This window comes from Phymastichus coffea, unplaced genomic scaffold, assembly GCF_024137745.1.
Source record: "Phymastichus coffea isolate CEN01 unplaced genomic scaffold, Cenicafe_Pcof_1.1 PCOF00155, whole genome shotgun sequence".
Lineage (NCBI taxonomy): Eukaryota > Metazoa > Arthropoda > Insecta > Hymenoptera > Eulophidae > Phymastichus > Phymastichus coffea.
In genome coordinates, this window is record NW_026706966.1 from 11,176 (window position 1) to 151,674 (window position 140,499).

Here is a 140,499-nt window from a genome sequence, read left to right on the forward strand (position 1 = left end):
CAGATGGAGTGTGAAAACTCGCGGCTAACTTGCTCGATTGCGCCTCGCGCTGCGTTTATAAACTTGACGTTGGCGCGCGATGCCCGCCGAGCGCGGAGCGGAGCGAATTAACAGGACGGCCAAATCCGTGGAGGCCTGCGCGCACATACGCATCCTGCGCACAACGAGCATCGCCAGGCTCTGTCTCTGTGGGTGTGCATCCTCGCCCCGCAAGCCTCGCGCGTGTCCATTAGCGCACGTGTGCACGTCAACGCTCTGCCTATGATATTGTCTTGCTTCCCGAGATTTCGCGGCGGCGGCGGCGGCGGCGGCGACGGCAGCGAAGGGGGAGGACCAAGGGATTACACAGTGCAAGTGTGCCTCTCTCCGGCTTTAATTATGCATGCGCAGGGGGATCCAATACCGCGAACAGACGGATGGTTACGTAGGCACAACACACGCACTTACGGGCGCGCGGGCAAATAGGCACGAGGGCCTCGTGGAGTGGGCTTGCGTTATGCGTAACTGCGATGCTCTCCAATGTGCCTCGACTCTCTCGGCGGGATGCGCTCGTGACGCTGACGCGTGCGGCGCTCGCCATCGCGGCCGGGCTTTCGTGCCTCGTCTCCTCGGCGGCTTCGCAAGCGCGGCCCGCCGAACGATCGAAACGCGCTCCGGCCGCAAGATTTTTATCTCGCCGCCCCCGCACGTCGACTCTTGACGCGCGAACGCGACTCCCTTTGCAGATCGGTCGTTAAGCCGGAAGTAACGTTCGACTAATAAAATGCGCGGGATATAGCCTTGGTTTCGCTACGCGCACGTGCTCCCTTGTCTTCCCAAGGTGAACTCCCAACGGGTTTATCTGGTTTGACGAGAGCACGCCGATAAATTGACGAGCTTTTTCTTTGTCTCGCCTTGGCCTTTTCTTGCCTTTTCTTCGCCGAAGTACGCACCTTACTGGCATCCGAAGGCAATTATGGAATATATCGCTGTCAAATTATCGCGGATATTACGCACTCGGGTCTGAGGCTGTAAAAGTCTACTGGGTTTTTTTATAGAGCGTAAAGCTCCATTTGGAAAGATACCACGCGAGTCTTCAAAATATGACTTTATCATTGTCGATTAATGGCCGATATCTTCAACGTGGCATTCTAAGTGTTATTTTGAATTTAATTCTGCATAACATTTACAGAAAGTAAATGTTTTTTCGATAAATACAGAAAAATAACGAATACAAGCGCCAAGTTTCACGATTAAAAGCCTGAATTTCCCATTAAACAATGTCATTGAAAATGAAATAATCCGAAATTATGGTTACCACAAAGTTTCCTCATTGGCCGTCGTCCGCAGAAGACTTTTCATTTCATTATAATACACGAAGGCCAATTAAAATCACACAAAAGATAGCCGCGCGAATTTCGCGAACAAAAGTAAAGTATAATGAAAAAGCATCATCGAAAACCGCAACAATGGCGATGCATAATCATTAGCAAAACATTATGGAAAAAGAGAGTTTTAAAAAATTATTATTTGGTATGTTTCAGAGAGCCGCTTGGACGAGGCGAGCAACCGTTTCAAAAATCAGGGTGAGTTAATTAACGACAGGCCATCCCAACTAATGAACGAGCTTTTCACGGGGCCGCAGCTTTTGTTCTACGTCACGCTTGATAAATGATTTTAGGCGCGTGCCGGCCACGCCGCTTCGAAAATACACGACGCCCTTTTCCGCGCTAAAGGCTAATTTTCCCGCTCGTAGCGGCCGATCGCCTGTGCACACACGAGCGCGCCAGCCAGCTGCAGAGGTGCAAATTTTCACGGCGCGGCGCTCCGCGCAAACAGACGTGCGCGCTCGACTGTTCAAAAGGCCACTGAGGAATTTCGCGTTTTCGAATATTACTCGGTTAATTTTACGGGGCTCGCCTAACTGACATTCTTAATTCGCCACGAGGACCTTTAAATTTGGCGTTGTTGCTTGGGGATGAACAACTGTCGCGCGTGCGACGGCCACGCTGACGAAATTTCATTTGTTGCGAAAACAAGTAAAAGATCCGATGACTTACCCATCGCAACGGTTCGTCAACATCGAGGCGCATCAAAGCAAACAAGATACACGTAACAGCGCTGTTTAGAATTGGAAATCAGGTGCAAAATTTGACGTGATACACAATGATCGAAACCCTCACCATGTGCAATCTATCGACAACGATGCTTTGGCCCGAGGATACGCAATACGCAGCCTCTGCACAACATGCGTTTATACGTCCTCGATATAGAATTTCCAAAGTGACATTGTTTGTGTCTCTTTGGGTCCGGCCCATTGCGATGCGTTTGAGCATACATGTTGCACGTACGTATCGGCAAACGATGGCAAACAGTTGTAGACAAACGCGCGCTCTTCTCGATGATCGCCGGACGATGTTCACGCGTGAAACGCGATCATCTTTTCCTCTTTCCCTTTTCACAACCAAACATTTCTTTTTCAAAGTAACCTGCTTCGGAGCGACATTACAACATAAATACGACGAAATAGTGAGCGAGCGAACGGTGTTTTAAGCTAGGCTCACATTAAATTTCAATTATTCCTGATACGTTACCTATTCAGACATTTTTTAAAACAAAAATTAGCTTCAAGTAAAAAAGTAATTGCTGTACCGACTGGAAGTCTGATTTTTATGTGAAATTCATACATTCGCATTCCCTATGAATATTACCGAAGCGAAGTCAAGTTTGGCTTCTCTTAGCAACGAACGAAAGGAAATTAGCATTCAGAAAAACCGAAAAAAGAAAACGACGAGGACGTTCGTTCCCATTTAAACATTCAATTAGCCAAGTGTACTCGAAGCATTCTGCCCAACACAAAAGAAGAAAGTAGCGTAAATCAGTAATCCACTCTACAAAAGAAAAACAAAACTCGTGAATATCTCTATCTACCAAATTAAAAAAAAGGAGTATAAAAACAGCCGGTGCAGCAGTCCTCGACTCTATAAGATAAAGCTCTCTCTCTCTCTCTCTCTCTCTCTCTCTCTCTCTCGTTCGCTTGCAAGTACCTTACATGAGAGCGCACACACAGCAGTGAGCGAGCGCAAAAGAAAGACATCACGAGATCCTGCTGCAAAAAACAAAAATAAAAAAGAAGCGAAGCATCATCTCCGCTGAAGAGACTCGCGACTCGCGCTCGCTGCGCGCACAGCTCATTAACGCGACGACTACGACGTCGACGACGACGACGACGACGACGACGACGACGACAAGCTCAGTATGTCCCCCCTGCCTAGAACACATAGGCTAGAGTGGAGGGGGAGTGTCGCCATGACGACAAGCAACAACCCCCCGAGGGAGCCAAACGTGTCACACGGAAGGGGACGCTCGGCAAATCCAAAATGGCCGACCACCTACCACCATCCCCCTTTTTTTTTCAGCGCACTCGCTCGCCTGCTCGAGACTGCCGGCGTCGATAGACACTCTCTCCACCATTTTAATTCTGGCGCGGCTCTTCTCTCGCTTCCTCGCCGGCTAATTAACGACCGTAGATATATAGAGACGCGAAACTTGGTTAGCGCACCAACCGACGCGCCGGGACGCCTTGGCTTTTACGCGCGCATTTCCCGTCCTCGACCTCGGCTTCTTCCCTTCTCTATTCGTGCCAAGACCGGCGACGTTTATTCGACGATCACTCCAAGGTATCGCCACGAGGAGGGCAATCGATATTTTCGCGCTCGCGAGGGCCGTCTGCTCACCGGCAACAGCGTCAACGCAGTCCCTGACATAAACAACGCGAATCTCAATTAATTGCCACTTGATTTCTCGCGCGTCTGCGAGCCCCGTGCACTCGACCAATTTCCTTGCTCTCCCTGCAGCTTTGCCCTCGCTGGTGATTTCGATTTCAATTTGTCCCTATACCTCTCGCCCCTCTCCCCTCTTTTTTCAACATTTTTTTTGCCTTTGTTGTACCTCCAGATACCCTCGCTGGGCAATCGAAAAATGGACTCGAGGGACCAAAAGGCTTTGTCGGGGATTTCGGGTTTGAGGGCGGTTTCGAATGCCGAATCGTCCTTTACAACAAGACTCGAACGCCAAGTTCGTCTCCGCTATTGGCCCACAAATTTCGATATATATACTCGCGCGCAACGCATCGTAGATAATTACATTCGTTCTCGCGGCGGCGGTAACGGCGCATCGCGTATGATCAGCGCATCGCGTATTCAAAATCAGCGAATTCGCACGCACGTAGCCGACTGCTCGACCGAATGTTACGCGTGTGTGCTCGCGCGCGCGCGCGCGCGTCGAGGGATGTGACTCGACGCAATTAGCGATTCGACCAAATGTTTGCGAAACGCGCGCGAGCGGTTTTTTTTTGCTCTCGCGTACACATAATTGTGCCGCGGGCTCTTCTCTCTCGTTCTCTCTTTTGCCGTTCGTGTTTGCGCATACACGTACACACGCGAGTATAATGAAATGTCGCCCCGGTGAATAGTTTCGCGCGCGTGACATTTTGCCGAGGCAACAGAGAAAACGAGTTGTTCCTTTTTTATGTTATACTTGTCGCTTCGAGGCTTTCGAGCGTTAATTAGCCTCGCGTGTGTAGTTGAATAGCTGCTGTCTTTTTTTTTTATTTCACTTTCTTATTTGTTCGAACGTAATATTTTGGATGTGTGTATCGTTTTGTCACAGGGCGTTGTCGCTTGAAAGTTCGATAGATAGTTGATTGATTATGAATTTTTGTCGGCCTCGTGTGCTTTCTTCGTACTTATTTTCCAGCTATATTTTCCCGAATTCATTTTATTTTCTAGCGGATGACATGATAAAAACGAAGAATTTGCACTGGTTGAGCAACAAGCAAGTTCTAATAACGTGAAGAATTTCGGTTTTTAGTACAAAGTAATTTATTATCCTGACGAACTAGCGAAGGAATGTTGTCGCGTCGTATGTCCTTGCGAAAGAAAATTAGGTGCGCGCTTTGAATAACATTTTCTTGCTAATGACTCCTGCACCCAAAGTATTTAGAATCTATAATTCATAAGCAGACGATGTGATCGAAGCTTGGCGACAAGTCAGAAAGGTGTACGACTATTTACGTGCGGCGACAAATAGTCACCTGTGGAAACTCTAGAAATGAAATGAGCCATGTCCAAGCATGCGGATTGTTCGCATTCATCTCGCTCGAAATCATCGAGCCTCCGTAATAGCGCATATCTTTGGCAAAATCAATTGGCTACATGCAGCGTGCGGCCAATTCTGCAAATGGATATCGATGATATCGCGTCGGTCGCCGCTGCGCGCGTATACATATCGCCGATGCGCGCGCCAAGTTAAATACGCGTCCGATGCAATTACACTGATAGCATTGGCACGCGCGCTCGCTCGCCTCTAATTAACCTGCGCGCAAAAAATGGCAAAGCACATTGGGTAAACAACGCTCTCGCTAATGACGATGACAATCGATAATGCGAGCCAGATATGTTTGATTTTCTTGCAGCTCTATTTGCCGGACGGTGGCGCGATCGATGCTTCGCGAGGACGTTTCATGATGTCGACGATAATAGGGCTTATTGAGCGTCGCAGGCGCGTCGTCAATTATTACGGGTTTTGTGGACAACCAGCACGATTAGTCAGCTAATTGATTGAGAGCAAAAGAAAATTGAGCGCGTCATTTTTCGCTGGCGAACAATAAATAAATAGAGGGCAAATCTACCGCGCACAGTCCTGCTATTTTATTTTTACGTACAGAATGTTTCAAGTTTTTCATTGCGCGCGCACAGTGCACCGTTCAAAAATAAAACTACATTTTTTTTTTAATCTCGATTAAAACGTTAAATGGCAGCCTCATTCCACGTAAGAAAAATACAACACTTTTTAATCACAGTCGCACGTTGAAAGTCGGAAAAATTTCGTACGCTGAAATAAAAAAAACCACTGGTAGAGAGTTTGAATTCTCATCCATAACAGAAAGAATAAAAAAAAGAGTGTCATGCATAGGCAATTCCGCGAGAGTAAACGCAATACGAAGCGATGATTGATGCTCCGGATATATCGGCCGATCGAGCGTCAGGAAAATAACCGTCAAACGCACGAGTGAGTGCAGGGATAAAAAAAATTCAGTGAAAGTTCAATCGAACGAGTACAAAAGCCCGGAGAGAGAGAGAGAGAGAGAGCAAAAAAAAAAAATAAAAAATAATAAAACAGCGGCGCGAGTGCAAAAAATGGCACGTATCGAGTTTATTTCGCGAGCGCGAATGTTTGAAATTCGGCCTCCACCTCCCTCTGGCAATGTAGTCTCGTTTGGTTTGTTATTCGTTCCTTTCTATTTTTTCCAAAGCGGGTGTCATTTTATAAAAAAAAGCGAGGTTTCACGGCTTTTTTTTAAACGCGTATGGATTAATTGATTTAATTTCTTTGATTGGTTATTTTTCGCTTGATCATGTTTAATGTACTGAAAATCATTGCCAGTTCATATATGGAATCGAGTGAGTAAATCGAAGCGTGCGATTTCCAGTAGATTATCAGTTTGGATTGAAAATATTTTCGAAAATTAATTTTTTCGATCCGATGACTGGTATTTGTATTTCAAGACAGGTGGAACAGCTATCCTCAAAAAAATTAATAACAACAATTAAGAAAGCACGTTACGCTACCATTTATTCTAATACAGTGAAATATTTTTAAATAACTGCCAGTACATTTTATTTCGGTGAAACTTTATCGAGCCATGCTATATTTTATCATTTTCTCAACTGCGAATCCTAAGACAAGATAATTGCAAAATAGATTTGATAAAATTATAAGATATCATTTTATAATGATGACTTTTCATGTAAACGTGGAAGTTCGTAAAAATCATTCTATCAATATCTTAAAATTCTTTGCTATAATTATAAGCTGTACAGCAAACGAATGATTTAGATACTCATAATTTTGCCGATCGTTGAAGTGAAAATCTAGCAGCTTTATTTATCGTACATCAATTTCCACGAAAACTATAATTCCGCCCGTGTCTGGAATAATGAAGAATAAAATTAAACAAACCGCAAAATGCAGCGATGCAAAGGTGGATAAATTCGCTGCAATATATATAGACTGAGGTGCGATAACTTTCAGCATGGACTGTATGTGATGCTGGTCGCTTGGCGAGCTCGAGGGAGAAAACTCTCCCCTCGGGTGTGAGGCTTTGCTACTCCGGGGCGAGAGAGAGAGAGAGAGAGAGAGAGAGAGAGAGAGAGAGAGAGAGCTAGATCGTTCGCTCTCCGGTGGTTGCCAGGCAACGACACCCTCGGCGCACGGACAGACACACCCTCCTCTGTGTGTGCGTGCCAATCAAGTCGCGCATCGATGCTACTCCGGAAAAGGATAAAAAAAAAGAGCCAAGAGAAGAAGTGTATAACGCGCAGGGGTATAGAGGAGAAGCCTCTTATTGCACTTCTCCCTCGTGCTTTATTTATCTATTTACAGCGCGACCCCTTTTTCTTTCTGTCATTGTCGAGGCTCTTTGTGTATCTGCCGTCGTCGCCGTCATCGCCGTCGTCGTCGCCGTCGTCGTCGTCCCCCGTGGGTAACGTTGCTCTTGCGCCTATGCGTGCCTCTTCAATATGCTAATGCCCGCGTAGCTGCTGCTGTACGCGAAACTGCCTGCGGACTTTGATGTGCCTGCGTCCCCGAGCGCGTCGAGCCGGTTCCTTTGTTTTTATTTATCGAGCTCGCACTCGAGCGAGGAAAATTTGCAATGAAAGCGGCACCCGAAAGTTTTTGCATCGATCGGTCAGCTCGCGCGCAGACTGTGTATGTATGTATAGCCCGTAGGTAGGCAGCCATTTGCGCGCGGCAGCGACGAGCAAGTTGGAAAGTGAGAAGCGTTTGAAGTGTGCACAGCGCGCGCGCGCGCACACAAGCGTTGCCCTCTCAACTTCGATCGGCAAATTTTCAGCCTATCGCTCTCCAGCGTTTTCCTCTTTTTTTTTTTCTTTTTCCTTTCTTTTTTCATGCACTCGCGGGACTTCGCTGCCAACGATTTTTTCATAATCGCATTTCAATTCCTCGTCGGCCATAATCTCTTTACCGGTCGCTAAAATTGAACCGACCCAACCGATTTCTCCCACTCGAATATGCCGACGAAAACGAAAAGCGCGCGATAGTCGCAAGGGGAATATCCCTTTTCTACCTCCGAGGAGAGATCGCTTATCAAACCCACTGGGTTTGCGGCCCTAAGCGCTCGCACAAGGATAATCCTGTACATGATACGCAAGGACACACTTCGATCGAGTTCGTTTCCGTTTTTTGTAAGCGGGAGACATTTTTCCCTTTTATTTTTGTCGCATGGTTCGCGTGCAATTTTCGGCATATAACAGTAACGGAGTTACCGAGTGAAAAAATTGAGAAAGACGAGTTTGACCAACGGGCTTCGTAATGGCATTTGCCTTTTACATTCTATAAAACGAGGGGAAACTGGATATGAACGTTAGAGATTGGCCTTAAAGTATTCTTTATAAAGGAACGTCTAAATATGTTCTCGACAAAACGGATAATCCAGCTAATACAGAGACGTTTCAATGATCAATTCGTATGCGATTCATTGTCAATTTTCGTGAGCTACGTCAAACTCTTTTTTTTCGGCACGGGCGTTCGAGCAGGTATACGTTGTGCGCCGTTGACGCGCAACAATGGCTTCAAGCGACTTAAACGCATACGACGACGAAACTCAAATCTTTTGTCGCGCTGTCATCCGATCTAAAGATCCTTAATACTGTGACTCTGATTTCGGCGTTGTGAAGCCTCTTACTTTATTTTAAAATTAAAAAATATCCAGCAAGAAAATTTGCTGAAATAAGCAACGAAGTTTATTATGTTTTTTCGAGAGAGAGAAAGAACAGAAAATTAAAAATCTCAACAATTTCAATATATCAGGTCCTAAACCTCCCCCCCCCCCTATCCTAACGATTAGCCATATATATACCCTCAAGCAGCGGCGGCGGCCTTGCTCAATCATCTTTTTTTTTTACTTTTTTTCTCCTTTGTGCTCGCACAATGGGCGCGCGATTCGATGTTTTGACGTCTCCTCCACATCTGTCTATCTCGCATTCGCCGTGCTCCATACACCTCTTCATCTCGCTTCTTTCTTTTTTCTTTTTTTTTTCTTGCGTAGATGCCGGTGGCGCGAGCGGCAATGGCCCACGTGTGCCTACTGGTAAGTGGATGCACGCACGAGTGTGTTTCCGCTTCTTTTTCGAGGTCGGTTTATGATGGATCCGTTTTTTGACGTGTCAGAGCTATGCAAGCATGAAAGTTTTCATTGTTTGCTTGTAGCGCACGTCTGCAGGGTGTCTTGAAACCTTTCTGCCCGTTCTCTTCTTCTACTGTGTTACTTTTCTGAGGCTGAAGAAGTTTGCGGTGTTTTTATGAATTGCTGGTATGTGAATTATATAGAGTATTTAGGAACAGGAAGAGGACAGTCGAATCAATATGTTGAGGGTGTGTTGGAGAATGGATACACTGATTATTTTTAGATGGACGATTTTGCACAACATTGTGATTAATTTAATCGTTGATAGTCTGTATCATCAGCAAATTAATATACTAAATTGATTTTTCTTCGATATTGCAGAGGTGACTACAAATTCTGAAAATTTTGAAGTGGACTCGATAACCAAAGAAATGGGGAGGTACGAATGATGGTCAAAATAAAACTTATTCAATTGAAAAAATGAATGTTTACTGAAATTAAATTGTTCATATATTTGTTTCAGCATGCAAGTTCCGAAGATTTATTACGGCTCGCGGACGCACAAGCAAATCGAGCAAGTTATCAGGGAATTCAAGAAAACTGCCTATAGCGACAAACCGTATGAATGACCAATGTTTTTCCTTTCAATTAGCAATAATTAAACAAAGAAAATTTGAGCTTGACGGGTAATTTGCAGAATGACGATATTAAGCAGCAGAGAGCATACCTGCATACAAAACTGTCCACAGGGTAAAAGCAAAACGCAACTGTGCAACGATTTGCACGATGTGACAAAGGTGAGCAGGCGAAAGTAATGGCTTGGCGAGCGACTGCGAGCATGCTCAAACGTGTCTTTCTTCTGCAGAATACCACGGGAAGGTGCAACTACAACACGGACAAGTCCAAATATACGATGTCGCACGAGGTCATGTACGCGCAAGGACTCGAGACACCTTGGGATATCGAAGACTTGGTTTTATTTGGAAAGGAAAAGAATGCTTGCCCGTACTTTGGTGCCAGAGGATTGATGCCCCACTCGGACATTATTTTCTGCCCTTACAATTACCTCCTTGATCCCATCATCAGGGACACCGTGAGTGGTGACCAAGCAAGCCATTCCTTTCGACATCACAATGATTTTCAACGATTTTTTATCGCTGCAGATGCAGTTGACATTGAAAAACGACATTGTTATTATCGACGAAGCTCATAACATCGAGAGTATATGCAGAGACGTGTCTAGTGCTGATTTCCGCGAGGATAATATCGGCGAAGCTATAGAGGATTGTAAATACAACTTCAATCAAACGAACGACAGCGCTACATATGAGTGTATTAAACAATATCTCGAAGACATGGCCAAATTAATTTGCGATCAAATACTGCCAACGCCCGTGAGTAGTCGACCGTTGTCGGACTTCGTTTGCAATTATTCACGTTTATTTGAAACATTTATATAGGAAAATGTGAACGCCGAAGTGACCAGTGAGTGTTGGACAGGAGATCAAACCTGGTCGATGTTCAAGATCAATGGTTTAGCAGAAAAACGGTTTCAAGAATTCTGTTTAGCCAGCAGTAACGCTATCAGCATTTATAACCAGATGAAGGAAGATCAGCAAACTGGTGTTGATCGAGATAAGGAAAATACGTCAGCTAACGATATGAAGAAACAGAAAAAGAAGCCCGCCATTACTTTTGTCACCAAGAGACTATTGGAAGAGCTGGTTATGGCTTTAAATCTCATCCAGAATCCGACTTTCTGCAAGGATTATCGCTGCACAATTTCCCAAAACTTCCATTGGGATGCTAAACATAAGGTCTGATTCCATTTTTCGTTACTGGTTGTACATACGCGTGTTGCAGAAAAATATCGATTTTCCACGTATAATTTCAGAAAATTAGTAGACATCAACATTTCATTTCCTGGCTTTCTGAAAATATTCTCTTCTATAAACATATTAGAAAGAAATCTTCACTTTACTCGTTTCCGTAGTCATTACTTAACTAAAAATAAAATTTAACAATAACAAAATGTCTACCAGGTGGAGAACAATAGTTGGATACCAGCTCAAGGTGGCCAGCGGCTTCGCAGTCTCAAATTCATGTGCATGAATTCAGCTATCATTTTTGGGCAAATGGCAAAAAATACACGTTGCGTCATCCTCGCTTCTGGTACTCTCTCGCCAACATCTACTTTCGAAAGTGAACTTGGCACCAAATTCATTCACAAGCTCTCAGCTAATCACGTGGTGCCCAAGGAACAAGTCTATGTCAGAGGTATACCTCGTGGACCCAAGGGTACTATACTCAAGGCAACTTACAACAACGTGCAGGCATTGCCCTTCAAGGTATGTAGTAAATGGATTTAATTTATTATGTCATCATTTATAAAAATCTTCAACAGGACGATTTAGGACAATTGGTGCTGGAAGTATGTCAAGCTGTACCACATGGAGTGCTTTGCTTCTTTTCATCGTATACGATGATGGATAATCAAACGCAGCGCTGGAAAGAGACGGGTACCTGGAATGAAATTGAACGCTGCAAGCACATCGTTACAGAGCCACGAAGAAACAATGATTTAGATGAAATTATGTCTGAATTTCGCGAGGTCATTAAAGACACCAGTGAAAGGCCAGCTGCATGCGGTATCACTGGAGCATTACTATTTGCTGTTTTTCGTGGTAAAGTTGCTGAAGGTATCGATTTTAGCGACAATGAGGCTCGAGCTGTTCTCACGGTTGGTTGTTTGTATTATTTTCAAATAAATTCGAAATTCGCTTTTACTACAGAGTAATGAATTATGAAATTTTCATTGATTATAGATTGGCATTCCATATGCAGTCCAAAGTGATCCTAATGTCAAATTGAAACGCGAGTATAATGATCAGAATCGCAATAAAGGTTTACTACCTGGTGGTGAGTGGTATTCTGTCCAGGCTTATAGGGCGCTTAATCAGGCACTTGGTCGATGCATCAGGCATAGAAACGATTGGGGAGCGATTTTACTTGTTGACGAAAGGTATGTTTATTTCGTTATTTTCGTCGGAAACTTTCTTATAAATTCGTTGATATCAATGCGGCTTCTGATGTTCATGTGTTTATTCGTTGAGATCGCTATTTTTCTCATGAATTGTTTAACGCTATGTATTTTTCAGATTATTAACGTCATATTCTGCTAGCTACCTGCCTAAGTGGATACGAGAAATGGTGAGTAGTTCATTGAATTACGGGCGACACAATTTCATAATTGCTTTTGTATTTTCAATTTCAGAGGCAAAATGGAAGCAATTACAACTTGAAGGAGGAGCTGAAAGCGTTTGTTAGCAGACAACAAATTAATGATAAAGAGAGAGCTGCAAAGTGAACTACGTCTTTCGTGCCTGTCAATCACATTTTAGATGATATTTTTTATATATACAGCTCATGAACTTCTACAAGTATATCCATTTCTATTGATTATTTATTGATTACAATATTATTTACTTTAATGTTCTGTGTTTTCTTTTGGATATGTCTATTTCATATTGAAAGAAGTTTTCCATTGTATTAAGAATATGATGAGTTAATTTATTACATAAAGTTTCTTTGAATGTATATGTATTTTTATAACTATTCAAACTTTCTTGAAAAATATTTATAAAACCATTTTTATAGTGTAACTTTTATTTTAACTTAAAATATCTTTCACATCTTTTTTACAGTGACTCATGCATTTTTTACAGTGTCTCTCTTCTCAATCATTCGCAATTGTTTTTTCTTCATTCTCTTTATTTTTGCTGTATTTTTAATCTGAAAAAAATATAATATATACTAACAATCTGTATTGTCTAATGAAATGAAAAATATTTATTTGATAACAAAAAGTTGTACTTACAACTTGTATGACTTCACTCTTTTTCTGTTTTTCTTCTGTTCGTTTTAAGTTTTCTCTTCTTCTTTCCTTTTTTGCTTGCTTTTCTGCTTCTTTTTGTGCTTTTATTTCTCTAGATAATTCTTTAACTTTTTTCAATTCTTCTCTTAATTTTTGTTTCTTTTCAAAAGACAAGCGAATACCCTTGGTTTTTACAATTGATGAAAATCTATAAAGTTTTATATGAGATATAATAAGTATTCAGTGATCAAGGTAGAGGTATATATTAAAAAAATTTTTCTTTAATATGTACTTTTGTTTTGGTTCTTTCCATATTCTACCAGACTTTGGTCTACCTCTAGGTATCACTTTTTGTAACATTTCTTTATTGTTTGTTTTGCTGTCACCACTTTTTTCTTTTTCTTGAACATTACTTTCACTCTGTTGTGATTCAATTTTATCTGGTAATAAATCTTCAATTCTTGTAACCTGTTCCTTAGTTTGAATCATTTTCGTTAATTTTATAAACGCACGTGTATCAAATCACAACATAAACGCATCAACTTATGTAGGTTATGGTCACCATGAGCCATCTAGGGTAAAGCGAAGGAACTTTGTCGAATTAGTCGCTAAGGTAGAACTTTCGTTTTCTAATCGATAGAGTGCCTAGCTATATCGCACGTGTGTTAGGTTTTTGGCAACAACTTCGTAATTTAAAGTTTGTCGTATGATAATAATAATTTTAATTATTTTATAAAATACATATGAAATGGAAGCTTTGAAAGAGATAAGCTGTTACTTAGATCCAAAATGTAGAATAGATGTGAAGGCAGTTGCACTAGAACACGTTTTGGGTAATAATAATTCCAATTTTACATCAACATTTCTAAAATATCAAATTAATTTCGACTGTACTTCTGTCAGGTGTTACTGCAAGCAAGGAAGGAAGAGAGCTATTATTGGGAGTTCCACAAATTCTTCGCCAACTCATATTACTATTACAAGATGAAAGTATTGTGATAGCAAAAGATGCGGCACGATCTTTAATAAATATTTCTGGGGATGAAGCTGGGGCTAGTGCTCTACTTATTATTTCTGAATCATCGAAATGTATTGCTGAGGATGAGAAAACTGATAATCTAATATATTTATGTTTGAAGTATGTACATTCCCTAATTAAATATTATGTAATGGAATATAAGAAATGTCTAATGAAACACAAATTGATTTAAGAAATATTCTGGATAAAGTCAGTAAATTAGCTGATCCATGTTGTATAATTCTATCAAATATGACAAGACCAAATCAAAATGTAGATAGAATTATCACTCTAATAGACAAAAGTGAATTTTCATGGAGTTTAATTCTAAACACATTCACAACTAATAACTATAATACTACTGGAGCAAAACTTCATTATTTAGGACCTCTTTTTAGTAATCTTAGTCAATCAAAAAAGATGCGGAGGTAAGATATGAACTGCCATTTAACAAAATATTTTTATAAATATCTATGATTATTAATATAAATTTGTAATGTTTGTAGCTATTTGTTAAATAAAAATCAATTTGTGTTTCAACGGTTACTATCGTTTGTTCAATATCCAGATAGTAATATAAGAAGAGGAGGAATTGTAGGAACATTGCGAAATTGTTGTTTTGATATTGAAAATCATGATTGGCTTATGAGCCAAGATGTAGATATTCTACCATATCTTCTTTTACCTCTCGCTGGACCAGAAGAATTTACCGAAGAAGAAAATAATAAGTTACCTATAGATCTGCAGTATTTGCCAGAAACAAAAACAAGAGAAAAGGATCCTGATATTAGGTTTGTGATTAATAACATTAATAGCCAGAGTATGGAAAATAATTTAAATTTCTTCCTCTACAGAATAATGCTTTTAGAAGCATTAGGACAGTTATGTGCTACTAAGAAAACAAGAGAGTACCTCAGAGAAAATAATACTTATATTATTCTCAGGGAATTACACAAGTGGGAAAAGGAGAAGACTGTGTTGCTGGCATGTGAAAATGTTGTGGACATTCTGATAAAGTAAAAATATTTAATTATTTTAACAACAATTAGGATCTTATAACTTATACATCGATTATTTCAGGACTGAAGAAGAAATCGGATTAGACAATTTGAAAGAAATAGAAATTCCTGAAGAATACAAAAAAAAGTTCTATGAAATGGATAAACAATACATTGAATAGGCAAATAGAGTAAATAATGATAAAAAAATTGTTAAACATTGATTTTGAAAAATGTTACACATTATTGTTTGCTATAATACTTAATAATTTGTAATCATTTTATAAAATAAATTTTATATATTTAATATAAGTACATATAAGATGGCAAATTCTTTAAAAAAGTTATAAAAACAATATATTTTACAAATCAACAATATTCAATGATATATTGAAAGCTTTTGAAGATACTGAAAAAACCACTTGTAAAATAAAAAAATTAGCTAAGATATAAATATTGAAATCCTGCTTTTTTAAAACAGTGATGGCCTGGAAAAAATCGCGAAAAAAAAAGTTCAACCGAAAACTATAACGAATCCCAATTGAGTACGTGATCAATGATTTAACATGTTTGCTAGTGATTGCTTTTTTTACACAGCATAAAAAAGGTCATTAACCATTAGACGGCCGGGATTTCAAAGGGCATATCGCCCTAAGAAAACTGGTATAAAATGTATCTTATATCATCGATTGATCATAGGTGAGGTGTTGGTCACGAGGTAAGCCACTATAGTGGCTTTCTAGCCGTCTATAGGTTAAAGAACTATAGGAACCATTGAATCTCGTAACAACTTGATTGAAAATATTGTATTAATTGCGAAAATGGCTAAAAGATACCAACAGCACGCGGGGTTCCCAAGCGGTCACCCATCCAAGTACTAACCGCGCTCAACGCTGCTTAACTTCGGTGATCGGACGAGAACCGGTGTAGTCAGCCTGATATGGCCGTTGGCGAACGATGTTATTCATTGAACGGTGAAGTCGCGCCTAAAGTATGATACGATGATATCATTTTTATTGAAATTAATAATTAATTTGACAATGTATATATGATTGTTGACAGTCATTACAAGGCCGTATTTATATCATCGGAATCATCTTGACAAACGAGGTTCTCCCGAAAGATTATCACGAATCCTAACTGAGTACATCATCTATGATTCAACATGTTTGAAATTCCTTGATTTTTTTATACGGCATAAAACAGGTTACTAAAAGACTGTAAGAGCCACTGATTCAAACAAATTTCAGATAAAAATATTTAAATAATTACAAAAAGTGGCAAAAAAGATACCAACGGCACGCGGGGTTCCCAAGCGGTCACCCATCCAAGTACTAACCGCGCTCAACGCTGCTTAACTTCGGTGATCGGACGAGAACCGGTGTAGTCAGCCTGATATGGCCGTTGGCGAACGATGTTATTCATTGAACGGTGAAGTCGTGCCTAAAGTATGATACGATGATATCATTTTTATTGAATTTAATAATTAATTTGACAATGTATATATGATTGTTAACAGTCATTACAAGGCCGTATTTATATCATCGGAATCATCTTGACAAACGAGGTTCTCCTGAAAGATTATCGTGAATCCTAACTGAGTACGTCATCTATGATTCAACATGTTTGAAATTACTTGATTTTTTTATACGGCATGAAACAGGTTATTAAAATACTATAAGAGCCATTGATTCAAAAAAAAGCTCATATAAAAATATTTAAATAATTTCAAACAAAGGCAAAAAAGATACCAACAGCACGCGGGGTTCCCAAGCGGTCACCCATCCAAGTACTAACCGCGCTCAACGCTGCTTAACTTCGGTGATCGGACGAGAACCGGTGTATTCAGCCTGATATGGCCGTTGGCGAATGGTTAAAGTCATTGAATGGTGAAGTAGTGCCTACAGTATGAATTGATAATATCGTTTTTATTGAATTTGATAATGAATTTGATAATGAATTTGACTATGTATATATGATTAGTGGCAGTCATTGCGAGGCCGTATTTATATTATCGGAATCAGCTCGACAAACAAGGTTCTCCCGAAAGATTATTACGAATCCTAACTGAGTACGTCATCTCTGATTCGACATGTTTGAAATTACTTACTTTTTTTATACGGCATGAAACATGTTACTAAAAGACTGTAAGAGCCATTGATTCAAAAAAAAGCTCATATAAAAATATTTAAATAATTACAAACAAAGGCAAAAAAGATACCAACAGCACGCGGGGTTCCCAAGCGGTCACCCATCCAAGTACTAACCGCGCTCAACGCTGCTTAACTGCGGTGATCGGACGAGAACCGGTGTATTCAGCCTGATATGGCCGTTGGCGAATGGTTAAAGTCATTGAATGGTGAAGTAGTGCCTACAGTTTGAATTGATAATATCGTTTTTATTGAATTTGATAATGAATTTGACTATGTATATATGATTAGTGGCAGTCATTGCGAGGCCGTATTTATATTATCGGAATCAGCTCGACAAACAAGGTTTTCCCGAAAGATTATTACTAATCCTAACTGAGTACGTCATCTGTGATTCAACATGTTTGCAATTACTTGATTTTTTATACGGCATGAAACAGGTTACTAAAAGACTGTAAGAGCCATTGATTAAAAAAAAAACTCAGATTCTAATATTTAAATAATTATAAAAAAGGCAAAAAGATACCAACAGCACGCGGGGTTCCCAAGCGGTCACCCATCCAAGTACTAACCGCGCTCAACGCTGCTTAACTTCGGTGATCGGACGAGAACCGGTGTATTCAGCCTGATATGGCCGTTGGCGAGTGATTTAACTCATTGAACGGTGAAGTCGCGCCTAAAGTATGATACGATGATATCATTTTTATTGAATTTAATAATTAATTTGACAATGTATATATGATTGTTGACAGTCATTACAAGGCCGTATTTATATCATCGGAATCATCTTGACAAACGAGGTTCTCCCGAAAGATTATCACGAATCCTAACTGAGTACGTCATCTATGATTCAACATGTTTGAAATTACTTGATTTTTTTATACGGCATGAAACAGGTTATTAAAATACTATAATAGCGATTGTTTCTAGAATAGCTTAGGTTAAAATATTGAAATAATTATAAAAAAAGGCAAAAAGATACCAACAGCACGCGGGGTTCCCAAGCGGTCACCCATCCAAGTACTAACCGCGCTCAACGCTGCTTAACTTCGGTGATCGGACGAGAACCGGTGTATTCAGCCTGATATGACCGTTTGCGAGTTGTTAAAGTCATTTAATGGTCATGTCCTGTATAATATAAATCTGCGATATCGATTTTATCGGTTTTTGATAATGGTACTACAATCGTTTGCAGCCATTACGAGGCAGTATTTTCATTTTGATAATCATTTTGACACGAAAAGTTCTTGCGAAAAATTATCACGAGTCCTAACTGAGTACGTGATCTATGATTCAACATGTTTGGAATTACTTGCTTTGTTTACACGGCATACAACAATTCAGTAAAATATAAGAACCATTTATTCCATAAAAAGCTTAAATAAAAAGATAAAAATAATTGTAAAAATGGCAAAAAAGATACCAACGCTACGCAGGATTCCGAAGAGGTCATCCATCCAAATACAATAGCGCCTAATGCTGCTTAATAAGAGATAAGAATTAGTGTTTTTATTATATGAGTCTTTATTCATCGAATAATGTAACAAAAGATTCGCATTATATATAGATGTGATGAATAATACAATTATTATTATTATACGCTTAAATTAATAGGTTTACAGAGATTGAATGTTCGCACGGACGCTCTTAATCGTATACATAATATTTGTTTTTAATAAGTATAATTACTAATGAATTAAATCGTACGGCATAAATATTTTTATTATATCTTAGTTGTTAGACGTATGTTTTGGGAAAATGTTTCACATTAAAAAACCAAAACTTTTTCTCGGAGCTCAGAATAAGGTTTTTTAAGATTAATATAAAACTAAATCAGGATTCAACGCTATTTACATAATTACAATCTTATAAACTAAAAGATTCTGATCTCACCACAGACTAAATTACTTCACGTTCATATATCTGTCGAACAATGTTTTGGTGTCGAGATAGTAGTTATTTTTCAGATCAATCTTTGGAATACTCATATTATATACTAGTCTACGCTTTTCTACATGAATACAAAGGTTTTATTCATACTCTATTTTTTGTTATTAACGTTACTCTGTATATGATATAGCATCAGAAAATTATTCTTGACTCTGACTATTTGTTTTATCTAAATACATGAAAGTTTCCGGTTGAATATGTCCAGAGAGTATTGGTTTTTCATTATATATATTTTGTGAGGATATACAGAATTGTTGATTGAACTATTGTTTTTAATATTCATTATATTTACCTAATAATTTATAATTAGTTTAGTAATAAAATCATTGATCCTCAGGTCATTGGCTGTATCGTATAGTATTTAGTTACCGACGTACTTTTTGTAACTTAAATCAGTGTAAGCTCTCAAACCTTTTCATTCGAAGGCCCTAAATTTTCCCATAATACTTGGACTGATATTGAACCAAATCGGTCAATCATATCTAAGAATATTGGTCTAACAAGTAACATGTAACATATACATTTAACATTTACCTTAAAGTATTTTGAGAAAATATTCTTCTATGAATTAGAAAAACTTTCTGGGCTCTACTTATTTTAATTTCTACATGTTTATTGAAATATAATAAACCATCTAGATTAATACCCAGGTATTTCACTTCTTTATTATGTGGTTGCGACTATCGATTATATCGATCAAGGCTCGCTGTCATGTGCGCACTTTTCTCAGACTAGTATATGAGTGGGCAACTTGGCAGGGGTGCACGACACTCGATCGCGGTGATAATTCGATAATTTATATATCGAAGTCAAGATGGTGCCTAATTTGGTATAAAACTAGGGTCACTGCACCTATCGCTCTCTTTTGCCCAGCCGCCGCATGCGAGGCAAGATCAATCACACTCAACGCTGCTTAACTTCGGTGATCGGTTACATTCAGGTGATTCGGTGATACAAGAACAGGTGTATTCAGCCTGATATGGTTGTTGGCAAGTGAGTCATTGAACAGTGAAGTCCTGTTTAATATAAAGTGGTAATACCTAATTATTGATATTTATTATCGTGGTACCATAACCTATAACCATTTCGGAGCAACAATCTCATTTTGGCATTCATCTTGACAAAAAACGCACACCACTTTAATAGATTGTCACGAATCCTAACTAAGTATGTGATTCAAGATACTTGCAATTGTTTCCTATCGTTAATCTGCCCGACATAATTTACCAAAAGACTATAGAAATACTACGGTTTATTGAATCCAATAACAGCTAAGATAAAAAATAATTAAATTAATTCAATTAATTTTGATGTTAGAGAATAGGGCCATTGATTCAAAAAAAATTCAGATAAAAATATTGAAATAATTACAAAATATGGCAAAAAAGATACCAACGGCACGCGGGGTTCCCAAGCGGTCACCCATCCAAGTACTAACCGCGCTCAATGCTGCTTAACTTCGGTGATCGGACGAGAACCTTTTTTTTTTATATAATCTCTTTATTTACAATAATTACATGTATATTACACATATTTACAATATATAGTTGTATATAAGTGTACATTAAAATATGGATTGGATTTGTTAATGTAGCTCCTGCTCATCCAATGAGCTTTATCTACTAATTTTGTTTGTGTGCAGTTTAAACAATTTAAACATGAACCGTATTTTTAATTAATTACACTAATTTTTTACGTTTTCGATGATGTTTGTAGTATTTGTATTGTGTATATAGGATTGCTGGTTGTATATTCTACATCCTCTTCCTCCATATATACCATTATATAGGAAAAACACTGGTGATCCCGGAAAAAACCTACTTACGAAGAATTCTAGAACCACTTATGTTGTGGAATTATATAAATGACTTTTAATTACTCGGTGAAAATCTTGAGTGAATGATAAGGTAATTTATGTCTATAATAAAATGGTAAATTGTGTTTTCTTGTTTTTGTTATATCTTATAACAACTTATTATTACTTAGTTGTGTACTATAAAAATCATTTTTCAAGATGAATTCTAAGAGATTTAAGTATTTCTAACATTTTATTTAAATTATTTATTTCTTTTGCTATTTCCGATAGCGTTGTGCTATGCGCTGTCTTTGTTGACCACGCAGGATCTTTCCGGGAACTAGTTTGTGTATTTATATTTGCGCTGTTACGCTCATTTGTATATATCTCTGTGTTTGGATTTACCATAGGTCTATTGTTTTGTATACTTCTCAAGGGCGGATAATGATTTTGATCGTTTAGATTTAAATTTTGCTTTGGTTGTATAGTTGTCAAATTTTTGTCTTTATTCTTAGATGTAATTATTTTTAAGCGTCTTTTATATATTTCACAAATTGTAGCATTTGCTGGATGAGCACCACCACAATTTACGCATTTGGCTGGTGTTTCTTTCGTTTTTGTGCAGACTTTTGTCAAATGACTTCCTGCACATTTTAAGTAGTTTGGCTCTGCATAACAATTAGTAGTTGCATGTCCCCAATTTTGACAACGATGACATTGTGTTAGTCTTTTTTTATTGATGTAATTTTCCCATGTAATCTTAGTGTAGCAGACTACATAAACTTTTTGCTTTAATTCATTCAATTTAATATTTCCATTAAAAGTAACCATAAATAATGGTTTGATAGTATTTTTCATTACATTTACTTTCTCAATATCATAACCAGCTTCTAATAGTTCATTATGTATATGTATTGAATCAGTTTCTGCGTGTAAGCCTCTTAATACGAAAACTTTTTTCTTATCGTGTTTCCCAGTATATGTATGAAATTCTACTTTATTTTCTATCCAAATATCTTTAATTAATTGATAATCATCGTTTGTTGATGTATATAGTTCTGAGTAATTTCTATTATATTTAATATAGAATTTGTCTTTCAATAAATCTTTAATTTGTTTTATTAATTGTTGATGATCTTTTATTTCTCCGTGAATTACTAATGGTGGCGGTTTGATTTTTTTACTTACTGTTTTAATTTTTGTTTTAGTAGATTGATTCCTTTTTAAAAATTTTTGTTATTTTCCACAGAAAGTTATCCTGAGGTTTTAATTTTTTAAGTGGTTTCTTTCATTTACTATTTTTATAGTTATGTATTCTATTCCTTATTAATCTATTCATTTTGTAAAATATTATTTTGTCTTCAATTTTTCTTGATCTCTGCCATAATTTTCTTAGTTTATTCCTTTGTTTTATTAAATCAATTATGTATTCAGGTAGATTATCTTGTGCTGTTCAATTTGACTATTGCATTTCTCAAGATGAAGTCTAAGAGATCTGACTGTTTCTAACATTTTATTCAAGTTACAGATACTATTTAGATTATTTATTTCTCTTGCTATTTCAGATAGCGTTGTGCTATGCGCTGTCTTTGTTGACCACGCAGGATCTTTTCGGGAACTAATTTGTATATTCAAAATTGCGCTATTACGCTCATTTGTGTACATCTCTGAATTTGGATTTACCATGGGTCTATTGTTTTCTATTTTCCTGTTGATTGTAATTTTTTTTTTAGATTATCTCTGATTTTATCTAATCTGCGTTTTCATATAAATTCTGTTTTCTATTAACTTCTGTTTTATTTTGATCACTGAGTTTTAAAGAGATTAACTAATGATCTGAGCTTAATTCATAGTTTACTTGAAGCCCCGTGATACTATGTACATTTTTGTTAATTAGTATATCTATGGTTGTTGGCGTTGAGTTATTCGGAGGATAATTTGTGTGTTCATCTGTATATAATATTGTACAATTATTTATTGTATAAAATCGTGTAATATCTTACCGCTTTTATTATTTCTGTTACAATTCCAGGTAATGTGAGTGGCATTAAGATCTCCGATCACTAAGATTTTGTTATTTACTGTTGATTATTTTTTGGAGTTCATTATAATTTAATTCTATTATCGGTCTTCTGTAGGCAGCTACTATAGTGATATTATTTAATAATTTAATTGCTATTATTTCTAGGCTTGTAATACCTATTATTTTTATTTCTTTATGGGGTATACAATTTCTAATGAAAATTGCCACGCCACCTGCTGCATTATCTCTTTCATTTCTATAGCAAGAGTAATTTTTAATTTGAAGTTTATCTTGTGATGTGCCGTTTGTTTCATTTTCTAATAATACGTCTATATTTCTTCTGTACAAAAATTCTATGAATTCACCAAGTTTATTTTTAATTCCATTAGCATTCCAAGAGCATACGTTTATTGTATTCATGCACCTATATTTTCAAGTTTTGTAGCAAAATTTATAAATACTTGTAGTTTTTCAATTTCACTATTGCATTTCTTAAGATGAAGTCTAAGAGATCTGAGTGTTTCTAACATTTTATTGTGATCTCCGATCACTAATATTTTGTTATTAGTGTTCATTATTTTTTGCAGTTCATTATAATTCAATTCTATTATCGGTCGTCTGTAGGCAGCTACTATAGTGATATTACTTAGTAGTTTAATTGCTATTATTTCTAGTCTTCTAATGCCTCTTATTTTTAATTCTTTAAAAACTATTTTTTTTATGTTTTTTATTTTTGTTATTTTTTGTTTTTTTTTTGTTTTTCTTTATTAATCTACTTAATTAACATTTTTTTATAATAAATACAAACTACACTACACTACAAATTACATTACAATACAAATTACACTACACTAAAAATTACACTACAATACAAATTACACTACACTACAAACTAGACTACACTACAAATTACGCTACAAACTACACTACAATACACTAAAAATTACACTAAACTACAACCTAGACTACATTACAAACTACGATGATCGATTTAATCGATAGCGCAAAACAGTATCTAGTTATCGCGATGACGCACCGAATTGGCGCAGCTTCGTTTCTGTCCAGTTCATACGCATTTTAAAGCATACTTTCCGGATGGAATTATGCTGCCGTCCACTGGTTTCCTTTGGCTGCTTCCCGGCCAATAAAGTATCACTATTGTCGGAGATCACTGCAGCGGCGGCTGCGGTTGAGGTTGAAATTTCAATGCCATCGGCGATGATGATCGTAGATATGGCAATGGCGTGGTGACCTCCTCGTCGTCGCCGTCGTCGTCGAACAAATCCCTCGACATGTCATGGACATCGCATTGATCATTCCGATTACAGCCGCTCACTAGATTACGTAGATCCTGAAGGGAGCTTGAAGGATCAGCTGCCAGCATCACTTCACGCTCCTTTGAAGATGCTCCTGTGATCATCTTATCGCGAAGAACCTAATTGAAATAGTCCTCTGGGAAGGCACACTTTGGAGCTTGTGTTTCATTCTTTCAAAGAAAGAGTAAAGATTCTCATCCAGCTATTGTCGCATCTCATGAAATCCACATCGATTCTTCATCATCTTCAAAACGTGAAAACTCACAAGAGATCGAAGTACACGACAGAACTTAGAAGAGCTACGTTCGTTAAAGCTAGCTGAACCTAGTATGGACGAGAACAGGTATGTATTTAGCCTGATATGGCTGTTGGCGAGTGGTTAAAGTTATTTAACGGTAGAGTTTAGTTTAATATGAATCGGTGAGATCGATTTTATTATATTTGATAATTAATTTAGTAATAGTGGTACAATTGCCTGTGGCCATTACGAGGCAGAAATGACATTTCGAAAAAAAAAATCCCCCTAGTGATTATCAGAAATCTAAACTAAATTGATGTCTAGAAGATTCGAAATATTAAACTACTGTAAATAAATCAAGCCAAAAATGAATATAAAAATAATCAAGACAATGAAAAAAGTACCTATAGTATACTATTGTATCGTTCCATTCTCACTGTGCTAATCTGGAATAATTTTTGATTGATTATGGAATAACATTGTCCAGCATATAAGTTGTCTTTAAACGTTACTATATTAACTATATAATTCGATCGTATATCCGCTGGTGAAAAGGTACAATATGTTAATTTTCAAATTCCAACTAATGACATCAGAGGCAACTACTTTTTCAACCGCTGGTTCACGTGACTTTTATACATGATGAATGTACCACAAAAATTGATAACATTTAATAAACGTTTTTTTTTTTTTTTTTTTTATTTATTCATCGAATAATGTTACAAAAATTTCACATTATACATAGGTGTGTTGGATAATACACTTACAGTAACAATTTAACAGAGATTGAATGGTCTCACAGGACGCTCGCAATCATACGGATAACATTTTTACATTATAATGAGTAGTGATAAGTTAAGATGATACGGTAGAACAATCGTTCTTATTGTATCATAAATTAGGATGTATAATGTTTTGGAAAATGTGGGTACATAAAAAACCAAAACTACACGATCGGAGCTCAGAATGAGGCTTCCTTATAACAACAATAAATAAGTAGTACAAAATAATAAATAATAAAACTAAGATATTTACATATTTACAACCTACAACTAAATGAACTTCCGGGCGCAAGGCACATATTATTATATTTTATTTATCTCTCCACCAGTATATTTTATTATTGAGGTGGTATAGGTTTTTAGTATCACTTTTTGGTATGCTCATATTATATACTAGCTTGTATTCTGTTTTATTAATATCAAGATCTGCTTCATATTCTATTCGTTTGTTGTTAGCATTTCTCTGTATATGGTATAAGATTGGAAAATTGTTTTTGTTGGTAACTCTATTGGTTTTATCTAAATATAAAAATACTTCAGGTTGGATGTGTCCTGAAGCCAGAGATTTTTCGTGGTATATATCATGCGGGTATAAGGAAGAGTTGATTAAATTATTATTTTTAATATGTTTTATATTTGCATAATAATCTCTGATTAACTTGATAATGAAATTATCAATTCTTGGTATATTAGCTGTATCATATAATATTCTGTTGCTAATATATTTTTTATATTCTGTATCCGGGTCTCTGTAGAGTCCGGTACAGGCCCTTAGGCATTTTCTTTCGAAAACCCTTAATTTTTCCATTATGCTTGGGCTAACGTTGAACCAGATTGGGCAACCATACGTAAGAATAGGTCTGACAAGTAGCATGTAACATATACATTTAACTTTCATATTTAAGTGTTTTGAGTAAAATATTCTACTGTGAATTTGGAAGGCTTTTTGAGCTTTGGTTAATTGAATTTCTACATGTTTGTTAAAATATAGCAATTCGTCTAGGTTTATACCCAGGTATTTTACGACTTTACTATGTGATATAACTGTTTTATCTGACATGATGTGGAATGTTTTATAGAGTTGCTTAAAGTGTTTACTTTGCTTTTTAATTTTCTTTCTCCAGAGAATTGTTTCACATTTGCGAGGGTTAATTTTTAATTTCCATGTATGGTAAAAATTTTTGACTGAGTTATAGACATTCTGGAGATTATTTATCAACTTTTTAATATTTTTTCCTATCACATATAAGATTAAGTCGTCTGCAAAGAATAAGCATCTTATGTTCGGTAATGTATCTAGACCGAAGAGTTTTGGAATTTGAGATGTGAAGAAATTGAATAATAGTGGGGCTGTAACTGTTCCTTGTTGTAGCCCGTCTAGTAGGTTTAAGGAGAAACTACGTGCAGAATCTGATTGTGAAATAAAAAACTTCCTGTTTTGCAACATACTTGTTATTAATCTTAACAGATGCTTGGGGCTTTTCTTTCTGTGTAACCTAAATAATAAACCTTTTATCCAAACTGTATCGAAAGCGCGCTCTAAATCTATAAGAGCCGCTGCTACATTATTATTATTGTGAAGGGCGTATTGAATTTCGGAAACAAGAGTATGCACTGCGTGCGTTGTGCTAAGTTTAGTTCTAAAACCAAACTGTCTATCTGGTATAATGTCGTTATCTTCAAAGAATTTATCGAGTGACTTTTTCATTAATTTTTCAAAAATTTTCGAAACATTTGGAAGTAGACTTATAGGTCGGTAGTTCATGGGATCTGTTGAATTTTGACCTTTTTTTGGCAGAGGTATAACTTTTGCTGTTTTCCAACCATTCGGAAAATATCCATTATTGAGACAATTATTAAATAATATATTGTAATTGTTTATTAAGATTACGGGTAAATTTTTGAGAACTATATTAGGTATTCCATCTGGACCAGTTGATTTTTTATTATTTAGTTGTCTAAAGAGTTTGGTTGTTAGCAATGGGAAGGAAAAAAAGCCTTCGTCACTCTCGCATTTAGGTCTACTTGCTGTGTTTTCATTTGTAAATTGTAGAATTGTTTGTCTATTTTCACTATCGGTATTATTTTGGGACATGTGATCCTCGTAGAATTTGTCTACTATTGCATTTATGCGTGGATTACCAAGGTTCTGGTTTTGTATGTTTACGGTAGCAAATGTTTGACCTAGTATGTTAAGCTTTTGGATTTTATCCGAGACTATGAAGTTATTATCTTGATTTCTTTGTAGATTATCCGGGTTTATCTGCAAATGTGTTAGTAAGTCAATTTTGTCGTTATTGATAATAAGATTTGGGATATTTGTTTCTTCTTTTTTCCTAAAGATGCTATTAATTTGCGGGAACATGTGCACTGAGTTATGTTTTATTTTTTCTAGCTTGTTGGCCCAGTGTTTATTAATTGAGTTGTTAAATTCTTGTTTAATTTCCGTTTTGATTTGTTTTAGTTGTTGTTTAGTGTTTTTAATGATTATATACGATTGTAAAGACGGACTTCTGTATTCATTATGTAATAAAGATAAGAGCTTGCTTTTTTTCTTGTATAGTCTTTTTAATTTTTCGTTTATATATTGATCTGTCCCGTTTGAATCTTTGTAGGTTGGAATGGTTTTTTGCATAGCTTCAGTTATGACTTTGTCGATTTCTAATAGATGTTTATCGATTTCATTATTAGTTAAGTTTTTATTATTCGGGATTTCTAGATTCCATGTGTCTGTGATGAATTTTTGAAAATCGTACCAGTTGGTTTTATTATAATTAAAGGGCATGGTTGGTGTAAGAAATGGGACAATATCATCGCTTGTTGGGAGAGCAAAAATTATTTCGATGGCATTGTGGTCACTGTCGTAGTCTATAATAGGTAACGTGCCATCATTGTTGAGGTTTAAAATGTTTAGTCTGCTGTCGACTATTCCTACATCGATAAATGCTTTGCTTTTTGGGTACGTTGGTTTGTCTGTGTACTTGAAGTTTATTCTGTATTCGAAGCTTTTATCATTTAACCAATTTTGCAATGACCTCCCTCTAGGATTAGCATTAATATTGTTCCATTGTGAGTGTTTTACATTAAAATCTCCTGCTAATACAAAATAGTTATTTGTGTTTTTTAATTGTAATAGATCGAACAATTTTTCCAATTCTTGCACAAAATCTACTGCACAAGTGCCTGCTGCATACGCGCATATTAAATATAGGTTTCTGCCACTTGTCAGTCGTAATCTTAATATGATATTTTCTATTATTATGAAGTTTTTGTTCAACGTGATTTGATCGTATTCTATATTTTTTTTAATTAGAATAGCTACCCCTCCGCCATTTCCATCAGTAACGTTTTCTCTATCTTTCCTAATTAAATTAAAGTTTTTGAAACTAGGTTTATGCTGCGGTTTGAGTTTGGTTTCATTTATGAACACTATATCAGGGCTATTATTGTTTATCAGATTGAGGAGTTCGTGCCTTCTCTCGTTTGCAACAATAGAATTAACATTAATAGAGACTATTTTTAATGTATTATTCATTGTTATTTCCTTTTATAGCGTTGTTTTCGTTATCAGTTAGAGCTTCTTTTGTGCTTTCTCTATTCTTCCTTATGGTGTTGTGTTTTGTATGTATAACGCTATGACATACTTCTGGTTTTGTTTCCTTTGAATATATGACGTCTAGTTTATAGAGTTTTAATAAATCATGATCATGCCCTTTATCGTTTAATATAGTAGAGTATACGTAGAATAGTATTGTACTCAATCGTTCAGCCATTGTTTTGAGTGGTAGCTTTCTCAATTGAGTGTATTAAGTTTTGGGGATCAGTGTTCATGGCGACGTCGGCTTCGTGAATAAACATGGATTCTAGCTCTTCTATTCTTTGAGAATTATTCTTAATTAAATTTTCTAGGTTATCTATTTTCTCATTAAACAAAATTTTTATGTCGTTAAACATTGCTAATACATTATCATTGACAAGGCCACCATTGATCACAGGTCCGGGGTTTGTTCTTATCGGTTGAGTATTATAGTTTTGTAACTTGGTTCCTGAACTACTTGCTTGTGCATATGTAATTCTACTGTTTACGAAAGAGTTTTTACCTATTAAACTATTTTTTTGAAGTATGCTCGCGTTCTTGATGGTTCTTTTAACTTTTCTATCGATAAATCTTTGTCTCAATTCTTGATATTTTGGACAACCTTTAAATGATGCGGGGTGTCCATGTGTGTTGCATCTAACACAGTATAGACGATTCTGGTCGATTTTTACATCTTTTGGGATCTTACATTCTCCCGGTTTGTGTTTTTCATCACATTTTACACATCTATAGTCCAGTGAACAGTTGGACGCTACATGGTCGGTTCTTTGGCAGTTAGAGCAAATGATTGGTTCTTTTCTACTTAATTTTTCAAAATATATTATTTGATTAAGAAGCCGTTTTGTTTTAAGTAGATTTGCGCTAACACTATTTGGTGAGATTGAGACTAGGAAGAATGGTAATTTTCTATTGTTTTTGTTAGACGAATTAGTGCTAAAATTGTTTACTTTAGTAATTTCAACATTTTCTAAATTCAGAATTTTCAACTCATTTTCTACTTCCTCAGCGGAGAAGCTTGCATCTAATCCTTTTAGTAAAAACGATTGTGGTTTCGACGCTTTCGGAGTGTATGTAAAGAATTTTATTTCTCTTTCCTTGAAATTTTTAATTATACAATCGTAGTCGGTCATGTGGTCGACTTGGACGTAGTGTTTATTATTATTAAGCCTTTTTATTGTGAAGTTACTTACTTTTAAATTTTCTTTAATTAATCTGTACGTTACCTGTTGATGTATGCCGTAGATTGTTAATATAGGAGGTTTATCCGAGTGAATGCTGTTAAGCTTGTTTACGTCTTGGTTACTTATAATATCTTGTTGAACTTTGTTTACTTGAGGTTTCCTTTTATTGGACTTGATGTCGGTTGTATATGAATTATGGTTTGCGATTTTCTCATCAGGAAGTGCCTGTGATTGGGCTGTATTCGCTATAATTTGTTCGATTCGCAATTTTAAATCATTGTTATCTTTTTTTAAGGTTTTTATTTCAGCTGATAATATGTCTATTATTTTTTCTTTGGAATTCGTTTTTATTAGGCTATTAATTTGTGTGTCTTTATTTTTCGTTAGTACTTTTTTTGCTGGAGGCATTGTTGGAGTAGTACTTACTGTTTTTCGTTTTCTTACTACTTTTTCATATGCTTCCTTTAAGGTTTTAGCTTGAAGTTGTTCGGTTGCGATCACCTTATGTGCAGCACTTAGGTCATCTTGCATTGTTTTGCTTGCGTTTTCCAAAACATTGATTTTTTTTGATACGCTAATTTTATCACTAACTTTTGGGCTAGGCCCGATTGGCACTTGAGTATTATTGTCTTCCAGATTAATGAAAACTTAAGTTGAAACTTTTGAGATTGAACTATGAGTCGGAACTCAATTCGCGATTTGTGCGACCGTAAACGATCGCAGCTATAACGCGACTCCATTTAATAATCGTAATCGCATTTTGTTGCACTTTATGGTAAAACTTTTATCCATAATTAATTATTCGACTTTTTTTCAGCATGAAACTCCTTTCAACTATAGTCATTTATTAATTTATTTATTTTGTTATTAATATAAATTTTGTTTCAATATATTTTTAAGGTTAGATAATCCCACGTTTAAAAATTTGCCAGTTATTCTTCCGATAATAAGATGTAACAGCTAATTCGCTTATAATGCATTTATAAATCTCAAGAATTTTTTTCATACCGTTTATTTGAAGAAGTAATACGCAATAGCGTTGTCATATCACACTTCGTACAATCCAATACTAAGCAGTGAGACTGTTGTCATAATGTTGTATGCACTTTTATTATTAGCTGAATAAGTTAAAAGCTTGTATGGAAATTGTATAATACGATAATAATCCAGGAAAGAAGCTTTATATAGTAGCGCAGTGAATCCAGATTTATCTTGATAGCAACAAGGTATGTATTCATTTAATCACTATTCTTTGACACAAAATGCTACTAAATTATGTGATATTCATCACTGTATCTTAAATATCAGAACAAAATAGTTTTAAAGTCTGGCTAACGATTGTACATTTAAAATTCGAAACACATTGTCAAGGTCGAGGTTTCAAATTTCATAACATATTTTATTATTGCTATTATAAGAATTGGTCATTTATGTTCAATATTGATGTTAGGTATTACATAGAAATTACTAACACGCCATCCAAAATATTTGCATCACAACTTATAAATATCAAATGAGATTCACCGTCCAATAATGTTTTATAAACGACAGGTCTCTTCTATCTATACTATGTATATTCCTGTTCATCTTCTATATTAAAAGAAACTTTCTGCTGCATTGCGAGCTATGTAGTAGCAGTATTTATAATCTAATGCTAGTATTTAGCAATAGCAGTGTTTAATGAATTCACGATTAATAATAATTCAACAGTGTATCTGGCAAGTAATTTTAAATGACTAATTCTATAGAATTCTTTCAATTATAAATTCGAATTAATTGCTGCACTCTCTGTGCTTATTTCTTTATAATGAAATTAATTGATTTTTTTCAATTCTTTGTTTATTCCGAGTTTGTTCATTCTCTGCCGCCTTTTCCCTACTCTAATTTTATTCCTGTTTTCGTTATGTATCAAAATATTTGAACAATGAAAATATAAACGTTTTTTTAAAGCTGTCTTATATAATGCACAATTTCGATATTCTCTTCATTTTGTAATAAATCATAGGTTTATCTGTCATTACAATAAATGTACGAGTCAAATTTAGCATAGTATTAGTTCGTCTTCGTTCAAAAAGTATGTAGAATGAAAATTATTCTTATTTTTGAATTTAGGGAACGTCCTTAAAGGATGGCTTCAGTGGAAGACGAGGCAAGAGACCAAAAAGAAAAAAGCGAATTTGTAATTCGTCACCTAGAAAATTTTTTGCAGCGATGTCTTGGTAACGAGAATTTGACAATGATAAATTATAAAGCTACCAATCTCCTACCTCTAGGTGAAAATTATACGAGTATTGTAGTCAAGTTAGATGTGAAAATTTGTCAATTAAAGGCACTAGAAGAAGAAGATTTGCATTTTGTGGCTAAGATGACCGATCCAGAAAGTACTATAGTATCCTAGCCAATTGGATTCAAGCGAGAACTTTTTGTATACGCTGAGTTATTGCCGATGAATAGAGATATCGAAAGAAAAGTTGGCGTTAAAGAAAATGATTTGATAGACATACTCCCTAAGTTTATTGGTTACAGGAATTCTTTAAAATATGGAGATGAGGTCGACAATGATTCACTATTCCTCATGGACAATTTGAAAATTAAAAATTATTACACACTGGATAGGCGTACTGGTGAGTATAATCATATTTTGCCTAATTATCTGCGATCTTCCAAATTTAATTTTTTTTTATCATATGATTTAAATATATTTATAGGTTTAGACACATCTCATGCAAAGAAATCTTTTAAAGCTTTAGCTAAATTTCACGCTATGGGAATAGCAATGAAACAGAAGCGAACAGAATTTGCCGCAAAAGCTATTGAGTATTATCAGTCTACATTTATCAAAGATGAAATAAATAGAAGATTGTATTGAATGTGCTCGTCGAACTTTTAACGAGTGTCCACGCTTATCGAAATATTTTGAAAAACTCGAATCTTCAATTTAATATAACTTAGAGGCGGAGACTCAAGAGCCATGGGCCACGATAAATCACTCTGATTTTGGGACGAACAATATCATGTTTCACAAAAGATGAAAAAGGTGACATCGATGATGTCAAACTCATTGACTTTCGAGCATGGAAGTCCTCTTCAAGATATTAGAGGTTTTATCGGTTGTAGTCTTGAAGAAGGAACGCTGAACAACGATATTGATGAATTATTCAACGTATATTTTGAAAGTTTCATCGGTATACTCCAATGAGTTGGATGTGATATAAAATTATTTACCAAAGAAAGTTTTGAGATGGAGCTTATGAAGCAACTTTTCGCCAATTTTATATGGTGCACTATTGCCATAAGAAATTTTGTACACGAGATTCAAGAAGAAGATAAAGATAGAACTAAACTACAGAAAAATGTTTTAGAAAATGAAACTAGCCAAGTGTGCAAAGAGAGACTTTGGAAGCTGATGGGATTTTATGAATTAAGAAATTAGTTTTTATGAATTTATTTTTATTTACAGTTTTTATGTTATTTACAATTACTGTTTTTGTTTTGACAAGTTGTAATTTACAATAAATTTTGTATAGTCTCATAGCTGAGTGTTATGTATTTGCAGCCTTATTTTGCCTTTTCAAACGCGGTAAATGATCAGCTTTCTGTTAATGATTTGATTTAACAATAAATAAATTATTTGTCAAATTACAATCAAAACCGTATTTTTATTATAAAATGTTCATAAGAAACTTTTTACCAATATTCGAAGTTAACATTAAATTTTTAATTTTTTTATTTAACATTATATTTTTGAATACAGAATTTTTTCAGCTATAACATGTTTAATCAACAAGTGGTTAATTTTTTTATATTAAATATTCATAATTAATTATACAAATTATCAAGTTGTAAAAATATCGATAATTTTTTCATTTGTGTGAATAATAAAATAATCTTAGAAATAACAGGGACAATTTATTTACATAATTATACTACTAATCTAGATACATAAGTAACAATTAGTTATTTTAAATAGCACCACGATTGACGTCTCATTCATTATAAAATTTATTCAAGGTAAATATCCCAAGCCAGCCTCAAGGCTAATTGAACTTTTTAAGCTCGAAGCACTGCTAGTTCTTCTGCCTAGTCTGTGTTGTCCACCAAAGACCGCTGCAATTTCAGCACTTTTCTTAATTGACAGCGCCTCGTGATGTCCAGGTACAGCATTTCCATGGTTACGTTTTTTTTTACTCTGGCCACGACGAGAAGAATCTTTAACATCGCCGCTTTCGGTACCGCCGACGTAAATTAATCGACCTTGAGGATCTCTTGCACTAACTACCAAGACTTTCTCGCTGCCCGATGAACATTGCGAAGAACGACGTCGGCTATTGCCTCCTGGTCGGAAAAGGTCGTAGTCAAGTGCGAGATTATCGGCGCTTCCACGTACTGACGACGACCGTATCTATGGAAAATACAAAAGAATTATTTTGAATTGTATGATTAAAATGTCTGAATTTAATACAATCAAATGTGTTTTGAATTTACTTACCCTCAGATATTCCAAACTCTTCGATGAAGCCAGACATTTACTAATAGTTCTCGATGTCTTACTTCTATCAGGACTTACGCCTCTGCTCAAGGTACCGTCTGATGGTACGATACCTTTTTGCCTTAACTGTTCTAAAATACTTGGTTGCTTGTGCTGCTGTTGATGTATCTTCGGTCTTCTCGCACAGTAACATTTGTTGCTTTCGGAGCAACTGTCTGTATCGCACGAGCACATTGTCATGGGAGGCGGAGGTATTGGCTGAGCATCTTGAGGTGTCTTACTGCTACGCGATAGCGAGCAGTAGCATTTATCCGCCGATATACATGTACATGATTCAGAATCGTAACTGCACTCGCTGCAGCTGACATAACCGCTGCTGCTACGATTTGCTGCAAGTAAGCTGCGATTTGCTCTTCGACCTGAAATATTCGATGAATAGGTTAATTATTTATTAAATTACATTTATTAAAAGCTTTAATTTAATTACTATTTTTATATAATTTTAAATACGATAATTTGAAATCCATCGGCTATTTGAATTTTCTATTTAGTTGAAACTTTTTTATTTTGTATAGTTTCCGTTTTGCTATTATAATTGATATTGCAGAATAAAAAACAACGCTTACAAGTATCGCTGTCCTCAGACGTAGTCTGTCCAATCCTGCTCTTTGAGCTACTGCATCTTGTCGTAGATCTTCTGACCAGCTTGCTCGCCAACACTTTACTACCCTTGTGCCTGTGTCCTCCTTTGGTAACATTACACGAAGACGAGCTTCCATAACTACCGCGGTCATTTAACTTTCTCGCCGGGTAGATAACAGAGGTGAATTCGGTCGGCGCGGTGCTGCTACTTTTGAGTCTAGATACCGAGCGTTTTATTGCTCGGCGAAGCAAACGTGCAGGGCGATTACTCGCACGACTTGAACGTCGGCGCTGCGGTCGACGACGTCGACGCATTATACTTGCAGAGCGCTGATATAATTCATCCTGTGTGAGAGTTGCTGCTAATTTAAGAAGAAATTCTTTGTACAGAGGTTTCAAATCATTAAATGACATGCCTTCTGGATCTGAAACGAGCAGCACAACATCAAATGATCATTAAACAAGTTTAATTTGACTACTTTAATGAATAAAAATTTTCGAAATTGCCACTATCTCGCTATTACGGAATTTTATTAATAAAGTATGATCTGACTTGGAATTATTTTTAAATTAAATATTTTAACTATTCATTGCTAGGAAAAGCAAACTAATTTCTGTAGGCAGGTAAGCAGAGTTATTCAAACAAAACAATCACGAGGATGCTGTACCTTTTCACGATTTACAAATGCGAAAAAAAAAACAGATTTCCGCTTACACCTATAATGATTTTCTTTTCTTAATTGAAATAAATTGAACTTACATTACGTTATATTAAGTATTGTGATTTCGTAATTTTTTAAATTAAGATTAATAAGAAGATTAATATTTACCGATAATGGCAGCAAGAATGTCGTCAACACTGGTCAATCCTTCTTGGTTTCTAAATTCATCAAATAATTCGGTAAATCCAAGCGGTGTACTGCTATTTCCACCCTCGATTCCATCTCTTTTTCTCAAGCTTTCGGGTTTTAAGAAACTTCCTCTTCTGGGTAGTTCTACTCTGGTTAACAAATCACCTTTATCCACATCAACGTCACTTTGAGAGCGTTTCAGCATTGCAGACGTTTGAGCTGCTGTAGCTTCGATTCGGGACGTAGGTGGTTCACTGCCGGCACGACTTCGCCTGCGCTCTTGCTGATGTTGCTGAAGCTTGTGTTGGTGTGGTGTAGTCGATGTGGCATGCTTTCGAGTTTCATTGCCTGATTTGCGTATTGGTCGATCCATTGTAGAAACTCGATTGAGTCGTTTGGAGGAACAAGAAGAATGTTCGGAGATACTACTTCGCATGCTTGCTGGCGTTTGTCTAATGAAACAATATTTCGACTTTTATGATGTCCTCAATTAAATCAAGTGTTATTTAAATTATTCCATGTAAAATACTCAATTATTTGTAAACGCAACTTGCAAAAAACAGCTTAGCTCGTTAACCAAAATTAGGAAACAATTTACAAAACAGAATTAGGTTCTATTTTACAGAAATCTAAGTTGTTATTAAATATACCTGCTGGCTCTTTTATGATCAATCAGCCTATTTTCCATCCGTTTAATACCGTGTTTATTGGTATTCATTTCGTCATAAATTTCTTCCGAGTTTAAGCTGTAAATTTTATCAACATCGCGGAAATGATCGCAATGCCCAGTGGAGTTGATACTACGTCGACGCTGTCCAGCATAGTTCGATATATTTTCAATGTGATAAGGTGAAGGAGGTGGCCTCGCTGCATAAGAATCCCGGCGTAATGTTGATGAACTAGCTGTTGAACTATTGGATGGACGGGCTGCTTCATAAATACGTTGATCGCTTAGCTGTAATTACAATTATAATTTATCTTACGATTTTTTAATATTCAAAATACACGTTCCAAATATCTTTGCTTTAAATCATTTAACATTTTTATAGGTGATTAGATTATTTATAATTAATTGACATAAATTTTCTTCTATTAAATTAAAAATGGTGAATGGAAAATTTGAAAATCATAGTATGTTTCACCAATCTTCTACGTCGAAATAGAAAAGGAATTTCTAAAAACTAGAAATAAAAAATTAGATACCTTCATTTCAGCAATGCAAGTCTTCGCATAGATTCGGGTACTTTCGTACAGGCTATTCTCATTCGAAAATTCGAAGTCATAGAAACCGCTACGTGTGCGATCACTTGACGGCAATTTTTCATTGTAGAATTTATTCTCTTTGTTCATTTTCTCAATGACCTGCGTCCCTCCCAGTAAAACCTGACTGTTCAAACTTCGAGAACCGTAAATTTTATTCTTGGCATTCATACGCCTTTCTTGGCTCGTCTGTAAAGAATTGCAAAATGATTAAATCATACGTAAACTTGTAAATTTTCTCATATATAAAAAATAATAATTTATTACTTCGTTGGCAGACAGTGAACCAGAAGAATTAGCTAAAGCTTTCGACTCGTTTATATTAAAATCCTTGGATAACGAAAGTCGACGGTGGCGTGCCTCGAGTACATCTTCAGCCTTGATATCTGAATTTTTCTTTTTTCGTGGACGACCATTTTTTTCAATGACATCGCTGACATTTATGGGAGTTACTGTTGATGAACTAAGCTCATCTTCTGTGTTCACACTGCTAACTGAACTCTTCTTCGATCGTGGTGGTCTTACCTAAAAATATTACATTTTTATGAAATGTATCATTGTCACTAAAATAACAATGTATTTTAGTTTTGTACTAAATTAAAAAAAATGAAAGCTCAATACTCAGTGTACGTAAGACACAAGTCTTGAACTCACCGGACGACCAAGGGATGGAGGTGGGGGTGGCGGGGGCGGCACCTTTTCAATAAGTACATGACCAGCTCTATTCTCTCGGAACACGGAACACCTTCTGCTCCTAGCAGGACTAGTTTCCCTGGTGCTTGACACCACCGACGCTAAGCTCACACAGCCAAGTCCATTGTTCTGTCTGGGTCTCCTTGCAGTTGCTTCGAGATCGGCCAGTAAAGCACGATAAAGAGTAGCCGCAGCAGCAATCGCATCTTCATCGCAGCGACAAGCGAACGCGTGACACTCTAGTAAGCGAGCTGCTCCTGGACGACGCATCACCACCGCAAAGATTGGCGGGTAATCTTCTGCGTTCTTTGCCAAGCCACGCATCGTACGGTAGAGATCTGTGTGACGATCTTCGTTGTTTATCATTGGAATCTCGTCAGCCACTAGGGGTACGAAGGCGTATAGCAAGTCTTCTGAATTGTTCTATTACATGTATAAAAATATTTGACGATCAATTTGTTATTTACTATTGCTTATATGGCTTAAAAACTAAAAAATCACTAGGCTATCGAAGAAGAGAATGTCAATTTTAACACGCGTTTGACCGAACTTACTCGACTTACACGACATAAAGTAAAAATTTACCGAGTTTGGACGACGCCGAGTCTGGAGTTTCAAGGCACTCCACACAGCAATTCTGCGGAAAGGATTATTTTTTTCATGTACTTCGCTAGTACGGTATGTGAGACCACGCCGTGAGACTTCAAGTTCAGCGTTCACTGAGTCGCCGATTCGTTCTACCAGTTGACGCAGTGGCTCCTGTAAACCGCGTACTGATGCTACACGTCCGCCTACTGTGGCTGCACCCATGTATTTTACCTAGAATAACAGTGGTATTTCAGATATTGCTAGCGTTATTTTTTTAGTGCATATACATATAATATAAATTTTAGTATTTAGATACATAATTGAAAGATTATAAATAATGAATATTTACGATTTGTTAACTTTCGTCATCCTCTCGACATGTTATCATCCAAATGAATGAAATCCAAATTAAAATATCAAAATAAAATACCGTCGTATTAACTTAACAATTCTGAATTTCTTTACTATTAAATTTCCGAAAGCTCCAATGAGATTAAACCCTACCCTAATTTTATAGAAAGGGAAAAGTCCTACTAACAATACTACATATGTTTAATTCAAATACTAAATAATACATTACATCAACGCAGATGCGTGTAACACCTAAATGTTATTGTTTGAAGATTCGTATTCACGGCATCTTTAAACAACTGTAATTCAAAATATAACGAATTTGTTTCATCACTGAATATCAATGCTATATAACTAGACTTGCACTATAAATATAAAAATAATTATGCTTTGCTATGACAAATTTTCAAGAATGATTTTAAAAATTCATCACTGTTCAAGAAACTGACATTTCGAGAAACAGTCACGAATCTCAACTAGACTTACACCTTTGTGATCTAATATTTAGAATCTTATAAATAAAAGAAGTAATAAATTAACTGAATATTAATGACAATGTAGAAGGAATTTTGAGTATTCAATATCGTTCAAACATCAATCATATATGGTATATATCTGAAAAATTTAACTAATAATGAATTCCAAGAGTTATAAAAATTTAAAAAGTAGAAAACATTAAAAAATTTAAAATTATAGCTAAAAAATATATTCAAGTATTAGCAAAAATGGCAAAAAAGATACCAACGACACGCGGGGTTCCCAAGCGGTCACCCATCCAAGTACTAACCGCGCTCAACGCTGCTTAACTTCGGTGATCAGACGAGAACCGGTGTAGTCAGCCTGATATGACCGTTGGCGATTAGTTTAACTCATTGAACGGTGAAAAGTCGTGCCCAAAATGTGATACAATGATATCATTTTTATTAAATTTGATAATGAATTTGACTATGTATATAGGATTATTAACAGTCATTACAAGGCCGTATTTATATCATCGGAATCATCTTGACAAACAAGGTTTTCCCGAAAGATTATCACGAATCCTAACTAAGTACGTCATCTGCGATTCAACATGATTGCAATTACTTGATTTTTTATACGGCATGAAACAGGTTACTAAAAGACTGTAAGAGCCATTGATTCAAAAAAAAACTCAGATTCTAATATTTAAATAATTATAAAAAAGGCAAAAAGATACCAACAGCACGCGGGGTTCCCAAGCGGTCACCCATCCAAGTACTAACCGCGCTCAACGCTGCTTAACTGCGGTGATCGGACGAGAACCGGTGTATTCAGCCTGATATGGCCGTTGGCAAATCATTTAACTCATTGAACGGTGAAGTCGTGCCTAAAGTATGATACGATGATATCATTTTTATTGAATTTGATAATGAATTTGACTATGTATATATGATTAGTGGTAGTCATTGCGAGGCCGTATTTATATTATCGGAATCAGCTCGACAAACAAGGTTTTCCCGAAAGATTATTACTAATCCTAACTGAGTGCGTCATCTGTGATTCAACATGTTTGCAATTACTTGATTTTTTATACGGCATGAAACAGGTTACTAAAAGACTGTAAGAGCCATTGATTCAAAAAAAAACTCAGATTCTAATATTTAAATAATTATAAAAAAAGGCAAAAAGATACCAACAGCACGCGGGGTTCCCAAGCGGTCACCCATCCAAGTACTAACCGCGCTCAACGCTGCTTAACTGCGGTGATCGGACGAGAACCGGTGTATTCAGCCTGATATGGCCGTTGGCGAGTGGTTGAAGTCATTGAACAGTGAAGTAATGTCTATAATATGATACGATAATATCGATTTTTTTGCATTTAATAATTAATTTATTAAAGGTGGTACGATTATCTTAAGCCATTACAAGGCAGTATTTATATTTTAGAAATCATCTCGACAAAAAGGATTCTCCCGAATGATTATCACGAGTCCTATCTGAGTACGTCATCTGTTATGTATACTCTGTCAGATTGTCTCTCAAGTCTAAAATATTCGACAGCACTCCCGCTTATTTGTACCAATTCGTTAGAGCGATATAATACCAAATAGTATTGGCTGCATGTCGACCCCCGTATACAAGATGAAATTCGCAAAAGGTCAAGATACAAGGCATAAAAATTATATTAAAAACCGATTTTAATGGTGTATGTACACATATACCTATACGTATATTTAAATGTAACTCCAATATGTGTCTATTGTACGAAACGAATAGCACGCCTGGTACGATGTACAGACTGCGAGCTTGCAGCTTTATAAGACTGATTCCTCCACCACCCCCTTTCCCACTCCTCTTTCCCTTGTGTCCCTTAGATATTTAGTCTCGCGGGATTTTGTAGTTTTTTCCCCGCGTACTCACCCTCAAAATTTCAGGCAACGAGACTGACGTCCAGCCTGCCACTCGTCATCGATATCGCCACTTCAAACATCGATACCCACACATATAGCTAATAAACGAGACTTCCGACCGAAGCGTACTTATTTATATATATATATATTATCTATATATTGTCAAGGCCTTCTTTTATTGACATGTTTGCGCCTACCTATGTATCCATATTGTAATCTATTAAGCAAATAAAGTCATTTTGAAAAAAAAAAAAAAAAAAAAAAGTACGTCATCTGTGATTCAACATGATTGCAATTACTTGATTTTTTTACACGGTATGAAACAGGAAACTAAAAGACTGTAAGAACCATTGATTCGAAAAAAAGCTGATATAAAAATATTTTAAATAATTATAAAAAAGGCAAAAAGATACCAACAGCACGCGGGGTTCCCAAGCGGTCACCCATCCAAGTACTAACCGCGCTCAACGCTGCTTAACTTCGGTGATCGGACGAGAACCGGTGTATTCAGCCTGATATGGCCGTTGGCGAATGATTTAACTCATTGAATGGTGAAGTCGTGCCTAAAGTATGATACGATGATATCATTTTTATTGAATTTAATAATTAATTTGACAATGTATATATGATTGTTAACAGTCATTACAAGGCCGTATTTATATCATCGGAATCATCTTGACAAACGAGGTTCTCCCGAAAGATTATCACGAATCCTAACTAAGTACGTCATCTGGGATTCAACATGATTGCAATTACTTGATTTTTTATACTGCATGAAACAGGGAACTAAGAGACTGTAAGAGCCATTGAACAAAAAAAAGCTCATATGAAAATATTTAAATAATTACAAAAAACGCTAAAAAGATACCAACAGCACGCGGGGTTCCCAAGCGGTCACCCATCCAAGTACTAACCGCGCTCAACGCTGCTTAACTTCGGTGATCGGACGAGAACCGGTGTATTCAGCCTGATATGGCCGTTGGCGAGTGATTTAACTCATTGAACGGTGAAGTCGTGCCTACAGTTTGTATCGATAATACCGTTTTTATTGAATTTGATAATGAATTTGACTATGTATATATGATTGTTAACAGTCATTACAAGGCCGTATTTATATCATCGGAATCATCTTGACAAACGAGGTTCTCCCGAAAGATTATCACGAATCCTAACTAAGTACGACATCTATGATTCGACATGATTGCAATTACTTGATTTTTTATACTGCATGAAACAGGGAACTAAAAGACTGTAAGAGCCATTGAACAAAAAAAAGCTCATATGAAAATATTTAAATAATTACAAAAAAAGGTAAAAAGATACCAACAGCACGCGGGGTTCCCAAGCGGTCACCCATCCAAGTACTAACCGCGCTCAACGCTGCTTAACTGCGGTGATCGGACGAGAACCGGTGTATTCAGCCTGATATGGCCGTTGGCGAGTGATTTAACTCATTGAACGGTGAAGTCGTGCCTAAAGTATGATACGATGATATCATTTTTATTGAATTTAATAATTAATTTGACAATGTATATATGATTGTTAACAGTCATTACAAGGCCGTATTTATATCATCGGAATCATCTTGACAAACGAGGTTCTCCCGAAAGATTATCACGAATCCTAACTGAGTACGTCATCTATGATTCAACATGTTTGAAATTACTTGATTTTTTTATACGGCATGAAACAGGTTATTAAAATACTATAATAGCGATTGTTTCTAGAATAGCTTAGGTTACAATATTGAAATAATTATAAAAAAAGGCAAAAAGATACCAACAGCACGCGGGGTTCCCAAGCGGTCACCCATCCAAGTACTAACCGCGCTCAACGCTGCTTAACTTCGGTGATCGGACGAGAACCGGTGTATTCAGCCTGATATGGCCGTTGGCGAATGGTTAAAGTCATTGATCGGTAGAGCTCTGCTTAATTTAAATTGGTAATACCCATTTTATTGGGTTTTATGATCGTGGTACCATTACCTATAACTATTTCGGAGAAACAATTACATTTTGATATTCATCTTGACAGAAAACGCACATTCCTCTAACGGATTATCACGAATCCTAACTAAGTATGTGATGTAAGATGCTTGCAATTGTTTCCTATCGTTAATCTGCCCGACATAATTTACCAAAAGACTATAGAAATACTACGGTTTATTGAATCCAATAATTGCTAAGATATAAAATAATTAAATGGATTAAATTAATTAAATTAATTTAAATATTAGAAAAGAGAGCCATTTATTCAAAAAAAATTTAGATAAAAATATTGAAATAATTACAAAAAAAGGCAAAAAAGATACCAACGGCACGCGGGGTTCCCAAGCGGTCACCTATCCAAGTACTAACCGCGCTCAACGCGGTTTAACTTCGGTGATCGGACGAGAACCGGTGTATTCAGCCTGATATGGCCGTTATCGGATAGTTAAAATGATTGCACGGTAAAGTTATGTTTACTATTTATAGATAATATGCACTGTTTTTATATTTATAAAAGTATTTAGTAATGTTTCTATAAAATTTCCTTATTTTGACTTTGAACTTTAGAAATAAGAACAAGTAGCTACACTGTGAGACTGTGAATTAAAGGATTTGATATTATTCCGAAGAGCTTTTTTTTGATCATACCATTTCTGTTATTAGATATATTAGGCATCTGCTTATATTGTGCAAACTATTTATAATATGGTAGCGCTAAACTACTGGACTCAGCTATCTGTGATGATTATTACTTTATTTTGCTTGACTTAAAACATTACTTCGCTTTCAATGAATGTCATAGGATTAGTACGTGACAAAGTAGGCTTTATATTAAAAAATCACGTAATAAACTATTTTATAAGAAATAATATCATTTTAATACGCTGTCTAGAATTAGCAACTTCGTAAATCTGATTGAATTCGCTTGATTTTCACTTGTATACTACATTTTTCGGGGTTTCCTAACTCTAAATTTAGATTTCAAGTATTTTTTCATATGGTTGTAGAAAATATCTACCCGGTCGCCTCGAGAGAAAGTGAGTTTAAGAAATGAGTAAATCAGAATGTCCAACCACGCGAGTCTGATGTTTGTTAATTTTTTCTCAAATAGTTATGCTTTCAGCACTGTTAATCATTGCACTATTATACGTATTTTTCGCTTTAATACGTAGATAAGGTGCTCTGCATGTGTATCCAGCAAATATAAGATAGAATATTCTCAGACATGTAATTATTTAGCAGTTTTGTTTAATTTATGCACTTTTACTTTGTCTTATCATAAAAAGCACGTTGTTTAAATGTTATTTGAAAGGCGATAAGATTCAGAAATAATTTCTTTAAATTGATTAAACAACATAATCTGACTGATGGAGTCAGTCAACCAATCAGATCATGCACATGAGCATTTAAACATCACGCGAATCAAAAGTTGAACACTAACGTTCTCAATAATAAATAAATATAATAATATTATCTACAAAATTACAAAATTTACATAAAAGAACTTTCCAATTATAAGTATATAATAAAATTATACATAATTGGAATATAAAGTAAAAACAACATTGTAAATAAATGTATATTTGCAGCTGCCGATCAACATTTCCAATTTTAAGGAGCCTGTAAACGATAACTTCTATGACAATGCATGAAAATGTTACTCGACGGCTGGAGACTTATGCTATGAAGTTCGATCAAAGAAGGAATGCGCTTTTATATAGTTTTTGCTATATAAATGTTATCAAGGATACAATTTATCTTGATGGTCAATGTATTCGGTTCATTGAATCGGTACGTAAAGCACCGCTTAGTCAATTTCTTTTACTTCATATATTAATGAAGAAATTTTTTTTCAAATACCAGACTAAAATAGGTTACGATGCCGTTCAACATTAGTCTTTTGTACGTGCGATAATAATAGTAATTTATGTGTCAATAACGTTTCAAAGCTCATACCGTAGAATGACTGTTTGACAATTGTTTCAACGGACATTACGTTGTAGAGATTCCGTATAAATTTATGCTTTCTCCGGAGAAGACATTGAAACCAGAAAAGCCGTCGATTTTGTTATTCAAAGAATTCGAACGCTCAATTCGTTAGCTCATGCGAGACTAATCTCATTGACCGTGACAAATCGGTAGAGTCGTCTTTCAAATTACGAATGTTGCATAAATATATAATTTTCGAAAATTTTTATGCGCATTGACATCGTTTGAATTTTACTGTTACCTTGATTTCTTAATACATTTATATAAGCTATAGGATCCTTGTAAAAATAAGACGATCTCGTTAATTCTAAGACTGAGCAATTTGAATTTATCACTTACCGGTAGCACTGCAGCAGCGCATTCTCCGGGTGTAGAACTTTCAGCTTCGACCGAAGCGAACATAGCTTCGATGCGCGCTTGTACGGCACTATTAACTCGACGTTGCTGCTCTTCATCTGCAGCAGTGCAACATCCGACGTTACGAGGTACGAGGCTCGTGGACGTGCACCAGCTTGAGCTGCACACCGAACGCGAATCCTCGAACAAGGCGTCGATCCGAGCTTTGCTCTGTAATGAGCATTCGGAGGGAGCTGCCAATCGGAAACTGTCGCAGCGCGACATTATTGCGTCTGTTTTTAATTCTTGCGATTGTTTGATCGATTCTGAAAACACGGGGAAACACAGATTTTACATGATTTAATTGTAAATAACAAAAAGCGAGTATTACAATAATAACAGTCGTAATATGTATTAGACTTAAGTTAAAGAGAGTTAGAAAATAAAATCAGTCGGTTTCCGTTAGAACGATTGGAATTCTATTGCTTGACAATCCCACTTCAACTTGTCATGTACGACACGTTGAATGAAGTTCTAAATTTGTTAAAACGATTGACACCGGTCGTGTGGAATTTTCTTCAAGTACAGAACGGTTTTTTCATGTCTGAAAAGGCAGATTCGGTGACAGAGGAATCTTTAATGTTTGCAAACAGCCTCTCACCTTCGCGCGGTTACGATCCGTTAAATTTATTCAGTCGCGCGTAGTGGTGGTGAACCACGCCACAGGGAGACGATTTATTGCGTCTATGCACTTGCGACGTGCCTGGCTTTTGTCGCTAGTTATCCGTCGGTAAATTCATGCAAACTAATTTTTCTTTTTTTCCTCAACGTTGAAGAAAATATATTTTCACTTAGGAAAAGAGGTCAGCTTAATAATAAATAATTTATCTGCTTCTCGACACGAGGTAACTGTAAATAAATAAATAAATCTGCGCAAACAACCTATAGTATAATATATAAGTTTCAAATAAATGTAAAAATCGCGATAAAAATTTTCCGTCTTTTAAAAATTACCGTATCAAACATTGACGAGTTGAACCTTGCTGAACGAAATTATGTTCGCGGAAAGAAAATGATTTTATCTTTCCGCGAACAAAGTAAAAAGCAGCAAATTTCTTAACGATATTACGGTTTCTATAGCTTGATTGTAAAGCGTCCCGTACGAGGAGGACTCGTAAAACTTAATTGCTTTTGAGCGATTAACGGCGTTAATAGCAAGTAGCGCGAATGATCATGCAGTCGTTGTCGACGTTATTTACTAGCTGCAAAGATAATATTGTTAGTTACAAACGCGGATTGAGATACGTGTTTTATGATCAACTAAATGTGAGTTGAAGTTTCAGCTGACGTCAATTATATAATTTAAACGAGTGTTATAGAATTACAGGGATGTAAAGTGCAGTGTTCTACTTTACTAAACAGTTATCGCTGTCATCAGAAGCTTACCTTTCTCGAAATTTCTTAGAAAACTGTTTCTATTTTTATTAATTATTTTGGTAAGTGTTAATAACTTATGCTACATGTATAAAATTGAAAAAATGTTATGTCGACATGTGGTTATAACTTGAATAAATTTACTTTTAACCAAATAGTTTTGAATCAAAATTTTTAATCGATACTTTTCAGTCAAAATAATCATTGCAGCATTAAAAATGTATTGTGTTAAAAATACATCTGAGTAATGAATTCGTTTCTATACATATTAAGGTTTGTTCAGCATTTTATTTACAGAAAGTGTATCTGATTTGTGAGAGTCAACTAATTTTGCTATATTATTTTCTTAACAAGCCAATAGATTAGTTGCGATTTAACAGTATTTATAGTAGTTTTCTAAAATATACAATGTACCTAACGAACTTCTCTAAAATGATTATCCTTGTTAAACTTTTCAATCTTCATGCCGGACGAATTCAAACATGAGACGTAACAGTCTGTTGACAAGAAAATTGGTTAATCGCGTTGCCTGGATCTACTGGAAAACAAAAGTTACTAAAAATGTAGATATTTATTTGATAATTGTTGCGGTGCAGACATGACAATAAGCCTCTTGTTACGTAACTTTTAAATTGAACTAATTGCTGTGCTTTCAAGTAATAAACAAACAGTTAATTGCAATTCAAACCACATTCATACTGAAGATTTTCTTTGTATGGACAATAACAATCTCGATCGAAATTAACTGCAAAGTTGTATAAAAAACGGGATTACCCCAAAATCCGGAATTCCCGGTGCAGTTAAGAAGCAAAGAAAGAATACGATCTCTCATATCGAGAGCGCGGTACGCTCTCTTACGGGATGAGCTGATGCATGAAAATCGTTACGCACGCGTTCGGGCGAGCGTGGCTCTCTCGTTTATTCTCTAATATATATATATCGAAATGAAGCAAGGTGATTTTCTTCACTATACATACGCGGCCTTGATTTTTCGTTGAGCGCCCAAGGAAAGTTGTACACTTTTTCCAATTAAAAAGCCACGGGGAATCGAGCTCGCCTCTCTTTATCGTGGATACGCTTTTTTACATGCGCGCGCTATCTGTACTCTGTTTTTCTTTCTGTCTTTTCTTCTTTCTCGCAAAGTCAATGATTTATTCCGATATACTTAAAGTCTACGGGTGGAAAGTTTTCTGAGCAATTAACAATGTATATGGTCGCAGAACTGCAATGGAAAAAAATAACTGAAATTCGTTTTAATAAACATTTAACATTTCAACGAAACTATAATGAAAAATCAGTGAGCAATGTCGTCTAAAAAGCTCTTGAAGTAATTATTTTCGTGTTTTCCAATTTTAAATTCAAATCGTCGGATCGAATTGCCTATTACCTCTTTATTTTTCAAATCCCCCCCCTCCACGTAACATACTCTTATCTCGGAGTATATAAACAGTCGCTACATATTCTACGTTACGATCGATCAACGAAACACCTTCCGTAGCTAAAGTATATAATCCGAAGATACACAAACTAGCCAGGACAAAATTGGACTCTGGCGTATATCTCATTCCGACCTTGATTCACCGAGTGCAACTTCCGGGAGACGCGTTCGGATCTGCACTTACCGGACTCGAACTCCGTGACGATGACTTCGCGCATGTTACAGCCTCAGGGCGATATATGCACAACTCTCTTCGTCCTTTTGTTCGCTGTTGCTTTGGATTAGCCATACGAAGAGAAAGAAGCTTGTTAATTGACTTTCTGATTTGCTTCCTGCCTCGCCCTTCTGTACGATAAGCGATTTCGATCTTCTTTGCTCCAATTAGCTTCTGAATTTTCTTTGCTTTAATTTCTTGACGACAGTTTGAATTTATTAAGCATTTTCTGCACTCGATTTATTAACGCAATATTCGGTGAACGCCAATGATCGAAAGTTTCTTTAAATGTTTCATCGCACTTCGCGACGTGCACAAAACATTCGAATCTCGTCTGACCAATCTCGATTTTTTTTACTTGAAATTGATAGAATCACTCAACAGTACGAGTTTACGAAACAACCGATTGTTTATCAAGCAAACGCCAGTCTACTACGATCTCACTTTCGATTGGAACTTTTTGAAAATCAAACATGAAAACAAGCAATTGCAACAAACACTAGCAAACATGAAAACAAGCAATTGCAACAAAACAGCAACAAACACTTGCGCCCTGTAAAATGTCACTTTGAGGCTCACCCTATAGGCGGGCGCTCGCGATCAGCTCACCGAGGAAGACGACAAAAAAAAGAAACAACACACTGGTAGAAGAAGATCGGAGAGCGCGATGCGTCGAAGGTGGAGGTGAGCTCGCGTCTGGCAGTTTCTCCGTGTGGCGGGAGAGAAGAAGAAGATCCAGAAGCGCATCGCTCGTCGGAGAGAGAAAGAAGCCTCCTTAACGGTATCCGCGGCTGAGCTATACTGTTACGCCGGCGCCGGCCATGCATGAGTTTAAGGCTTCCTTCCTTCCGACCGCGGGAGTGAGAAAACTTTTTCTTTTTCGGTTCGATTTTCAATCGGTTCGGATCGCGTCAAATTTCGAACCCAACATTTTCATAATGTCTCAGCAACAATTTCCTGATATTTTATTCGTAAGAGGATTTCTCTACAAAACTAGGAGAGTTGAAAAAAAAGTACGAGTAACCTACATGCTCATCGTACTAGCAAATGTATTTACGAGTGTGCTCAGTGACTTGGTGTAACTGACCCGCGACCCTGGATAGGTCTACCGATGATAAAATCTACACTCGCTACTTCCTTTCCTCTACGTCGAAGCGACAAATAGGTTTTTTTTTATTTCTATTTTCTAGAGCACGTGTTACAAGTCCGTGACCTTCGCAAATAAGTATTTTTTGTATTGGGTTGGGTTGAGTTAAATGAACGACGTATCGTTGATAACTAAATTTGAAGGTCGTTCATAAAAAGTAGTCTTTTTATATCGGCAATTTTCAACAATGAAATACGTGGTTTTCGGTGTTGTTGGATTTTGAGCTCTACTCACGACTGCACAACGTGGTCATGCATTTTAAATAACTGTGATGTACGTGTACACTTTGTCACGATGTTTATTTGCGAATAGGACAAGGCTGCTTATAACGGGTCACTCGAACATATTTTTTCAAGTTCTGAAAAATTATCGAGTTTCTAATCCAAGTCTTTTAAATTTGAGCGCAGGAAAGGAACTTGCCGCGCAACGTGAACTCAGTTTGCGGGTTATTTATAGACCTCACTAGCGCAACGAGATAATTTTTGCAACTTGAAGCGTAAACATTTTTTACGACATGAACATTTGTGAGTTAATAAATATTAGAGGATATGAATAGTATAACGATACTTTTAATGCTGTTTTGCAATTCTGCTCGCTTCAATAACTTGATTTTCTGCATTCTTCAATCTCGCAAGATCCTTTTTCTTTTCGGCGATAAACTATTTTCTAATATAATTCGGCATTCCTCGTCACACTCATTATAAGAAAAAAAAAGGTAGCTGTGTGAAACGATAAAACTAATACCGATCGAAATACCAATCTCCGATCAGAAAGTGCATACCTTAAGCTCGTAACTGGCGGCTGGCAATAACAGGTCAAGGTACAGCATTGTATCAGTGACTCGAGAACATAGTCGCCCTTCGAGTGTACTTATACACGAACGAGTGTAAAATCCGAAATCGTAATATGCAAAGCATGTCACGGTCGCGCGTGGCCCATGCGCTTAAATGCGCGCAGAATCGTGAACGGCTTTTTTTGATTTTCGCAAAGGATCCGCTTTCCGCGTGCCGTCGGCTTTGTCGAAGGTCGTTGCCAGTACTTGGTATTCTCCTCGGGGATCATCAGTTCCTACTGAATCTAGAGGTCAAATCGAGGACTCGAGTTTGACGATCGTGCCAGAAACAATTATAAAAGAAAAAAAGCATCGTGCGTCGATCGCTGCTATCCGGAAAACAATCACAAAGTCGATTACAGCTTGTTACTCCAGGCTCGGAGGAATCCGCGTAACAATATCGTCGCGATTTTCTTGCGCAAGGCGCTCGCGGTAGTAAATTTAGCGTCCAACTCGCGCCAGCTGGAAAACACGCCGACGGCCGTTACTTCATTAATCGCCCCTCTTCGCTCGTGTACAGCATCGCGTCGTAATCCTCGCGGGAGAAATGTCCTCGTTCTCGTCGCGGATCGCGTCTCTCGATATGGCGAAAACTCCATCTGTCTCTCTCTCTCTCTCTCTCTCTCTCCCTCTATCTCTCTCCCTCTCTTTTTTTCTCGTCGTGTCGTGTTCGAAAGCGAGGTTGTCGCTCGTGCAATTGCGCTTAATTCCGTATTTTCTCCTTGTACGAAGATTGTTTATATATCGCCAGAGTTTTCTTTTTGGGATTCCTACGGATTTTCTGAACTATTTTTGCATGAGGGGAAATACCGCTACGGGATATGTCGAAGGTTGTAAATCGATCGAGTTCGTTGCGAAAAAAAATAGCAACTTGAAATGTAAACCTGTCGACTTTATTGCTGCGCGCGAAGCAGGTTCGAGGTGAATTTTTCCTCCTGACTGAAAAAGGAAAGGATGTGGTTGTTTGAATTATTGCCCTGAAAAACATTAATTCGCAAGAGTATTTTTTCTAGTTTACCTGCAATTCACCAAAACGTATTTACTTGAAGCGTAGATTTGAAATGCAAATACCGCAGACAAAAGGAAAAAGGGAGATTCATTAAAAATCTCATTTACTTTCTACAGCATCGCGTGGCAAAACATCGCAAACGCCAGCGGGAGCCAGACTTTCATCGCGCGCGCGCGCGCGCCATTCTCCGGAATGTTGCTTCTCATTCTGTCGAACGCGATTCCAGGCTGACGCGCAATCATCGTCATTTTATAACGAAGCGGCGGCGCACCGGCAATCCCAGAACTTTAGCGGCTCCAATAATTTAGGAATGGCAATCGGAAGAGGCGACGATGCGCGAACTTAATGGTATATCGCGTGCGCGGAGGATGAAAGCTATCGCGCGTCAAAGTCTCTCGCTGCGCTGCCGAGGCAATCGCACCGACTTCCTGCTGTTATATAGCTTTCTATCTTCTCGGCGGTGGCGTTCGATATTTGAATATATCGGCGACTACATGTGTACAATCCTCCGTGCATCGATGCGCATCCGATTCACTAAGACGAACCTTCCTCTCGGTATGTTTTCCTCGTACTATGCGCAAGATGTTGTCATTTTTCTCACACGGAGACCAGAAGCATTTATTATTTTTGAGATATTTCTGTGGCATTTTTATCCTGACCACAAAACTCATTTATCACAGCACTTATATTTTCAATGACGAGACCATCGCCTTCAAATATTTGCTGATTTTTTCACATTATCAATCCTTTATTTTTTATGCAAACTCACCATCTCGAATAGCGTAGCTGTATTCAAATTTTTGCAAAAGATGCGCGCAATCTGCTGAATCGACAAACGGCAGTGAGTGCACCACCGTTACGCACATATACATCAAACATTCAAGAACTCATCGAGTTCAGTGACCGTCGTGACAATAAAACTACGCAATTAAAAAAGAAAAAAAAAAGAAATAAAAGCGAAAACGGCATATGCATGTTAGGCAGCTGCACACTATAGTAAAACGAACGCCAGGTGTTGCGCGTTACCTTAGGAGCCTAAAGGCGGAAGTCAACCGAGCACCTGTTACGAGTCGCGCACTTTGCCGAGATTAAAGGTTCGCGCGTTGTTCTTTTTGTCTTTTATTCTTTGGTGCGCGCTTAAAAGAGGTGTTAACTCAATGGAGAGTACAGGCAATTTTTGTTCGCGTTGGTGTCTGTTTGATTGGGCCGTTCGCGATTGACAATTGAAAGCGGTGTGATTTCTTAAAATTATCATTTACGTAAGTTTATCCGATTGGTGAATGTATAAATATTACAACTTGGTAGACAGTTTACGTGATGATATTTTATGGACGTTGCACATTCTGTTTTTTCTTTATTATTGTTCGTATTACTACCCGTGAAAAAACAGAGCATTATTCATCGCAAAGTGTTTTTGATTATCATACTTTGTCATCTATGGTAAAAGTTTGTCGTGCCCTTTCAACGATAATGAAATCCATTACAAATATCGATTCATTATGAATCGTATATCGATTTACGTTGCCTCTAATCAATAATAATGAGCCCGAACTACAATGCCAAAAACCAAAATTAACGACTTGAAATAGCGACGAATTACTCAATTGCCATCGATAATTATCAAATAAGAATGAAATAAAAAATTTCTTCTCAACAATAGCAGTCATAACACCAACAATGAACAATCATACACAACACACTCTACGGTTAATATCCGTGGTGCATCGTCCAAATAATAATGCTCAAGCAGCGTGTGCAATTTTTTTGCAGTCACAGTGTTGCTTTGAAAATCACGTTTGATCTATGTTCGCGTGAAGTTCATTAAGCGAAACTCCCGCAAATGTGGCTCCTCGGTAGATCTTTCGATTGTAAGGTGGTTGTGGAAAGTCATTAGAGTCATAGTGATTTTCTGCCCTCCCGTGTTTAAAAATTACATAGGCCGCGTTGTCGACTCTGTGTAAATACAACATAACGTTAATTACACAGTCTGTTTCGCTCGAAAAGGAACGTCTTATCGGAATCAGCCAGGGAACTACTGTCGCTTCTGACGCAATTTCAACTTGTGCGCGCCAGCGTGTTGTTAATTTCTTTGTACTCTTGACACTGAACTCGAATTCAAGGTATAAATCACGCGTCTTGTGCTTACAAGTGGATACGTACGATTTCCGTGAATTTATGACAACAAAGTCTTGCAAATATATTTGTCCAAATTTACAAATATAAATGTATTGAATTGCAATAATTATAGAAAATTACTTCACTTCTACCACCATACGGTTAACAGTTTGTCAATTTCATTTGAAAAACAATGAATATTTCGGTTTCCAAGATTAATATTGTTTTTACACATTGAAAGTAATTCTACGTTTCAAATCATTAACGTCATGCGATATGAGTAAGTGAACCGGAAGATTTGAAAAACATTGAAGCATCAAAATTTACTAAATATGCTCTATTCAAATCAGACACTAGCTCTGCTTGATTTGGAAAATAATTCGTTGAATAGACGTAGAATTGCGTTTTCGGTTTAAACTAGAACTTAGATTATGAGATAATCGACTAATGGTGATTAGTGCTGTCAGACTGAATCGATAAAAATTGATTACAGGTCTTTATTGCAAAAAAACACATAATAACAGAAATACTGAGCAAAGTTGAAGACGTAAATTGTCCTTTATTCAATATGTTGACCGAGATTTTTTAATAATTTAAAAAAATGCCAATTTCAACAATACAGCTTGCATATCAAATTGCAACAGTCAGTTGAACGCATGCACTTACAACTTGTTAAACGGTGCAATTGACCCGGGCTTAAATTGCCGAAAAGTAAAAGTGCGCTAGACATTTATCGTAGTGCCGGCTCGGCATGCAAAGCGAAATCCAGCTAAATTGTATCCATTTCACTAGCTCTTACGAGTCCTAAAAGTAGCGCTCGTCGAAAGGAAAAATCGTCTTTTATCGCCGGGTTGTTATACAACTGCGGCAGCACGAAAACTTTACCGGCCGCGAGACTCTCGCGGGGAGTCCAATTTCACTTCGCGAGCCCTGCGATCTGTGATAATCGCGCACTGCCTACGAAATTGCACTTTTCATCGCGTCTACGACTGAACGAACGAAAAACGAATCTTACCAAATCTACAATTCAACGTTGTTCGCTGATTGGCCTTTAATTGACTCGTTCGAAAGAAGCGTACGACCTAATTTTTCGGCAAAGCGTGACCGTGAAACCAGACGTTCCCTTGTACATGTGTATTACATTCATCTGTAAACACATATATGATATGCAAATATAACGGGAGCTGCGACTTTGTTAATAGCACGTACTCGCGATTTTTTTTTACTCGCAACTAATGTCGCGCTCGCACATAACTACAACGGTTTACATGAGTTTCACTATTTTCATCGCGATCAAGTTTGTGCTGAGCTTAATGAACATGATTTTGTCACTCGAAACTGTCGTTCCTCTCGACGTATTTTGGGAGATTTTCACTGTAACGTATCAAGGAAAATTTTTAAGGGCTCTGCGCTTTGAAACTTAAGCTAATGACCGGTTTTCTACCGAATGGTAAATACATGTGGCAAATTTTAATGCTCACTTTGGGTTTATATTTGAAGCTTAAAAAGAAAGTGACGTTATTCGTAAAGAAAACGTTGTGTTAGACAACTTAAAGGCAATAAATTCTTTTTTGGGAGCAGACATAACGTTGGCTCAAATTTTTCCAAACATTCAAAAATCATTGGTGAAATTTAATTTTCAAAGAACGATACTGCTGTTTTTAAAATCCGAGAACTTATGTATTTGAGTAAACAGAGTCTAGTGTGACAAAAGAAGCACTCCTTTCAATCCATTCTTTCTTGCATAGAATATTGATCAATTCAGTCAAAGAAAAGATCCAGTTCACGCCTTAGGCGTTAGCACACAATCAAAATGACAGTCTAACTTGGAAAGCAAAAGACATTAGAGACCGAAAAAAATATACGCAACTACGTCAATGAAGCAGCTCGTTTTCTGGATCACAAATTTGAAAAATCAATTACTCATTGGTGTTGGGTGTTAGAAAGTATAGCTGCCTAGGAAACCCGATAAAAGTATGATGTAAATGAGGCAACATTATCGGTTTACGTTTCTATTGGAAAGATAAAAATTAGGAGTTCCTTAGGAGAGAAAGCGCTAAATGTTACGGTCATAGATATGCAACCTTGAGCCTCATTGTTGAAGTCATCGGCTGTGACGACGAAATTGTTCACTATATACTTTTTTCCATCGATAACGAGCCGCGGAAAATTGCGCTGGTACCGAGTACGAACGTTGCCTGGATAATAAACCGTCGTGGTCGCACAGAAAAACAATGCGAATAACGAGTTCCATTGCAAAGTTCGAGCGACTCGTTAAGAACATAATTTTTTTATTTCAATTTGTCGGAAATCAAGTTTTGCCGCAGTTGAGCGAATGACGCAGAGTCCTAAAATTGAAAACGATTTTTACTATATTTTCAGAGTGTAGATAAAAAAATGTTTTCGATCATTTCGCGAACGCAGATGTCAATGACGGAAACAAAAATTTAACAAGTATTTTTAAAATAATATTGTTATACGTAATCTTATTAACATTGAAATATCGAAATAACTCTTGATGATTAAATTATACCAAAAACTGTGGAATGTAACATATAAGGAAAATCCAATTAGTGCTTTAATACTAAAAAACCACTAAGTAACACTATTCAACTAAAGAGTAGGTCAGCTGATCGGTTGAGTCGCTAATACTAAAAATAGTTATTGATTCAATGCAATAGAAACCCCAGCGTGTTGTGTAAGTTTATAGCGCCTGGCGAAACTTTAGCAAAAGGCGTGTCATTTAAATTCTTAAATATTCTTTCCACGTGATTTTCAAAAGCAATTACGAGAAAAGAGTCACATATTTTTCTCGTAATTTCAACGTCTTAAAAGTTTTACCCACTTATGACTTGAAAATAAGTCAAAAATAATTACGTTACTAATTAGTCCCTCCGAAAAATTTTCGGCAATTATTTGCGGTCGATAAAGAGCGAAAAATGTCAAGATAATTGCATATTAATGCTCGGCCAGTCTAGATAAATTACATCATCTTATGGAAGAATATGATACTGTAAGTTTGTTGCATTTCCACAGGTGTTGGTGTAATATTACTCATTTCAACTATTGGAATCGTAACTTTTTAATATACTCGAGCAAAAGAAGAAAGTGAGTTAAGTAAGAATTATGAATTACTGCGCATTACTTTTGAATTTACAGAATTGAAATAACGTTATCTGAATAAAGAAGATTCACTGAGATAATGTATTCAGGAAACAAATTTCCGATAACAATGACTATAAAAATCACCATATAATACGTGAGAAAAAAAACGAGGGAACTTTTTATCATTATAAATTATTAATGAACTAACCTTGAATAATAGTTAATAACTTGCATTTTTATACGTGTTATTACACGCGAAAATTTGATTTTCTCGTAGATGGAAATTAATTGTATCAAAAATTATATTTTAATTTTTATTAGAGGCGAAACAATTGCTCATTTGAATTTTACAATGCATTCGAATTCTAAGCAGGATTATTTTGTAGTCTTAATATTAATGATGAGAGTCTTATTGATCTCATTTAATGACTTCACATTTCTTGTGATTGAATAAATTAGTAATATCAACCTGCAATCAAAATAAGCTTGGATAAAAGAATAATAAATAATTCAAGTCACATGTTAGTTGCTTATGTACATATATCATATTTATTGCTTTCACAAAGACCTTTACAGTATATTCACATGTATAGATTGTCTTTGCATGAGCTTTGACACGACAAGAGCTACGTATGTATAACATATATACTTTCACTTTATATTCAGTATTTATATTTTTTTGTCGTAACATGGTTTCATTATTTTAATTTTATTTAATTAAATATACAAGCGTTTCGCTAACACATGCAAAGAACAAGGGGGAATAAGGGCAAAAGGACATGAAATTGCAGGCACATACGTTGCGGTTTTTTCTCATCTCATTTTTGATTCTCGGCACGCGACTCATCAGTCAAGCCTCACCGCAAATCAATACAAAAGTGAGAGAGATACATATATAAACAGGAAATCATCGTAATAAAGGTAGGCGAGAAAAAGAAGTATATTATATTAATAAAGAGGACTCGTTCGCGTATGATTCGATAACTCGATAACGATATTTTTCATTGCCAAGGAATAACTAGTATCGTTCTTTTGAAATTCGCTTTAAAGTCTACAAACTGGGGATATACCTTTGTTAATCTAACGAAGAAAAAGATTAGTCACGGGTATGAGATACTACTCGTAACGAGAAAATAAAAACAACATATGTTTTCTCTATATCTTTCCAATCTCATTGGCATCAACGTTCAATATCAACGTTCGCTAAAATTATAAGTTGTCTTGATTTTGGCTATACAAAACGCAAGTATAATATTCCTTAAACATGAAAAATGCAATAAAAAGAGAAAAAACACGTTCTTAACAATCTAAAACAAGAAAAAAATCTTTCGTTGGAGTCTATTCGAAACGTCCGAATGGCACATTTCAGGGTTTCCCATTGAATTTTTTCCGCGTAATATTTGTTTTTTCTTTGTGCAAAATACATGTGTAAACACAAAAAAGGGAGAAATATCTCGCGACCGCGCGCATGATTCGAAAGTCGCTCCTTTCTAAAACGTCATTTTAATATATATGTATATATATGTATATATATATGGCCTTGCGCGGGACACATTGAGCTTTGAATACTGTTCGCACGCACTTACATCTTAAATGCACTTTGTATACACACTTCAAAAAAAAAAAAAAAAAAAAAACTGGCACGCTAGACGCCGAGATTATCGAGACGCGCTGCGCGGCGAAGAAGGCTTACGTCACTTCAATTATTTCGCACTATTATCGGTAAGCCGAGCGAGGAGATTCACCTTTCTCTCTTTCGCAACGCCGATCTATAGGAGAACACTAACAAAAAAACAATACACGGCGTCTCAGTCATTGCTCGCTCGATTTTTCATCTAAATAGTTACTTGAAAGTAAAAGTATGCGTACATTATAAATGCGTTTACAAGACTATTTTGCATTTTCGGATTATCGTCTCGTCTAGAGACGCAGGTCTTCGAAGTAAGTACAGGATTGCAGTTTTCAAATTCGTTTTTCGATATCAGCCCGGGAACATTGGTTCGAGTATGGGAGAATTAGCTTAACGACACAGTAAAAATAAAAAAAAAATAAAAAAATAGACAAATATCGGTTCTCCAAACATCCATCCACAGAGTCAGCTCTCTCAGACACACACACACACACACACACAATACACGTACACTTGCGAACGAAGCCGTTATCCCCGAGAAAGAGAGGGGGGGGGAAGAGAAGGCGCGCGAGAGTGCCTATATAAGCATTCCATCGTTGCTCTTTCTGTGGGTTGCTGGTACTGGTGCTGCTGCTGCTGCACCGTTAGCGCCTCGGCCTGGGTAAGGGCTGCTGGTGATGGTAGATGGCGTGACCATTGCCGTTCTTCATGATATGCTGCGCCGCAGCTGCGTCATCGATGCTCAGACCAGCGACCATCTGGGCGATCTCGCGATCTTTCTTGGCCTCCTCCTTGCTGACCGCTGGACCACCATTTTGAAAGCCGAGCGACGCCAAGCTGCCGTGGCTACGGCTGCGGTGCTCGGCGCGAATGCTGTACGAGAAGGCGCGCTCGTTGAGGTGGCCCTTGCGCCGATAGATGCCCGTGCCGAAGCGCGACTCGTTGTCCGGGCTGTCGGAGTTGCGCGGCTGCTCGGCGGCCGTGAGGTCGACGTGCGAGGCCGCCATTCGCCGCGAGTGCATGCCCAGAGTGGACGAGTCCAGGGCCGGGTCTTGGTGGTGACGGCGGCCGCGGTTGCCGGTGGTGCCGTAGTAGACGGTGGAGGGCGGCGGCGGCGGCGGCAGGGGCGCGTATATCGGCACGATCGGCGCGGCGGCCGGGATCGGCCTGATGCCCCGCGGGTGGTGGTGCGCCTTGCGCGGTAGCGTGGCCGCGGGCACGAGCAGCACCGGTGCCGGCCGCGCCAGGGTGCCGGCGACCGACCTCGGCGGGTGCGGGTAGCCGTGCGGCGGGGGCGGCCTCGCCGGCGGGTGGCCCAGCGTGTGGTGGTGGCCGTTGGCGTACACGAGCTGCTGCGCCGCGAAGTGGTGCGGCTCGTCGCTGCGGCTCTTGATCTTCTTGAGCTTCTTGGCGGCCTTCTTGCGCGAGGGCGTCTCCTCGGGCACGAGCAGCGGCTGCGCGGGCGGCGGCGGCGGCGGCGGCGGCGGCGGCGCGATCAGCTGCCGCGGCCGTGAGCCCTTGGTGCTGCGCAGCGTGCCCTGTTCCTGGTACAGCCCGTCGATCTCGTCGCGGCCGCGCGCCCAGACCTTGTGGTTCTCGTCGCCGTTGTAGAGGCTGCTCGAGTCGTCGTCGTTGGAGCCGGTCTCCAGCTTGGAGACCGGCGAGCCGCCGTTGTTGTCCGCCAGCGTGGTGCTCGAGCCGCCGAGCGTGTGGTACAGGCTGCCGGCCGACTGGGGCTGGTGGTGGCCGTTGCTCTGGCCGTTGCTCTGGCCGTTGCTGAGCTGCTGGTGGCCGTTGGTGGGCGTAGCGGCGCCGCCGTTGCCGCTGCCGTTGCAGCCGGGCTCGAGGCCCCTGGCGAAGCGGCTGTCGGCGTAGGCGTGGAAGCAGCAGCGGACCAGGGCGTTGGCCGCCATGTCGCGCTTGCAGATGAAGGCGTGGCACTCGAGCACCTTGATGCCGGTGGTGCGCCGCAGCACGGCGGCGAAGAGCGGCGGGTGGTTGGCGCTGGGCGTGCGCGCGAACGGCGAGTCCAGCGGGAAGAAGCGCGTGGCCGTGGCGTCGCTGCTCGGGCCGGCCTTGACGTGGCGCACCGCCGCGCAGTAGTGCAGCGACTCGATGGGGAAGAAGCGCGTGACCTTCTTGCGGTGCTCGTCCACGTTCTCCAGCAGCAGGCCGTTGCTCCAGACGCTCAGCCAGGAGTCGATGCCGCGGGCCCCCAGGGCGCCCTGCTCCGGGTAGAGCTCGCGCAGCGGCTCCTGGATGCCGAGCAGGCCCTCCTTGCTGGCGTGCGGCACCGAGCTGCCGAGGTAGAGCACGCGGCAGCGGCAGTACGGCGTCGACGACTCCTGCCCGGAGCCCCGCATCTCTGGGCCGTGCGCTCGTCGGTCGTTCGGCGGCAGCGAGGTCGTTCACTCTCACATAGGCACACCGACGCACTCACTCTGCGGAGGCTGGCTGCTCGAGATGCTGCGGGCCGGTCGGGGAGAGCAGGCCAGAAAAAGCTCGCCGCTCCTTTCACTGCATATCGCGGCTGCGGCGCGGCGCACACACGGCGCGTTGACGAGAGCGCGATGACGTGGCCGACGCCAAGACGCTCCGCTCCTCACTGAGTCGCGCGCGACGCCGCTCGCTCCGACGACCGACGGCGAACCCGAGAGAGGTGGAAGGAACGCGGCTCGCTCGCTCGCTCACTCGCTCACCTGCCTACCTGTTTCTCGCGCAGGCACGTATTGCGAGTTCCAGAGGCCCCCTTGGCTGCCGCGCGCCTCTGTACGTTCCTTGCACCGAGCCACTTGCCGTCGTTCATTTGCATATTTAGCGCGGGCTTTTTTCCAGCTCCGCGGCTCGAGCCGCCGGGCTGCCTGTGCCCTGCCACTTTTCCGTCCCTTTCCTTCTTTCCTTTTCCCGTCTGCTTTCACTTTCTAACGCCACGACAAAGGGCAACTATTCCGAGAGACGCACCTGCGCGCGTCCGAGGATCCGCTTGGCGAATCCTTGACCCCCAGACAGGGTCAGTTGCGTCATTGCCAATTCTTTTCCTTTTTTTCTCGACAATTCGAGCTGCTTTTTCCGCGCGCGCGCGCGCGCGTGTGCGTACGCGGTACGCGGATGGAATGCTGTATAGAGGTATAAATGTCGGAGCGACCTGCACTACTGTTGCCTCTATGACGAAAGTGCTTTTCCAATGCGAATGTGTTCGTAAATACAGCAGCTGCTACGACCAGAGATCGTGTTATTCAGGCGAGAGTTCGAATCTTGTACGCTGGGTCTATGTGTGTGTGCGCGCGCGCGCGCGCGTGTGTGTGTACCAGCCATTTGAAAAGTTTTATCCTCCGAGGATCGCAAAATTTACGGCCACTTTCTACCACTTACCTTTTACGCGGGGTCTTTGATGAATGATAATAAGTTAGAGAAATATATCGGAAATCATTGACACCGTTGCACGTAAAGTGTGTGCGCGTGTAGATTCTTAAATTTTTATTTAACACATATCACAGACGCAGCAATATTTGGAATATGTCAATCAGGCATGTTTGAGTTCAAAATATAGGTCGCAGTTTTTACGGTCCCACACGCATCGTTAGCTTCGCTACTTCATTTGTTCACGAGCAATAGAAGAAAGAGCAACACGCTCTAGCCTATCGCGTCGGACATTTCACAATTAGTACAATATAGTATCCGTCTTTCACGCGTAATCCGATATTTCCATTTCTCAAAGTTCCACAGCTCTAATCAGACATGGTTGCGCCTCCGAGCGGAGTCCTCGTCGCTCTTTGGGATAGAGAGATTCATCGCGTCAAACAAAAATTACTCGCGCGCACGCGAGACGCAAGATGCGAGACTTTCTAAGGCACAAAAAGAAGAATGTTTAGTATGGTCTTCATCAGAGAGGCCTTTGACCGCATGCGACACGTTACATAAAGATACCACAAGCACGCGTGTGTACACAAGAGCCGAGGTGATAATATTCCCTTAAACGATAGAATCACGTCGCGTGACCATGCACAACAAACGCCGGAGAGTCCCTGACCGAGGATGTCGCTCAATGTCGCTCTCACGCCGCCGTTGTGCGAGCTGCGCGAGTTTATATGGTTAATAGTGCTTCCAACGTCTTCTGCCTCTCTTGTCTCTTGTAATAGTACATGGACGCGAAGAGCGCTATGCGTTATTTATGCTTGTCTGTTAACATTGAAATTATAATCTGCTAAAGGAGGAGGGATGTTTCGCACGCTGAGATTCTTTGATAGAAGCGGAAGGCGCAGTGGAATGTCTGCGTAACGTCGCGGTTAGCGGGTACTAAACATCGCAACACTCGTCTGTATGCAATTCGCATTTTTACAACAAGTTCGACAATCGATCAGCAAAATAATTAACACACGGCAGGCACACCCAAGCACGACTTCTGCGTAAAAAGTGTAACGTCAGTTTGCCTTGTCGCAGCCACTAAAATCTTGGGATAATTTATTCATCAAATTACAGATTGCTACGGCCAAAAGAACCCCTTCACGAGTATGTTTTTCAACAAAAGCAAACCTCTACTTCGCCAGACAAAGCGCCTTCGCAAAAAACGCGCAGTTAATAAGCGCACAAAGCCGTAATTTTGCTTTCAGGGTCAACCACGGCAAAACAATCAGCGCGCAAGGAAGAAAAAAAAGGCAGTCGGGAGCACGATGATTATGCGTTGAGGGTATTATAGTGTCGCGATCTGTACGGTGAGCCGTCAGTCACGACGACTGCGACGGCTACGTTTGGCTCACGACCCCGTGGGAATGGGAGTCTCGAGGAAACATCGACAATCATAGGAAGACCGTTTTAGGGTAGCTTATGTCTCCGCGTGTTTAATTAGGTTTGCAACTCGCTCCACTGTAAGCATTCATGTCTGCTCGACTTACGAGTGCAAAACTCGTCGAAGCTCGAAAATCAACTGGCTCGAGAGCTTCTCTTTCTCGATGTAACGACCTTACCATTGCCTGACATTCCTCAATTATACGCAGATGCGATTCCCGCACGTACACGGAATTAGAGGACTTACGCTGCGGCGCGCAAGTACATTTAGCACGCGGAAGAAGATGCGCCAGCACGGCTATAACTAAGTACGACAGAAGGGCTTATTAAGCGTAATCCTAATACTTTTAGCGCGCACGTGAGACTTTTGCAAGCCTCCGACGTTAATAATTTTTTGCGATAATAAAGCAGCAGCGATGTTCTTTTTACGCGTACGTACCGTGGTAATTGATATTTTGAAATTAACTAGTTTTTTTTTTTTTCGTTAGACTGAAAATGTTGCACGAGTAGAAAACGTTTGCAATTAGATTAATTAAAATACCAAAGTTTTGATGAGAAATCATACTAGAGTGTCTTGGCAATTAACGTGGCATTTTAATCATCTAACTTTCAAAAATAATTGTTTCGAACGGATACCAAGATAAATATACTTTGCTAAGCTTGCCATTCAAGCCAAGCAGAACTTTCAATTAGATGATTGATTGTCGGGTGATTTTATATGCATCTCATTGAAAGAACAATCCTTAAAATTCCTTCCTTTTCGTAATCGATAAAAAATGTAAAGAAAAGAACACGCCAGTATGATTGTAAAATCAAGACGTTTATCCGCTTGATAAAAACAACCACTCTGAAGTAACGCTGTCATCGTGACTGTCAAAAGTGCGCCACGCAATATCAATATTCATCCGTGTCGTGAAAAAAAAAGTAAATAAAAAATAAGTGAGCCAGCGCGTGAATGAAAACTGCACAAACAATAAAGTTAATAATCGCTGCGTAAAAACAAAAGAAACATATCGGTCGTGCTTTTCGTCTGTGTGCGATATTGGCGCGTGAGAACGGGGAGAATTGCCAAACTTGACATTCAGGTCAGGCGGTCAGCTTTCTGTATATACACATCGACGGCGATAATTGCTTTTGTGCGCGTCGTTGGTTTCTTGCGCGCTCAATTGTGCACGAGTTTCATATAAGCTCTGTCGTTAACAGATCTACAAGCGTGGAGAATAGCGCGATTCCGATAGTCGTATCTGATGATATTTCTCTTTTGTTGGCACTTGTTCGTATAAATTTTCATATCCAGCCATTGCGATAAATGCACATCAAATTAATCACTGATCCATCAAATCAGGGTATCTTTCAATAATCATCTAAATACCCGAAACCCAAAAACAAGTCGACCGCCAAGTCAGTCGTTGAAAAAATGAAATGTGCCAAGAGACCCAAACACACGCACTGCCAAAAGCAGCGTGCAGGCAGCCTGAAAACTCGTCCCCGGTAATGTTAGCTTTAAGTCGCACACACCTGACTCGACTCGGTGTCTTATCTGCTTAAAACTCGGCCATAATAATCGCCGACGGCGTGGCGGCGCAAATTCCAAGCGAGGATTTCCACATGCGAGTCGTACGAGAGTACCGTTCCTCTCTCTCCAGCCCGAATTCCGGCCTGCCAATTTTCGCCCCCCCCCCCCTCTCTTTCTCTTTCTCGCTCGCTCGCTCGCCGCTCATTCATAAGCTAACGGATACTATACCACCTTTCCCCGTAAATAACTCTCTGTTTTTCCACGCCCGAATGGTGATGCTGTGATCGTCGATTGTCAGGTTCCTCTTTCTTTCTCTCTCTCTCTCTCTCCTTCTGTGGGAAAGCGTTTTGCCAAGTGTGATAATATCGATCAATGGCGGAATGCCATTTGGAAAATTTCACGGATGTTTGCCGCTTGATTGAAACGCGCAATACTTGTTTGCTTCTTTTCAAAATCACCACGTCAGAAAATCCGTCATCTCTCTCGCCGGAGCTCGCGGTCAACGGATTCATTAGCTCTCTTTTCTCGATGATGCCGGCGCTTCGTGACATACTTCGAAGGAAGTGTATACAAGGAAACTTCGCCTTCTCTCTCTCTCTCTCTCTCTCTCTCTCTCTCTCTCTCTCTCTCTCTCTCTCTCTCTCTCTCTCTCTCTCTTTTACTTCCAGCGACTCGCTGTTTTTGATAAAACGGTGCAGCGACCTTATTCGATTTGCGACATGGATATTTTCGATCGTTAAATGACAAAAAAAAATAACTTAACGACTTCCATTGTCGAAAAATGCACGCGCAACAATGACATCTCTTTCGTAAGGTTAAATAACAATGGGGTCAGGCCACTCCCGTGCCTCTATGAAATGTGGTCAAATTATGGAAGAAATATCCGCTTAGGGGATTACATGATCGAACAGCGCTTCCTCAATGCCCTCGCGAAATAGAATTTTCAAATGGTTCACTTATGCGCGCGAGCGCGTGTGTGGCGAGTAGAAAACTGGTTTGCGAATTAAAATGGGCGCGGGCTCGGCCTAATTGCAATACGCTAAGTGTCGCACGCTTCTATACTCTTGATCCCGTTTTTCTTGTTCCTTGAAAACTAACCTTTCGTTGATCGATATGTCGGTGAAACCCACCGCTATATTCGTAGCTCCTCGTATAATTCTTTCGATTTGGAGATTGGTCGTGCTCAACTTTTCTTGCCTATCAGTCAAGAATCAAGCTCGTTTTGTAATCATTTTATCACAAACGACAATCTCAAACAATCGATCTTCGAGCACTGCATCCATCGGCAATAGTAAAGAAAAAAGGGAAACCGGCCTCTCGAAAATGTCCGCGCAGCCTCATCAGAATGAAGACCGTGTTTCCCAAGCGTTCGTGTCTCTCTCTTCGACTTCCGTTATTCTAATCGCGTCGGCGCCGCAACTCGCGGAAGTCCATAAAGCTCGACTTTAATTCACGCCCCTTCGCTTCGCGATCATAACTGAAACACTTTTTACTCGCGCGAAGGCGAGAGAGGTGTGGCTACGTTGCGAAACGTCACGATTGTCTTATTTCGGGAATTCAAAGCTTTTTATTTTAGCAGAATTATTAAAGAATTTGCGTGAATTACACTTATTTTTGGACTTTGGCGTTGCTGGTGCTGGAAAAACCGCCATAAGGGTAATAATAATAAAAAATTATGTTTGCTGATGAAATATTCGTCACTAATTATAAGATGATTCGGAAGAATTTCAATTTATTGCATTTCATATTTGTATTTTCTAAAAATAGTCGTTAAGTACCAATAGTTATTACGATGACTAAAATCTCGAGGTAGTCGACATTGTAAATGAAAAGAACATCATCTGGTTAACGGTGAGCTAACGTCTTTCTGAAAGTCCGAAACCAATAGAAAGAAAAAAAAACATTTTTATAGAATTCGAGTTTATAACGGACTATTTTCTTATCGTAGTTTTTACGTAGGCTCCGAACAAAAGTCGACGCGTGCTATATGTTTGCCGCTATGTCACGAGCAACGGGAGCGCATAGAACTTCCGACACGGCTGTGCATATCCGCTCACGTAGCTTATATACTACTTTCATACATACACACACACACACACACACACACACACACACACACACACACACACACATGTACATAGAGAGATAGAGAGAGAACACACGACTCTACAATGTTAGTTTTAGCGTCAGATAGTGAAGAAAAAAATATCATCTTTGGCACAGAACAAAGTTATACTTGTTTAGGAGGGTTGCCTTAGACGTAGGACGCTCGACGCGACCGACATAGCAAAGTTCTTGACCGCACTGACCACTCCGGCGAAAATTTCATTGGAAAAATTGGTCCAAGTCTCCACAACAATGTCTACCAGATCGCGACGAATAGGATCGTCTCCACGACCGATAACGAGTTGACCCATCTTGGTGAAGAAGGCGTCCATAAAAGATGCTCGATGAAGGGACGGTGGATTACGCTCGTCGCATAATTAATAACGTGATGATGAAGGGATATTGTATCCATCCAATTTTCAAGGTGCTCCATCGCCTGCGGGCGAACATTTTGTCCCCAAGAAGATGGAGCAGCAGCTGATCTGCGGTGCATAAGGACGATTGCCATGAGGTTTAATGCTTGCCCATCGCGTGTGTCGTTTCACAGACGACGTTCGACTCAAACTTCCACCACCATCTAAAGCAGTTGCAGAAGCCACGGAGGATTCGGTTCGAGAATTAGTTTACGATAAGTACGTTATGTAATATGTAATAATAATTATATACATACATAATTAATGTTTTTATGTTACAGGTGTGGAAAATGCGTTTATTTATTTGGCATTCCCTAAGTCGATAACGCTTTTTTATCTGGAGGAGGATATCTCTGCTCCGCCCGTCAAGTAGGTCCCTCAGCAATCAATTTAAATGAGACGGTCAAGCTGTGACTATTCTTCCACGGTGACACATGTCTGTCGCGATGGTGTATCAGAATTTTGTGATCGACTGCGGTGGGAGAATGTCATCGGCCTACCATCATCGACAATCGAGCGGTATCGCGCATGTTTGCCCCATCGACCATTGTGATCATCGGTTTCCATTTGCTGCCGATCTAAAACACTATCTCACCGATGAGCATCGATATCTCAATATGACTGGCAAAAAAGTGTTTTATCAAGATTGCAACAGAGGGTTCTGCGATTGCTCAGGGTACAATAGGCACCGGTGAAGGATTTACAGCGACAGGCAGTAGGAAACCGCGTCGCCGTCCCACCACATCGTCACCAGTGTAAGAAAAAAAAAAGAAAAAGCATTTATATTAAATTAATTGATCAAATATTTTTAATAAGGGCATAAATACGAATACGCCGGTCTAAAGTCGGATTGAACGCAAGGAGATACAAACGTCAGTAAGATGCAATCTTATAAAATCTTAGTTAACGATAGAATGAAGCCCAATGTTATTTGTTTGTACATGTACATTCTGAGTTGTTACTTTGACTTTTGGAACGTCCTAGCCACATAGTCCTGGCTCCTGATACTAATCTAACAGGTCACTCACTTTGCATATGTGTGTGTATATGTATACACACACACACATTACATACATGGCTTGCGCTTTTTTGAAATTTGTGATCTTTTGAATGAGAAATACATAAATATAGAAATTTCAAAATGCGATATCTCATCAAAAGATAAAGAAATTTGAGTAAACTCAACGGCATTTAAAAGAAGAAGACTTGTACTTTAAGATATTTTGCATAGTTTTTTCTCAAAAAAATATCTCGATGCTACATAACCTCAAATATGTCGAAAAACAGTGTTTTGCACTTTTAGGTTAGGATATCTCAAAAACCAGATGTGATAGAGGAATTCTGAGGGCAAATTTGGATTCTACGCACCAAAGCACTTCAGGAATACAGTAGCTCACTTTTGATTGACAAAATGGTCCATTATTCATATACCTGTATAATCTACTGAGACTTTCCAACTACTCATCTTAAGAATCGTCGCTGCTGTCGTTGGCAAACTTCGACAAAAAGGTCATGGTTCGAGAAGTGGTCACGAGCTAAAACGTAGTGGTGTACTTTATTGCTTGAGTACCTTAAACCGCAAATTCTAGGCAATGACGGACTTTTTTCGTTGCTAATTAACTTTACGTTAACTGGAAAAATTATATTTAAAGCTTTTCGTGACAAAAGATCTTTAAGAATGTTGATCATCGTAAAATTCACGGTCGGATGAGTCAAACTTCACTTTTACCTGGTTCTAATATTAATCAGCATGCTGTCGAACAATGACAGTTTGCTCCACGCGAAGAAAGAAAATTCAGATTTACGAAGGTACAAATAGTGAAGCAGAGCCAGCCTATCAAAAAATCAAGAAAAATAAGATTTCCCTTTCGCTTGTACAAGTAGGTCCAAAGCGCACGTAGAATTGACTCATCCTCTCTTTCTCTCCTGCGCACGCATATCGGAAACACAATGCAGAACAATCGAATGAGCGCCTAGGGAGGAGAAAGTGTTCCGATCAGGTGCACAAAGACCGTGGGACTCTCGCAAGATGTTTAAATAAAAAAATTAGTTTATATACGACGGAAATTTATATGTCACGACGATACTTGAAAGTGCTGTTATGTCGGCTTTTATATATACATATGCAAATGCGAATATATCATTTAAAAAAGAAGATATGTAGTTTTCCAATCGATTTCTAAGAAATAAAACTCGTCTGCCAAGCGATGCATACCGTTACATGTCGATGATTATATAGTAGTTTATAGGGACTCTGTCGATATTTTTATGTAATGATCGGAAATGACTTTGGTTTTATTTCTGCTCTAGTTACTTTCAATTCGTGCCTTTTCATGATCTCGTTCTCTTTATATACAAGCTTTGCAATGAAGCAGTGGAGAACGGTATATATAGGCTTTCCAAGACAAAAGAAAAACAATTGGCTTTCGTCAATTCCGATCATTCTTGAAAAATGTGGCAATGATTGTCGCTGTCGCCCTTACAAGTTACACACCTGATAATGCAGAGAATAAAAGGACCAAGGAAGGACTCGAAGAACACGTAAATTATCGTTGCCCTACAGACGAGAATTCCAAACTCACGGGGAGCAAAGAATCCCGTGTCGTCCTCTAACACACTAATACACACACGAGTGTTGGAATATTTGTCCATTGTGAGAAAGTCGAAGTGAGATCTCTCTGTCTCTTCCCCCTCCCTCTAGAAGTTTAAATGTCCTTTCGTGGAATGTCACTAAAAGGAGCTCCGACTCTCTTCTTTTCTTGCCCGTGTATACCGGCGACGAGAAAAAGTTGTAGTCGAGAGTATACGCGCTGCGTTTTTTTTCTGTCATTTTTTTTATTTTTCTCGACGCGCTTTTCTATCCCCCTTCTCTGCTGCTTTTTTGCGACATTAGAAAGCCTAACCGAGAAAGTATCGGTTATCCGTTTTCCGTTAAGATTCGACAAATTGCGTAAGGGAGACACGGATTTTTCACGTCGACGTTTTCATAAGTGAATCATTACTCGAGCCGCTTGCAGCGAAAGCAGCTGAATAAATTATAATTAATGAATCTGCGTAGAGAGGTAAAAAAAAATCGGTATGACCATTCACATTGTAATGCTTGCTTCTTTATTGTGCTGTGGCATTTTAGAAATCATAATGTGCATATAATTATCCTGCAAGAATGCAATAAGCGTACAACCAATTGTAATAATCGCGTAATTGCTCGAGTGCGTGATGCATTAATGAACTTTTTTGTATGTCAGCTAATGCGTTTTTAATATCGTCACGGTGTGTCCGAAAGTCGGTTCTAAAGGTGAAATACTATCCTCAATTAAAATTCTGCCGCAAGAACACTCTATCCGTAATTAAGACCATTCTGAATGAGCAGTATATTCTAAATCTCAAACACGATTTCCTTATCATTTTATTTTAAACGCATAGTGCCTTTTGGCTGTCTCCTGAGATTTATGAAAATAATGTTAATTTTAAGCACTATGGTTTCGTGAATAAAATCTGGCATGGTTTATTATAAGAGAATTTATTTGAAACTAGATAAATAAACCACAAAAAGGTCATTCAACTTTTCGTTCATTTTTCATGCACGAGCGTATGGTGCAATTGATTTGAATGATACGCATGTACTAAACAAGAGTTTGAAACGTTGATTGCGACGAAAATAAATTTGATCACAAAAAAATTACATTTCTCACTTTACCTGCTATGATCATGAATAAGATTTTTTCAAAAATTTGAAACGTAGAAATTAGAATCATAATTAAGAATGGTAAAGCCACATTCGAGCGAGGAGAAATACAATCAGGGAATCGGAAAGATCAGAAATCTTTTAAGGAGCTTAGAGAAGACGTTAAATTCACTTAATATTCAACGGTAATCCGCAAGCAAGGACAAGCAACCAGGAGTGAGCTGAAAATAGCAACTTTATCCATTGTAACACACGCAACGCAACGAATCTTTGTCAGTAATTCAACTTACTTCAGCATGTAAATTCAATGAAATTGATGGTAAGAGTTTTCCACGTTTAAATTGTGTTAACTGTTGTATACTTGTGTAGTTTCTTTAGTGCGGTCATTTAATATTCTGAATCGGTAATGATACGAGCAATTCAATGAAATTACAAATGCTGTCCTTGCAATTGTTGAATAGGCAAAGTTTTGCATAATTTCGAAAAAGCCTCCTTACACGTATCTCTCACATTTAAAGTGAAAAAAGAAAGCAATAACTGTGACTATGCGCGAGTCCGCGAAAGGACAACTAAAAACATCTGTTATACAGTATTTCCTAACTATCGGAGAGAGAGAGAGAGCAATCTATTACAAAACCGTCATAGCTACGCTCGAATACCTCGATTTCCATAACAATGACGAGATTATACACGCAACGCGGCTTCTGCAATGATAATCTCGGTATCGATCGACGCTATTATGTCAGGGGGGGGGGGGGGATCCATTGATTGATTAAAACGAATCTTTCTCTTTCTCTCTCTTGAATGGTCTGTTGCCCAGCGAGCGCTACTTTATGCGACCTTTGTTTATTGACGCACTATTTATACGTCGACTGCGCACGTTTTCGCAACGGAACTTCCGTTTGGAATCGTCTTTTATAAATGCGCGAGATGTATTTGAAGATGATCGGTCGATAGATCATGTACGACTACGTTGCACAACAATTGGCCGACGTCGCGGAAATGTGCGACGGTTTTCTTCGGCAACCCAAGCGTCCGCAGCGCGTACCGCGAACGCAGTTAACGAAAATAATGGGTCGTGCAAAAGCGCAAACTCTCTTGTGTACACAGGCTTGTGTACACTGACCAAACAAATATTGTTAATAGCAAGTTACGTAAATCTACGGTCGAGCAAGAACGTCAGCGTAAAAGCTCGCGCGTGGAATTTCGCGGCGGGGCTGAGCGCGCATTCTAAACCGTGCAATTACAATCTCGGCTTATCGGTAAAAAGCGTTTCCTGCATTGACGGATAACTTTTACTCCGCGAGCTAGTTTTTCCTGGTTGACAGAGCGGCCCGATCGAGTGCTACGACTATCGCGTTACGGCGAGCGCCGCCGCGTCACGGTATCGTCCGAAAACAAGCGCATCTCCCTTTTGCCTTTGTTTTCAAAGCTGCAGCCGGTCGTGACGAAAGCAAAAGCTTGCATCGCGCCGCGATTACGGGAAACGACGGATTTCAGCAATTAACTTTTACGATTGCGAGATTCATCTTCTTTGACTTTCTACCGCCGAGAGATCCTACGCGCGGAGCCATCGTGGCAAATGATACGAGCGAGAGATGACTGAACAATGCCCGAGGCTGCTTTATTACACCTACGTTCCGCGCTTGTCGAAAAACAACAAGCCGCTCCGTGGCTGTGCGTTTGAGGTCATCCGGTGGTAGCTGGCGTTTGCGAAATCCGTGAAATTGCCGCGTGTTTTAATTGCGGAGCCATTATAGATGAATCCAGCGCGACCGAGAGAACACATCTGCTGGCGCGCGGGGATTGAGATATTTGCCTTTCGAAATCCCCCGACCACGGGCGAGCCTATAAATTGGCCATTGCGCAATTTTCATATGGGAGCGCTGTTTATAATGCGTATAAATCGCACGAACGGCCCGTCCGCGCGATGGCGAAGAGCCGTACGAAGCAGACGAAAATTAAAGGCGCTCTCGCCGTCGCGTCTAACAGTTCTGGAATCCGCGCGGACTCGCGCAATTATCCCATCGCTCTAAGGCAACGTGGAACACGTTAAGGGCATTGGAAGGCGAATGCTAATAATTTAGAAGGCCTGCGCGAGCGCGGACGGCGCCCACGCTCGCGCCAGGCAGTTTTCGCTCGCTCTCTGCCCTGCCCGACGCGGATTCCTGCGATTCCTGCGCCAGCCGAGACACGGGCGTGCGAGCGCCTTTGTTATCGGCGCGTCGTCGCCGCCGCTCGAGACTGATCGCGCGAGGTATGCGCTTCGCGAGCGTGCGTATTGTTCTCCACGCGCGGCTTCGCAAGGAGAAAAAAAAAGTGGACCGCGAGCTGTCGGGCTCGTCGATTCCTTTTCACCGCGCGCGATCCCGCCTGCGGGAGCCGATGAGTGTGTGTGTGTGTGTGTGTGAAACGAATTCATTGTTCGAAATCGAATCGCAGGAATTTCACGGCTAGCTCCGTGCTGTGCTCGAGTCGGTGAACGGTAAAGACACGTGTTTTTGATCTGCCTAGTTTCTCGGCTGATTCGACTGGCAAAGCTGCGCGGTGTCCAAATACCTTGCCGAAAACGCCAGCGATTCAAGGAAAGATCGTGAAAAAGCGCGAGCCGACGAAAGTGCGGAGCGAGCAACTGATTTGGATCCGGTTACCGAATAATACAAGACTTCGATCGCAACAAGTAGATACGGCGTATGAAGCGAACGCCGGGAACTTTGGAATTTCTCGAGCGTACAATCGCGCCTTTTTCCGCATGCGTGCCTTCGCGCGCGCACCGCGCTGCTGAAAGCACTTTGAACTCGTTATTTTCTCTCTCTTTTCATCACTTTCGTAATGTACCACCCGAGAGCAGAGAGAAGCAAAAAAGCATCTTAATTGGATGCTAACGAGATGGAGCGCGCCCTGGCTCGCAATTGTCAACGCGGTTTTTGCGGCGCCTTTTACGAGCCACTTTTCAATCTCCTACGCCGAGCTACGCTTTTCTCGTTGATTTACGCATGGGGCTTGATATTCGTCTGGCTTTCCGTGCGCCAAGAAACCCTTCATTTTCCGTATCGTTATTATTTTATTTCAACTCGTTTGCATAGAAACGTGAATTTTATGAAGATAATGCAAATCGCCTGGCTGACGAAATGTTACCGCGGCTCTCGCTCTTTCCGTCTTCGTCGTAATAGGCAGCGCAACCGAATGCCGATTTTCATTGCCCGTAATATACATTGTAATTTTATCGACAGCTCTATAAACGCGCGGGGTCTTTACAAACGCAGCCCGACGATAAGCATCCGAAATCATTGGCGACTGATGAAACAATGCGTCGATCGTCGGTGACCGATACTCCCGTATCGCCGTTCGCGAAAGCAATGGTCGGCGAAGTGCTCCGTCACTACTGCAGCATCCTCCTCTGGTGAGGTAATTTTGAAAGGCGCTCTCGCGCGCGCCAAGCTGTCATTACGATTGGGAAATGCCTTAATAGCATCCCAGCCATACTGTTCTTCGGCCTTTTTAACTGCGCATTCCGCGTTCGCCGAGGTGCAATCCCACGTCTTATTCTTATCCTCGTGCTCGGCTTCTTTCCCTCTCGCTTGCGTCTATAAATCTTCGGAAATTGTTTTGTGCGCGTAAAGCTACGATTTAATGTTGCTTTTTTTGAAGGCTTATTAGCCTGCTCTTATTTGTTGCTCCTATTAGCGCGCGCTACGTGTATGCTACCTATAAAATGTGCACGCTTTCGGTCACGTGACAATCCTTTGCGCAAAATACAATTGATAGCTGACGAATTCATCTTAGTTATTCGAAAATACGCGGTCATTTTCATTTACAAATAACTAGTTATTCAAAAATATATTTTCAATTCCATTACTCTTTTTACATAAAGTAACTCGCACGCGTGTAGCTATGCAATCCAATGTCACGCTGAAAGATTGCAAGAAATACAAAACTGACAAATGTATAACACTACAGCTATTTTTTGAGCAAACGCAAGCAATCCATTTTTTTATAAAACTGTTCAGACTGTACAAGGTAAAACGATAAAAACAAAAGAGCATCAATTATCAAACCTTTTTTATTATGATACAATCGTTAGTTAAGGCCACGCACATCAAATATGTTCAGTATGGAAGTCACAGTTATACAGTTTGAACATCATTACACATAAAACGTAATAAACAAAAAAAATATGCAAAGGACACTTAAAAAAAATCACCTAAAATATCTAACAACAACGCATCATCGTGTTCATCGACTAATGCTTTGTGCACCTCTCGTTTCGTTTTGCAAAGTTAAAAAATAATAGTCTTAACAAAAAATTAGTCTTTTATACAATACACGAGATTGTTCCGCCCACCAGTCATTTAACACACGCAACATTATATTTCAATTGCGATTCGTAAACTTTTACATTAATACAGTCGTTAAGGGAAAAAAATTGTACGTTACTATAATGATATACTGCTATTAAAAAAAAAGAAGTAGAGGGAGGAGGGAATGATAATGCTCAAACGCTTGTTTACGAATGATGAAAAGAAAACAGATTGCTATAAAATTATTATACAGTCGTTGCGTATAAAAAACAAACAAACAAATAAACGAACAAACGCACATCTATTTGAGAACACAATTATGCATCGGATAACAGTGTCAATTAGAAAAACGATCACTAGTTCACTCGGAAGTTGTCATGACATCTCTTGCCGAAGCATAAGGTATAAACTGATTTTCGTTCAAGCACACACGCAAACGCACGAAAGGCGGACTCAGTAGGGATGCAACGCCGCCAGCCCAAGCCTCGCCGGTTCGGCGTAACTGTGTCGATATCTGGCAGGCGTGAGGTTAGCGCCGATCTCAAGGGCCGGTCGCGCGTTTTCACGATCGAGTCCTGGGTAACGCTCGGTGTCCGTTAGCTCGCCGTAAGTGAAGGGCCTTGGACGCTGTTGCAGCTGAAGCTGTGGCTTCTCACGCATGAAGCCAGGCGGTCCCCGTATATACTCTCGTACCTAGAATTCAATCGACACTTAGCGGGCTTTCGTCGACTTTCACATTTCCTTTATAATCAACTTGTAAATCGTTCGAACCTCTCTCGCGTCGATGGGGTTTCTCGGTCCCCTGAGTTCCCTCGCAGCCATGGGAACCTCGTAAAAGCTCCTCGGTCTTGGTCTATCGGAGTCTTGCGCTTGAATTGGCCTATCGGGTGATGATTGATAATGAGTGGCTCTAGTAGGCCTTGACCTCGACCTGTAATCATCGACATCCTCGTCCAAGGGTGCTGGTGGTACATGATGATGCGGCATTGCGCCACGGCGAATCAAACGCTCGTGCAACTGCTGCTGACTCGCCGACGCTGTCAATGGCTGATGATGGTTGACGAATTGTTGCTGTCGACTTGGACGCTGCACGTGTTGTGCCTGGACTGGTGGCTCCTCGTGCGACTGAGATGATTGCCGCGATACTGGCTCTGACCTGCAAATGAAATATCGTCTTAGTTACGAGTTTGTTTTCAAGGAGAAAACATTTTCGGTTTGGTCATATCGTTACGAGGATCTTTCTTTCGCGCTTCTCGCACTGTGAGTCAAATGAAAAGTCCGATCTCATATACAAGAGAAAGGAAATTCACGATGCTTGCCAGTGATATTGATTTATCTGGCTTGTGATTACATCTGCGAATCGAACGCAAGTCAAGATATATGGAAAAAATATAGGCGTACAAATTACTCCGACGGGGCATTAGACGCGCCCCGGTATGAACGCGCGGCACACATTTTCAAGGCGAACTTTCGCGCGAACCTCGTTTTCTCAATACATGACGTATTAATCCGGGACCACACGTGCTAATTTCTCGGAGTGATTATGACAATGGCAGTCTAATCTAAGATGGGTGTGGCTTGGACTCGTGTGGACCCATATTTTTCTCGCATTAGAAAGCTCATCGGACGCGAACGGAATTCGGAGGAATTTTATCGACTGCACATTAAGCTTCAACTATTTATACTGATTGGATTTTTATAGACGATGACACACTTTTGCCTTGACATTGGAATGTTTGTACGAGGTTCGTTTTAATTTATGCGTAATTAGTTGCCGATGCCGGATGAAATAGATTTTCATCGAGAGCTGTTTTAACGAGAACATTAATCTTTGATTGATTGTGGAAAATGCATAAATAATCAATTAGCAAATGTGCATAGCTCTTGAAAATCTTCGTTCGGCCAATGATGAATGAAAAATCTCTGTGAGCAACACGAGAATGAATTTGATCGAGCATGACACTTTTCATGAACTGAGAGACATCTCAGCTCGGGGATTCAATAGAAAACATTAAATTATTTATGGTAATATTGAGGATCATGTCATGTAGCTAGCTAATAACTGGAATATCTATTAAACACTTTCTTGCTTTATAAATGCCAAACTAAAAGGATATTTTTCTTTTTGCACACTCTTCCAAGAACATTTTTGCCCTTTGGATTAGATTGTCATTCTTCGAACAGTAGCGACGAAACAGAGTAAGACCTTTGCATTGCCATTATAATTTATGCAATATTGTAATCACCAATTACATTATGTTATGATTAGAAAAAACTCCGATCAAACTTAAGCAATACAAGGAAAACCACAAGCTTACAATAAACATCAATTCACAAAACTGAAATAATTTATGCTTTAAATTATCCTACAGTCATAGTAAGTTGGTTGTATAATAAGAAGCGTTTCAAGCGTTGTGCATTCAGTTTCTGATAGCGCGAGTGTAGTTGTGTATCTTGCTATTGTTTAATTTAACATGAAAGCATCATTTGCTCTGTTTGGAGTTATCTGCATTGTCGGCGTTTACTTTGCGAGTCGTTAGATGCTTGATTAATTTCATGTCTAATCGATGTCGAATATTTTCATATTGTACAAACGCATGAATAAAAAATTTTTAGTAGCTCTGTTTATGTCAACGTGTAACTGGATTTAATGTAAATTGACTCCAGAGCAGATTGCAAAATCAAAGCAGAAATAGATGAATGCGCTCGCGTCAACAACATCGGCGAGGGTAAATGCGGTAGTTCGATAGAACTATAAAATTTAATTTAATTTATGTAATCCGAATATTATATAAATTTCATTTATGTAATTTCAATTGGAAATTTCAGACGTATTCAATGACTTGAAGGCTGGCAAAGATCCGGCTCCAAGCAGAGATTTGGATTGTTTCTCAGCCTGCGTGCTCAAGCACAATGAAGTCGTAAGCGTCAAATAATAACGACTCAATCGAACCTTTGTGACAGATGCGATTAATCAATTTATTTTATACAGATGAATGCCGAGGGATCTACCAATCACAAACCTAATGAATCGGATGTTACTAAACAATGCAAAGATTTGAGTACGAATTCTTTTGTCATTTTTTCACTACTTATTAAAATAGTCGACAAATAATGATTTTTCTGTTTACAGGTGCCAAGAATGACTGCGATACCGTTGACAAAATCATGTCTGGTCTTCATAAAAACAATCTTATTCCGAAGATATAATCTGATAGTCCCCAAAATTTTAACGAATCGATAAAATCTACTCCATGATAAATTAAGAGCTAATTTTAACAATTTTACTCAGTGTTTTTATAAAATAGATATGTACTTAGTTGTATTAAGTAAACTTCAGCAGCGTGAACACCGTAAAATTTCAAAATCATTCTTGACTGAATAATAAATCTTCCATTCAGTTACGAAAGTAGCTCTGACAAGGTCGATTAAAATTTACCATAATTTACAATATCGTTAAAGTGGTGTATGGTATGAATTATAGCACTTGAGTTATGTTTTAAAAATTAAAAGTATATACCTAAAATATTGTATAATTTATACATAATACTAAAATAATTAAAAAATCAAACTGCGAAAACTAGACAAATTAATTTATCGTAAATTTCGCATTTATACTCTCATTTTACGATAAGGAATCTAACTTCATAAATAAGTTTTTATGTTTGCCGTTATTTTCGTAATTGTTCAAATTTGTAAAAGCTTCGGTAGAATATTGGTAACACTTTCATAAAACAGTAAAGTCATCGAACCGTGGAATTTACGTAAATTATTATCTTTTGATTATAACAAAGTCACAAGCTGTTGATAATATAAAATCATGCATTGAAAAAGTTCGTGCATTCAATTTATGATAGCTCAAGTAGTGCTGTGATTCTAGCAATTGCTTAATAATCACTAATTCATGAAAGTTTCATTTGCTCTGCTTGCACTTATCTGCATCGTTCGCGTTGTAAGTCTCTAAGCCAATTATTGTATTCCTTTCCATCCAAGTTCACATTGGAATTTGAACGCACGTTCATAAATTCATGAATGTTAGATTACATATAAATTGTCAAGTTAATAGAATGTAGGATACGCTCATAACGTTCAGATAGAACAAATGGCTAAGGATTCAACTTGGAGCAATAAATTTAAATTATTCCTTAGCTTACGGGTTGAAAAGTACTAAAATTATGACAATTTTAGTACTATATTCAATTCAGTACTGAAAGCACCGAAATTATTGACAAATAAAATAATAGCTAAAATCTTTCTTTGAAGAGACATTGATAATTTTTTATGTTATTCGGATGAGTACCGATGGATCTGTTAATTACAGACCGGATGACTTGGGTAATCTAACAACTCCCAAGATTATAATAGATCAGTCAAACCTACTTCGTATTTAAAAAAATATAATTTAGTTTTACTTTTACTATTTTCTTAAGCTGAAACATACTTAGTTTTACTATTATTATTAATCTATTATATAGACGGCGGCTTAAACGAGTTCAATCCTACCAAAATGATTTTTATAAGAACAGTGAAATATTATTTTGCTAATTTTGTTTAATGGCGAAAGCAATGCAATATAAATTAGTAATGTACCGGCCATTAGAATTCCGGGGAGCAAGGGAAAAAGCATCGTTTACAAACCTGTGTACTGGTCTATTATCGGTGCGTCCGTTGATTTTGGCAACGATCGGCCTCGTAATGATTGCCTCCCTCTCCATCTGCCTGAACATCTCTTTAGCATCGTGAAATCGCTCTCTGGGACTTGTCGGACTCTCACCAGGCGCCAATCTCGGTTGATATTGCGGACTCGGTGATCTTTGTCTAAGCTCAGCGCTCTTCCTCATCCTGTTGTTCACGTTATTGTTGTTATTGTTGTTGTTGTTGTTTTTGTTGTTGTTGTTCGTGATCGGCGAAGTGCCGCGTATGGGTTTGATCAGGGGCGACGCGGGTGCAATCACGCGTTCCGGGCTGCGTGGCAATCGCGGCAAAGAAACGCTCGTTGGTTCCCGATCGATCAAATAATCCGGCTCCTCAACCGCTGCTCCCCAGTCTTCGTCTGTGGAACAAAAACAAATTATCTTTAATTACTTCGGTATCCAGGCCTGCAGCTGCTGATAATCATAATAATAATGATCGACGCAAGGCGAAAATCACCGCGTCATCCTCTCTCTCGGGGTCATGGCACGTAGCACATCTCTCTCGCGGTGAATCGAGAGCGTGAGAGAAGCATTAGCGACACACGGCCCCCGTAGAGAAATGTAGCGAAGGAGGCCAGAGAAAGAGAGAAGGACTCTTTTACAGGACGTGCGGAAAACGCAGAGAGCCGAGCTCACGTGCACACACAAACACACGCGCGCGCAGCCCTCTGTGTGCATGGGTTGCCTCCAAGGAAGGCAGGTGTAATCACAAAGGCAATATATTTTGACAAGTGGCAATATGCGCGTAGATTTTTATATGCAAAGATGTCGTGGTAATTTCAAAGGTATACCAAGAATATTTTCGTATTAATTTTTCTAGGATACTTACGAATGAATAATCGTATCAATTACACCGTTAAATTTATTACCGATCGAATGAAATTATATTGATTTCACATTCGACGTGTATCTACCTATAATTAAGATTATGTGAAGTATCGTCGATTAAAATATCGTTACTCAAATTCAGGTCACGAAAGTATCATCGATCACGAACCTCGTTCACTTAATAGCAATCGGAGCAACAATACAAAAGCTTCGATTGCATCAGTCATGAATAAACTTCGCTGATGAATTGTCAATTATAAGAGATGAAGAAAAAGAGAAAAAAAAATCCCGGAATTATCCTTGTTGTTAGCCGAGATTTAATACCGACAAGGAGGCGTGAAGTCAGTTATGACATTGATCCATTATGGGATGAATCAATCACTGGGTATAATAGGTAATCGATTTCGCGTAATTTTTCTAATCTTATATGAGAATTTTCCCTCATTATGGTGGCTGCCGACAGCAGAAGCGTTATAGGTCACTGCCAAGTGAACGTGGAAGAAAAGAAGAGAGGCTAACTGTAATAATCCTAACTCTTGCGCTGAATGCCTATGCAAATTATTCAATTTCCTCTCTTACTACGCATAGCTACTGTGAAAACTAGTAGAATGAAAATAGATATGTGTGCACTTCGAGAAAATGAAACGTTGCGTCCTTCAGCTTGTTCAGTGTGCACGTAAGCAATGATGCATTACTCAACTTTCTTTTTAGGGAATTCTATTGTGTTATATTTTCTTGATCAAGCAAGTAAGTTTGTAAACTATGAAGCAAATATTGATTCTTATCTACCGTTTCTCGTTAATTTTTCATATCTCACGACAGCTCTTTCAAGTTCAATTTTATGGCTCTGTCAAAAAGCAATGAAAGGAAGGACAAAGAATCAACATTCACCCGAAAGTGGGTTTCCAATACGCAATAGTCATTCGTGACTCAGACACCGTCTATATTTCTAAAAATTTCCGTTGTCATTTGACCGCAAACGATCTGAAAGAATGGAACAAGTTGCATGAAATGAAAAGATTATATACGCAGGTGACCGGACAATGCACCTTGCAAATTGAGTACATCACATCGCCCGAGGCTGTGGGCCGAGAATGCGGAAAGCACGAATTTACGATTCTTCCGATTCGGTCCCTTTCACGAAAAGTGTGACGAGTTCGCGTATGTGGCATTTTGTGTGCACGCACATCTACGTGCATTTTTCTTTTAAGATTGCAAATCATGGCTACTCGTTTTCTTCTCTCTATGAGCTCCAGTCGATATGAAAATTTAACCGTCTGCATCTCTAAAGTCTATTACCGTTGTATCGGATTACGAGAGCCACACGTTGAAGGACGCTGAGGAAATGAAGATGCCTCTCTTTGACTTTACCTTACGAGATGCCTTTCTTAACAATCGACGATAAATCGTTTGTTTCAAATTTAAATATCAATTGTTCTGATATATATATATATATATATATATATATATATATATATATAGAATACCTTCTCTCTCTCTCTCTCTCTCTCTCTCTCTCTCTCTCTCTCTCTCTCTCTCTCTCTCTCTCTCTCTCTCTCTCTCTCTCTCTCTCTAAAAAAAAGTGCTGTGATGTCATTGAACGCACAATTCTTTCGAAACTCACAAACTGAGTTGTAACTTTAGAATCTTGTCCATACAAAACAGAACGATATTTTTCTCATCTTGTCAAACGAAAATAACCAGCGAAAAATTCCCATCAAGCGGAAACGCCAAAAACCTTGTCAAGCACTAAATTATTAATAAACATTTTATATTAGCATACTGGTACATTAACTTTATCTCAAAAAAGTATCCGCTTACCATTTACCAAAGAAAAGGAAAAAGATGGTAACGAACAACCTATACGCTAAACTGAAGGAAACGCGCATCGTTGCTTTTGGCCTCGAAATTTGATTTTTAAGTGATTTTATGCTAATCCGATTGTTTCGGTTGTAGCACATGCGACGTTACGCAATTGTCTAATAAATTTTCGCTGATACGCGTGCGTCACTCGACTTTCCAGCAGGTAATGCCACATTCATACGGAGATTATCGTACGGATGATTTAAGATTTGAAAATGGTCCCTGTCTGAATTACATTGTTTAGTTTGGTGGCAGCGAATGAGAACGGAAAGAATGCTCGAATAGCCTGTTTGCCCAGCAAGTTAAAAGAGTTGTTATTTTTCTGGTTTGGATTTATATAAGTTTCGATTAGATAGCGATGGAATGCTTGTAATAGGTTTTTACGCGTTCAAAGCTTTCCACGAGACTGAGAAATAATAAAAAAATTACATTTTTCGTCGCATCTGTTTTCTTTTCTTTTTTTTTTTTGTTTTAAGAAGCTTGCAGATTATTATTCACGATGAAACAATTACACGCAAATAACATCTCGTAGTCGACGAATTGAAATACCTGCGAAGTCTCGCGGTAATTCCCAGTCGCTAACGAGACTTTCGCAAAATCGATCCCAAGAGCGTCTCGCGTGCAAAATCGAGCGTACCTTTTCAGGAGCTCGCGCCTGGATTTCTTCATCGGTCGATCGTTACGTGCGCCGTGGTATGCAACGGGACACGATGGCACGTGCTAATGTTTCTACGGATGTTTGTCTTTTTGCAATTTCGTCGACGCGTTCTGCTAACGAAAATTCCGTTTGAAAATTGCTACTTTTTTTCTCCAGCCGGATGCCCGAGAGAGAGAAAATTGTTATTGAGTTTACAACTGCGTACACAGTGTTGTTTGTTGTGCTTGGTAAGAATTTGAGTTTGCGTGACGTTGACGTGAAAAATATAATTATTCCATTGGTTATTGCTGTCAGCTCTTATTTACCTTAACTATTCGCGCAAGAAAAATGAGAAAAATTGAAATGACATTAACGATAAAGAAATAAACGAAAACGTTCAGACACACGCATTCTTTCAAAGCTAAATACCGATCTTTCGATCGAAATACGATGTTTTAACAACCACCAGAGCGAATTCCATCAGCAATTCATTCGCTGACATTACCAAAACCATGCACGCGCGTACTTGACAAATGAGCATAGCTTGAGCAACTTTTGCCTGTCGCCGCGTGCGCGAAAATTCTTGCGTGGCAATGTGGCAAGTCGACGCTGTAAGTGCATCGATTATCAATCCGCCGCAGACGAAATCGATTTATAAAAGTTATTCGTTACGGTCTGGATGATTTTCAACGAACCGCGACGTAGTATTACAAATTTTCACGGCTTTGTTTCAACGGCACTTCGATCAACCGAAATATATATATATATATATATATATATATATATATATATATATATATGCGATTCTGCCTTTATTCGTTGCTGCACATTGCATAAATTTAATGTTCGAGATAATTTGATGAATATTTATATTATTGCGTCTTCATTTTCATAGCGTGCAGTTTTCATTTCAACATCGAGAAAAACAATATCGCGTTTATGTTTAGGGGGCATCGATCAGTTTAACGCCTTCGCGCGCGTGCACTCGCGGATTTTTTTCGAATTATTATTAATTATTTTCCGATTGATCGTGCCACATGTAAATTATTGCGCAAGCGCGGCTATGTTAATAATGGGGTATTAAGAATATTTACGATGCATATGATTCTGATAATTATCTTGCGCGGCAATATAAAATAGCTATGACGATCGTTACAATAAATGTTGAGTTTTTCGTAGTAATCAGCAGTGAAACGTGTATTTGCATATTACACAACTAAGAGGTTCTTTAGAAGCTACATTGTAGCCTTTAATAATGATTTATAAGTTACCGAATGACGCGAATGGCATCTGTCAACTGGTACGAAATCCACAACAAATTCGAGAAAATGATGAGCGCGCAGAAGTAGACCTGCAGGCCTTCTTACCTGTTGCCTTTACTAATCGTTAAACTTACCGCAAAAGGCCATCGACGAACTTGCGACGAACGAGCCGCGCGTATGTGTATATATACGTTTGACTTAACGGTACCCACGCGCCGCGCCAACGACGAGCCAAGGCGCGTAGCAGGTGCCTCCACATGCTCGCGCCTTCGACATCCTGCTCTCTTAGCTCTTCCGGCTCACTGGCTCACTACCTCTTCGAATGCTTGTTATTGGCACAAAGAGACGATTTGACTAATTTTCAATCGTCTACGGAGAGAAAAACGATGCGAGAGCTGAATACCAAAAGCAACGACACTTTTTCTCATTGAGCATGTTCTTCGTGTACTACACTCAAGAAAGAGAGACAGACAGAATGCATTATGCCGCGAAGAAAGCCCTATGCCAAAAAGAAAGAGAAAAACGAGGGCCCGAAAGTGATATCGAGTTGCGCGGTCAAGTGAATAATCCATAAATTAACATTTGAACACCAAACACACACGCGCGCGCAGTATGTAGGTCAGTCCTTGGAAAACAAAAAAGTCAGTTCTCTCTCTATACACAAACGATCGATACAATCAAAAAGCCGTTCATTGTCAAAGCCGCGAGATGCTTTTTCTCAGTTTTCCCGTTGCTGTCCTCTGTGCGCGCGCCTATATACGTATATATCGGCGTTCCATTTCTCGCTTTACGATCTCGAAATCTTTGAAAAGCACAAAGAACAGTTTTCTCATGCCGATTATTATTCGCGCACGCTGAGCTTTTCCAACCAATTAGCCAGTCTATTTTTCGCCGACTTTGGATAATGATGGAGGTTTTGCATGTCGTTATTAGTCGGCTATTTTTTGTGGCTATTCTTTATGGCGCGAAGGAGATTGTCTATTCAATTCTCGAGCACTCTTTTTTGGCGTCGCGTGGCTCGAAATACTTAGCAGGATATTAGCTATTAAAATTCAATTATAAAAGTCTTGAAAGTCGATTATTTCTCATCCACCTACACCGAAGGTATACTGCCAATAAATCAGCCATCCAATTAACATCATAGTGAGTAAATCGCTCGCGGTTCGTTCGACGTTGCACAAATTTCATCGTCGTAACATTCTCGACACGCGCGCGAACAAAAAAAAATACAAAAGAAAAAAACATTGCATTTGAAAACGTTTGCGTACTCGCGTTGTTCTTCGAGTTTAATTGCGCGTTACAGTTCTCTCTCTTCCTTCCGCGTCGAAACTATCGTGGGAAGAGGAGGAAGGCTTTTCGCGTGGCGACGACGACGATGACTTTCACCTAAAAGATAAGCGATCGATTTCTCGTTTTTTCCTTGCGTGCAAAACTGTTGCTCAATACGTTTGTAATTGCATAGAGTCCGAGCGGAGAGGGGCTTCATTGGCTATGGTGCGCGCGTAAAGAATGTTTAACTTCCGCTTTCTTTTTTCCTTTCCGAGATGTTTTGTAAGCGCTGCCGTTAGATGCTTCGATGATAAGTAATGTTTACTGCGAATGGAACAGATTGTTATGTATTGGTATCTGCCTTATTTTTTCGGTTGATGTAATCCGCGAGAAGTTTATTTTTTGTTAGAAAAGGCTCGATCGCATCAGGTGAAATAACAATTATCAAACACTTCCTGCAATCGTGGTGATTGCCAATTAAACAAGGAACTCTTCATTTCCGTGCCATTCAAAACACTCAAAAAGTAAATAAATAAATAAATAAATAAATAAAGAGTGAGTCTGCGAGAGAGGCAGATAAGAATTGTATTGGCCGTGAAAAAGAGTATTATATATATAAAGTTGTGAGATCTAATCGTACACAGAGCGCGGACACTTTCTACGTGCGCCCTATTAACCTACTTTCGGACACTAAGTACGATCAAGTTGGTATTTACACGACGGCGACGAGGAAGCAAGTCAGCAAAAATGTCAGGGTCGAATGTCGCTTTTGTTTCCTGGGTAAGGACAACTTTGTCCGTGACTGGTTTCTCATTTCTAACACGTACGTAGTACGCGGTTAATTGCACTCGAGCGGCTGATTGTTTTTTGGAGAGAGTAGCGCGAGATCCAGTAGCTACACGTATCTCTCGCTGTAATTACGAGGCTAATGAGTGTGCGAAGCCAGGCAGTGGCGATCGATTTTCTCTCGAGAAAAAAACCGACTGACTCACCCGACGACGAATCCCTAGTTGGTCTGGTTGGCCTAGGACCCAATGGATGGTGATGCCCTTGATAGGGTGGCGGAGTTGCAGCACTGTCCGAACCAATGCCACTACTGGCAGCGCTACGCGTGCCAGCGCCTACGACGACACTGTTGCCGTTGGCCGTGGTCGTGGTAGTGGTGGTGGTCGCTCCGTTCTGGCCGACTATCGTCTGATTGAGACAGCGTCGCAACTCGATACCCGTCAAGTTGCCACGGTGACGGTGCACGGTGTCGTAGTCGCGCGGTGGCAAGAGGATCGGTCCTGCATCGTTGTCCGTACCACGACCTGTGCACCAGACAGTTGCTCCGTTATTGCGGCAACGCTAGAGAGTTTCGAAATTCAGAAGAGCATAGAACACGGGATGCGAGCCATGGCTCTCTTTGTCGGCTCGATCGCTGCTTAATGTGCTTTGCTGAGCTGCATTCTCGCGCGACGTTGACGGTCACAGCTGCGCCTTGTGAGAAAGTAAAAGTGGAACGCGCGGCGGCGCAGGGCAATTGCCAGGGGAAACCCCATTGAACTTCGCACTCACCCAGCTTAGCCCTCAACTCGGCGGCCAAAGACTCGTAGATGCTGGTCGACTGAATGGGCGCAATGTGTCTCAGTTCGGCGCTGCCTTCGCTCGACTCGCTCTCTCGAGTACTCCGACCATCGCTGCCAAGGTTGCTACGCAGTCTCGTGTCCAGAGAACCAAGCCGCGCCAGACTATCCGAGTGCGACGCAAGGATTTTCAATTGCCCACCGAGCAGCTCGGCTGTCTCTACTGAGTCGCATCTGCGCGGAAAACCGGAAATCAATCTCCGACATACTTCCATGGTCTCTCGCGTGCACACGATGCGTTGGACTTTACCTGTAGGCGTGAACGTGAACGGGATTGTTGGTCGCGGGGTTGGGCAGTAAGAGCGCGGCTGCGACAATGTCCTCGCGCAGCACCGCCGCGAGAACTACGTGACCTGGCACTAATTGCTTCACTGCCGAACGCGTCGAGCCACCGGGATGAATCGTCTGAATGATTTTCAAACCTTTGCTGCTCACCTATTAAACAGATCAGCGCATTTCCATTTTTCAATTCCAATTTCATTCGCAAAATTGTGCATCAAGATCATCGCGATCAGGATTCGCATTCATATGCAAGTACCCGTGTTAGAAAGTATCGGCAATTAAAATGATAAAAATCCAAGTTGATTCCGGCGAGAGAGCGTTTGATTTATTCGTTAGCGCGCCGCTGAAAATTTTCAGGCAACCAGTTGAATGAAAAAAAAAATCACCTTTTCCTCCAATTAAATTCGAGCGGGCGCTTCGAAAGGCATTAGCCTGGAATGATTTTATTGGGTAACCGCGTGTGCGAGAGCTAATTAACCGAGGATGCTCCTACGTAATGTTACAATTTTCTCGTTTCAGACTTTAATTCAATCGATTAACACGGCGCTATTTCACATTGCGTTCGCGTTTGAATCTGATACTCGCGACTCTCCGCGCAAAGCCAGGCACCGAACGGTCTCTATGTTCACATATAGCATTGATTTGAGTGGCCAAACGCGTCTCGCCCTCTACAATACGCTTTCACCGGAAAAATTTGCGCGAAAAAAGCTACGACAGCTTTTACAAATTCGAAAAACACGCACCCGCGAGAGAAAGGATAAAGAAGTTCCCAGCAATGTAAAAATCGTCGCCCGGGGGCCTTTTAGCAAAACTTTCACGCGTCTAAGATCTCGGCAGCGCACGTGCTCGCGCTCACGCGAGATGGACCTCGAAATGCCTTCGATGAAAGTTGCACTTTTACGTAACGTCGCATATTAACACACAACTTCCCCTTCGGCGAACGAGAAAAATGAGGCTTTTGCTGTCGTCGAACTGCATTTTTCTTTTAATTGTTGCCTAATCACGAAGGCGACGGCAGACGAATTTCCGGGGGAGAGACCACTGATTATAGACTCTTGCAATTTTTCGCGGTCTTAAAAACATCCATATTTCATGGCGTAATTGGCGTTTTAGAAGGATTTCGTTAGGCTTTTCATTTTCGAGACGCGGTGTATCTTTCTGCCGTCGTATAATTTGACGTTTTATTTAATTGTCCTTGCCTCTGCTGTGCAAAATCAAAAGCCGCTAATGGTTAGTTGGGAAGTAACGTCACGCGTGCTATTAAGCAAAAATGAAAAGTAAAAGTTAGATGTCAAAATTTCTCTATAATTATTCAAATTAACTGTTGTATCTTCGTCGACGTATAGATTGTTCGGCAACTATACACCAATTTTTTGTTTCTTCGGTGTACGAGTGAATACATAGATCCAATTGCATAATCGTAGTATGATTGATTCATCAAGTCAACGTAGAAAAAAAAAATACTTATCATTGGAAGCACACAATCCGATAATTCGAAAGCTGATTTGCATTCCTAAAAGGTTCAATTCGCAACTGCTTAAAAGAATCTCATTACCATATTACAATCTAACGATCATCAAATCGCCTGTAAATATCAGCTCGACCCACATTCAAGTAGAGAAACCTGTTTATATTTCCGAATAACTCTGAGTCACATTCGTCTTCCAGTGCTTTTTCGGCAATATTTTCTTTTTCGCGCGCGCCTCGTTGAATATGCCGAGGTAGATCGTCGCGACAAAAGGGAAGCTCGACGATTATACACACTACCGTTATGTATTTCCTTATTCCCGGCGCGTGCGTGCGCGCGTTGACGTTCGCATTGTACCGTTGCCCCGCGAGCGACAATATCAATTCATTAGCGCGTCAACATTGCGCGCCGCTTAGTTGCAATTGGACTAATTGTCCTCAATTCTTCTTTTCCTGTGCGGCTCGCTCTGCCTAATTATTTCGCGAGGCAGGTGTCGCGTGCGGCGCAGGTATTTAGAGCTGCGCAAGACCAGACGGAACGGGTTTTTCGCCCATCTTTCGAAATTAATCGCGGGACGCTAATGGATAAGCAGCGAGCAGCGAGGATTCGACGAAAAGGCGAATAATGGAGCGAGAAGCAAGGGGGAAAGGAGAAAAAAAAAAGGTAGAAGAAATAGCAAGTTCGCAATTTTCCGAGCAAGCGCGTGCACGAATGCGGCGCGTCGCATGCGCAATTTGACTGCGAAACTGCCGGTGTCGCGTCGCGTCAAACGAGACGCAAAGCTTTCGCGACTTTCGCCTCTCCTCCGTGTCGGCGGCGCGACATCGATACGGATTATTGTGTCGTAACAGCTGCCACGCGAGCAAACATGGCGCGCCTGAACGTCCCGTGCCTCGTCCACTGTGCCTACACGCGCCTTCCTCTTTTCGATTGGGAGAAAGGCTCGCCGAGACGGACTTAATTCTTCCTTCACGAAAGTTGCACTGTTCACTTCTAGGCTATCGCGATTTGTTGCTTGCTCCTCATTTCCGATGCGCCTGGTTGAAGTCTCCGGAAACGCCGCAGATATGATTTCAATGCCGAGCAGCCGCTCGGAAGCGGGGATACAGCATTTTCTACGGTACCTCGTCGTATTAAACTTGACGCTCTGCGTCGATCGCGTCAATTAGTCGCCGAAGAATCATCCGCTCGGGAGAGCGCCGCCGAGGTCGTTCGTAGACAGATTACTAAAGCGCCTCCATTGCGAATGCGAACGTAACTCGGTGTTCTGCCAATAAGAGATGATGAACTGCGCGGCGCATTATGTAAAATGCATTATCGTCCGGCCGTCGCCATCGTCCGATGCGGGAATCCAATCAACTGTCGATTTGCTTTCATTACCGGAGCAGTGCAGAGAAAACAAAGCAACGAGACTGTGCTTTTACGCTCAATTATGCGCCTTCATTATGACAATTTCACGCTCATTTGCCGCGTGTGCGCGCCTCGAGCAGCCCCGTTCGTTCCTTTAACGGCGTCGCGCAAGCGGAATCGCGCGCTCTGCGTCTTCCGTGTCTTTCTCCTTTCTTTTATCGATCGGATGGCGCGCCGTGCTTCCACCCTCGGTTTCTCAAAGTAACATTTGTTTTCTGAAAACGAAGGACGGCTGTGCGGCGCGGCGGTCAACAGTGGAGCGCGGCGCGACGAGGTAAAAGGAAAGGAAAGGCCGCGCGAGTGCATCGACCGTTTTCACCTGCCCCCTTCGGTCGGACGTTGCGGTACACACCAGTTGATTCTTCGATCGATTATCGCGCGCGCGCGCGCGTACACGAAAATGTCTCGTAGAAAGCCCTCGCGCCGCCGTTACGCAGCCGTGCTGCGTCGCAGACGGTAAATGCCTGTGCGTAAGCACGCTCCTCGTGCCTTGCCGAATTCGACCGCTAGATCAACGATTATTTATGTTTTCCGCCTGCGACTCGCGGGACTTGCTTTCGTCGATTCTTCGCGGAGGTGTCCTCTTTCTCTCCGCGCACACGAAAGCGAGGCGAGGCAAGAAAACCGCGCCAACCCGGACAATTCGAAACTTCTTTTATTTTTTATATAGAGACGTTACGCGGGAATTTTAGAAAGCCGGCAAAAGAGTCATCATCTCGCATTCGCGCGTTTATATTGAGTTTTGTAGGCCGACGCAATTTTGCCGATTTCTATACGATAATTTTACAATCCCGCGCGCAGCCATCGCGCGTTTAGCTCTTTTCTTTTTTATCGAAATTGACAAGCTCGTCTGCCATACGCGTACTTTTCACACGGAGCACCGTGCGTATGTGCAGTTAAGTAATTATCGTCGTCGCTGCGGAGAAGATTCCTTTTTTCTTATGAATATTAGAGGAGAAATCCGCGACACTGGTGCAAGGCGTCACGCGTGTGCTATTTTTCTTTTGCGTGCGCCTTAAAATTGATTATTTTTTTTCTTTTTTTTCTCTCATTTTACGGTATGTTGCGAATCGAGCATTCGGTTATTATAAAGCGTGGGAATTTGACGTTTAGCGAGTAAACGACCGCACAGCATCATAAACGTGAAAGCTAATTATACGAAATTACGTTTATTATTCAATTTGAACCATTGATTTGACGTTCCTCGCGTGATAAATAGAAGTTGTAAATAATTAGGCTTTTTCGCGTAAACAGCCTTTGCTTTTTCCTTTATAGTCGATCGTTCACCCGATAAAAGACCACTTTCTTTGAAAACAGCTCCATTAAGGCAGGAGACAATACGACGCATTTTTTTATCATGGCAGTAAAGAGCCTGGCTAACTTTAGCGCAGCAAACCGAAAACACCAGTCGAATAATTTATACACGCGCGCACTGCTCGGCATTCCGAAAACGAAGAGGCGTTCTTTTTTTCGAGAAGGCTCACTTTTCCTGCCTCGTTATCTTCACTGCGCGTATACAAGTGTGTTTATTTACCGTGAGCGCGCGATAACGAAGGATAAAAAGAAAAAAGAAAAATCCATCGCCGCGCGCGTATACTAATCCAACGCGTTGCTACCGAGAAACGACTGGTATTTGGGCTAAAGTGATAAATTTGCGCGCGCGAACGTTCGCCTTTTGCGTGTCGCACCTGGCTTTCACTGCGTATGCATGGTCAGTGTGGGCCGCCTGGCTTTTTTCCTCTTCTCTTCGCGAAAGCGTTCCGCGGCGAATTCGGCACGCGAAAAGCTTACCTGCAGCGTGACCTTGAAAGGCTCCTGAAGACGTTCGCGCTCCAGGAGGTAATCTATGGCACCGGGCATCGCGTCGACGCCTTTCGCCTCCCTCGCGCCCAAATACCAGACGTAGTACGAGCTTTTCTTGACATCCTTGCCGCTTCTCCCGCGCAGGGCCATCACTTGCTGCAACACACGAAAGCAAAAGAAGGTCAACGGGCGTCGTTGTTCGTGGCTAGGGCGCGAAGCGACAAATCGGCTCGCTCGTTAATAGTACATCGAGGAAGTGGAGCGAGTCCGATGCGCGCGCGGCGGACGGGCGCTTCGACGCCGAGTGTTCTCCGAGTCGTTGGCGAGCGTGCGTGAGCACGCGCGCGGCATTTTACAAAGTTGCGAATACCGCGAGCGAAAATTTCTCACGTTGCCCACCGTCGAAGCGTCGAACAATGATGCGTGACAAAATCATGAAAAGATCTTCCGCAACGGCCCACGGTATAATAAGAGGGTAAATCTCCTAGCGAAAGAAAGAGAAGAAAGAGCGCTTTAATGAACTTTGATAAGAAAAAAAAAAAGAACAGAGTTATAATACAGCGACGCTTTGCTAATTTCCATGGCGCGTTATTCGAAAAGACCTCATTCTCATAAATCCGCGACACGTATGCATATGTAAATCCGAGGATAGTGCATTAAGCAATTTTCTTCCTACAATAACGCGATGCATGAAAAATCGTAATAAACGCGTGGCCTTTCCCATGAGCGCCTTTATTTTCTCTGAGAAAGAGAGGTTGGCCGATAAAAAAAAAAGCCTTGACCATTGAACCTCTTGGACTTTCACGCGACGATGATCTCTCGACGTGCGGCAATGAAAGAATTAAGCTTGCGGATTCGGGCGAGACGAGAGCGTCGATTTTCGTTTTTCACGATAATCGCTCGGATAATTATGTACTCTTGCTCCGCGCTTGCCTCGTAAAGTCATTCGACTGACTGCCTTTAAGCGATACCGATGCTCGGCGAAGTAGCATCCCATGTTTTTTCCTCGATGGTTAGGTTTTTCATTTGTTCGTTTCGGCGTTCGGCTCGTCCGGAGGGCAGAATCGGATCTTTCGCGTGAATTCAGAGAATTTTCTTTCCCTTGTCTTTCCGCAAGTCGGCACACGTTTCTCTACGTGGTATCGACCGTCTGATACGCAAAGTAAACTTACGACTGATAAGATGAACGACTTATGCAAGCTGTCGGAATATCCTATCTGCGTTATGTCACTGATCTCAGCGTAAAAACAAGCTCCGACAAAAGCCGAAAATAACGAAAAATCCAATGGCACGCACACCGACTGACCAGAAAGCAATCGGATTGGAAGAAGCTGATGGTCTTACTGAAAAGTCCCGATATAAATCTGGCTTATTAAACGCGCGGTTGTGTGAGAACATCAAGCACCAATCGCGGACGTACACACGCACACAGACTCGCGCGTTCGTTTAACCTCGCTACCTGAATCTCTCTCGCGCGAGCGCGGCTATTATGTTTCCCTCCGCTCTCGTAGAGCCCAGAGAAACGGAGTGCTTCACCGTTCTCTAAGATCTCTGCTACTCCATATATCTCGAGCGTGGCTTTACGGTTTCGTCGCTGTTTCGTAAAGACCAAACAAAAAAAAAGGAAAAAACCAAGATGAAGAAAAAAATTACGGCACTCTGCTTTCCGACGCGCTCGTATCCACTTTCAGCTTATCTCGCGTTCGCAGATCAATGCGCTCGTGGTTAATTCATTAACTCAACGCGCATTCGCGATCGCGAAGCAAGGTAAACCAGAAATTGATTGGAGCGCGGCGGTGTCATTAATTAACCGTGAAAAAGCATCCGATAGCCCGGTGCGACGATCGACGAGGGTGCGTCTAACGGCCGCTCGCGAACGCGCGCAACGCAACACTTGTTGCTCGTCCGTTCTAGCAAGGGAGGTGGGGAGGGAGAAAGGACCTTGGTCAAGGTTGACTCTTCGGGCTCGTTACGCAACGCGTGTCGCACAAAGGCGCAGGAAAGCGCGCCGATTGATTAGCCCCTAATTTTCTTTTGCAATCGCGTGCGAAAATGCCTTCGCAGCCCGATAGCTCTATCGCGACCCATCGGTTTTTCGAGTCTCCCCGCGGAGTACTCCTGCACTTTACGGTTCATCGACCTCTTCTTCCCCGCACGGAGCTTAGCGCGACGAAAACTAGATCTGCAGTTTCGTTCAATTGTCCGTTGGCGAAGAGATTTTTTTTCACGGCCACTCGGCTCCCACCGACAAAGTAGGCGACCGCATCGCAATAGGTAAACAATAAACGAGAACGCATTCTAAATCTTCGCAATCGCGACGGACAAGTAAGCGTATCGATAAGAACAGAAACCTCATCAACAACCCAATCAAACTGCATCGGGGGAGAGAGAGAAAAGAGGGCCATTACCATCAAAACTAGGATATTAGAATAAAAGGAAACGCGACCCGAGCAACGTAGTAAAAACTGGAGAAGAAGCAGCGAACCAGTGGTCCGCTGCTTCTTCTCTAGCGATCGAAGGAAAACAAGGGAAAAGCACATGTGAATTACAATAGAAAAACCATGGCAAGAGTCACGCACGCACTGTAGAGTTGAGCGAAGCTGTATACAGTGCGCAACTGCATCGCAACAGGTAGGCAAGGTGAAGCAGCGCAGCTCCGTTGTTGCTCTAGTAAAGAGAGAGAGAGAGAGAGACAGAGCGAGAAACTGCTCGCTCGCACGCTCTATGGCGAGAGCGAGGAAAAAAGGGCCGTAAAGTCAAATGGAAAAGGAAAAATCGGGCGTTGCGCGCGATACCGTTAACGACACTCACTTCAACGTCACATTTCGGCAAATCATCGCGACAGCATCTCGCACTGTGAAACTCACCCGTGACAGAGAGAGCAGCAGCAGCTCTGACAGCAAAAAGATGAGTGAGAGAGAGAGAGAGAGAGAGAGAGAAAGAGGAGAGTCGGCGGCGAGTCGCACACGAATGGAACACTGATCGCGGTGGCTTCGCGCCCTTGTCACAGGAAGGCGAAGACGAAGAGTGGCTGGTGAGGCGACGACAACGACGACGACGCCATCACGCGACGACGAACCCGCAGCGACTGGCGAAAGGAAGACGCCGAGAGCGCGCTCGCTCGCTCGCTCGCTCGCTCGCTCTCGCCCGTTGCCCACCACGTCGGAGGAACGAACGCTCTTTTTTAACTCGAGTGGGTGGGAGAGCCAGAGACAGGCAGCGAGCAGCTCTCTCGAAGGAGAGTGTACACGCCACACCTTGTAGCACGCTCGGGACCCTATAGTCTCTGCCGGAGCGCGATCGTTCTTTTTATCTGCGCGCACGCACCTGATGGCGATGTACCTCGCTCGCTCCCCGGTACAGGCGAAAGTGATGTTTCGCTCTTCTTCGCGGGGAGTCATTTTTGGCCCATTGCCTTTTTTCATGGCGGGACGGCTTTTCCTTGGTCTCCCTCGCTGGACCAATCTATCATACTGTTTTATATACGGAACGAGAAAAGTGCTAACGGGACTGTTGCGCAAATGTTGTTATTGATATTATGAAATGCGCGGGGTGTTGAAAACCATCGCACGGCTTGTTACATACCATTATCACAGCGACAAATCTATAATCGCGCCAAACTTTTTACACACAGCCATAGTGTAAAATTGAGCATGACTTGTATTTCCGCGAATTTCAGTTGCGAATTATCCACTCGCTTCGTACTCCGAGGTGCCGAGCCCGCCGACCGGCGAACGTCGAACCGCGCTTGCCGATCGTTTAATCGCGCGAAAAAAAAAATTGGTTTGGCGCGACCGAATCAAGAATCGAGTTAAAGTTCGCCGGCGCAGAGACGTAACCGCGTGCTTGAGCGCAGAGTAGTGGCACGGATTCCGTCCTGGATTTCGCGAGGTGCTTTCGCCTGCGCTGCGCGCAGGCATCACAGGCCAAGTGCACAGACAAGAAGACGACGACGACGACGACTATCTCTTTGCGCCACAGAGATATACCCCCTTCTCTTTTGCAAATGTGTATATATAGATATACACACGAGCACCTTGCCTTTCTTTCGTGTTAAGGAGACTCGGACGAGTATGTACGGCGGCTCTTTCTCTCCCATCGCATCGTATGGCTTTTATATTTTTGGTAATTGTGGTTATTCAATCGATCGATCGATTCCTTGGCATAATGTACGCGAGCAACGGTTTATTGGTGAAATTGCGTTATGGTTGTGATTTATATTTTGTGTCTTTTCATTTTCAAAATACTTTATCCTTTCAAAGTATAAATGTCGATTAAATTAATAAAATCAAAATAAATTTCTCTTAGAAAAGAAAAAAATATTTTTTTTATTTGAATGTTATTACCTTGTTACCCCCACGGTATCTCATCTTTTTTTCAACAAGTCCGTCGGAAACAAAGCTCGAATTAATTGCAACGTTTATCTATTTTTCACCGGATGTAAGCCCTACCGAATCGCCATTTAGGTTTGGAACGAATAAAAAAATATAAAATGAAAGTATTATCGTCGATTCTTTCTCGTTGAAGAAAAAAGAAAATTCGTTTAGAAAGCCACGGTTCAATTTTCTCAGCGTAAAACGCAAGCTCGCGTGCAAAAACAGAAGTAACAAAAGTAACTGGAAACGTATAACTTCGCCAGAAGGGAAAGAAACAATACCAATCCGTCGTACATCGAATATAATTAGCACGCGCGGCTTATAAAATCTCACACTTGTGTTGTTACGTAATGACTTAAGAAATGAAATTGTACCAGTGCATTTCGTTTTGGTACTCCAGGAATCCACGGATACGTAACCATTTTACCAATTTCCAACTCACGACAATGCGCGATTCCGTATACACGTGTAAGCCCTTGTATGCTCTCTCTCTCTCTCTCTCTCTCTCTCTCTCTCTCTCTCTCTCTCTCTCTTACACACACAGCGGAGATACTCCTAATTCTCACGCACACGTAACTCGTCGCCTCCTCTCTTTCACTTCTTCTTACTGTGGCCGTATTTTTGAATGATGATATTTTCGCTTTACTTGCGGAGAGAGGTCCTTTTGTTCGGCTGTAATTTTCGTTCCTTCTTTTTTGATCCTGTCAAAGGAGCTTGTTTGCGGCATTTTTCAACTTGATAGAGTGATCAGGCGAGTAGATTCTTTTTCGCGGTAAGTGATTTGGCTGTCGGAGAAATGATTTATTTTTATTAACAGTCACTTCTTACTTTCATCAGAAGCTAATTACTGTCCCTATAAATAAATAAAAACTACTATTCGGGTACCATATCGCACAAAAAGTTTCGAACTGCCGCACTTTAATGTGTAACACAAAGGATCAACGTGAATTATCACTTAAGAATGAAGAAAAATTACAGCCAAGGCCATCTTAGACAAAACGGAAAAAATTAGGATAGACATTAAAAAGTCGTAATAGTAGCACGAGACCTCCGAAAAAAATGTTGCAACATTACATTTTGGAACCCACGTGCGAATGCGCAATAACTCGATTCGCTTAAGAGATAAACTAGATCAGCGTCACGCTTGGCTTTCGAGACATTGGTCTTAATTACGGGATACATATAATGTATATCGCATGGACTTTCAGTAATGGCATAAATTTACTCAACTCGCGCGCGGTTCGAATTCGCGAGAATATTTATGAATGATGAAGCTTGGCAAGACGATTACACTGTACAACGTCCGTTTAACATTAATAAGTATATCACGTATAGATAAATCGAGTGCAAACTCGCTCTGATTTATGGGAAATATGTTGTAATATCGTATCAACTTCAATTTCTCGTCTCGCGCGCCGCGTTGCGGATTTAACTTTTGACGTGATGTTTTATGAAAAGAAAAACTTTCCAACCTAATGAATTGCTTCCGCCAATAATAAAACATCATAATTAAGTCGGAGCTTTATAATAAGAGACACACAGTGCATTTTATCCATTTGCTTTATCGCGAATGATTATTATATTACCGCTTGGGGAAATGTTTTCCATGTATGCGCGATAAGTGCGAATGCTTTTTCTTAGGCCGATGATATTGTGGCTGGACAATAAAATGCTAAAACTTCAGTACACTTTTTTTTGCCCTAATTAGATACTTTGGTCATTAGTTCGGAAACCAGCGGCAGTTCTCTGTTGCTCTAGTTAAAGGTACTTTTAATAGATTCTGGGATTTTTCACCGTATAAAAGTTTCATTGCGCGTGAAATTAAAACTTCTTCCCGCGAGCAAATCGCACATCCTTTCAAGCTCCAGCTGTTCTCTCCCTTTACAGATATGCGAAAAGGCACTTTCGCTGGTAGCAAAAAAGGAGGCTTGAAAAAATTTTTGATTTTCGACATTTCTTTGAGATTTCCTTGAGATCGTGGCTACAATATGATCGGAAGAATTGATATTCCGTGTTTTTGAATGGGATTCGCGTGAAATTTCTTCCGAAATATTCATGATTCGAACATCACGGTGGGCGCTGAGGTTTCTTTAAAAAAGTCAAGGAAACGAAATAATTCGTAATGTAGAAACATAATCCGAAATCCGCTGATCAGAGGTACATTTTAACGTAAAGGCTGAAATTCACAAGCAATCGCACTCGAATATTCAATAACACTGAATTTGTTGCATTTTTAACAAAATGCTCATACAAACCCCAATAAAAGTGATCCAACGGTCCCTCAAAACCAATAGGTTCCAAGACACGCATAAACAAAGAAGCAAAAGCGCGTGCGCCCAACGGTTTCGAGTCGTGTAAACGTGTGCGCACGTTTTATGCGCGCTCGCATTTTACGGGCATGCACTTCTCCGAAAGAGCGCAGGTGCTCTCACTTCTCTTCTCTCTCTCCCTGCGCGGGAGAGCCTCAAAGTGTGTAAGTACGTGCAAGCGCAAAGAGGCAGAAGTAAAGGAGAGACCGCGCCGCTGCCGAAAGAATGCGAGTAGCCGAGCAAGCCAGACATCAGAAAAAAGAAACAGCCCGGCGCTCGCGCGTTCGTTCGTGTGTGTGTGTGTGTGTGTGTGTGTGTGTGTGTGTGTGTGTGTGTGTGTGTGTGTGTGTGTGTGTGTGTGTGTGGAGACTATTATGTGCGACGTCGAATAAAAAATGGAGCTCGTCCAAGGTTTAATAAGCTGTCGATGAATTGTATCGGCTTAAAAATGTGAAAGGCAAGCGGCGGAAATTCTTGGAGCTGCAGTCGGCCGAAGAAAAATTTTCATAACGATGCGAGTGCAGCAAGGACAAATTATCCGGCCTACGCATCGTAAATAATTCTAAATTGAAGCTAATCACCTACCGATAACTCTTGAATCGAATGAGTCACGCCAGTCTCCCACTTCAATCCGGCAGAAGAGGAACAAGAAAAAAATCTTGGGCAGATTACAAATCGAAGCGTAGCCCGTCGAACGGAGCGTAGGTAGAGCCAATTACGATGACCACGACTCGCGAGGGAATGCGATCTTATCGTCGTAATTTTCCCTCTGCTCCACCGAAAACAATCTCGTCGCCTAATTAGCAATATAATCCCTCGCACGAGCAACGGACGAACCGAGCGCTCGACCTCGAGACAAAGTGCGTCATCGGACGCCCGAGCGAGGGTAGATATGGCATGCTAATGAGACGCTTCGTTGCGCGTAATGATGCAACGTTTACAAAAAAAAAAAACCAGTCTCGATTGTTTCGGATAAGCTGTAAAAAGAGATGAAAAGGAAAGATAGAACGAGAATAGCGATAGGACGATGAGCGACAATACAATCGAACACTTTTAGATTCGTTCTTCAGCGACTAATACGCGATGACGCTGGCTGCCGCGATCATTTCCTTTTCGCGTCGAGCATCGTGTGCAGGCGCGCTGTTCGGCTGTCAGCGAGCGACGACTTCCATCCAAATGATCATTAATCAAACGAAACTGCGCTCGAGCCTTTAGCGGAGAACAGGTTTTCTGGCAAGGCGGAAAAGGCGAAAAAACAAAACTTTCATTTCTGTCTCACGAGTGTATAGCTAGTGCATAAACCACAAATCGACGCTGGACTGTCACTTTTCTCTCTCTCTCTCTCTCTCTTTCTCTCGCTCATCAAAGAGTATCGAAACTTACAAGGCGGCAATGACTCGAAAAATTGACAAAGACATAGTGCGAACAATTAGAAAGTGGATCTTCTGCGTGAAAAATATCCACCACGGACGTTAATTGATGAATTGCTGGTTGTGTAGTAAATGGATGCCCCGACTTTGAACTGTCTTTCTTGTGTTTGCTTTCAGCACGTTCACTTTAACCGACTTCCCCAAAGCGCGGTCTGCTCGCACATACTTGACGTGAAATCGGAACTCCCTGATTTGTGTAAATTATTGTAAATGCATTCCGAGTCCCAATTAATTATTGACTGCTGAATATACGGATATCTTGAGGATCCTCATAGATGCACGTCTTCGTTAATTCGATATCTCTCTTTTTTTCGTGAGATCGGTAGCTCGTAATTGGCCTTTAAGAGATCGCTAAGTAATTTTACGACAAATATTTATAACTAATTTCCTGTCTGAAGTACTTAACGGCAAAGATTTTTCAAATGCATCTTCAATTTATTCAAGGAAAAATAACATTCGACTCACCTCCTTATAAAACTTGATCATATGAAACTTCATCAGTATTAACGGACGTCAATTTAAGATCGTGAAAACTAAAAATAAAATACACTACATGTCGTCGCGTGTGCGCAACAAATAAGATTAAAAAGCAAGAGAAGCAAAGCGCAGCAGATCCGTACGGATGTTCGCCCGTTCACCGACTGACTTATGGCGTGTGCGAGCGCGCTTACCGGCGAAAACTAGTCCATCGCTTGTAGTCTTTTGCTTTTTCCTCCTCGCGAGCGCCAGCGAGTCCTTATCTTCTCTCTCCTACACGCCGGAAATAAGCTAAAGGAGGGAATCATATACGTTTTACTTGGCAAACAATAGATTCGAGAAGAAAATAAGGGAAAAAGTTTGTAAAGACATAATTGGACGCTTGATTATTCTTTTTACATTGGTTACAATCAGAGGAACGAGGTCGACTTATCGGCGTTACGGCAACGATGATGTTGCGCGTTACCAGCTTATTTCGCTTTATGAAGTTGATCGTATAAATCATATTTCAGATAGACATGCCGTTGAGACTTCAATTTTTTACTCAGTCGCCTATGTCGCTATGAACGTTTTTGTGCAACTTTAGCGACAGCTCCATGATAAAAAGTGCTGTTTTGATGTATTGTCAGCAAACAGTAGCGTGAGAACTTGAGTCAGTTTATTCGATATCAATAAATCTTAACAAGCATTGATTTAACTCTGCGTTGCTCGTGTGTATTTATCGACTGGGAAAATCCAAAGCACAAATCGTACATGCGAATTTTTTTCAAATTAATTTTACTTTGTGAATACGTAAAAATCAGTTCATTCAGCAGAAATCACCTAATATTTAAGTAAAGTATATCGTGAGTGTAAGTGAAATATATTTGTTTCGTTATCGAGTGTGCTCGCACAAATATTTATAAAAAATATGACTCGATCACAAGCAGAAGCAATAATCTCGATCGCTTTTTGATGTCTACACACAGCCATTGCCAAACGTAAGGGGTAAAGCAAACAAGTAAATCTCGCCACTTCAAGCCGCTATCACGAAAAATCAATGATACGTGGCTTAGCACTGTGAGAAAAGCTGCTGAAAGCTCTTGTCGATAATTAATCGAATGATCGATCGTCGCACATCAACGATGAGAATGCAAATGAAAGCCCTCGAGGCTAATAAGTCTCCCATAGTGCATTTGAGCATAATGCAGCCGTGCGTATAGAACGCGCACTTCCTAGAGCATTAATGATCGTGCGACATTGAAAGTCTCACGTCTAGCGCGAGGCATTGATCTCTTACCGTGCGTAGAAATATAATATGCTGAGCTTTCACCCGTGAACGTTAATGACCGATGCCATGAGTTTTCACTCGCTGATCTTCTTCGGCTTGGTAGTTGGATTCCCACATGGCAAAATCTAATTATCCACCGAGTGTAGTCTGTACTTGATTGACATTTTGCGGGAGACGATGATCGCACGCTCATTGGCTTTGTCGTGAGCGCGCTTGTCTATCCGCGATGATTAAGACGCCGGTGGTCAACGAGATGATTGAGGACTTTGCCGGTTTTCACGTAATCGGATGTTATGCACCGAAATACGGGGATTGGGCATCAGTGTTATTCGCTGTTCGATTATCCTCGCGAGAAACCCAATGAAAATGCAGCGAACGTCCGAAATGTCGATCGTCCAAATGCTCGTCGAGTAATTTGCATCGGCAACGCGACCGTTCGTACTACCTGAATTGCACGTTGCGCGTGCACAGGCACTCACGTCAAGTCTAAGCCTAAATAAAGGCGAGGCTGTAGTAACATACATTTGCCATCCTGCTTCATTAGGCACGTCAGTCACGCGTTCGTAAACTCGAGCCCAGACGCCGACGCGCAACGCGCGAGCAACTTTCCTGGCGGAAATCAAACGGCTTGCGCCGCACAACATAGGAAGCGTTTCCAAAATTGGCAAACACGAGCTTACTTACGCAACAGGCACGCGTTGCATTACACACATGGGAAAGGCGTTATTTGTTTAGCGCCTTGAAAAATCGCATAATAATAGAGCGGAAACGAGTCCCGCGAGATGTATCAGGCCGCGCGCGCTCGCGCATTGTGTTCGTGATTATTGCGCGGGAGGGAGTCGCGTGCGAGCCATTGAACGCGCGATGATTTACGAGAGAAAGCTGGAAATTCGGAAAAGTGCAAAGAGTGCCGCGACGGCGGCATGCCCAGCCTGCCGTTCGGCGATGTTTCATCATTTGTCGCCGCGGAGTGAACACACCGTCGAGCGTTGCTCGGCAACATGTTTTTTTACGCGACGATTGCGATCGTCGGAAGGACATCTTTCTTCTCATTACAAAATATCTTTCGCACAGCGTGAAAGTCCCAACTTATCCCCCCCCCTCTCTTTCAGAAGTGAATGTCCACTTGTCTCGAATTTACGAGCGGACTGCCGAATGTATTCAGCCAAAGCTCGCGCGGCGACGTCGCAGCGACGATGAAAAGGAGCGAGCGCCAAATCCGATTTTATCAATTATCATCTGAGGAAAAAGAAAATGCGTCCAGCGTAATTTATTCGCGCGTAGGGACACCGCGACATTGGAATCGGAAAATAAGGCGAATCTACGCGTCATATCGCGCTCGTAAAGCCGTCCGAGTGCTAGAAAGTACCGGCGTTCTCTATATGCATGTGTACTTGTATGAATGATGCTGATAATAATAATCACAAATTCGGAGAAAGGGAGTGTATTCGCTAGACACGATGCTGCTGCGGCTGCCATTCATTTTTTACTATGTTACTTATTATCTAGATGAATGTCGTTTGACCTTTCATTTTCTCTGCGAGAACGCTAAAAGATATAATTGATCGACTACGTAGCGAATATATCGTATCTTCTTGCTTGAATTGATTATTCTGTTGTTGATTGTATGGAATTATCTTGTCTGACTGTTAAATGGACGTCCGTAGTCGTCTTGAAACAATCACGAATTGTTTGAAACAGTAAGGCAATGAATAAAAAAATTGTTCTCTCTTTTAATTTTCAATTGTTATTGCTTGCAATAAGTACATAATTTTGAAATAAATTATAGGCGTTAGATGAACAGAAAAGTTAGTATAAAGTAAATACGAAGATTTTTTCTCGAAAATGAAAGGAGTGAATCAAACTTTTTCAATTGCCAGTTGCATTATTTTATTAGCATCTTTTCTTAAATTGTTCTACGAACAATATGAACACGTTATTTTTAAAATTATTAAATAGAAATAAACTTAATTTATAATTAAAATTATCTTTTAATAAGCTGTTGGTCAAAGACAAACCATTCGCAAAGTATTATAAAATCTTCATCAGTCTACAATAAAAAAATATTCGTCTAGAGATAAGTAAATTGTTAGCTTGACATCTGCAACGTATTTGACCTTTCAACTCAAATGCAACAAGCGAGAGAAATTAATTATAGTAATTACTCAATTTACGTAACTTTGTTAATTTTTACAATTAACTATTTATTTTCCACGCAAATGTATAAAGAGTAGGGAGTTGCCGTTTTCTCAAGACAATTAAGCGTCCAATTTATACCAAAAAATTTCTCTTTGATCCGCATGGGTCGACACATGTTCATGACAATTTCTCCGCAATCGCTACAAATCAGGAAGCAGAGAGTTGTCCAAAAATGGCGCTCGTCTTGGGTTGGCTTTCCTCATTTTCTCCGCTGCAGTTACACTGAGTAACTATTTTTTCCGCGGACAACTCGTTCGCGATTTCTTTAACGGGACTTTCGGCTTCACCATCATCTGATCGATGCAGTCACGTTATTTTCAAAAGAGATTCTTCCGCAACTTCAAGATTTTTTAATTGTTGCTCTTAAGAATCGAGCGAGCAATTTCTTTCTTTATATTTCTTCGAATTTCAATGATGAATATATTTTATCAAAGATTTTAAATATTCACGAAAGTTTTAATAACTTGAGAGATTTATTTGATAGGTTATACAGAATAATTAATCTTAAATATGTGAAACATTTTTAAAACACTTTTCTTTGCGTAATTGATTAGTATTATTCAACATCCAAAAGAGCATCAACGAAAAACTAATTTCCTATCACAATTCACAGCTACCTTGTGTTTTTCAAAGATTTTTTTTCAACTACTTTGTCCTGAGATTAGTATTATAAAAAAACTGCAATAAACTATCAAATTTAATGCGCTCAACAATTATTGACGACTAGTGAAATCAGAGAAATATCTATCTATTCAAATATCAAATATCCAAATATCCAAAATGAAACTTTTGTTTTACGTTGATCTGCATCGTTGGCATGAATTTTTATAGCTTTGGCATAATTGTAAAACGCATTTATTTCCTCTCAATCAATAATTAAATTATTTCTGATTACATAGCACTGATTACAGACATGAAAATCTATGTTCCAATGGTTTTAGCTTGGCAATAAAGAAAGTAGTGAGATGTTTCACGAGGCAGCTGCAAATTCAGTTTGAGCTTCAATGAAACTTCTGCAACGAGCCGCATGGGTATAAAACCAATTATTATAAACTAATTCAAATTGTCCTGTTTGGAAGCATTATATTGAATTAATGTTCGATTAAATGTATATAGCAATGGTACACATAAAACAGTTCAAGGAATCTGAAGCGACTAAAGACTGCTGAGATCTAGGTATAGGAGCCTGATCATAGTATTCATTTTTTCTGTATTTTTAGTTTTGAAACCCACTTAAAATTTCATCATTTTTTCTAGATGGAGGTAGCTCTTGCTATATTATTCTATCACGAACAAAAGCTTTACGACTGCCGTAAATATCCTTACTTTTCCAGCTCATGCTGTTTGCTTTTTAAATTGTCATCATTTTTGTCGATTAGCATTTTTACAACAAATTTAGAAGCTAATTACTCCAAATTATTGTATTGAGCAGTAAATAAAAACTTTAAGTTGTAAATTTTGGAGGACCGTAAGTGAAGACATTTCCTAAATTTCCATTGCCAAGCAGAAGAGAATAACATTTTTATTCAATTGTAAATAATGCTCACTAAAAAGTATTCACTATATATTGACTTGATTACATTCTTCTGATGATATTGATAAATTTAGAACAGGTTTGTCAGTTCTTTGTAAATACTAATTTTAAAGAATTGTAAGTTATTGCAAACAATAGATCGTAACTTATTGAAGTCACTGGCATGCTCGGCTATTGAGCAACATTTATACTAATCTTGAATAGCCAATATAAATATTTTTTATATGATAATTAAATAACTAATTGAAAAGTTGTCAGGACTTGAAAAGGATATCTTCTTCTATAATTAGTGCATAAAAATTTCAATTTCGTTACATTGTCAAGTACTTTCAAGCAATACGATAAAATAATAATTATATTTTTAAAGTACGCACAGTCAAATTTCAAAAATTGATATTTCAGTTGTATTTTCCATCATAATTTTATAGTTCATTTTCCATGACAAGTTCAAAACAAAACAAAAATGTATGAAATTCTGAAGTCAAATCTATATTGCATTTCTTTCCCTTGACGTATAATATCTTACTTAAACATCGCAACTAAAAATAGTGTAAGTAAATATAGTAAGATAGATTTCTAATCATTCATGCCCCACTTTAACAGTATAAATAGGACAGACGCGAACTCTACAAAATTAGTATGATCGCAAATTATTGCCGACTATTGAAATCAGACTGTGCGAAATATTCAATCAAAATGAAACTCCTTTTCTTCATTTTGGTAGCTATCTGCATCATGGTTGTTCATTCTTCTCCTATAGTAAGTGATTACATTAACTTTAATAATTTATTACGTTTGAATATAACTTTGTATATTTGAAAATAAAAAATGTTTCAGCTTGATCGCCAAAAAAGAGATTCTGTTGGTCTGCCTCCTCACTCGACAACTAATGATGGTTCCAAAGTGATCCCAAAGCCAAAAAACTTGTACTCATTGTACTAATTGTACTATTAATAATAAAAAATGATAAAATATACAATTTATGTGTAACGAATTTCTTATTTATTGATTATAATACAACCACTGAAGATTTTAATATGTTATTTTTATATCAAAAAATATTTTCCAAACATAGACAGATTTATTATCATTTTCTTAGCTACTTCATACAATAATAGTTACAGTTAATTGATGAATTATTCCAATAAGATTAAACCATGTACACTATCAAATATGATAAAAGCAACCAATTTTTAACTACAGTATAAGCTCATTTTTAATTTTTCTATCATTGAGCATTTTAATTTATATTCTATTTTAATTTATATGTGAAAAATACATTGACTTTCAACTTTTTATCTTTATCTCATCTGTTGGAAGTGCATGACGCTTGTCAATGTTTGACAGCCATAGCACAAATTCAGTTTTAATAATGTTTTCAGCTCTTGGTCTAATTCAAACCATCCAAAAATATTTTAGTTTGATGAATAATAAGGATAAATTATGATAAAAAATAATCTGTATAAAATGTTGACAGTTTGCATAAATGTAATATCATGCGAAAAACAACTATTTGAAAAAGTGATTAAACGATTACGAAGTTTAACAAGAGAAGTACTGATAGTGAGTATAAATAAGAATACCAGATAGTTTGATGTCATCTAATGTAACAGAAGTAAACGGTAACAGTACTGAATAGTGAATCATTTACAGTAATACATATCTAATATGAAACTCTTACTTAGTCTTTGTGCAGTAATATGTGTCACTAGTTTTGTTTGCGTAAGTACAAACACTAATCTTCTGATAAACTAATTTATAAACACTGATTATCTAATGTAAGTAATTTATTTTTATATTTAAATATAATTACTTTAATTTAATTAATTGGCGCTTCCCAATCCACTGAACAGAATGCAGCAGGACCAGATGATGTAGCGGCTTGTTCTCGTGAAACTAACGTTGATATGAGTAAGATATATTTTGCAATACTTATATAATTATTCACATTATTGATAGATGTATTTAATTTTATGACTTTGAAAATTTTTTATTTTGTTATTTATAGATTTATTGAACGATATTAAAGTAACTGAAAACTATACTCCGCCCGAAAATGTAAGAAATTTTGCAGCATGTGTTTACAAGAGGGATGGTGTCGTAAGTTATATTTTTTTATTATAAATAAAAACTATATTAAAATAATTTTATTAACGAGCATTGAAATATTTATAAGATGAAAGAAGATGGTTCGTTGAATATGGATTTTGGTAATGGAAAGTTAGCTGAAGTCTGTAAAATAACTAATGGTAAATTTAAAACTTATACTCATCAACATTGACGCATGAAAAATATGTTTATATTAAACTCATACTTTTTATTGTTTAAGCTGGAAAGGATTTGACTGAAAACGTTGTAATATTAATGAAATGTTTCGTAGAACACAACGAAGCAGAGTTGAATTCCAAGAACGGAGAAGAATGAATTGATTGATTCATTCATTATATATGAAATCATAATTTTATCTGTTTTAATTAACGTAAATGTGTATGTTTGTATTAAATAATTACTTTCGGACTAATACATGTTTTTCTAAAAACCTACCAATTTTTTAGGACTTGAGCTGATGATTATTTTATAATTTTTATTTGTATAATTTTAGAATAATACAATGCACTATACGATCAAGATTTGACTGATATATAGCATAGAAACTTAATTATATGCACACGTTTCATGTCATAAATAATAATTATTATTAAAATTTTATCATGCTTTTCAATTCTTATAAGCATATACGTGATGAATAAAATTATGCAGTTTAATTCACGCAAGTTAAATAAAAACATGTAAAAGACAAATAACCTTCCATAGTGGATTATATTTTTCTTTAAGCGTATATAATAATTTTTTTTCGATATACAGAGATCAGAAATTAATTGATAATGCTTTGAAACGATATGATTACATTAAGTTGGAGAACTTAAAAAGCTAATTTTGATGCAAAAGAAAAACAAAGCTAATATAGAAGCTAAAGAAAATAAAAAATTCAATTTTAATAAACATAAAATCAGTGTAGATTTCCACAACGATCAAGAACACTATGGTCAGTTGAATATGTTATCTATAGCAAATATCATTTAAATAATAATAAAAATATATCTTACAAAAAAAAATTAAAATCATTTTTTAATTCTTTTATACAACTATGTATTTTACATTCTCTTAAAGCCATTCGTTTAGAATCAAGTTTGTTTTCTTATACACCTTTTCCAATGAAATTTTTATATATCGCAAACAAGTGAAGGATAGAGAAAGAGAGAAACTCATGTCTCGGCGAACGATCTTTCTCTTGCAGTGTGTTGCACGTTGAGAATTGTCGGATTAGAACACCCTTTGTTATTGCGCTAGAAGTATTATGTAAGTTTGCACTTATAGGAAGAGACAAACGCGTGATGCTTTTGTCACAGGTTTTTTCTTTTATTTTTTAGTGTCGTTGTCTCTTATAGCACCCCCCTCCCCCCATTTCATGGTGGGCGATGCATTGTTGTTGATCAAATGTGTACTACACTTTTTTATATAGCTAATGGTGAACATGAGGTAACGAAGCTGTATGAAATACTAGTGATATAAGAATCTTATATAGTGTATGCTGAGAATTCATATAAAATGACTTGTTTAGTTAATTTTTACTATTTAACATTGTAACTTCTTGTGGACTGTGTCACATTTTTAATATTAAAAGTAATCCGCACATTTTTATTTGATTCTACTAACATTTTCGATTGAATAATAAATCGAAAAGTATTACGTGATAAAATGCATTAAATTTTGGCTAATGTTATAACTCAAAAGTTATATCAACAAAATTATATCAAGCATTTAGTTGTAGTGGTTTATAATAATGTTTAATTTAATATTCTAATCTTATGCGTTTATCGGTAAACCTAGGTTTTACTTCATTTACTATTTCTTTTCACGAAATCAATATTTCCAAGAAACTCGAAAAAAACTATTTTAAAGTGTACTTGATAAAAGAAATAGTTTGGTAAGGAACATTTTAAAATTTTTCAAAGTAATACTGAACATGTATTTAAATTTTTGTGTTGAATTATTGCATTTCTAGATGGATAGAAGCGGAAAATATACAAAAATTGTGGAAGAAACGGAAATAAGTAAGGAGTGTAAATTTGAGTGTAAAAAAGTGTATTATATAATTTGTAAATAATTATTATGCTTGGTTTAGTAATGGAAAACTTTTTAATTAATAAAATATTTGTTTTAGATGAAAAAGACGAGTATGAGATAACAGAAAAATAAGTAACTTGCCTTTCTCGGAATAAATTTATAGAAAAAGTCATGATTAACATATAAAAAATTTAATTTCTGTTATTGTAATAAAGTAATACTGCATCGATATGTAATGAATCAAATTATGTAGGAATAAACAGTCTTCATTAATTTTAACATGTTTATTTTAACATGAAAAAAAAGTTGATTATACTACATTCCAAATATTTTTATTCTTTATGTATTAGCCACTAGCAAATAATATTGAAAAATGTCAAAAACGTGTTGTAAATCTGGAATTTGAAATAGCAGAGCGTCCTTGCTAGACACGTTGAAGAGAATCTAGAAGACACCAATTCCGTTTATTCAACTTAATAGAGATGACACTATATTGACCTGTAGTATAAAAGGAGTCTCTAAGAAGTATTTTAACTTGGTGTATGTAGTCGGTGCAAGCTGCTCGCTGAGCTCGTATTTTTCCAAACATAAAGTTGCCGAAATGAAATTTTTCATTCTATATTTATTGATTGGTATTATTAGTGTTTCGTCTGTAAGTTGTTATGTATGACGAATATTATTTTTTTGTACATAATTTTTCAAACAAAACAGTCAACTGGTAACACGCTCTAATATTTTATATAATAGTGAAAAAACAGTGAATGATTTTTTAGCATAGTGCTGAGGATGAATCTAAACCTAAGGGAGAGGTTAAAAAACTTCCGACAGAAGTGGAAGAATGTGCTCAGCAAGAAGGACTTAAAAATATACGTAAGAAATAATTGAATGTGTCTAACTACTACACAGAACATTAAAAATTTTAAGTGCAAACATTATCTCGATCGTCTTATGTTTTAGTTAATGAAATCAAGATTTTATTTTTTAAATAAATTTAAATTGTATTTCGCTTTTTTATTCATAGATGATGTTGAGGAGACTATAAAAAATAAAGATTACAACAATTTAACTCGAGAAATGCGTTGCTTTACGGCATGTGTTTTCAAAAAGCAAGGGCTGGTGAGTATAAAATTGATAGTTATTCGAATTACATTCTTTAAAATCAGTAAGTTTATCGAGTTAACTTTGAACTTTGATAATCATTAGATAGGACCTGATGGAACCGCACACAAAAATTTCCAGCGACCGGAAATAGCAAGGCATTGTAAAGACTTAAGTAAGAAGTTTTAGTAAACTAATATTTCAAGAGTTTCTTCAAATGTCAAAATTACGTTATTTATTCTTTGTTTTCACTCTCAAGGTGGAAAGGACGAATGTGAAATCGCTTATAAAATTGTTGTGTGCATGAACCGACCAGAATTTTTTGACGATTGAAGAAATTAATAGAAAATAAGTATGGCTACCAGTATGTCTTGATTACAATTTATGAAGAACAATCTTGAATACAATAATTATAAAGATTATGGATCTTGAAGCTTTCGTTCTGTACTGAATCATATTAGAATATTTAATTTATTGTAATTAACCATAGCGTATCAATTTCATAACTTCACAATTGACAGTTATCATTTAAAATATAAACTCAATTGAAATAATATATTATAATAGCTTAATTAAATGCTTCTTTTCAAAATGTTAATGTAGCTAAATTATTTTCCTTATCGTAAATTTTATAGTGAAAGTTCTATATTAACATTCTCATTGGAATATGAATATAAGAAAAACAGAAAAAGCATTATTGAAATTACCAGGAAGGACAGGTTGACAAGTCGAAAAATTATCTAATCTACGGTCAAGATCAGAAGTGCTACAACACATTTGCTCGTATAAAAGGGAGTGCTAAACGTACGTTGAAAACGAACGTTCAAAGTGAGTAAGTTACAGAGATTTTACAAGTTAGTAGTGTGAATATATATAACATGCATGTTTTATTTATCGTTTTCATAACAACCTGCGTCATTACAGTTGTCTCTGTGAGTAGTTACAATGTATAATACATTCATTGCATCTTCGTTATGATCTATATTAAAAAAGAAACCGGAAGATTATACCAAGAATATTGCGTACTCAATAGAATTAATTATGTTTTTCAATATATATAAAGTTCTTAATAAGTGATTTCTTAATTCTTCATTAAAAATGTCTATAATGTAATCATACATAAATTTAAATCAAACTTCTGAGAAGAATATTTGTATAAGGAATATGATATTTTAGAGTAATGACGATGTGTCGAAAATTGGCAAAGGAAAGGAAAAGCCGAAGCAACTAAACGAGGTGTGTGCTCAAGAAAATGGATTTAACTTAAGTGAGTTATGAATTAGAAGTGATATTCAGTTACACATAGAAATATTTTTATGATTTATTTGTTATTCCAGAAGCAATGTATCACGAAATAGCAACGCATAAGCATTTTGTGCCGACCCAGCCAATACGTTGTTTTGTCTTTTGTATGTATAAGAGAATTGGACTTGTAAGTGATAAGAATGATATTTCATAGATTAGCATTGAAACTGAATTTTAGTCGCCGAAACAATTTCCACATATAAATCATTTTAAATTTTTAAATATCTATATGTAGATGAACGAGGATACATCGTTAACTCAAAAGTTTTACGACACCGAAGGTGCACACAAATGCACGCACATAAGTAAATTTATTATAAGTTTAATCGATAAAATATACGATATTTATTAACGACGTGATATAATGCATTTTAATATTGTAGGTGGCAATGATGAATGTGATACTGCCTACAAAATAATGGAATGTGTAACTAAACATGAAATATGGTTTAAAGTAGACTATTAATCGTGGAGTTCCATTTATTATTCAATACCTTAATTGTTACTTGTGAAAATATAAAAATATTCTAGTGTAATGGAACATAAGTTATTCACTTACATCTTCTGTAATTATAAGTATTACTATAAATATCGATAATGCATTTGTCATAATATACGAGCCTTGTACTAAACAAAAAAATTATATTTGCACACATGAAAGAATGTAAATTTATTATGATCTATTGTTGGACAATAAGAATTTCAAAATATCATTTGCACTGAGGAAAATTATCTTGTGCGGAATATCTGACCATATACATGACTCAAGCCAACGGGTTTTGCCTTTGTGATGCAAATGTATGTTGGAAATAAAATAACTAAAACACTCTTTCAGATCACTTACGCTTATCTAGAAAGATGTAATTTGCAATAAAGTTGATTTCAAAACTATTTTCATAAAATTATTACAAAAAAATTTTGCTAATAAATGATTACATTGCATAAATATGATTAACCCACACTGTAATGACACGTAATAATATAGATTCCTTCGGTAATGTTAATTTAAAATAATTTTCGTATCTAAAATAGAAAGTCTAATAGAAAATAATATGCGCACGAAAAAAGTGTCGACATTAAAACGACTGAGAATTATATGTCATATGCTCAAGAAATTATCTAATTCATGCTCAAGAGCAGGACTTGCACAAATTGATCGCATAAAAGGTATAGCACTAAACGTACTAGGAAACTCACGTTCAGACTAGTGCTGTCATAAGCGCGGACCTTGATAGTGTAAATTTACTATGAAAATTTTAAGAGTATTCTGCGTTATACTCTGCTTTGTCGGTGTTTATTCGATGATTATTTTGATTATTAAAAGAGCTTCACTCGTTATTTTTCAATTATTTTGTTTTCATATGATCTTTTGACGTAAAGCATATAATTTACTGCAATCATCACTTTAAATTATGTATGAACAAAAAAACTCGAATAATGAAACCTTTAAATTCTGTTTACTATAAAACTTCTCTCAAGAACGAAAATTGTATGCAATACTGTTTGACTTTGAGTTTGCTGCTAAAAGAAGTTAGCAAATCAGATTTGTTTGTTATGAATCGAAGAAATGACTCTAACATGTATTATCAATTTTGAGGATGACACTCGAGAAAATCAGAAAGTTGACGTAGAGAAAGAACAACGGGGACAATGAAGAATGTGCTACTAAACACGAAATCAATTTAAGTGAGTAATACCAAGAGAAGGTATTTTTAAGACTATAAGCAGATCTAACCGTACAATTATATTTTAGAAGAGATGTTTCGCCACATGAAAACAAACAAAGATTTCGCTCCATCTCGATCGATGCCTGCTTGCTTGAGAAAAGTGGATTTGTGAGTATTATTTAATTACTATAATTTTATTATTATATTAAACGCATTCACGAACTAAAAGTAATTCGAACGTTATCAAAAGAATCCCGATGAATCCCTGACAAGAAAATTTAACGATTCTACAAGTGCTCATTGGTGTGAAAATTTAATTAGGTTCAGCTACAGTGTCATTTAGTAAAAGGTATTTAATAGTTATTCTGAGATGATTCATTTTTTAGCTGAGCGGAATAAGTGTGATGCTGCTTAAAAAATTATATTGCTATGTATCACATAAAATTAATTTTAATGAAGCATTAAGAGCAATATTACTTCGTATATATGCGCTACATATTATTTGATAAAGTTCCAAAATAAAAACATGATTATTTGTATGTCTATCTACGTTGGAAAAGTATAATTTTTTAATCAAACAAATCTTATAGAAACATGCAGTTTTTCATTTTTATCATAAGAAAATATTATTTGCCTGAAAAACTTGAAAATGTATTTACATTTAAAAATTTTACCGTCATTGACCGTGACAGAACGCGACACATGACGTTACGAACTCATCGGCGAATATTTCAACCAATGGAAATAATCGAACACGAGGCACGCCAGTCGCATAGTCGAGTTTGAAAAAAAGGAAGCGAAGCCAGAACCACCGCTGAGATGAGCGTCATCGACCGTTACATACAACAGTGTTAAAGAAGTGAAGGGGTGCAACCGCGAACTCAGATAATCAATGTGATTCGCCTATCGTAAAATATTCAAATTTATTTTTAAAGTGCAGGTCGACATAAGAACAATAATATTGCACGATTATCGTGCCAATTGTTACTGGAAAAATGGCTTGTCTCAGAAAAATGGAGGTTATTTAAACCATGCTTATATTTACTTTAATTCGTTTTGTTGTCATTGCTTTTCCCGCGTTATACTCCGTTTACTACATTTAAAAAATCATTCAACATTAGAAGGCAATACGATTCGTTCTGTCATCGCTCATCGGTTATATATTTTTTCTATTTTAACTGATAAATCACAAATGTTTTTAAGCTAATAAAACGAACCTTCATGCAAATGAAATTTATCGCTTCATGCGTCATCTTTCAATTTTTGCTAGTTAGATTGTTATATTTAGGCTGTCGTTTCTATTCTTTCCTTCTACATTTTTTAAATGAGCTTAAATTAAAGTAATTAGTATTTATTTGTATCATATTAATAGTATATTAGTTACATTTGAAATCTTGAACATTGAAACTTATTTATATGGCCAGTGTTCTGTACCATTTGTAACATCTATACCATAATAATTTTATAAACATATCTAAATATTATAAAGCTTTATATTTTACATGTCATATATATTTTTTAAACAAATTTTCATTCACCACCTGTGACAAATAAACTAGACAAACCGGATTCTTGAAAAAATTGAAATGGAGGTTCAAATGGAAAATAAGAAGAAAGAGTTAAAAGAAATACGTGAACAAAAGAAAAAATTACTTGAACTCCAAGATAAAACGGAATCAAACTACAGGATGACTTCTAATTTAGAAACACAGCTGGAAAATACTACTAAAAGATTAGATATAGCCAATAAAGAACGAGATAAATTTGAAAAGGAATTAGTTAATACAAAATCAGAATTAGCTGGAGTTAAACGGACTCTTGGTAAGTTATAATGCAACAAAAATTTTCTATACAATACATAATATCTATTATAGATTTATAATTATTTATAATACATCACTATACAAAATTAATTGTAATACTTTCTGTAGACTTAGAGCGTCAAGAAAGGAGAGAATTAGAGACCAAAGCTTTGAATCTAATCAAAAGTGCAAAAAAAAAGTGGGAAAATGCAGAGAAAGATAAAATTAATCAACTGAATAAACATATTGAAAGTCAAACTGTACGAATCACAGAACTGTGCACGAGCAACAATGAGATGAGTTCCAGGTTACAGAGAATAGAGACAGAACTTGAAACTGCAAATGCAGAACTTCATAAATTGAGAGTCTTTGAAGTATGTATTCTGTTATTTAAATTTTCAATATCTGAATCAATCAAAAAAATTCTACTTAATTATATTTATTTTTTACAGGTACAATATAAAGAATCACTGAATAAAATGCGTGAAATAAATAGACAGAGTGCTGTAGGTGTAGAAAATAAACTGGAACAAATATCAACAAGAGCTCATAATCAAATAGCTGAGCTTAGAACTAAATTAGAATTAGAAACATCAAAGAACATAGATTTAGAAGGAAAATTAAGAAATGAACAGGACTCTAGCCTTTGTCGACAATCCAGGTTGAATGTAGCTTTAGAGTTAGCTCAGAACGAACTGAAGGACTGTCATGAACAGTTGAGGAGCTTAAAAGCCACTATTCCTGCAAGAGATGCTGAAATCGAAACACTCAAACACCAACTTCAGGAGAAGTCCAAGCAGTTGGAAAATGCCAGTAATATGGAACAACTGGTTGTTACTTTACAAGAGCAACTTGATAAGTTGAAAATAGAAAATGATCAATTAAAACAGCATCTAGAGGTATAATTTTTTTATTATTATGAAAATAGTGATTGAATACATTTGTAATTTACCTATGACAAATTTCTTTAAGTCCACAAAATCCGATTTACATGAGACTATGATCAATTTGGAAGTAAATGAAGCATTAGCTGCTAATTTGGAAAGAGCAAATCAAGACAAAGATGTTTTGGAAAAAAGATTGAAATCGACTCTCCAAAAAGAAGGTTGGTTGAATTGCATAAAAATTTATTATATTTAGACATTATACCATAAAAGGGTTACTTAAACATTACATTTGCATCTCACTAACGTCATTAGTACAATTTTCATTAATTAAATACAACAACTATTTCAGAGGAACAGGGTCGCAAGGTTGGTAACCTGGAGGAGTTGGTTCGTCGTTTCGAGAAGAGCGTGATGAAGCTCGAAGCAGAGAACGCTAGTTTGAAAACAAGCCATCAACAACAGTCGCGTGCATCATTGAATCGCCGTTCAGGTACTTCAATCGAGGACACCGTGAGAATGTCAAGTCTTGAGCAACAAATTGAAAGTCTTGAATCGCAACTCAAGACTATTCGCGAAAATGCAGAAGCTGATCGTCAAGCAGCTAAGCAAGCTCAATTAAATCTTTGGAAAAAAGAGAAGGAATTGTCGGATGCAAATCTTGATAAGAGGATAGCAACGAGAGAAGCCAAAACTGCCGAAGAAAAGGTAAAGAAATTACAAGAGGAGAAACAAAAGCTGATGGAAAGACTAAATAGTAAAATCAAAGACGAGGAGGATAAGATGAAAAAAATGGTAAAGGAGCTCGAAGAAATTAAGAAATCATTGAGTGAGGCTACTAAAGATGCTACTAGAAACAAATTACAGGCCGACTCGGCTCAAAAGGTACATATTTGTCCATTTATTATAAATCTAACATTAAATAACAACTCTTCACAATTTAGAGAAAGTATCGTTTCAAATACTCTACTTTGAAAAATATTTTGAATCGTAATATGAATGGCCTCAAATGAACCAGGTCCATTCATTTATCACTTAACTAATAATCAAAATTCACTTATAGGCGTTAACGCAAGCTAACAAACAGATTGAAGAGCTACAGAGTTCGAGTGCGGCATTACGTCGCGAATTTGATTCCACTCGTAAGCAGCTGCGAAACAGCCAAGATCGCGTGGACTCAATAAACGTAGAAAAAGAACGCTTGTCGCTACAAGTATCCAAGCTAAAGGAAGAGAATCGCGAATTGGAATCAAAACTTGAGAAGTTACAACGTGAAGAAAATAGTTATCAAGTGAACATTGATCTCTTGAAGGAAACCTGTACAGTACTTGAGGAACAACTAAATGATTATGAGAAGTTAACCAGCAATCACGAGACACGTGAGAATACACTTATTCAAGAAAAGATGAAGTTGCAGAAGGATCTCGAAGTTGTTGAAGGCAAATTGCGTGAAGCTAACGCTTCGTTGGCCGAAGAAAAAGCTACGCGACTTTTTGCTGAAAGAGCTATTGAGAGGCTTGAGTCCGAGGCCAGTGATGTCGAGGAAGAGAGGAATGGTCTTGTACAACAACGTGATCAGTATAAAAAGCTGACTCAGCAGCTTGGAAAACAGGTACAAGATTTAATTGAAATACTGTTAACTTTATATGTAAATTATACATATTGATTATTCCTACTTTGTTAATAGGTTGCGGAGTTGCAACAAAATTGTGGAGGACTCGAGTGCGAGTTGTCGGAAACAAAAAGAAATTTGGAGATGTCGAAGGCAGAAGCAAGAATTGTTAAGGAGGAATGCACGCAGCATCTTACGCGATTACATGAGATGAAAGAGATGAATGAGCACCTTAGTGCTGAACTTCAGAGTACGGTTGATCAAGGACAAGAGTGGAGGTCGAGAGTTATCGAATTAGGTGAGGCTAAGTTTTTACAATATGAAAAAAGTTTCAATAGAAGTTAAAATAAAAATGATTTTAACATTTCTTTTACTATGAACAGAGGAAGTATTAGAAGAAATGCGTCAATTCTATCAAGAGCGAGAAATGAAGGCAGGTAGCACTTGTCAGCAGCAGACTAAATTGATCGACTTTCTGCAGATGAAATTAGAAGAAGTTTCTACGAGTAAGAAAAAGAAGACTGTTTGCGATAAGATCTTCGGCTCTAAGCAGAAGGAAAATATACCACCTATCAATTCCAATGCAATGCCAGTTGGTTATCGTGAATTGGAAAACCAATTAGGTAAATAGCTGTATCTATCTCACACGTGGTTCTTTATTAATAATATTCGATTATATCAACACTGTTTTATAATTTTAGAATGCGAGCGAGCTAAAGTCAAAACCTTGACCGAGCAACTTCTGGCAATCAAAGCAACTCGTGCAACTAGTCCACGTCCGATTTCAAATCCAGCTTCTCCAGAAAAATATCCGGTTAATGCCGAGACTTTAGTATCAACTCAAAGAATGCGTCACAACATACCTCACCGTTTCAACGTAAGTCTACCGATGAGAGCAGGTAAATGCGCTGCTTGTCTCGAGTCTATACAATTTGGAAAAAAAGCTGCCATATGCGCCGAATGCCAAATTATGGCACATCTCAAGTGCTCGGTTTCGGTACCAGCAAATTGTGGATTACCCGGTGGATTCGCTCGACACTTGCACAAGGAGTCTAGTACTGATAGCCTGTCAAGTTTTGGTGGCAGTGTGCAGACTCTTGCAATTGACGAGCCAGATCATATTCCTGAAAGGGTGAGTTTTTATAGTGATGATTGTTGTCGTCTACTAAGTTGGACATATTTTCACGGTATTTTCTAGCTTTCTCATACGAAATTTCTCACAAGTATAGCACAACTATCTATTTGTAGGCTTCTCACTTTTACACATCTAAAAAATCTTTTCTGATATATTGTGTTTTATAAATCTGTCGTTTAATTATTGCAAATTGATGTTTAAGTATATTAACAAGAAATAGATATGAAATTACATATTTTGTAATACAGGATACGGATTGTACACGCAAACCAACAAACGGTGAGATTTTGATGGAAAGCTGGGTAAAACTACCTGGTCGAGCGAAAGCATCGTGGGATCGTAAATACCTGCGTCTCGAGGGTTCCTGTTTGTGTACTTATGAACACCAACCAAGTCCCGGAATGTCATCGATATCTCAGCTCGATCTCACCGAGAAAGATGGCTTTATCATCTGTGAAAACGTGACCCAACCAGAAGTACCAAGCACAGCTAAAAGTGATATGCCTTTCATATTCAGAATAGAGTCTAAATCACCAACTACCTGTTGGCCAAGCTCAAGACTTGATATTATGGCACTTAGTCAGATCGACAAAAAGGATTGGCTGAAAGCTCTTAAGACATATTCCAATCTATCAACTAAGATTGAAAAATTTCAAACTATTATGAAGCTTGAAAAGAATCAGGTTAGTAATTCATGTCAATTCAAAATATTTTAATGATGTAAATGATAATTTAAATCTAATGCTTTACTCTGAAAAAAAAAAATAGTTTAAGCGATTTGCATATATCACGCGAGAAGACGAATAATAGATTAGATTTATGTTAAAATTTCTTAACGTAGTGAAAACAGATTTTACAGAGTCAGTATAAATAATCAAGTTAAATTATTATTTGACATTCTAATGGCTATTAATTTAATCATTAGTTTGTTATTTTTCACTGACATGATTTGTAACGCCAAAATAAAAAAAATTATTATTTTCATGAAAAAAAACGTTGCATCATACTAATAAGATCAAAAACTAACAAAATACTCTTTCAAACAGCTGGACATTAATACAGTAGTCGAGCTTGAAGATGAAAATATACTCTTGTTTGGTGCTGAGGAAGGATTATTTTCATTTAGAGTTGGTCGATCACGGTGTCTAACCATTATTCGTGGTGTAAAAAAAGTTTACCAACTTACATTACATTCTCAACTTGGCATCGCACTCATGATCGCTGGCGAAGATCATGAACTAGTCTTATGTGATCTGCGACAATTAAAAAATAATGCTTTAGCCGCTGAATGCTCAAGACCAGCCATCAATACTAGATCTGTACTGACTGGTTCTGAGAGCTGTCATCTCTATCAGATCCAAGGAGAACTTCTTTGTGCTGCTACTGTTAGTCAAATCATGTGAGTACTAAGCGAATATTCAACAAAACAGTGTAATAACAGTGTCTCTAATGAAGATTAAAAATGTTTGCTTTTTTTAATTTCAGATTACTTAGATGGGTCGTGACCGAAGATAATGGTGAATTTATCAGTGTTAGAGAATTTGAAACGCAAGAGCCTTGTGGTTGTGCTCTATTTACGGAAAATCGTTTGATTGTGGGATGTCACAAATTCTTCAAAATCGACGTCAACAATTATTCAATTGATGGTACGCTCACTGTTAATTAAACTATTATTATATTATCAATAAATCTAATCTAGTATTTATTTCAGATTTTCCAGAAGATGATAATCTATTAAAAACAACTTTGAATGGTGTGGCAAAACTTGGTATTTTCCCAGTACATGTACTTAATGTCTCAAACAATTCACATAAATTGGAATTTTTACTGTGTTATAACGAGTTTGGCGTATTCGTCAATGAAAGTGGTAAAAGAACTCGTGGCGTTGATCCCAGTTGGAGTCATTTGCCGTTCGCTTTCGGTAAAAAAAATACTATTTCTCTATAAAAAATTTCTAATTTATCATGTTAAACTATATATTAAATATATATTATTTGTTTGTTCAAAATATTGTGATTTTAGCTTACTGCAAGCCTTATATTTTCATTGTACACTTCTCGTCAGTTGAAATTATAAAACTTGACGCTAACTCATACAAATCGATCTCAGTGAATCCAGAAAGGCGTCTCATAGAATTGAGTAATCCTAGATATTTAGGATTAGCAGCAACTCGAGGAATATATGTGTCGGCGACAAATTCAATTTTAGAAGTATTAAAAATTGAAGGATTTTCGACTTTACAAAATTTCAGCGATAGCCTCACTAGTCTTAACACATTGTAAGTGTATTCAGGCTATTATAATCAACATTAGAAACGTAAATGACCGATTTTTTTGCCACTTAATATAAACATTGTCTATATAGTAGTGAACTTCAATATGAAATTTTAAACTATTATGATGAGTAAGTCAAATTTTACAAGTAATACAACAATTTTTCAAAACTTCACACTTTTGCAATCATTAAAGCTATTGATATCTGTTTTTTTATACTTGTAAAACTATGAACTATTAAAGTTGTTGTAAAAATATTTTTTTAACAACATTCAAAAAGCTATTAATTTTTATTATCTTATTATAGATATTATCAATATCTATACCAAGTTTCAAGAAAATCGATCTTCTATGCTTCTGGAGTTGATCGTAGAAGAATACATATTTTGACATTAATTTCTTAGTTTATTACTAATTTTATTGTTAATATGAATCGTATATATTTATATATTACTTTTAGAGTTGAGAATGACGACACAACATCAGAATTCAGCTTTACTTCTAGCCTGATGGAAGTTCTAGATGGGAAGAAAGTGCACTTTGCCAGCAATTCATGAAATTGTTAATAATTGTCGTATAAGTGCCTATTGATATATAAGATAATATATATCTATTGGATGATTTTATTAGGATAGTGTAGATTATGGCCTTCTCTTGTCAAATTAATTACTTAGGACCAATTGAATTTTGTTAAAATGACTTGAATAGATAGAGTATTGATTTAGTCTATGTAATTATACTTTTTGTAATTTTTCTTCTAAAACTTTCTTGAATAGAGAATAACAGTTATGTATGTAATTCATTATCAAAGAGTGTTGTTTTGGTTTTGCTTATTTACTTAAAAGAATTTATTTTTTGCTTAATATCTTTTTTTTATAGGATAATATTTGGCAGCAATTCTTACAGAACTTTGAAGAAAATAGTATGAAACATTTTAAATTATTATTATATCATAATACAGATATTATAGGTTGTATACGTAAAAAGTACAAGTTTGAGAAATTATTAAATTCCTAATACAAAATCTGTACGGATAAATAAGTTTGTTGTAGTATGTACAAGTATTATAAAGCATTAATTTCATAAAATCAACTCTTAGTAACATTTGATTGATATCAAAAGATAAATATTGTATATTGAACAATTTTGTTTGTATTACAATAAAACGTACATAACATTTTCTCTTCTGAAAATATCTATTAAATAGTAACAATACGTACGAATTGATTTATTCTATCTATGGAATATAAGTAACAGGATATTTATTCGAAATGTAGAATGTATGTAGACAATAACAATTTGTGGCATTAGATTCGTATGGCTTGAGCAACTGAACATGAAAGAAATTCCCATGCCGTTTAGCTTTTGCAAAACATAAGCAAGTTTAGTTGCAAAGTGGAAAACTTTTATCAAATAAATTTTTTACGGACGTAAATTATTTTAATAAAATTTTATTAAAAAATGCATCACACTATTTCTAATGTTATTACGAATAGTGCTGTTTTTAAATATTTTGAAAATATGGCATGAATTAACAAGCAACGCTTACGCTGAAGACTTCCTTAATATATACATCTATTGAGTCTGTAGAATGTGCTTTAGTTTTGCGAAATTTCGTTTGTGTAATGTAAACAATTCTTTGAATGATTTCCTTTTGATAAACTTCTCTTGTGCGTCTATGGCTGAAAATGTTATATTCATTCCTATAAGATAATTCATTATTATACGATTTTAAATTTACAATGAACTTAAATCGCGCTTACGCAGTTAAACGTTTGGGTGACGTATCAAATCGCGAACGCGATTGTGTTGTAAAACGACTTATACATTTTTTATAAGCGTGCGAACTTTGCTTATTGTCGTACGTGGATTCATCAGACATTTTTTCCACTTTTTTGCGAGAATAAATTGTAAAAAAAATCATACATAATTCGTGTAAATATGCTTTTTTAATTAGAGTTAAAGCGTGAAGAATGTGTGAATACATTTCGCTGTATGGGAAATGGAGATTAAAAATATTATTATTGAAAGTCGTGCGCAAATAAAAGTTGCACGTGAAATTCAATTTTATTCTTGTAAAAATGAAACTTGGAATATCTACCATGATGCTTGAAGCGAAATATGGTAAAACAGAGATATGTTTTAATCAAGAAACCTGTGTCGATTAACATCATTGACCTGGATAGAGAGATTTGTTGAAAATGGTGCATAGGTGACCAATTTTCAGCACCATTTAGTTGTGATAGATATTGTTTTTCAAATCGTTATAAAAACCTAAGTATTCGATGACGTATAAAGACAATATTATTATGCAATCATGATGCAAAGAATGATTGTAATGTTCGCTTTTATAAAGGATATTAATCCATTAAATTTGCTGTAATAAAATAAAAAGATTATTTATTCTAATGAAGAAATTTTGTTGATAACTAAGAATTTTTTCCTCGAGTTGAGAGATAAACGTTTTGGAATTTGCCGCATTCTTCAAGAAATGCTCTTGTTACTTATGTACATGAAAATGCTTACATAAAAACAAAAGCACACCGTTCACGGTAATTGAACTTTGAATCACTATGTATTTCAAGTGTCAAGTACTTCATAAAAAAACACGATGTACATTACGATACTTTTATTGACAGCAGGTGAGCTAGTATGCAAAGTTCGACGTTTCCGCCAGTTTGCAAGCATATGATGTCCAGTACGTGGAAAGTTCATTGACTTTTTAAATTAAGTACCTATTGTCTGTAATATCAGAGTTTGTTTCGACAATCAATGTCTGCAACACATCTTACCCTTGAAGATATTATCTAACCAAAGTTTCCGGCAAAATCAATACGCAATTGACGATTTGTTTCACTATAACTCTTATTTGAAATAATAACACTACGATAAGCGTTTCGCAAATATGATTGTCAAACAACAATTTTTAAGCTTAAATATGCCCCTTGCTCGGATTATGAAAAATGGATTCAGCTTATTGTTTACTTCAACTCGCCATCATACGCACAAATTTCTATTTCCATCGCTGATACAAAAATTTGAATAATAATACAATGAAATTCTAATGGTGCTTTATGAATCGTCGTTGCAACTTTCATGAATAACCGCTAATGTTGGTGAATAAACATGAATAAACACACACAAGAATTAATATATTGAATATTCACAAAACATCAAAACTATATCTCCAAATATTTTTTAAAAGTGAAATTTTTATAATAAAGCAGAGTATTATTAGTTTCAGTTGGATATACAGGCCAATCGGATTGTTATTCCACTATTGAACTGCACTAAAAGACAATTATTATTCAAACTTGAACTTTAGCACGAAATATTAATAGCTAAAGAAAATGCAACTATAATAAAAAAAGAATTTGGAATTTCGTATCTTTATTCCATTGTCTGATTTCCATTACAAATCTTTTCTAAAATTAATTGAGATAATAAAATCCTGAAATACAATCATTACGTCTCACATATAATCGTCTGTTCATCAAACATTTATCTAATGCACTTGATTTTGACGATGGCGAATGAAAAAATGGATTTTTCTTGCGTCCAAACATTTATGTTTGTGAGAAAATATCATAGGTCACTGCATATGTAGACACCTATTGGATTGCCACTACTTTTAGTACTGCAAATTCGACTCCATGCAATGTTGTTGATTACAAAAGATGGGTATTTAGCTATTATTAATTAATCTAATTAAATTCTATATGTTAAATGAATCGGCAATTGATTTTCACTATGACTTTTTACTATTAACTTTTATGCTTCAATATCCTACAGACATTAGCTTAGCATTTTGTTTAGGAAATAGCCTTAATAATACCTGCGACGACTTGGAAACATGTTGAAGTCAAGGGAAAACAATTAGATGTAGACTTACAAAAATTAATTGAAAGAAATGCAGTAAATAGAGTTTTTTCGTAGTTGTAATGTATGATGTTTATGCTATCATAATTCGAATGTGGGCTTCCCTTGATATTAATGGTGCTAATATAACAATGTTACCTAATGATATAGTTAAGATTGATTCTTGTTGTAAAGAATAATTATTAAATAAGATAGATTATTCGAAAGTATATGATGTATTAAAATTTATAAATACAATCTAAAGCTGAGCGTTAAATCAGCTAACCGAGGTTATTGTTATTGTTGTTGTAACCTCAAGAACTATGCCCATGTAGAACGGTGTACACTGAGTACCTGGACTCATTAGTCTTGGTTTCTTATAGTCATGAGTATGTAGTTTTCGAAAATGGTGTAGGAGGAGAAAGTTTTACACGCACCATAACTGGACCTACAGTTTAAGGTGGAATCCGAACTACCGAAATCACGGTAATAAACATATGTAAATTTCATTTCTAATAATCTCACATGCCCAGGACTCTGACCCACGACCTCTTGCACAGAAGCCTGGGCTCTTACCCATTTAGCTATCTTGATCCTTGATTTATTTTTGCTTAATATATTTTTTATTTATAGGAAAATCCATAAAGTTAGTGCGACGAAATATTGTTTCAGCTTCCTTCTTTTCTTTGAAAAAATACTCATTTTTTTATGAAAATAAACCATCAATTTTTAAGTAAAGAAAATAAATAATAAAAAAAGTAATCTTATGGCTGATACTGATCTGGCTGATACTGATCTGGCTGATAATGATGGCACGTAAAACCCCTAGAAATTTCTAAACGCACCTCTTACTGCAAGCACAAAAGATCATCCGATACCAGAAAGTGATAGTGTCAAGGATATTAGAAAACATGTCATTAACGCAGTGACATTGGCAACTGTGGTATAAAATTAAACAAAACAAAATGTGTCAACCTATGGTAATGACCGCGAGAAGTGTATTGACTGACATTATAAAAGCTCTCAAGTAACACGCGTTGCCCCCATTTTTTCTTTCGTTCTGCGAACGATTGGTGGGAAAACGACGACAACGACGACGACGACGGCGACGACGACAACGACGAAGACGAACGAAATTCTTTTCGTCCAGTAACTGCTCAACACTCGACACGTTAATGCGAGAAGAAGCCAAGCTGCTGCGCTCGTGTGATCTATTGTGCTACGATAAGGCGCGAAGATGTCGTTCGCGGAAATTAAGGAAGCGGACCTCCATCCCCGGAAATTAGAGCCAGTTCTACCCGGGGATGAGATTGTGATCAGTGGTATTGCCGGACGATTTCCGGAATCTGATAGCGTTAAACATTTACAAGAGAATCTTATGAACAAAAGAGATCTTATTACCGGCGACGATCGGAGATGGAAATTAGGTAATCCTCGGTTATTTATCGAAATGTATCTGAACTTTATTATAATTATTATAAACATTACCAGTAAATAATTTTTAGTTAAATTAAATAATGTATAATTTTTATAACGATTCAGCATAGGTTTACAAACATTTTCAAAAGCGATCCTTTCACATCATATTTCTTAAATTTAACTATATAATTATCAACTACCTTGAATTAATTATTTAATAAAATTAATGTATTTTAACTTTATAAAATTAATAAAAATTTTCAATAATTTTCAAGCTTTTTGCATTATTATTATCACTGCTGTCAATTTGTTTAAAAGTCACAAGAAAACTACTTTGTGAAAGTATTCGTGTACAAGTGATATTTTAATTCACCTGGCCTGCACCAAATTCAAATGAATGCATTTAAATACTAAAACACGTGCTCTACATCATTCAACATAAATTCGTTTCTTTATTTTGTGTAAGAGGCATTTTAGTTACAATTCATTTTCGTTTCCACGATAAAACATTATTTCACTAAAAAACATTCATTCGAAGGTTTTCTTTTTTTCAAAAATAAATATTTATGTGTACAAACCGAAATAAAAAATGATCTTCAATAGCGAAATACCCGAAAGTTCGTTTCAAAATCATTTGAATTATTTATGATACATTAATGTTTATGCATGATTGTAGCATTTTGTATGCATCTGGTTTTACGCAACAAAACCATAGGAAAAATCAGACGTAGCAGAATAATCGTTCAAATATTGCGTCAACATACCAGTTAATTAAACAATTACGTATAATATTTTAATCATTGAAAAATTATCTCGAAGAAACAAATTTTTTTCTTAAAAACTAAACTAAACACTTTTTTCAATATCAATATCGTAATTTCTAAATTGTCCGATACTTCTAAAGAAATTTTTAATTAAATTTATATGTATCTTCGTTAAATGTGAAGTGCATCATTTGACATCATTAAAAGCAAAATTACTCAGGAAAAAATTCATTTCACTTCAGAGCATCCGGACATACCAAAACGCACCGGAAAAATCAGCAATATCGAAAAATTTGATGCCCTTTTTTTCGGCGTGCATTTCAAGCAAGCTCATACGATGGATCCGGTCTGTCGTATGATTCTCGAACACGCTTTCGAAGCAATACTCGACGCTGGCGTCAATCCAAAGCAACTCCGTGGTACCAGAACAGGTGTATTCGTTGGTGCGAGTTTCTCCGAATCTGAGAAAACGTGGTTCTATGAAAAATTAACGGTAATTGTCTCATAATCAAATTGCACAATGTTAAATTCTAATCTGATTTTTTTTTGGCGAATTCCAGGCAAACGGTTTTGGTATCAGCGGATGTTCTCGCGCGATGTTGGCGAATCGTATTTCCTACTATTTGGGTGTAACTGGACCAAGTTACGCAGTCGACACTGCTTGCAGTTCGAGTCTCTATGCCTTGGAACACGGCTACAGAGCGATACGAGACGGTCACTGCGACGCTGCTATCGTCGGAGGTGGAAATCTTTGTCTTCATCCTTATGTATCAATGCAGTTTTATAAATTAGGTTTGAGAACAATTTTTAATTTATTTCTCGTATTCTAAACTATATTATTAACTCTTCAATTTTCAATAGGCGTGACGTCGATGGATGGTCGCTGCAAAGCTTTCGACGAGAGGGCAGACGGTTATGTGCGCAGCGAAGCAGTTTGCGTAGTATTTTTGCAAAAAGCTAAAGACGCTAAACGTATCTATGCAACGATGGTTCACGGAAAATTGAATTGCGACGGATTCAAAGAAGAAGGCGTAACGTTTCCCTCGAGTTACATGCAAAGCGTCCTGATGAAGGAATTTTACATGGAGATTGGATTACCACCAACAATCGTCAATTACGTGGAAGCTCATGGCACTGGCACTCGAGTCGGTGACCGCGAGGAACTTAATGCCATCGACGCAGTTTTCTGTCCAGGTCGTACGACTCCGCTAAGAATCGGTTCCGGAAAGTCAAATTATGGACACGCGGAACCTGCCAGTGGAATCTGCTCCGTTGCAAAAGTAAGCAAACATACGAATCTTTAAAAAAAAAACCATTTGTAATTGAAAAATATAATTTTTCTAAAGGCTTTGATAGCAATTGAATCCAAAGTGATACCACCGAATCTACATTACATAAGTCCACGAGAGGGTGCAATAGGATTAGAACAAGGACGACTCACTGTCGTAACGGAACCAACACCATTAGACAGCGAATACGTTGGCGTTAATTCTTTTGGATTTGGAGGTGCTAATGCTCATGTACTTCTCAAGGCTCATCCAAAGGAGAAGGTCAATAATGGTATTCCATCTGATGATCTACCGCGATTGGTAACTATATCTGGGAGAACAGAAGAAGCTGTGACGACAATGATCGATGATGTTCGTACTTACATTTTAATTTTTATTTATTTCTACGCAATATAATTAATTTTCCTATCTCTGTAGCTCAATAGCAGACCGGTAGACGTCGAACACGTTGCACTATTGCACAATATCCATTCAGACAACATAAGTGGTCACCTGTGTCGTGGTTACACGATTTTACCAACACGAGGTACTGCCGAGACACTCACGAAGGAAATACAATCATTCTCGGGAACGAAAAGACCAGTTTGGTTCGTCTTTGCTGGCATGGGTTCACAATGGCCTGCGATGGGTAAATTCAAAATTAATATTAGTTTTACATCAAAGATCAACTGGATTGATAATTATATCTTACAGGGGAAGCCCTATTGCGCATACCATCATTTGCTGAATCCATCAGAAAAAGCGACGCCGTTCTTAAACGTCATGGATTTGATCTTTACAGCGTCATCACCAGTAAGGACAAAGCCGTAGTTGAAGATATTGTCAATGCGTTTGCTGGAATTGCTGCGATTCAAGTAACTTTTTATAAAGAATTGTTTAAAAATAACAATTTAAAAAATCTTTGTTTTCACACAGATAGCTTTAGTCGATGTCCTTAAATTATTGGGAATCGAGCCAGACAACATTATCGGTCACTCCCTCGGTGAATTAGCGAGTTCCTACGCGGACGGCAGTTTAACAGCTGAGCAAACGATTCTGTCAGCGTACTTCCGTGGTCGGGCGTCCGCCGAGACAGAATTGATACCAGGCGCAATGGCTGCAGTTGGTCTTGGTTACAAACAAATTAAACACATGTGTCCTCCTGATATCGAAGTCGCTTGTCATAACTCCGCTGAGAGTGTAACCATCAGTGGGCCTATCAAGTCAATGGAGAAGTTCGTAGCTGAATTACAGGTAATTGAATTTTAAAACTGTTTTTGTTTCGAGATATTTTAAAGTTTTTGATTATCAGTCGAAGAACATATTTGCACGAGAAGTAAAGAGCAGCAATGTCGCTTACCACAGTCGTTATATTGCTGCAATGGGACCAAGATTACTCACTTACATGAAACAAATTATTCCACATCCAAAACCACGTAGTAGCAAATGGATAAGTACATCCGTACCACAGGATAAATGGAATAGCGATATAGGTCGTTACTCATCTGCTGAGTATCATACCAACAACGTACTCAATCCTGTGTTACTCGAAGAAGGTTCAGCATTTATACCAAAAGACGCTCTAACTATTGAAATTGCACCACATGGTCTTTTACAAGCGATCTTGAAGAGAGCACTACCATCAAGTGTTACTAACATTGCTTTAACGCAACGCGGTCACAAAGATAACGTGGAATTTATCTTGCAAGCTCTTGGCAAGATGTTTAACGCTGGTCTACATCCTCAATTAGGTGAATATCTCACTTTTTTCGAACCTTCAAAGTATGGCAGCTTCTCATAGAGTCGTTTGATAATTTTTAGCCAAACTTTATCCATCTGTACAATTCCCTGTGAGTCGAGGAACCCAAATGATATCTCATCTCATCAAGTGGGAACATTCCGACGACTGGTACGTTACTTCATACGAATCGCAGCAGAAAGTTGCATCTGGAGAACGCATGGTAAAAGTGAATCTAACCGACTCTGAGTACGAGCATCTTTCTGGTCACGTTGTTGATGGACGTGTTCTTTATCCAGCTACTGGATATATAACGCTCGTATGGGAAACTGTTGGTATGATGCGTGGTGAGCTGTTCACTGATGTATCGGTTGTTTTCGAAGATGTTAAATTCTTGAGAGCTACAACTTTCCCTAAAGACGGTGCAGTGGAGCTCACTGTAGTTGTACAAAAAGGTGTGCTTAGTATCGAACATTTGATTTCTATGAAATGTTGATTATTATTTTTAATTAACAGGAACCGGCAGGTTTGAAATCGTCGAAGGTGACACGGCCGTAGTAACCGGTTTGGTACGAGCTTGTTCAAATCCTAACGCGGAAAAAATGAATCTCCCTTTACCAGAAAACAACGAAGAAGAGTCAATGTCCACCCGCGACGTCTACAAAGAATTAAGACTTCGTGGATATCATTACAACGGTCTTTTCAGAAGCGTTAAAAGTTCAACGACCGATGGTTTGAAAGGTCATATCATGTGGCGAAATGACTGGATATCATTTATGGATAATATGTTGCAGATGCATATCCTTCACGTTGATACTCGTGGTCTTTTCGTTCCTACGAATATTAAGAAAATTGTAATCGATACAAAAGCTCATTTAAGTCATTTTAAACCTGGCGAGACGGATAAAGATTTCCTAGTCTTTGTCGATAAACTTTTCAACGTTATTACTTGCGGAGGTGTTGAGATTCGTGGTTTGAAAGCCAGTGCCATTGCAAGAAGGAAACCAGCTGGAGAACCAGTACTCGAGGAGTATAAATTCGTTCCACATCTCGATAGAGCAATTGTTGGGCTACGGGAAATAGCTCGGCTTGTAACTAATCTTGCTCTTGAAAATCAAATGGGCATCAAAGTTAAGACCCTTGAATTGTTAGAAGATTCTGATAATATTCCGTTTGAAAAATTGTTGTCGCCATTATTTGCTGAATCACTTGGTGATATACCATTGATTCAAGTAGATGCTAGTATTGTTAGCAGTAAATTAAATTTAGAAGGTCTATCTTTACCATCTAATGTATCGATCTTGGATCCGAAAAAAGTCACCAAAGATACAAGTGCACTTATTGCTGTTGGTCACAGATTGTTGTCTGCTGATCGTAACAATAATCTGAACTTATTACTTCAAGGATTAAAGGATGGTGGATTTTTGTTGTCTCGAGAAAACAAAAACGATCTAAACAATGTAGAAACAGCAGCACGTGAGAGAGGATTGCACATTATAATGGAAAAGAAATATGAAAATGAAGAATTAATTTTGTTTAAGAAGTTTGAGAAAGTATCAGATACAATTTCAGTTATTTACGTGGATAATGAGAAGTTCGATTGGGTTGAGAAAATGCGACAAGTCTTGTCGAAAGAACTGGAGAAAAAAAGCGGCACACCTTCCAGAGTTCTTTTTGTTGCTGAAGGAGATTTTGAAAATGGTACTTATACTACAACTGTTTCACTTTTAAGTTATTGATACTGAAATTACATAATTATTTTATATGTTTAGGGTTGATGGGATTCATTAATTGTTTGAGAAAAGAACCAGGTGGTGAAATAGTGCGAGGTTTCTTGATTCAAGATCTAAAAGCACCGAAATTTTCTCTGTCGGATACATTTTATACCAAACAATTGCAGAAAGATTTGGTAGTTAATGTTCTCCGTGAAAACGGAGTATGGGGTACATATAGACATTTACCTTTACCACCACTTGAGCCAAAATCCGTCAGACACGGTTTGGTCAAACAACAAGTACGTGGTGACTTGAGTTCATTGACGTGGATGGAAGGTCCAATTCAATTAGGACAAAATCACAATGAACTCGTACACATTGTTTACTCATCCATAAACTTCAAGTAAATGAAATTCACTAAAATTCAGGCTGAAACTGTTATAAAAATTTTTAAAATAATTTTTGTCAGGGATATTATGTTAGCAACCGGTAAACTTGCTGCCGAGGTTGTCACTGCAACCAGACAAGCTCAAGACTGTGTACTTGGTTTCGAATATAGTGGTATCCACCAATCTGGCAAGCGAATCATGGGTCTGATAGAAAGTCGCGCCATGACGAATCTTTGCATTGCCGATCCTAATTTGGCATGGGAGATACCAAACAATTGGACCTTGGAAGATGCAGCAACTGTACCTTGCGTTTACGCAACTTGCTATTATGCTTTCTATAAATACGGTACTGATAATTAAAAAGCTTTGAAAAACGTAAAAGATGATTTCGCGAAAAATATTTTTCACAGGCAAAATGAAGAAAGGTGATAAAATTCTAATTCACGCTGGAACGGGAGGCGTTGGCCAAGCTGCCATAAACCTCGCTTTGTTCGAAGGTTGCGAAGTATTCACTACCGTTGGTACTCCGGAAAAACGTCAATTCATTCGCGAAAATTTCCCACAAATTCGTGATGATCACATTGGAAACTCGCGTGACACGAGCTTTGAACGTATGATTATGAAACAAACAAATGGTAAAGGCGTTGATATTGTTCTTAATAGTCTTGCCGAGGAGAAACTGTTAGTGTCTGTTAGGTGTTTGGCATGGGGTGGTAGATTCTTGGAAATTGGCAAATTCGATCTTTCATCCGACAATCCATTAGGTATGGAATGCTTCCTACGTGGAATAAGCTTCAACGGTATTATGGTCGATCATGTGATTACTGCCGACAACGAAGAAAAAGCCGAATTATCAAAGATGGTTGCTAAAGGACTTAAGAATGGAGCAGTAAAGCCATTCGTAAGGTACATGTTAAAATATATCAAGTACAAGCGACAACGTACTAAAATGTTTTTGATATGCCAACACTATAGGACAGTATTCCCAAAAGATCAAGTTGAAGCTGCATTTCGATTCATGGCATCTGGTAAACACATCGGCAAAGTACTCATCAAAGTTCGCAATGAAAACGAGCCACTAAACAGTTTGATGATGGCTACGCCACGTTACCATTGCATGGATAATCGCAGTTATATAATCCTTGGAGGTCTTGGTGGTTTCGGTCTTGAATTAGGTAGGTCCTTTGATCTACTATTGCAACTCAAAATCAAAAATTAATGAATATCTTTTTATAAATTAAAACAGCTGATTGGTTGGTTCTTCGTGGCGCGAAAAATCTGGTAATAACCTCACGAACTGGATTGAAAAATGGCTATCAAAAGATGCGCGTTAGATTGTGGAAAGATTACGGTGTTAGAGTTGTTGTGATTTCCGGTAAAGATGCATCAAAACGCGAAGATTGCCAATCTATTCTTGAAACTGCAATAAAGTTAGCTCCTGTCGACGGTATATTCAACTTGGCTGTAGTACTGAAAGATGCCTTTTGGGACAATCAAACTCGAGAAACGTTCGAGGAATCATTCAAGACCAAAGCTTGGGCTACGAAGCACTTAGACGTTTTGACGAGGAAAATGTGCCCAACATTAAGGCATTTCATTGTATTCTCATCTGTTGCTTGTGGTAGAGGCAACGCCGGTCAAACTAATTACGGAATGGCAAATTCGGTAAGACACCCAAGCTCCTTAACTCTGCTTTAAGAATCGTGTTTAATGATAGAATTATATTTATAAAGGTGATGGAGCGAATTTGCGAAAGACGAGTAGCAGAAGACTTACCAGCATTGGCAGTTGAATGGGGTGCTATTGGCGACGTTGGTCTTGTTGCAGAGATGCACGAGGATCACAAAGAACTGGTTATCGGTGGTACATTACAACAAAGGATAACATCATGTCTATACGAACTCGATGGATTTATGCAGCAATCGCGTCCAATTGTGTCGAGCATGGTTGTCGCTGAAAAACGAGCTGGAAATGCTGATTCTACTAATGTCGTCGATATGGTTCTGAATATCATGGGTAACGTCAAATACTTTCAAATATTCCCTACATATGATACTGAAACATAACGCCATTACCATTATATTTTAGGCCTGAAAGATTTGAAGGGAGTAAGTCCTACGACGTCGTTGGCCGAATTGGGTATGGACTCAATGATGTCCGTGGAAATAAAACAAACTCTCGAACGAGAATTTGAAATATTCCTTACCGCCCAAGACATTCGCGGGCTCAATTTTAATGTACTCAAGGAATTATCAGAAAAGGACGCTGGAGGTGCCAAAAAAATTCAAGAAATTAGCTTATTAGCAAACACTGACGTCGTTCATGGACTGGGACTTTTGGTTCGCGTCGTCGGCAAGAAAGATCTTAGCCATGAAACGTGTTTTAAGTTACAATCAAAAAACGAAGCCGACAAGGAAGAAATATACCTTCTACCTGGTATAGAAGGTATGGGTAGTATTTTCGCGAACATTGCTCAGCGTATTAAGGCACCCGCTTCGTGTCTGCAATTCAACGTCAAGAGTAATAGCCGAACCATCTTTGATATGGCTGATGAACTTTTACCAGTAATTTTTAGCTTCCATTTTATTAAAATTGAACTTGAATAGTAGTAATGAAAATGTCATTGATTATTTTTCCAGCATGTACTAAAAAGAAATAAAAAACGTCGTCATTATACTATAGTTGGTTACTCTTACGGCGCCGTAGTTGCGATCGAGTTGGTAAGAAAATTAGAAGTGGCGGGTAAAGAGGTTCGATTAATTCTTATCGATGGCGCTCCCGAGCTTTTGAAAAATATCATAAGTCAGAATTTCTCATCGGAAACCGAAGAGGGTTTACAAAATGATGTTTTGCTGGGCATAGTGAATATGTTGGTTCCTCACAGTACACCAGAGGTAACGAAAAAATCTTTCATTCTATACAAATTTTTACCGTGTGTATGCAGTCATGAAAAAATGTTTGTAATTAGGTGGCAGCCGAGTTGCAAAAGTCTTCAAAGTGGGAAGATAAATTACACGCCATGATTTCACGTTTACCTTTCTCAAAAGAGGATACCTTATCATTTGACGAGCAAAAAGCAGTGACCACGGCTATTTACAATAGACTCTTAGCTGCGCAAAAACATGATATATCACAACTACCACGTATAAGGGCGCCAATTGTTTTGCTGAAGCCAATCGCGCCGACTGTACGTATGTCGGAAGAGGATTATGGTCTTTCTAAAGTAAGTATTTTTTCGCTAATATTGCAATTTTTCCATTTTATTATTTTGAGTATCATTTTCTTTTCTATTAATTTGATTTTTATTGATTTATTAAATTTTATGAGATATTAGCATTACTACATGAGTGGTAAAAATAGAAAAGGTACATAGAAAATAAGTTTATATTCCACGAAGACTTGATTTATTCGTTGTAAAAGTAGATTTAATTTATTAAAAAACTATTTTTAATGTATTGATTATTAAAGTTATACAGTGAAATTCAAATTTATTTATACAGTAAAATGATTATTGTCCTTTTTTTTAAGATTAATATTTTTTTTTAAATAAATTGTAATTAAAGAAAATGTTGATAATCATTATCATTAATATCTTATTAATATTAACGTTCAATTTTTATATAAATTACAAGGCGCGACTTTAACAATTAAAATAAAATTGTAATTTTCATGAACCAAATCAAGAAAATCATACATGCATCTTTGAAAAAATTTCCCAAAGAAAAAGGTGTATTCCGAATTCAATATTAACTGAACTCGATAATTATTCGGTAGAAAGCGATGAACGAAATTGATTGTATTTTTCTCTGACAATTTAATTTTCTTATAGCTTTCTTTTTTCAAGACACAAATCAAAATTTATAAGATGCTGTGACTATTTACAACAAGTAAAAATAATTGTTGTCATTGTTTTTAAGACTATTACATAACTACAATTAACATTTATTATTCATCATTTTCGTTAATACAACGTAAATTATTTTTAGGTAACGAGTAGTAAAGTTGAAGTACACAAGATTGAAGGCAATCATATAACTATGTTGGACAATGAAAAAGTTGCTGCAGTAATAAATGGAGATAATGTCGAAGATGTTTCTAAATTTAGAAAAGAAATAATGGTATAAAAATATGTACGATTACACTTTTTTTTTATTTCATAAGTATCTTTATGAAAACCTGAAAAAACTTTATAGAAAAAAATAAATGAATGCTTTTCGTGTATCCTGATATTTTTTTCATCCGACATATTTTTTCACAACTACATGTAGATAGGTAAATTAGATATTTTAGTGTAAAGAGTTTTTTGTAAATTGTAAGAGTATAAAATGTTAATGTCAAATAAAATCAGTTTATATATAGATGAAAAAAATGTCTTTCATTGTACATACCTTGAACCACAATCTACATTATGTTAAATTATTTACATACAGCAATTCAGTCACATTATAATAATCTACCTCGTTGATTAAAAATAATTATAGTAACTTTTAAAATATACGTACAAGATCAAAATATTCTCATAATGGTTAGATAGATAAACAATACTTTTATTTTAACATAATGCAAGAGAAATAATATATATACTAAACTGTATCTTCAATAACAAAACTTTATGATTGTTAGGATCAATTCTCAGGATAAGATAAAAACGATAATATTATTACAAAGATCGAAAAGTAGTAATAAAAAAATAGATTAGATATCGAGGAAAGCTGCAATGCATGATTTATATGCAGATTCGAAGCGACATCCGGCAACCCTTGACACTGGCCGGTTTCAACGCCAGCGCGTAGCCTCTTCAATGCATATTCATCAATGCTTACAGCGCCTCATAAGTTTTGTTTCGTATCTTGAAAAAAGAAAACTATAAAAAAAGTAAATTAACTGGAAAAAATACAATCGATTTGGTTCATCGCCCTTTATCGAATAATTACCAAATTACGTTAAGATTAAATTTAGGAAACGCTTTTTTCTTTGGGCAATTTTTTCAAAGATGTATGAGTGATTTTCTTGATTTGATTCATGGAATTTACAGTCTTATTTTGATTTATAAGTCCCACCGCGTAATTTATACAAAAATTTTACGTAAATTTTAGTAAGATATTAATGATAAAGATTATAAACATTTTTTTCAATTATAATTCATTCTATAAAGAAACATTACATTTCAATAATATAACATAATTAAATAGCATAGCATTGACATCATGAAGAAAAGCTAATATCCTACACCTCTTACACGTTTATACTCCCAGTTTCTTCGTTCTTCAAGTCACAAAATAAGTAGCATTAAGCGTGTGAATTTCAATTGTAGTCTTAGGGAAGCTCGACCGAGTCTCATAGCATCAGACCACGTCGATATTAAAATTTTTTACACAAGAAGCTTGCCATATGTCAGTTTTTCAGCACGTGATACGTCAATCGCCCGACAAATGATATTAACGATCTACAATAGTTCACCATTCATCAGCCAATGATCAAAGAGAATTATGTCATGTTCGAAACAGTATTTATTTGAAAATGGAAATGTTTTTTAAACTTAAATTGTGTTGGAAAACAAAAGTATTTTAATAATCTTGACAATAAGCAATCTTTTATATTTATCATTGTAGATATCAAAAACAGCAAATCCATGGGTTGGGTTTAAATTTAAGAGCTTATATTTTGCATTCCACAAGAAGTGCAATGAATACACTTTCAAACGTTTAGCAGCAGTAACAATATATTTCTTATGAGTAACGTCATTTTTATGTGTAACTTAAATTTAAGATGTTCGTATGACTTGATACTTTTGAAACTTGATAAAAAATATTATCGTTAAAATTTCAATAAAAAAAATAAGTACTATGTAATCAGTCATTTTCAAATACAATAATTTATGACGTGGAATTTAAAATAACTGCTGTAGGCAACGTTAATCTTATTTTTGAAAGCGATCAGTATTAAATTTTATGATACTACATTAATCTTCTTTTATAAAATATACATAATAAAAAATACAGGTTTTATTACAAAGTAAACTACTATTTGCTGGTTAAATTTGTGGATTACTGGCATTAGTGCCTACATGCGATATTATAATTTTGACTTATGTATCATCAAGACTGAAATAAAATATATGTAAAATCGTTAAGTAACTTCCGAAGGGTTAGTTGAAAGTTAGTTGAAGCAATGACTTTTCGGTATGACATTTTATTTAAATTTGAAAAAAATTAATTAAATAAATGGAAATCACTAAAATGATCTTTAGCGATTATGCCAAGAGTTACAAATAATATATAGATTAAAATAGTTAGTCATGAGCAGACACGCGATACTGATTACAAAAGGAATTGCATACTTATAAGTGATCTGTTTAAATACAATACAAAATAAATTGCGCAAAGAGACGAAAAAATGCAACAAGAGGCATTGTGCAACCAATGCCAGAAGCCGCATACATCTGATGAAAAAAAACTTTGGAAGTTCAAAGATCGACGTTACGAGCTTTTAAGTCAAATATTCGATAAAAATCTTGCTTATTATTTTTGTTTACATATTAATTAAAGCTGTTTTAAATGCTGACATAAAAATAAAATCTATTTATAAATAAATTGCCGACTGTTGATCTTTTCTAATTTTCAAATTCCATAAAAATCTACAGTTTATGAGACAGTAAAGATGCTATTGCGATACGGAAAATTGAAAATCAATTTGAGTGCATACAATTAAACTGGACGTTGGGCATGGAGGAACCGCCGTCATATAAAAGACCCCACTCTACCGACTGAACGTTTAGTCGCGTGCTCCCGGTCCTTTGCATACAACATTGAGTCAAGCGGGAGCCGCTTTTATTCCAAATTTAAAACCTTCAAGGATTTGCATTACAAAAAGTGCGCGTTTCTTTCGTAGACAGAACAAAAGTGTTCCGTGTTGGTGCGCTGAGTGTAAGCGAAGATTACATTGGTTGCTTGAAAAAAGGGCTAAGGAGTGCGCGACCAGCATCAATAGAGTGAATACTTTCTTTATACCCTTTTGAAGAAAAGAAAAGACAAAATGACGTTAAATGCGGAAGCACCGAGGAAGCAGTTCAGGGTAGCAGCCGAGGAGGAAATTGTCATCAGTGGTATCGCTGGTCGATTTCCTGACTCCAATAACATGACACATTTTCAAGAAAATCTTATGAATAAGGTCGACCTGGTTACCGATGATGACCGACGCTGGAAATTAGGTATAAATTTTTCTGTTTCAAATTATATCGCGTTGATTTTTTTATATCCACGCGAAACTGTAGAGTTTATGTTAATCGATGAATATGTCAATGATT

The 140,499-nt window shown here is 38.0% G+C and overlaps 13 protein-coding genes, 13 non-coding genes and 2 pseudogenes across 28 annotated transcripts in view; 10 read left to right on the forward strand and 18 right to left on the reverse strand.

Annotated features, from left to right (window-relative positions):
* Positions 1 to 1,532: 1,532 nt before the first annotated feature.
* On the forward strand, positions 1,533 to 12,748 carry LOC131672612 (Fanconi anemia group J protein homolog). The gene is made up of 12 exons (XM_058949958.1): positions 1,533 to 1,565; positions 9,572 to 9,629; positions 9,714 to 9,809; positions 9,888 to 9,987; positions 10,056 to 10,283; positions 10,354 to 10,584; positions 10,651 to 11,007; positions 11,233 to 11,538; positions 11,595 to 11,930; positions 12,016 to 12,212; positions 12,349 to 12,400; positions 12,465 to 12,748. Exons 2-12 carry the CDS (start codon positions 9,622 to 9,624, stop codon positions 12,555 to 12,557), a joined length of 2,004 nt encoding a protein of 667 aa, XP_058805941.1. The 5' UTR covers positions 1,533 to 1,565; positions 9,572 to 9,621; the 3' UTR covers positions 12,558 to 12,748.
* A 13-nt stretch (positions 12,749 to 12,761) lies between these two features.
* Positions 12,762 to 13,592, reverse strand: LOC131672613 (coiled-coil domain-containing protein 86). Its single transcript, XM_058949959.1, has 3 exons — positions 13,357 to 13,592; positions 13,068 to 13,272; positions 12,762 to 12,982 (listed from the first exon to the last, which is right to left on the reverse strand). Exons 1-3 carry the CDS (start codon positions 13,551 to 13,553, stop codon positions 12,899 to 12,901), a joined length of 486 nt encoding a protein of 161 aa, XP_058805942.1. The 5' UTR covers positions 13,554 to 13,592; the 3' UTR covers positions 12,762 to 12,898.
* Positions 13,593 to 13,739: 147 nt separating this feature from the next.
* Positions 13,740 to 15,262, forward strand: LOC131672625 (protein HGH1 homolog). The gene is made up of 6 exons (XM_058949988.1): positions 13,740 to 13,897; positions 13,968 to 14,202; positions 14,277 to 14,510; positions 14,589 to 14,873; positions 14,937 to 15,098; positions 15,163 to 15,262. The coding sequence occupies exons 1-6, from the start codon at positions 13,813 to 13,815 to the stop codon at positions 15,260 to 15,262; spliced, it is 1,101 nt and encodes a 366-aa protein (XP_058805971.1). The 5' UTR covers positions 13,740 to 13,812.
* Positions 15,263 to 15,913: 651 nt separating this feature from the next.
* On the reverse strand, positions 15,914 to 16,032 carry LOC131672661 (5S ribosomal RNA). Its single transcript, XR_009302643.1, has one exon. It is a non-coding gene; the product is annotated as a 5S ribosomal RNA (ribosomal RNA).
* A 338-nt stretch (positions 16,033 to 16,370) lies between these two features.
* LOC131672656 (5S ribosomal RNA) lies at positions 16,371 to 16,489 on the reverse strand. The gene has a single exon (XR_009302638.1). It is a non-coding gene; the product is annotated as a 5S ribosomal RNA (ribosomal RNA).
* A 339-nt stretch (positions 16,490 to 16,828) lies between these two features.
* Positions 16,829 to 16,947, reverse strand: LOC131672655 (5S ribosomal RNA). Its single transcript, XR_009302637.1, has one exon. It is a non-coding gene; the product is annotated as a 5S ribosomal RNA (ribosomal RNA).
* A 351-nt stretch (positions 16,948 to 17,298) lies between these two features.
* Positions 17,299 to 17,417, reverse strand: LOC131672657 (5S ribosomal RNA). Its single transcript, XR_009302639.1, has one exon. It is a non-coding gene; the product is annotated as a 5S ribosomal RNA (ribosomal RNA).
* A 336-nt stretch (positions 17,418 to 17,753) lies between these two features.
* On the reverse strand, positions 17,754 to 17,872 carry LOC131672666 (5S ribosomal RNA). Its single transcript, XR_009302646.1, has one exon. It is a non-coding gene; the product is annotated as a 5S ribosomal RNA (ribosomal RNA).
* Positions 17,873 to 18,209: 337 nt separating this feature from the next.
* LOC131672662 (5S ribosomal RNA) lies at positions 18,210 to 18,328 on the reverse strand. Its single transcript, XR_009302644.1, has one exon. It is a non-coding gene; the product is annotated as a 5S ribosomal RNA (ribosomal RNA).
* A 13,913-nt stretch (positions 18,329 to 32,241) lies between these two features.
* On the forward strand, positions 32,242 to 33,212 carry LOC131672634 (uncharacterized; annotated as a pseudogene).
* A 907-nt stretch (positions 33,213 to 34,119) lies between these two features.
* Positions 34,120 to 45,957, reverse strand: LOC131672626 (uncharacterized). The gene is made up of 10 exons (XM_058949989.1): positions 45,676 to 45,957; positions 38,634 to 38,867; positions 38,010 to 38,471; positions 37,623 to 37,880; positions 37,299 to 37,544; positions 36,746 to 37,050; positions 36,075 to 36,547; positions 35,229 to 35,669; positions 34,603 to 35,021; positions 34,120 to 34,515 (listed from the first exon to the last, which is right to left on the reverse strand). Exons 1-10 carry the CDS (start codon positions 45,955 to 45,957, stop codon positions 34,120 to 34,122), a joined length of 3,516 nt encoding a protein of 1,171 aa, XP_058805972.1.
* LOC131672663 (5S ribosomal RNA) lies at positions 39,726 to 39,844 on the reverse strand. The gene has a single exon (XR_009302645.1). It is a non-coding gene; the product is annotated as a 5S ribosomal RNA (ribosomal RNA).
* Positions 40,183 to 40,301, reverse strand: LOC131672658 (5S ribosomal RNA). Its single transcript, XR_009302640.1, has one exon. It is a non-coding gene; the product is annotated as a 5S ribosomal RNA (ribosomal RNA).
* Positions 40,639 to 40,757, reverse strand: LOC131672659 (5S ribosomal RNA). Its single transcript, XR_009302641.1, has one exon. It is a non-coding gene; the product is annotated as a 5S ribosomal RNA (ribosomal RNA).
* LOC131672667 (5S ribosomal RNA) lies at positions 41,770 to 41,888 on the reverse strand. Its single transcript, XR_009302647.1, has one exon. It is a non-coding gene; the product is annotated as a 5S ribosomal RNA (ribosomal RNA).
* On the reverse strand, positions 42,225 to 42,343 carry LOC131672668 (5S ribosomal RNA). Its single transcript, XR_009302648.1, has one exon. It is a non-coding gene; the product is annotated as a 5S ribosomal RNA (ribosomal RNA).
* LOC131672660 (5S ribosomal RNA) lies at positions 42,680 to 42,798 on the reverse strand. The gene has a single exon (XR_009302642.1). It is a non-coding gene; the product is annotated as a 5S ribosomal RNA (ribosomal RNA).
* Positions 43,136 to 43,254, reverse strand: LOC131672669 (5S ribosomal RNA). Its single transcript, XR_009302650.1, has one exon. It is a non-coding gene; the product is annotated as a 5S ribosomal RNA (ribosomal RNA).
* On the reverse strand, positions 43,668 to 43,786 carry LOC131672665 (5S ribosomal RNA; annotated as a pseudogene).
* Positions 45,958 to 57,443: 11,486 nt separating the features above from the next.
* On the reverse strand, positions 57,444 to 61,182 carry LOC131672604 (uncharacterized). Its single transcript, XM_058949945.1, has one exon. It carries the CDS (start codon positions 60,957 to 60,959, stop codon positions 59,241 to 59,243), a length of 1,719 nt encoding a protein of 572 aa, XP_058805928.1. The 5' UTR covers positions 60,960 to 61,182; the 3' UTR covers positions 57,444 to 59,240.
* Positions 61,183 to 75,146: 13,964 nt separating this feature from the next.
* Positions 75,147 to 95,662, reverse strand: LOC131672609 (myb-like protein P). The gene is made up of 8 exons (XM_058949956.1): positions 95,411 to 95,662; positions 92,532 to 92,699; positions 87,831 to 88,015; positions 87,513 to 87,754; positions 86,948 to 87,265; positions 80,041 to 80,455; positions 76,174 to 76,558; positions 75,147 to 76,095 (listed from the first exon to the last, which is right to left on the reverse strand). The coding sequence occupies exons 2-8, from the start codon at positions 92,691 to 92,693 to the stop codon at positions 75,856 to 75,858; spliced, it is 1,947 nt and encodes a 648-aa protein (XP_058805939.1). The 5' UTR covers positions 92,694 to 92,699; positions 95,411 to 95,662; the 3' UTR covers positions 75,147 to 75,855.
* LOC131672610 (uncharacterized) lies at positions 77,877 to 78,632 on the forward strand. Its single transcript, XM_058949957.1, has 5 exons — positions 77,877 to 77,937; positions 78,075 to 78,131; positions 78,232 to 78,323; positions 78,395 to 78,464; positions 78,536 to 78,632. Exons 1-5 carry the CDS (start codon positions 77,877 to 77,879, stop codon positions 78,610 to 78,612), a joined length of 357 nt encoding a protein of 118 aa, XP_058805940.1. The 3' UTR covers positions 78,613 to 78,632.
* A 12,092-nt stretch (positions 95,663 to 107,754) lies between the features above and the next one.
* LOC131672633 (uncharacterized) lies at positions 107,755 to 108,665 on the forward strand. Its single transcript, XM_058950007.1, has 5 exons — positions 107,755 to 107,860; positions 107,992 to 108,049; positions 108,147 to 108,238; positions 108,315 to 108,387; positions 108,468 to 108,665. Exons 1-5 carry the CDS (start codon positions 107,807 to 107,809, stop codon positions 108,560 to 108,562), a joined length of 372 nt encoding a protein of 123 aa, XP_058805990.1. The 5' UTR covers positions 107,755 to 107,806; the 3' UTR covers positions 108,563 to 108,665.
* A 2,129-nt stretch (positions 108,666 to 110,794) lies between these two features.
* Positions 110,795 to 111,962, forward strand: LOC131672616 (general odorant-binding protein 56a-like). Its single transcript, XM_058949964.1, has 5 exons — positions 110,795 to 110,918; positions 111,040 to 111,136; positions 111,288 to 111,382; positions 111,470 to 111,539; positions 111,624 to 111,962. Exons 1-5 carry the CDS (start codon positions 110,868 to 110,870, stop codon positions 111,695 to 111,697), a joined length of 387 nt encoding a protein of 128 aa, XP_058805947.1. The 5' UTR covers positions 110,795 to 110,867; the 3' UTR covers positions 111,698 to 111,962.
* Positions 111,963 to 112,053: 91 nt separating this feature from the next.
* On the forward strand, positions 112,054 to 113,550 carry LOC131672615 (general odorant-binding protein 56a-like). 2 transcript variants are annotated; one of them, XM_058949963.1, is made up of 5 exons: positions 112,054 to 112,296; positions 112,541 to 112,631; positions 112,705 to 112,796; positions 112,905 to 112,974; positions 113,053 to 113,550. In XM_058949963.1, exons 1-5 carry the CDS (start codon positions 112,243 to 112,245, stop codon positions 113,133 to 113,135), a joined length of 390 nt encoding a protein of 129 aa, XP_058805946.1. In that variant the 5' UTR covers positions 112,054 to 112,242; the 3' UTR covers positions 113,136 to 113,550. The 2 variants fall into 2 exon arrangements, with proteins under 2 accessions (XP_058805946.1, XP_058805945.1); XM_058949962.1 differs by having other exon boundaries at positions 112,088 to 112,296; positions 112,702 to 112,796.
* Positions 113,551 to 114,035: 485 nt separating this feature from the next.
* Positions 114,036 to 122,772, forward strand: LOC131672608 (citron rho-interacting kinase-like). 2 transcript variants are annotated; one of them, XM_058949955.1, is made up of 18 exons: positions 114,036 to 114,199; positions 114,267 to 114,355; positions 114,423 to 114,504; positions 115,896 to 116,157; positions 116,268 to 116,512; positions 116,591 to 117,037; positions 117,111 to 117,243; positions 117,375 to 117,907; positions 118,086 to 118,634; positions 118,710 to 118,932; positions 119,018 to 119,257; positions 119,336 to 119,766; positions 120,018 to 120,452; positions 120,816 to 121,168; positions 121,255 to 121,415; positions 121,481 to 121,690; positions 121,792 to 122,047; positions 122,503 to 122,772. In XM_058949955.1, the coding sequence occupies exons 4-18, from the start codon at positions 115,923 to 115,925 to the stop codon at positions 122,597 to 122,599; spliced, it is 4,548 nt and encodes a 1,515-aa protein (XP_058805938.1). In that variant the 5' UTR covers positions 114,036 to 114,199; positions 114,267 to 114,355; positions 114,423 to 114,504; positions 115,896 to 115,922; the 3' UTR covers positions 122,600 to 122,772. The 2 variants fall into 2 exon arrangements, with proteins under 2 accessions (XP_058805938.1, XP_058805937.1); XM_058949954.1 differs by lacking the exons at positions 114,036 to 114,199; positions 114,267 to 114,355; positions 114,423 to 114,504 and adding an exon at positions 115,140 to 115,355.
* Positions 122,773 to 127,079: 4,307 nt separating this feature from the next.
* LOC131672654 (fatty acid synthase-like) lies at positions 127,080 to 137,549 on the forward strand. The gene is made up of 21 exons (XM_058950042.1): positions 127,080 to 127,327; positions 128,326 to 128,576; positions 128,644 to 128,875; positions 128,945 to 129,363; positions 129,430 to 129,723; positions 129,790 to 130,000; positions 130,066 to 130,226; positions 130,288 to 130,605; positions 130,664 to 131,102; positions 131,173 to 131,544; positions 131,606 to 132,790; positions 132,862 to 133,207; positions 133,274 to 133,539; positions 133,604 to 134,099; positions 134,169 to 134,368; positions 134,440 to 134,858; positions 134,927 to 135,209; positions 135,282 to 135,757; positions 135,833 to 136,087; positions 136,162 to 136,416; positions 137,180 to 137,549. Exons 1-21 carry the CDS (start codon positions 127,138 to 127,140, stop codon positions 137,315 to 137,317), a joined length of 7,206 nt encoding a protein of 2,401 aa, XP_058806025.1. The 5' UTR covers positions 127,080 to 127,137; the 3' UTR covers positions 137,318 to 137,549.
* Positions 137,550 to 140,223: 2,674 nt separating this feature from the next.
* Positions 140,224 to 140,499, forward strand: part of LOC131672602 (fatty acid synthase-like) — an 11,184-nt gene continuing 10,908 nt past the window's right edge. Inside the window, exon 1 of the mRNA XM_058949941.1 lies at positions 140,224 to 140,403. Within this exon, the coding sequence (XP_058805924.1) occupies positions 140,229 to 140,403 (175 nt within the window). The 5' untranslated portion in view covers positions 140,224 to 140,228. The remainder of the gene's footprint in view (positions 140,404 to 140,499) is intronic.

Coding starts and splice junctions, on each gene's coding strand:
- LOC131672625 (XM_058949988.1), top strand. CDS start 13,813: ATGGAAGCTTTGAAAGAGATAAGCTGTTACTTAGATCCAAAATGTAGA. Junction 14,203..14,276: donor CTAATATATTTATGTTTGAA/GTATGTACATTC, acceptor AATTGATTTAAG/AAATATTCTGGATAAAGTCA. Junction 15,099..15,162: donor GTTGTGGACATTCTGATAAA/GTAAAAATATTT, acceptor CGATTATTTCAG/GACTGAAGAAGAAATCGGAT.
- LOC131672609 (XM_058949956.1), bottom strand. CDS start 92,693: ATGGCCCTGCGCGGGAGAAGCGGCAAGGATGTCAAGAAAAGCTCGTAC. Junction 87,266..87,512: donor CGAGTTGAGGGCTAAGCTGG/GTGAGTGCGAAG, acceptor TCTGGTGCACAG/GTCGTGGTACGGACAACGAT. Junction 76,559..80,040: donor GATAATAGACCAGTACACAG/GTTTGTAAACGA, acceptor TTTCATTTGCAG/GTCAGAGCCAGTATCGCGGC.
- LOC131672633 (XM_058950007.1), top strand. CDS start 107,807: ATGAAACTCTTACTTAGTCTTTGTGCAGTAATATGTGTCACTAGTTTT. Junction 107,861..107,991: donor GTGTCACTAGTTTTGTTTGC/GTAAGTACAAAC, acceptor TCCACTGAACAG/AATGCAGCAGGACCAGATGA. Junction 108,239..108,314: donor TTTACAAGAGGGATGGTGTC/GTAAGTTATATT, acceptor AATATTTATAAG/ATGAAAGAAGATGGTTCGTT.
- LOC131672613 (XM_058949959.1), bottom strand. CDS start 13,553: ATGATTCAAACTAAGGAACAGGTTACAAGAATTGAAGATTTATTACCA. Junction 13,273..13,356: donor TGGAAAGAACCAAAACAAAA/GTACATATTAAA, acceptor AAAACTTTATAG/ATTTTCATCAATTGTAAAAA. Junction 12,983..13,067: donor AGAGTGAAGTCATACAAGTT/GTAAGTACAACT, acceptor TATTTTTTTCAG/ATTAAAAATACAGCAAAAAT.
- LOC131672610 (XM_058949957.1), top strand. CDS start 77,877: ATGAAAGCATCATTTGCTCTGTTTGGAGTTATCTGCATTGTCGGCGTT. Junction 77,938..78,074: donor CGGCGTTTACTTTGCGAGTC/GTTAGATGCTTG, acceptor ACTCCAGAGCAG/ATTGCAAAATCAAAGCAGAA. Junction 78,465..78,535: donor TAAACAATGCAAAGATTTGA/GTACGAATTCTT, acceptor TTCTGTTTACAG/GTGCCAAGAATGACTGCGAT.
- LOC131672615 (XM_058949962.1), top strand. CDS start 112,243: ATGCATGTTTTATTTATCGTTTTCATAACAACCTGCGTCATTACAGTT. Junction 112,797..112,904: donor TGTATAAGAGAATTGGACTT/GTAAGTGATAAG, acceptor ATCTATATGTAG/ATGAACGAGGATACATCGTT. Junction 112,975..113,052: donor ACACAAATGCACGCACATAA/GTAAATTTATTA, acceptor TTAATATTGTAG/GTGGCAATGATGAATGTGAT.
- LOC131672612 (XM_058949958.1), top strand. Junction 10,284..10,353: donor ATCCCATCATCAGGGACACC/GTGAGTGGTGAC, acceptor TTATCGCTGCAG/ATGCAGTTGACATTGAAAAA. Junction 12,401..12,464: donor CTAAGTGGATACGAGAAATG/GTGAGTAGTTCA, acceptor TTTCAATTTCAG/AGGCAAAATGGAAGCAATTA.
- LOC131672616 (XM_058949964.1), top strand. CDS start 110,868: ATGAAATTTTTCATTCTATATTTATTGATTGGTATTATTAGTGTTTCG. Junction 111,383..111,469: donor TTTTCAAAAAGCAAGGGCTG/GTGAGTATAAAA, acceptor GATAATCATTAG/ATAGGACCTGATGGAACCGC. Junction 111,540..111,623: donor AAGGCATTGTAAAGACTTAA/GTAAGAAGTTTT, acceptor TTCACTCTCAAG/GTGGAAAGGACGAATGTGAA.
- LOC131672626 (XM_058949989.1), bottom strand. CDS start 45,957: ATGTCGCGCTGCGACAGTTTCCGATTGGCAGCTCCCTCCGAATGCTCA. Junction 38,868..45,675: donor GCGCTGCTGCAGTGCTACCG/GTAAGTGATAAA, acceptor CTGTTATTCTAG/GTAAAATACATGGGTGCAGC. Junction 35,670..36,074: donor CATTCTTGCTGCCATTATCG/GTAAATATTAAT, acceptor TGCTCGTTTCAG/ATCCAGAAGGCATGTCATTT.
- LOC131672604 (XM_058949945.1), bottom strand. CDS start 60,959: ATGCGGGGCTCCGGGCAGGAGTCGTCGACGCCGTACTGCCGCTGCCGC.
- LOC131672654 (XM_058950042.1), top strand. CDS start 127,138: ATGTCGTTCGCGGAAATTAAGGAAGCGGACCTCCATCCCCGGAAATTA. Junction 129,724..129,789: donor TGACGACAATGATCGATGAT/GTTCGTACTTAC, acceptor CTATCTCTGTAG/CTCAATAGCAGACCGGTAGA. Junction 133,208..133,273: donor TACTCATCCATAAACTTCAA/GTAAATGAAATT, acceptor AATTTTTGTCAG/GGATATTATGTTAGCAACCG.
- LOC131672608 (XM_058949954.1), top strand. CDS start 115,332: ATGGCTTGTCTCAGAAAAATGGAG. Junction 118,635..118,709: donor CTCAGCAGCTTGGAAAACAG/GTACAAGATTTA, acceptor CTTTGTTAATAG/GTTGCGGAGTTGCAACAAAA. Junction 122,048..122,502: donor CTCACTAGTCTTAACACATT/GTAAGTGTATTC, acceptor TATTACTTTTAG/AGTTGAGAATGACGACACAA.